Below are 144,179 nucleotides of genomic sequence, written 5' to 3'. Positions count from 1 at the left end.
CTAAACTCTTTGTTTATTTTATATGCCAGTCGTGCAAGTAGATGCCTCAACGGCGAAACACGTGTTGCATCGAATTTAATGAATAATAAAATACATCGTTCAAGCCAAACATAGGCTTTTGTTTTCCTATTGAAACACGATGAAGCTGGAAGAAACCTTATCATTACTACGATACCTAGGTTGTACTCGCTTTCAAAAAAAAAGGAAAACATGCCCATTCGACCCATCACTTCATTTAATAACTCACCTACAGAAAAAATTTCATGTTTTTTATTAAAGATTTTCAAAACTATAGCTTTCAAACCTCAATTTTCGATTAATAATTCTATTAAATTCATTGAACAAACTCAAAATTTAAATTACAACAATAAAATTTTAATATCCTTCGACGTAACAAATTTGTATTCCAATGTTCCAATAGATTTCACTTTGAACCTCGTTTCTGACATTTTTAAAATTTTTTTTAATAATAATAATACTACAGAACATTTAAATAAATTACATGTCGTTTCTCAAAACTATTGTTCTTTTAATAATGAATTTTACCATATAAGTGAAGGGCTTTCTATGGGCATGCCCTTATCCGGTCTTCTTTCAGACATCTTCCTACATCATGTTGAAAATAACTATATAATTAACAACAATAATTCTTTCAAAAACCATATTTATAAATGGATTAAATATGTTGATGACGTCTTTTGTGTTTGGGAGGGGAGTATTTCCGAGTTAAACCATTTTCACAATTACTTAAATAACTTATTTCTTATTTTAAACTCTTAATTTTCTTGGTCTTGCAGTTAGCAGAGATAACTCCGAATCTATTACATATGACATTTTTAGGAAGCCAACAGTTATTCCAACTACAATTCCCTACGACTCTTCTCACCCAATGTCACGCAAATTAGCTAATTTCAGATTTTTAATAAATACAGCTCTTGACTACCCTCTATCTGAGAGTAACAGAATAAAAGAATTTAACTACATCCATAACATAGCTTCTCACTTTGGTTTTCCTTCTAATGACATCAATAAACTACATAATAGAATACAACAACAGAAAGATTCCTTATTCACTAAAACTCATAATAATTCTATTTATAAACCTATTTCTTTTAATCACATTACCATGGAGTTTAACATATTTTTAAAAAATTTACTATAACCTTAGCTTTTTCTAACAATAATTCTTTACTTAAACTTGTATCTAATTATTTTATTATTATTGCAAACAATTTGACGTTCTCAAGGAATGTGGAGTGTATTCAATCGGATGCTCTGATTGTAACGGTATTTATGTGGATCAAACTGGCCGTAGACTGGAAAATAGAATTAATGAACATAAAACTAAAATTCAATAAAATATTTACAAACATAGAGCTGAAACAGGACATAACATTAATTTTAATAATATTTCACTTATTCATAAATGCCAAAAGGGCTATAGACTTGATCTATTGGAATTGTTGGAAATCCATAGACAGAATAACAATAATAACTTTACTTTGCTTAATGACCAAATTCAAAACTTATATAAACCTATTTTCAAGTACCTAAAATCTGATTCTTCAAATATTTTATTTTCCCCGTTTTTTAAATTAAAATTTCATAGACCGATTATATTTTCTCTCCCCCCCTCTCTCTCTCCTTTTTTCAATTTTCTCTCTCTCTCTTATACAGTTTAACAATAATTCTAACTTGATCTCTTCAGTCTCGCCTCATCTCATCTCACCAACACATCTTTAATACGATCTTAAAGATTTATTCGAATTTCAAATTTTTTAATGTAAGTTTAATCATTTATTTCTCTTTAATTACTTTATTTATTTCCTAATACCCCCTTTTTATAAGGGTTTTGTACTTAAATATTTTTTTTCACCAAAAATCCCATTCTATATGATTGTCTACCTCTGCGGGGGAGAATAAAGTAATAAAATGAAATGGAAATTCGCTTTGCTTTTTCTGGGTAAATCTACATATTAAACATTTTTTTCTTTTATTTTTCTATTTTTTTGGGTCTCGACCAATCTAATAACTTAATTTTTTTTTGCTGTCCTTTTATTTTATATTCATTTTCGATATTTTTAGTATATTTTCTTTTACGTTTGAAGGGTTAGGTAGAAGATCAGTCTTCTGGCTGAACCTCGCCCTTCGTTGATTATGTAACTGTATTTGTGTTTTGTAATGAAAGAGAAATAAAGACCTTTATTTATTTATTTATTTATTTTTTTTAGGCCCATCGACATCTAAGGTCATTAAGGCCATCATAGTGTTTAGTAGACGTGACTCTTTCCTAAATGTAACTGTGTACATGAACAAAAGTGTAAAAGGACGGACAAACAGGTAAGTAAAATAAAATTATAATAAATTAGCAACAAGTGTAAAAGGACGGACAAACAGGTAAGTGAAAATAAAACTCTGTAATAAATAAATAAGCAACAACTGTAAATGGACGGACAAACAGGTAGGTAAAAATAAAAACTCTATAATAAATATATATAAAATGTAAATAGACGGACAAATATGTAAGTAAATAGATACTCTATAATGAATAAATAGTAAATAAATAAATAGATAAAAGGTGTAAACGGACGGACTCACAAATAGGTAAATAAATACTCAATAAATTAAATTAAGTTATATTTTATTACGTAAATCTGCCTCTTTAACAAACGATAGGACTTTTTTAATAATTTGCGCAGATAAGTTGAATGGGGCCTCGAAATTGATGTTAACGCGGTCTCCGAGACTTGTATAGCGACGACAATTCAGGATAATATGTGTGACGGTCAGAGACTCGTCACACTGGTCGCATCGAGGTTGCTCCTCTCCCTTTAGAAGGTGAGAGGAGGTTAGGGCCGAATGTCCCAGACAGAGCCGGTGGTATAGAACCTGGTCCTCCCGAGACAGAGAGACGGGGAATCTCCAGCCCTCCACCTCAGGCTTCACCCCGCGAAAGCTCCTGTTGCTACCTCGCCGTCATTCGCTGTTTTAAGTGGTTCAGAACAGTTATCAATTCAGGAGCGGGCGTTTCGGTATCGACCGTCGGGACGTTCCCCGCGTCTTCGATCCAGGGTTCGGGGCCCCCGGCTTCTATAGATCCTATCGCGGGCAATGTAACAGCCATCTCGCGCTGCAAGTCGGCCGAACGCACTGCACACGGTCGGGTAATGGTCGGTCTAAGGTCGTACCACAGCCCCACCTCGAAGATACATCCGCGAACCGGATGGTGCGGTCGCGCGGTCACTTTCGAGGCGTACGACAATAGCGCCTTCTTCCTCCTTTTCCACAGGGACGGTACGCCACACTTGCAGTATAGACTGCTTGTAGGGGTTGTGGGAAAGGCCCCGATGGCGTACCTCAGTCCCAGGTTGTGGATCGGATCGAGTTTTTTGAGCAGTGATTCTCTCGCCGACGCGTACGCTACCGCCCCGTAATCGAGGGTCGGCAGCAGGAGAGCGTGATGAAGCCTCAACAACACAGACGAGTCCGCTCCCCACCGAATACCCACTACCATTCGAATGGTGTTCAATGCCTTCTAAAGAGTTGAAGTAATTAAATAATTTTAACTGTTATGTGCAGCAACATTCAATACGATTTTTTAGAGGACAGGGCTGTTTCACTTACCGACCATTGATTAACCACGCTGTTAAATGTTCTTTTCTTCACTAGCTAGACTTCGGTTAATCGGGACAGCCTTTCTTCAAGTCGCACAATTTGTTTTCACTCTCCCCTTCGATCGGTTTTAATACACAGTTCTCACTTATCTTAACGACACACGGTAATTTAAATCTTATTCGTGGGTATGGTATGGACCGAAAATTAAATCACAATGTCTCCAAAAATTGAGACCAACTTCTCAAAAAAAACAAGAACTGGTTCGCCCCCACCCTCAAGCAATGCAACGAACCAAAACCAAATAATAACGAAAATAAACAATAATGAGAAACTAATAATGTGATGCGTGAACATTAACTCTTTTTAAAAATTAAAACGCAAAGACAGACGTGTTGTCTGGTTGATTGCTTATAATCGAATAATATTTACATCGAAATCAACAAAAATGGTAACATAGGTAATTTATGTTAATAAGGTAATTTGATAAAAGTTATAATTTCTATGTGAAGGTAGGCTGTGTACGCTACAGTTACTCCCCCTTCCACAAGAAAACCAAATGTAAAAAAGCAATATTAAAAGTACGAAAATAAAAGATAAGTTAACAAGAAAAATTAAAGTGAACTTTGAATTGTTTTTTGGTAGACAATGCGTCGTTACTATGGCAGTTATTTGACTTGTCATTAAGTAAAAATGCGGGTTTTAAACGATTTATATTTATAGGTAAGTCCTTATTATTTTTTGAAATTATGAATGTCGTTCGAAGCCTTTTAAGAATTTTAAAAGGGCCTTCGTAACGAGGGGTATGTGAAGGTTGCATGCCTTCAATTTTGATAAAAACGTAATCAGATTTAAAAAGATCTTTATGAAGAAAAGGTTTGTCTCGTGAATGAAATGACGTTTCGATTGGTTGTAGGTTTGAAAATGTTTCACGCAAATTCTGCAAAATGGGTTTCGTCTATAACGAATGTTGTGATTTTATGAAGAATTCAGCAGGTAGTCGGAGAGGTTGGCCGTAAACAAGTTCGGCAGAGGAACAGCCAAGGTCTTCCTAAAGGGAAGATCTGAGGCCTAAAAGAACGACGGGAAGATCGTCATACCAGTTGCTCTTGCTACCTCTGGCAATTAAGGCTGTTTTGAGAGTTCGATGGAATCTCTCCAAAATGCCATTACTTTGCGGATGGAAAGAGGATGTGTGAATCTGGCGAGTGATGGTGTGAGGTATTCCGAACCTAGAGAAATAATTTCAAAAGAGAGTATCGGCTATCGTTGAAGCGGCGATATCTTTGAGCGGAAAAGCTTCTGGCCAGCGAGTGAAGCGGTCAATTGCAGTGAGTAAGTACGTATAGCCTTTAGAAGGTGTAAGAGGGCCAACTAAGTCGATATGAACGTGATCAAATCTGCCACTTGGTATAGGGATTTTTTGGATACGTGATTTTGTATATTTGTTCACTTTGGCTCGTTGGCATGGTAAACATGTCTTTGTCCACCACTGAATATTTTTTGACATATGTGGCCAAAAGAAACGGGATTTAAGGTTATGAACCGTTGCACGTATTTCGAAATGTGAAATATTGTGAAATTTCTGGAAAATGATTTTTCTAAATTTATCTGGCACGTAAATTCTTCGCAATGAGTAGTATAATAATGAGAGTTCTGGAGCGGAAGTTGCGCCCCCTGCGCATGCGCAGGAAGTGACGTCACAGCGCGGGGAATTTGGTGGGAAATTTGAAATTCAAAATTCATGTGGCGCCATCTGGTGGTGTGTAGAGAAACTAAAAAGGGAGTTGTTTACCTGATGGGTGATAGATGGCACTGTTATATTTTTAAAATTTAAATTTACCTGATGGACGATAGATGGTGTTGTTATATTTTTAAAATTTATATTTACCTGATGGGGGATAGATGGCGTGCGAAAATTTAAAATCATGGAAAAAAATTTGGTTGATAGAAAAATATAAACAACAATTATATGTTAATACATTTATTATTTAATTTTTAAAACAAATTTTATGATACAATTATGGTTTAAGAAATTTATATACAGATGAACAGATCAGGGTCATCGGTAGGCAGGAACTTGGGAATATTCCGGAAAAATAATAATAACACAATTTAATTTCCCCCCCCCCCCAATCAACCCAATAAAAGTATTAATAAACATTTTTTTTTTATAATAATAAACATTACATAATAAATAGTTAAAAAATAATAAAAACCTTAATGTTATGGTACTTTTTTTACAAATTCAATTATATGAGCTGGCTTCGGTTTACCAATATCCTTTATTATTATTATTAGATAGATTGATCTTGTAACCTTCTTGATCGGTAATATCCTTAGCGAGCCGGGTAAGTAAAAGAAAAACGTTGAGAAGCAAACCCCCTCGCTTCTAATTCCACCACAACGGAAGGCCATGCGCAGCTCGTAAGACGTTTTTTCCATGAACAATAGATAGGGTAAATTTATCCAACTCAACTTCGAATAAATTTTTTCTTTGGTTTAAACTCACAAAGATCGTAAAAAAAAAACACAGAGACATTGCGCGCGGTTTACGTTTAACGCGTTCGGTTTCTAAAGTAAAACTGATTATGAGTTACGCGATACAATGCTTTCCTCGCCGGGCGGAAGTGGTGTAAAATTACGACGCGGCGCATCGTCAAGGTGCAATACACCTCGCCGACGGAAGTGTCAAATTACCTAGCGGCTGCAATAATGCTGAGCAATGGAATAATTGACCTAAATGAAATGCTATTGTATAATTAATATTAAGGAAGTAAAAAAAATAATACAAATTATAAAATTGTTTTAATGCATTTTAATGCAAATTTAATTTGAGAATTTTGTTTGCGCAATTTATCTGAAATAAATTATTATTACTTAATGGAATGACTTCATGAATTTTGCAGGTGGGATAAATCCTTTAATGAAAAGGTATTAAAACAATTTTATAATTTGTATTATTTTCATTGTAGTTTTTATTTTAAAATGTTTAAATATATTATTTAAATTGGGTTAATTGGTAAATTGTATTATTTTTGAAATATTCCTAATTAGCGTTTTGCGTCAACCGATAAATACAGATAAATAGAAATTTAAAAGTAAAAAAATTAAAAGTTTAATAACATAATTATTTTATTTCATAAGCTTCGATAAGCCGAAAGTTGTGTTCGTTATCCGGATCACGATTCCAATTTAATCCATGACAATTACATCTTAACCATTCGAAATGGATTTGAATTTTATTATTAAACCATGATAATCAGCATTTTTTAAAATCATAAATTGACAATTCTCTAATATATACATTTATGCTTAATTAGCAAATTATTCAACGTATAAATGTCTCTCAATCGGTTCGATTAGCATACCTGCACTTAGCCTTCAACAGTTCAATTTTATAACAAAAGAAAAAATGTCTACACCACCATGCACTTTGCTGGTTAGCAGTACTGACATAATGAATGTGCCAATAAAAACATTACATGTAGTGTGCAAACACCTGTTCTCCCGGTAAGTTTCTTTTTCTTTTTTTTCCTTTATTAATAATACTGAATTAGGTATGGTTTAAAAAGCGTTGCAACAAGGGGGAATTGCGTGATCATCGCACTAATGTATACACCCAAAAATGAGACGCTGAAGAGGAAGTTCGGAAACCTCCCAGTGCAATATATGAGGCTGGGAGTTGAAAATGAAACGGAAGTACAGATGTTGGCATCGGTGATGCATAAATAAGTTTTTGATTTAAGTGTTGATGGGGATGAGCAATCCCCCAAATTGAAAGTCATCGAAAAAATCTCAAGAGACAACCACCACCACCACCATCATCATCATCATCAACATCACAAAAAGGAATGGTTGCAATTAATTTGAATGATGTTGATGATGATGATGATGATGATGATGATGATGATGATGCTGATCAAGAAGAAGAGCAAGACAGTACTAAAAAGAGGAAAGTAGTCACGTTTCCGGATGACGATGATGGCTTTCAAGCTTGTTGTACTCAAATAGTGGTAAATGAGGATGACAATGTGAAATGAAAAATTTTTTAAAAAATAGAATTAGTTAAAATAAAAATCATAATAAAACAAATAAATTTTTTATTGTATAAACCGATTATATAATCCTTTCATTAGTGCAACTTAATTGAACTTAAAGTTCAAAAGCAATACTATATCAGGTAAAGATATTTCGAAAGCAATGGAAAGTATTTTTAAAGGATGCAATCGTACTAAAAAATCTTCAAACGGATCATGAACAAAGTATCGGGGGGGGGGGGGGTCCTTTACTCCGGGGTGCGGGGACGTTCGCAAATAACCTATTGTACCAATAAGTCTATTAGTCAGCGTTATTGCAGCTGCGCGCTGATTGCCACAGTGCATTGAACTTTACTTAACCTGAGTGATTTAATAAAAACCGCTTAATTTGCGTTTTATGTAACAATAATAATTTATGTAATTTGAATATTAACAGGTTAAACTGTCGATTACTCCGATCGGAGTGTTTCGGCATTAGTCGGTAACGGTCGGACAGTGCATCTGAAGTATACTGTCACATACCGAAATCTTCGACTTTACTTGACCTTGATCGAGCAATACTAATTTATGTAATTTGAGTATTAGAGTATGCTCATCACGTACTGGAACGCAAATACCATTCGTTCGCGGTTGTGATAACATCGTAGTAGTTTCACCTATTTTATCTAAAACTTTTATACCAAGTGTTTTGATATTTCCGAAATTTACAAACTCTAAAATGTTTATTTGCGAGCGTTGTCAAGCATCTTTTACATTAAAACGTAATCTTGACAGACATGTACGAAGTAAACATGGTCAATCCAAATTTGATTGTTCGATGTGTGGAAAATGTTTATCGAGGCGAGATAAATTGGATGAACATCAAAGATTATTTCATGGATTACCAATTACATCCAAACGTCAAGCACCGCCACCACCATCAACTCAAACATCACCGCCACCATCAACTCAAGCACCACCGCCACAATCAACTATTGAAACTCAATCGCATTTAGAGATGGGAGGTTCTTCATCATCATCATCATCATCACCACCATCCACTAAACGCCGTCGAGGCTCAACACTACTACCACATTCAATTACCAAGAACAAAGGTAAGGCATGCGAGGTTTGCGGTGAGTTTTTACCGTCACTTACGTCTCTTGAAACTCATCTTCAAACACAGCATGCCGAATTAATCGATAAGAATGTTGCAAAAATGATGTCATGCTATAAAAATAGGGTAGTTTCCTATAAAATTAGTGGAGCTCAATCTGACGATGATATACCGTCATATCTATTGAAATGTTGTGAAACAGTTAATAAACTGATTGAACAACATCTCAATGAGAATGGTTCGATAAAAGCTCAGATTGAGTTATTAGCTAATTTTATTAAGTCCGGGTTTGATGATGATGGTAATGAGGAAATCATAACGTCAGAGAAAAATTTTAATACCAAATTTAAAATTGTCACTTCATCTACTATGTTGAATGAGGTTTATGATGAGATGACTCGCGATATTTTAACTCAAAGCGAGGAGTTTCAGGAGCGTGGGTCTGGGTGGGCTTTCCACTCAATATCTTACCTCCTGTTAAACCTCAACAAATTTGAACCTATTCCCGGGTCATCATATATTCATTTACCTCATGAAATCGTTAAGAAAAAGGCGTGCATCAATATTAAAAACTATGAAGATGATGCATGTCTAGCGTGGTGTTTGACGGCGGCTCTTCATCCCGCTAAATATAGTCAAGACCGGACTTCGAGCTACCCTCATTATAGCCAAGTGCTTAATTTACAAGGGATTACATTCCCCATTAGTGTAAGAGATATTGTTAAAGTGGAAAAATTAAATAATTTAAGTATTAATGTTTATGAATTAGTTAAGGAATCAAAAAGTTATTCGGTGGAAGGACCAATTTATTTTACCAAACAAAGACGTGATATTCATATAAATTTACTTTATTTATATGAATCCGGGAAAGGTCATTTCGTTTTAATTAAAAATCTTTGGAGGCTAATATCAAACCAGTGTGTGAACCGTAACGGCTCTATACACCTTTGTGATGGCTGTTTAACACGATTTTCATCAGCTGAACATTTAACTGCGCATCAGATTAGCGATTGTAATCATACAAAGACAGTTGTACCCTCCACAAATTTAAAATCAAAACCAAATTATTTCGGCTTATATACCCCCCAGAACATTTTAGAGTTTAATAACTATAAATTCACTCAGATGGTCCCTTTTGTCATATACGCTGACTTTGAATCGATTTTAAAACCGATCGATCATTGTGAACCACATTCCTCCAAGTCTTTCACGGAAAAAATTGAGATGCATCAACCGTATAGTTTCGCGTACTATATCGTTTCCACCATTGATTCCAACTTCAATAAGTTTGAAACGTATGCGGGACCTGATGCACCTCAAGTTTTTATCTCTAAATTAATTGATGATGTCAAATTTATTTATAATAAATACTATAAATCCGTAAAACCAATGCTACCTTTAACGGTCGATGAGCAACGGAATTTCGATTCAGCTGAAAATTGTTTTATTTGCCAAAATCCTTTCACTTCAGATCAGGTTAAGGTTCGCGATCATTGTCACATAAGCGGTAGGTACCGTGGGCCCGCTCATACAAATTGTAATTTAAATTTTCAACTTCAAAATTTTATTCCAATATTTTTTCATAATTTTAGTGGTTACGATTGTCATTTATTTATTAAAGAAATGGCTGATGCGGATGAAGATGGGCTTGATGTATTACCTAATAATAAAGAAAAATACATCAGTTTCAGTAAACGGATATTAGTCGATAAAGCTCAAGTGGAGGAGGAAAATACTTTTTTTAAACTAAGATTTGTAGATTCATTTAGGTTTATGGCCTCATCATTAGATTCTTTAGCTGGTAACCTTGACGAATTTGATTTAATAAATATACGTAAATTCTTTCCACACAATGATCAGTTTAGATTATTGAGCAAGAAGGGAATATTCCCCTACGGTTATATGGATTCACTCGATAAATTAAACGTAACTTCATTGCCACCTAAAAACGCTTTTTTCAACAAACTATCATTTGAAGATATAACCGATGAGCAGTATTCCCATGCTCAAACTGTGTGGGAAAAATTTAATTGTCTAAATTTAAAAGATTATTCGGATTTGTATCTAAAAACTGATGTCCTTTTACTTGCTGCTGTATTTGAAAAATTCAGACAAGTTTGCTTCAAAACCTACGATTTAGATCCCGCTCATTATTATACTGCCCCAGGACTTTCTTGGGATGCAATGTTGAAATTTACCAAAATTAAATTAGAATTATTGACGGATATAGATCAAATCCATTTTATTAAGAAAGGTATCCGTGGAGGCATTTCCCAATGCTCCCTACGGTCCGCTAAAGCCAATAATAAATATATGGATGATTATAACCTCAATTTACCGTCAAACTTTTTAATGTATTGGGACGCTAATAATTTGTATGGGTGGGCGATGTCTCAATTTATGCCCGTTTCCAATTTTAAATGGCTGAGTGAAAATGACATACAAAAATTAGATTTTAATAATATACCCGATAATTCCGATTTTGGATATATTTTAGACGTAGATATTGAATACCCTGCAGCTTTGCATGATTTACACAACGATCTCCCGTTTTTAGCTGAGAATTTAATTGCCCCCATTAATCGATCTGAAAGTGAAAGGAGATTAATTCCAAATTTATTTGATAAGAAAAATTATGTGATCCATTATAGAAATTTGAAACAAGCTGTTGCTCACGGTCTTAAAGTTTGCAAAATTAATAGAGTTTTATCGTTCAGACAGTCTGCGTGGTTGAAATCTTACATCGATAAAAATACGGAATTACGTCAATCCGCAAAGAATGCGTTTGAAAAAGATTTTTTTAAATTGATGAATAATTCTGTATTCGGCAAGACAATGGAAAACGTCGATAAGCGAGTCGATGTAAGATTAGTGACCAGTTGGGATGATGTGCATACTGGTAAAGCCGCAGGTAGACCTCGTTTAGGAGCTCGGAGTTTAATAGCAAAATTAAATTTTAAAAGTATTAAAGTATTCACAGAAACGTTTTCGGCAATTCAAATGGATCGTCTTCATGTCGTTTACGATAAACCTGTATACGTTGGTTTTACTGTTTTAGAACATTCAAAATTATTAATGTATGATTTTTATTATGATTTCTTAAAACCTAAATATGGCGAGGATGTTCGGTTGTGCTATATGGACACCGATAGTTTCACTGTATTAATTAATTCTGATGATATATATAGAGATGTGAAGTTAAATTTAAATAAATTTGACACATCTAACTACAGTCCCGATAATCGGTTTGACATACCCTTGCAGAATAAAGCGATTTTAGGTAAAATGAAAGATGAGAATTGTGGAAATATAATGGTCGAATTTGTTGGTTTGAGGTCAAAGGTATATGCTAATAGGGTTGCTGATGGGCGGATTACCAAAAAATCCAAAGGCGTTAAGAAGGCTGTTGTTAAACATCACATCTCTTTTCAAAATTATTTAGATTGTCTAAATTCCAAATCAGTTTTATTTAAAAAACAAACATTATTTAGAAGTTTTAATCACAGTATATTTACTGTATTACAAAATAAATTGGTTCTTTCACCAAATGACTCCAAGCGATATATTTGTGATAATGGAATTAATACACTAGCTTGGGGTAGTATAACGTGTTAAGTAATGTTACTATAATTTTAAGTATATAATTATTAAGTTTGATAGTTTTATTGTACAGTTTTAATACCTTTTGTAATTAGTATGTCGGAGGTTCACAATATTTTTAATATTTAGATTATTTGATTTCATATAGATTAAGTATATTAAATAAATGTAATGTTATAAAAACTTATTTAAAAAATGTATTTATTTTAATTTAAACAAATTGAAACAAGTGTTGGTGAGGTGCAATGAACTTTACTTAACTTCGGTAATTTAATAATAAAAACTGCATAATTCGCATTTTATGTAGCAATAACACCTGTTATTTCTAGAAATTTTTTTTCAAGAAATCTGATATGTAATCTGATACCCTATTGTTCATACTTATGTATATTAATTGTTTTATAAAATTTATGTTTTACTTATGAAACGTAATAAATTTCCGACCGATGACCCTGATGTTCATCTGTATGTATATATATTTTTTTAAATGTAATTGTATAATAAAAGTTATGTATATTTAAAAATTAAATAATAATAATAAATGTATTTCTTAAACACATCATTCTGTTGTTTGTATTTCACCTTCAATTCAATCAGCTTAAATTCAATTAAATAAGTAAGTTTTATATATTTCTTCATTTTTTAATATTAAATTGAAAAGGTTTCGGTGGTTCATAATAAAATCAATGTAATCACTAAAATGTAAATTATCCAATACTTTCAATTTGTATGAAATTAAAGGTTCCTTAGATAAAATATCTCGCATAAATTGCAAACCAACGTGAAAATGGAAAAATGAAAAAGAAAAATATTGTTATATAATTGGTTTATACAATATAAAAATTTTGTTTTATTATGTCTTTTTATTAACAATTCTACACTATTTTATCTGACCAACCGCTTTGTTCGCTTATAACACCGATACTTTATTCTTGATCCGTTTGAAGATTTTTGTTAGTACGTTTGCATCCTTTAAAATACTTTCCATCGCTTTCGTAACATCTTTACCTGATATAGTAGTCCTTGTGACAAATACTATATTGAAACAGATATAATGGCGTGAGGGTGGTTAAGAGATATTCTCTCATTTTGTTAATTGGAACATGGTGTTGAAGCTGATGATTATATTATATTCGACTTAATGATTATCAAAAGTTATTTCCTAATTATAATAATTATCAATACTTGTTGTTTCTTTCTTTGTGCAACTTAACATTTCCTGTGACGATCCGATTACTCCGATCGGTGTGTTTCGGTATTAGTCGGCTGTCGAAGTGTTAAGTTACAATTTTAGGACGCAATCAATTAAAAGTTTAAATGTAAAATAATTGACTGTATTAACATTTAAGTTGGCTGTAATGCAAATAATACAAATTAAAAAAATAGATTTAAATTATAACCGCATGAAATTTAAGTTGTGATGCTTGAATACGCACGCTTAAGTTCCCGCTTAGGAATATGTCGAATAAAACAGATCAGTTTCTGATCAAATTATATCGATAGCGGATGGAATAATATTTTATTGAAATTCAAAAGTCATTGGTATACAATTTCCCGTAATAAACTAAATCTGATGCTTTCTCACTATTCTAATAACAAAAACTGTTTAATTTACAATTTATACGGTAACAATACATATTGTTTCTAGGATCCTTTTTCATGTAATAAACCGAATCCGATCTTTATGTTGCTAGTCTAATATATAAAAAAGAGAAATATTTTTTCCCCTCTTTTACGTAAAAATTAAGTATAAATACGATGTGATCATTTTCATCTATCATTATTAAAGTAAGTTAAAATGGATCTTGAATATTTACTCCACGTTAGAGAAAATCCGGATGGTACAATGACCATCCGGAAATACAAATTTGAGGTGGAAGTGGTTGTAGGTAAGTTTTGCAAAATATATCATCAATATTTTCAATAAATTTTGAAGTCCTGAACTTTCGAGTCGTTAAAACAATTTATAAACAACAAGTTTCTCGAATTTATTTTTTATTTTTTTCCTTTTTAGCGGAATGTGGAGGATTTGAAACAGATTTCCCTAGATCTCGTCGTTATTTTTTTTTATTTTGCTTTATAGTATTATTTTATTTTCTCAATATTTTTTCATAGTGGGGTTATATGATAGCCCTAGATCCCCGTCTCCAACTTCACGAGGGGTAATAATTAATCGGATGGAGGAGGTTGATTGTAAGTCCTTGTTTTTTTTTCTTTTGCTTTACAATATTATTATTAATTTTTTTCTTTTTTCTTAGCGGAATGTGAGGATGATGATAATGAATCTTCATCCTCCTCCTCCTCCTCCTCCTCCTCCTCCTCATCCTCCTCCAACATCGACGAGATGGAAATGCGGGATCGTAAGTCGTTATTTTTTTTTATTTTGCTTTATAGTATTATTTTATTTTCTCAATCTTTTTTCATAGTGGTGTTATATGATAGCCCTAGATCCCCGTCTCCAACTTCACGAGGGGTAATAATTAATCGGATGGAAGAGGTTGATTGTAAGTCCTTGTTTTTTTTTTCTTTTGCTTTACAATATTATTATTATTTTTTTTCTTTTTTCTTAGCGGAATGTGAGGAAGATGGTTATGAATCTTCATCCTCCTCCTCCTCCTCCTCATCCTCCTCCAACATTAGGAGGATCATAGACGAGATGGAAATGCGGGATCGTAAGTCGTTTTTTTTTTATTTTGCTTTATAGTATTATTTTATTTTCTCAATATTTTTTTCATAGTGGGGTTATATGATAGCCCCAGATCCCCGTCTCCAACTTCACGAGGGGTAATAATTAATCGGATGGAGGAGGTTGATTGTAAGTCCTTGTTTTTTTCTTTTGCTTTACAATATTATTATTAATTTTTTCTTTTTTGTGTTTGAGGATGTACAAACAAGGTAATGGGGATGGGCGGTCCAGGATATGTAGTGACTTAAAAAAATAAATAATAATAAATGTATTTCTTAAACAAATCATTTTGTTGTTTCTATTTCACCTTACAGCCATCAATTCAATCCGTGTAAATTCAATTAAATGAGTAAATGAGTTTTATCTATTTGTAATTTTTATTTTAAAATGTGTCAATATATTTAAATTGGGTTAATTGAGAAAATTAAATTGTATTATTTAAACCTTTTCCGTCTTTTATTTAAATGTATTTTTTTCCACGTACATCATTTTTGTTACTGAAAATGCATTAAAACAATTTTATAATTTGTATTATTTTTTTACTTCCTTAATATTAATTATACAATAGCATTTCATTTAGGTCAATTATTCCATTGCTCGGCATTATTGCAGCCGCTAGGTAATTTGACACTTCCGTCGGCGAGGTGTATTGCACCTTGGCGATGCGCCGCGTTGTAATTTTACACCACTTCCGCCCGACGAGGAAAGCATTGTATCGCGTAATTCATAATCAGTTTAACTTTAGAAACCGAACGCGTCAAACGTAAACCGCGCGCAATGTCTCTGTGTTTTTTTTACGATCTTTGTGAGTTTAAACTAAAGAAAAAATTTATTCGAAGTTGAGTTGGATGAATTTACCCTATCTATTGTTCATGGAAAAAAACGTCTTACGAGCCACCATGTCTCGTCGTTAATCTTTTTTCAAGCATATAATTACATGTTCTTAATAATTTATTCAGTTTGGCAGCTATTTGTAAGCTAACAAGTTACGTTTTATTATTATTAATCTACGAAACAGTTGTTCAAGGAACGAACCATGTCTCGTCTAAGTCAATTGGGTCAGTGTAATTTCCTACCGAAAGAGTCAATTTCTGAGCTTCAACCGGACACTCCATATCCAATTAAGTGCGCGAAACGTCTTAAAACGTGTTCTTGACCGTCCGTGGTACTTGAGTTGGAGGCTGGATTCATGATTTCTTTACCAAGACGCATCGCTGAAGATATTGCTGACGAGGAAATCATCGAACTCAGGAAAATGTGCATAATTTATAAGGGTGCAAAAGACATCGGTAAAACTCACCCTGTATATTTATTGGATTTCATCAAGAAACCTGAAACGTAAAAATTTCCTACCGATGACCCTGATGTTCATCTGTATGTATATAAATTTCATAAACCATAATTGTATCATAAAATTTGTTTTAAAAATTAAATGATAAATGTATTAACATATAATTTTTGTTTATATTTTTCTACCAACCAAATTTTTTTCCATGATTTTAAATTTTCGCACGCCATCTATCCCTCCCATCAGGTAAATTTAAATTTTAAAAATATAACAGAGCCATCTATCGCCCATCAGGTGAATTTAAATTTTAAAAATATAACAGCGCCACCTATCACCCATCAGGTAAATTTAAATTACCCGATGGTTAGTAATTTCCGGTCCAACTTAAAAAGATGACAGCACCATCTATCGTTCATCAGGTAAATTTTAAGCTGCGCCATCTATCAATTATCAGGTAAATTTTAAGCTGCGCCATCTATCTCTCATCAGGTAAACCAACCCTTTTTTTAAGTTTAACTACACACCACCAGATGGCGCCACATGAATTTTGAATTTCAAATTTCCCACCAAATTTCCCGCGCTGTGACGTCACTTCCTGCACTGGGAGCAACTTCCGCTCCAGAACTCTCATTATTATACTACTTCAATTATTCGATTGGTCAGCATTATTGCAGCCGCTATGTCACTTGACACTTCCGCCGGCGAGGAATCAGTCAGTTTTACTTTAGAAACCGAACGTGTCAAACGTAAACCGCGCGCAATGTCTCGTAGACGTCTCTGTGAGTTTAAACCAAAGAAAAAATTTATTCGAAGTTAAGTTGGATTTACCCGTCAAACGTAAACCGCGCGCAATGTCTCATAGTCGTCTCTTTTTTCAGTCTTTGTGAGTTTAAACCAAAGAAAACATTTATTCGAAGTTGAGTTGGATTTACCCCTTTTACCCTATTTATTGTTCATGGAAAAACGTCTTACGAACTGCGCATGGTCGTCACCTTCCGTTGTGGTGAAGTTAGAAGCGGGGGGGGACTTGCTTCTCAACGTTTTTACTTATCAGGCTCGCTAAGGGTAGTAGTGTAAGAATGCCGGTTCTAGACCGGAAGTTGCTCCTGCTGCTCCTGCGGTGACGTCACGCCTCAATGTATTAGGTATAGGGGGGATACCAACCAAAGTTTGGGGGAAAAAAAATTAGGTTGCTATTAAAAGTAACTAGAGATCTAGGGATTTTTAGAAAATTAAATAGAAAAATTTAAATACAATGGCGCCACCTATGATTGAGTGGTGTAAGTACTAGATTTAGGAATTTTTTATAAAATTAAACAGAAAAATTTAAATATAATGACGCTAGCTATGATTGAGAATTGAACTGTAAATTAGCGTAACTTGAGCTGAAAACTTAAATGGTGGTGGTGGTGGGAATATAGGATTAAAAATAAAAAAAATCATTACATTTCAAATTAACAATAAATTATATTAGCATAATATATAAAAAAAACCAATATATAATATAATCTGTGATTAACTTGAAATGACTACATTTACGAAATAGATGCCGATGGAATTTCATCATTTGAACCAATATTCTTCTTCTTCTTCTTTATAAATTCAATTTTTTGCACAGTACATGTCTTGTTCAGTTCAAGTTCTCCAAGATATACCAAACACATTTCACTTAGTTCAACAATTTCAGCATCGGAAATCACTTCAGCAATACGTTTAGGTAGAAACACAATAAATCCAGCTTCCAGTTCAACAATTACCGTGGGCCAAGCTCGATTTGGAATACGTTTGACGGCTACAATTGGATACGGTGTATGTAAATGTAAATCACTCACTTTTTTCTTAGGTAAAAATTCACACTGTCCTAAACGATTTAGATGTTCCATCTTTTCAATAAGCGGTGTATAAACTTCAAGTGAACAGGTTGGAGTGTAAATTCGGAATGATTAAATTTCCCATCAGGCGGTAGAGATAATTCAAAACCGCAAAAAAAAATAATGTGGTTAGACGCAATAACATCTCTCTAGATAAACAAATTTCCAATAACAACTGTTGATAAAATTAAAAAAAATAAAATTATCAAAAGGAAAATTCGAGAAACAATAGATATTACTTACAGTATAAAAAATAAATCGATCCTAAGTGTTCCCAACACATCCCAATGGTTGGTAAACCATGTTCTCCACAATCTCAATATGATTTCGATGGGCAACATCCCGTAAAGCTCAAATACATGAATTCTTTTTTTAGTCTTAAATTCACAAAGAATTGATTGAAGATTTTAAAATTGCAAACGTATCGTCCTTTAAAGCCTCATTTTCATAACGTTTAGGTATATAGACTTTAAAATCCTGCAATTGAATTAAAACAATAAAAAAAATCTCGATGGTGTAAATTAACATACTTACCAATGAGATTTGAACCATAGCTAAAGTGTGATGTAAACAGAAAGTAAAGCGAATAAACAATTAACCATCGAGAACTTTTCAATAAATTACAATAAATACGAATAAATTAACTTAAAATTAAACTATGTACTATCGTCATTAATACTATAATGACCCCAAGCGAATGTATTAATTCCATTATTACAAATATATCGCTTGGAGTCATTTGGTGATAGAACCAATTTATTTTGTAATGCTGTAAATATGTTATGATTGAAACTTCTAAATAACGTTTGTTTTTTAAATAAAACCGATTTTGAATTTAAACAATCTAAATAATTTTGAAAAGATATGTTATGTTTAACAATAGCTTTCTTAACACCTTTAGATTTCTTTGTAACCCGACCATCAGCGACCCTATTCGCATACACTTTAGACCTCAAACCGATAAATTCAACCATTATGTTTCCGCAATTCTCGTCTTTCATTTTACCCAAAACAGCTTTATTATGTAACGGTATGTCAAACTGATTATCAGGACTGTAGTTCGATGTATCAAATTTATCTAAATTCAATTTCACGTCTCTATAAACATCATCGGAATCAATTAGTACGGTGAAGCTATCGGTATCCATGTAACATAAGCGAATAGATTCACCGTACTTTGGTTTTAAGAAATCATAATAAAAATTATACATTAACAATTTAGACAATTCTAAAACCGTAAAACCAACATATAGAGGTTTATCGTAAACGACATGGAGACGATCCATTTGAATTGCCGAAAACGTTTCTGTGAATATGCTTATGCTTTTAAAATTTAATTTCGCAATTAAACTCCGAGCTCCTAAACGAGGACGACCGGAGATTTCGCTAGTATGAACATCATCCCAACTGGTCACTAATCTTACATCGACTCGCTTATCTACATTTTCCATGGTTTTACCAAAAACCGCATTATTCATTAACTTGAAAAAATCTTTTTCAAAAGAATTATTAGCGGATTGGCGTAATGCTGTATTCTTATCGATGTAAGATTTCAACCAGATAGACTGTCTGAACGATAAAACTCTATTAATTTTAGAAACTTTAAGACCGTTAGCAACGGCCTGCTTTAAATTTCTATAATGCACAACATAATTTGTTTTATTAAATAAATTTGGAATCAATCTTTTATCGCTTTCACATCTACCGTTAGGTGGTAAAATGTTTTCACATAAAAAAGGTAAATCATTATGCGTATCATGCAAATACTCGGGGTATTCGATATCTACATCTAAAATGTAACCGTAATCTGAAGTATCTGATATATTATTAAAATTAAAATTTAGAGTTTGGGTATCATCTAACCACTTGAAACTGGAAACCGGTAAATATTGCGACATCGCCCATCCATACAAATTATTCGCGTCCCAATACATTAAATGCGATGATGGTAAATTGGGGTTATAATTATCCATATATTTATTATTAGCTTTGGCGTACCGTAGGGAGCATTGAGAAATACCTCCACGGATACCTTTCTTAATAAAATGAACTTGATCTATATCCGTCAATAATTCTAATTTAATTTTGGTGAATTTTAACATGGCATCCCAAGATAGCCCCGGTGCCGTATAATAATGCGCGGGATCTAAATCGTAAGTTTTAAAACAAACTTGCCTGAATTTTTCAAATACATCAGTCAATAAAAGAACATCTGTCTTTAAATACAAGTCGGAATATTGTTTCAAATTTTGACAATTAAATTCTTTCCACACACATTGAGCGTGCGAATATTGCTCATCGCTTATGTCTTCTAAATTTAATTTGTTGTAAAACATGCTTTTAGATGGTAGTGATGTATCATTTAGTTTGTCGAAAGAGGCTATATAATTGTATGGAAATACACCCTTTTTCGTTAACAATTTAAAATGTTCCGGGTGTGAAAAGAATTTACGTATACAGTAGGGCCCCGACATTCACGACTTCAGCATTCGCGGTTTCGTGTATTCGCGTTTTAAACTTTGCTACCTTTTTCAACATTCGCGATTCGATTATTCGCGAATATGTACGCACTTTTTTCTTTATTCAAACGGTGCGCCTGCTGTACAAGCAACCAGCTTCCCATCACGCACATTTGACAATTTGTTTTGTTACGGTTTACGGGGATTCCCTTAATTTCGATCGATTTTAGTGTTTAGGTTATGTGTTTATTTCTGTGATATTTACTTGACTCAGGTTAGTATTTCTTTATTTTTTTTTACTCTATAATTTCTTATATCCGATTAATCTTATAAACTTTTAGAAACTATTATTCTATTCAACATGGCTACAAAACGACCAGCGAACGAAATAAACTTAATTGCCAAACGCGCAAAGTCAGTTATGACATTAGAAAAAAAGATTCAAGTTCTTGATATGCTGCGAGAAGGGAAAAAAGCTACCGAAGTGGGCCGTATCTTTAGTGTAAATGAATCAACGATAAGATCTATAAAGAAAAAAGAAAATGAAATCAGGAATAGCGTAAAAAGTGGCATCTGTTCATCATTAAAAGTAACATCACAAATTCGTGATATGAATATTGAGAAAATGGAGAAGTCTCTTTATATTTGGATTGAAGATAACGGCCGCAGAAATATACCATTAACCAGAGCTAGATTAATGGATAAAGCCAAGGATCTTTATTGTCATTTTTCGGGTGATATAAATTATATTGAAGATGACTCTAAATTTAAAGCGAGCAGAGGATGGTTCGAAAGATTTAAATCTCGATTTAATCTTCATAACGTTAAGTTATGTGGAGAATCAGCTTCAGCTGATCATCAACAAGCTGCAAAATTTCCTGATGAAATAAGAAAATTAATAGAAGAGAAAGGTTATTGCCCTGAACAAATCTTTAATGCGGATGAAACCGGACTTTATTGGAAACAGATGCCAACACGAACATACATTTCAAAAAATGAAAAGACTGCTGCTGGATTTAAATCAGCTAAGGATAGAGTCACACTTTTATTGTGTGCAAATTCAAGTGGAGACTTTATTACAAAGCCAATGTTGGTATACCGGGCAGCTAATCCACGTGCTTTAAAGAACAAGGACAAAGATGCTCTTCCTGTGTATTGGCGAGCTAATGCAAAAGCTTGGATGACTTCTCATATATTTGTTGAATGGTATAAAGAGTGTTTCGTTAAAGAAGTGGAACGTTATCTAAAATCTAAAAATTTATCATTCCGTGTTTTATTGATATTGGATAACGCAACATCTCATCCAGTTGATGTTCTCAAGTTTGGTCATCCATGTGTGGAAGTAGTATTTCTTCCTCCAAATACAACATCCTTGTTACAACCTTTAGACCAAGGTGTTATAAAGGCTTTCAAAAGTCATTACATCAGGCACGCGTTTGGATTTGTACACGAGAAATTAGAAAACGACAGTTCCCTTTCAATAAAAGACGTGTGGAAACTATACAATATTGAACATGCTATTATTAATATAAAATGTGCTTTAAATGACATTAAAATATCGACTGTCAGTAATTCATGGAAAAAATTGTTAAAAAAAGACACCGAAAAATCTTCTGAAGTTGATGAGGCAATAGACAAAGCTGTGCTCTCTGCACGGTTGCTACCAGGAGACGATTTTCAAAAGGTGGTAGCAGCTGATATAGAATCTCTTGTCAATGAAGAAAACGAAGAGTTATCCAATGCGGATTTAGAAGCACTCCTGATAGAGAGTGAATCAGGATCGGATGAAGATGAGGTTATTTCTCCTTGTAATAAATTATCGTTGAAAGAACTTAATTCTTTTATACAAGAAGCAAATCATCTTGCTGAAAAGATCGTAGAAATGGATCCCGTAATGGAACGTAGCATAAAATTTAAAAATGGGTTAAATACTCTTCTTGCTTCTTACAAAGAGCTTCAAAAGGATATGCAAAATAAAGCTGTACAACCTACCATACATTCATTTTTCAAACCATCGTGTTCTAAATCAGTGCCTGAACATGTTGATGAAAGGTTAAGTTAATTTTTATTTGTTTTTTTTTCTTAGTTTATTTCTTTGATATTTATTTTTGAGTTTATTTTTATTTGTCCGAGTTTATTTTTTTAACTTTAAATGGTTATTTTACTGTACATATTATATTTGAATACAAATATTGTTGCAGAAAATTTAGTCGTTTTATTTTGAAATATTGTGTGTGTTTTATTTAACATAACTAATTTTATTAATTTTAAAAATCATACTTATTCAAATTTTTAATTTTGTTACTATTTTTAAATAAAACATCTCTCCATTTGATTTATTTCGTCTTCGTTTTACTTTTTAAAATGGCACAGAAGCAGTTTCTCTTTTATAAGATCGAGTGCTTCAACATTCGCGGATTCAACATTCGCGACGTATTTTCAGAACCTAACCCTCGCGAATGTTGAGGCCTTACTGTATTGATAAAGTCATTTATTTCGAGGTTACCGGCTAATGAGTCTAATGAAGATGCCATAAATCTAAACGAATCAACAAATCTTAATTTTAAAAAAATATTTTCAACAGTTTTATCTTCATTGATTAATTTATCGACAAACACTCTTTTACTGAAACTGATATATTTTTCTTTATTGTTCGGCAATACATCAAGTCCATATTCATCAGCATCAGCAATTTCTTTAATAAATAAATGGCAATCATAACCGCTAAAATTATGAAAGAATATTGGAATAGAATTTGGAAGTTTGAAATTTAGATTGCAATTTGCATGGGCGGGTCCCCGGTATTTACCACCAATATGACAATGATCACGTACCTTAAGCTGGTCAGATGTGAAAGGATTTTGACAAATATAACAATTTTCAGCTGAATCGAAATTGCGTTGCTCATCGGTTGTTAAAAGTATCATTGGTTTTACGGTTTTCAAGTATTTATTATAAATAGATTTAACATCATCGATTAATTTTGTGATAAAAACGTGAGATGCATCAAGTCCTGTATACGTTTCAAATTTATTAAAACTACTATCAATCGTGGAAACGATATAATACGCGAAACTGTAGGGTTGATGCATCTCAACTTTTTCGGTAAAAGATTTAGATGAATTGGGCTCACAAAAATCGATGGGTTGTAGAATCGATTCGAAGTCTGCATATATAACGAACGGGACCATCTGTGTGAATTTATAGTTATTAAATGATAAAATATTTTCGGGAGTGTGTAAGCCAAAATAATTAGGTTTTGATTTTAAATTTATCGTGGGAACAATTGTTTTTATATGATTACAATCGTGATTCTGATGTGTAATTAATTTTTCAGCAGATGGAAATCGGGTTAAACATCCATCACAAAGGTGTATAGAATGCTCATGACGTGAAAACTGACGTGATATAAGCCTGGATAGGTTCTTAATTAATACAAAATGACTTTTCCCGCCGGTTTCATATAAATAGAGTAAATTTATATGAATTTCGCGTCTTTGTTTGGTAAAATAAATTGGTCCTTCCACCGTATACTTATTCGAATTCCTAACTAACTCATACACATTAATGCTTAAATTATTTAACTTTTCCACTTTAACAATGTCTTTAAATGTAATGGGGAATCTAATACCTTGTAAATTAAGTGTTTCACTATAGTGAGGGTAGCTTGAAGTCCGGTCTTGATGAAGTTTTGCGGGATAAAGAGCTGCCATCAAACACCACGCTAGACATGCATCGTCTTCATAGTTCTTAATATTGATGCATGCCTTTTTCTTTTCGATATCATGAGGTAAACGAATATATGATGACCCGGGTATGGGCTCAAATTTATTGATGTTCAGGAGCAGGTGAGATATAGAGTGGAAAGCCCACCCCGACCCACGCTCCTGAAACTCTTCGCTTTGAGTTAGAATATCCCGAGTCATCTCATCATAAACCTCATTCAACACAGTGGCGGCAGTGATAATTCTAAATTTTGTATTAAAATTTTTCTCCGACATAATAATTTCCTCATTCCCGTCATCATCATCAAATCCGGACTTAATATAATTTGCTAATAACTCAATCTGAGCTTTTACCGAACCATTCCTATTGAGATGTTGTTCAATCAGTCGATTCACTGTTTCACAACATTTCAATAGATATGACGGTATATCACAATCAGGTTGAGCTCCATCAATTCTATAGCAAACTACCCTATTTTTATAGCAAGACTTAAATTTTTTAACATTATCATCGATTATTTCAACATGCTCAGTTCTAAGATGGCATTCAAGCAAGATAAGTGATGGTAGTAAATCGCCACAAACTTGACATACCTTTCCATCGTTTTCGATCATGGACTCTAGACGTGCTGAATATCGATGACGTTTATTACCTAGTGGTGGTGGTGGTGGTGGTGGGGATGTTAATGGTGTTGGTACTACCATCTCCAAATTTGATTGATGTTTAGTAGACGTACCGGGAACTTCCATCTCTAGATTTGATCGATGTTCGATGGTTGATGGTAATGGTGGTGGTGGTGGTGGTGCTTGACGTTTCATAGATAACCCATGAGATCGTTTCAGATGTACGTTCAAGTTATCTCGTCTTGAAAATGTTCCTCCACACACGGTACAATCGAAATTAGTTTTACCATGTTTATCTCGCATATGCCTGTCAAGATTACGTTTCACCGTAAAAGACACTTGACAGAACTCACAAATAAACATGTTTAGAGTTTTTTCTTTTCACTTTTCGGAAATAAAAAAAAATAACACGGTGTCTACGAGATCACGAACAAATGCTATTAACTTTTCGGTAACCAGAGCATCCTTTATATATCTATTGTCTTTAAATAATAAAACAAGTTGTAGATAATTGCGGTGAAAAACAGATAGTAGTTTCAAAAAAACAAAAAAACCACAAACGGATGACAGTTGGACGAGATAATAATTAATTCTACTTCGAAAAACAAAAAAACCACAAATGTATAAACAAGTGGAAAAATTTTTATTTACATAGAACCCAAATAAGTTTGTCGTTACATAGATTAAATCACATTTGATACATACATAACATATTTAATTTTCCGCTGGAATTGTGATATTTGATGAAATTATTGTAGACAATATATATTTGAGTTGATCAATTAAAGACTTATAGGGACAAGATATACCCAATAAAGATAGGTTCTTTTCCGAACTACTCACAACCTCTTTTAAATATTCATTGTAACGGATAATTATATCCCCAACAAAGAAATTTAATAAACCATCAGACGTTTTATATACACCACTGAAGTTGTTTGGAATTCCCGGAAAGAATTCATCTGCAGACATTATAATCTTTTTTCTTCTGTAAAAGTACTCATCTACCTGAATGATGTAATGTTTATCGAAAAAGATGTATGTCAAACCGTAGTTACTGGTAACCACACCTCTAATTTTACTTGCATCAGTTAAACCTAATTCCGTTTCAGAAAATCTATATTTATACCTTACAGTTAAACTCTTAATTTCAATTATATATATTTCATTTTTGATAATAAATGTGAATAGACCATTTGAATCTACTGACACTACATAGTCATAGTCGCTATTGTCTAAAACCCCTCTCAAGGGGTGTATCCAATCTAAAATGTTTACAGCTTCGGATTGAATCGGTTTTTTAGTCTTTAGATCAATTAACCAAACCCACTGCTTAAAGAAAACGTAGACTATTTTATCGTAAATTAAAAATGCTGTGAACTTTTCATCCACATCGCATATATGGGAGACGTTGACAGTTGAAACTGATGTTGACCTTATTGTTGTTGTTGTTGTTGTTGATGGTGATGGCCTTACTGTTGTTGTTGTTGTTCTTGTTGTAGTCGAAGTTTGAGTTCTATTTGTAGTGGGAATCGAGGTTGTTGTAGAGATACTAGGTTTATCAAGTGATTTACGTCCATAGATTCTCTGTATATTATCAATGTCATGCCGACTTAAGGTTTCAACTCCACCATAATATGCATACATTACGGAATCATTTCGATTATTATGATCTAACCCTAAAGAGTGTCCAATTTCATGTATAATAACTGGTAATAAATTGACTTCATTTTCGTTATTATTAGTGAAATTCCAATTCTCGTCTATGTCTATATGAATTTCAACTTTATCTTTATGTATACTCGGATACTCTGCGTGAGCTAGCACACCTCCTTTACAGTCAAATTTAGCGGGGCAATTTATCCTAGGATTTTGGATAAGTGTATGATTCACACTTCGAAACCCGATTAAAATGTTAATATCTCGATAAGTTTTTTGAAATTGTAAATTTATATGCTCAGACCAAACGTTAAACGCCTTTCTAAATAGCTCTACGGACTGTAGATGATATGGTTGGAACAAACCCCATTTAATTTTAGTAAAGTTCCACTTACGCGTTATATGTTTATAGTTTAAATTTGTATAAACATCCAAATTACCACATCGGGGTTTTAACAGTAGCTTTAACGTATCATTATCAGCCTCCCCTGTTATAGGGAGATGATAGTAATTTTGAAAGTGAGATAGACCTTCAGCTAATATTTCCTGACGATCTAAATGTAAATTGGGTTGTTCGTCAAAGTCCACCGCCGAAATATGTCCATACTTAACAAGAAGGTTATAAATATCATCAGTATCGTCGTTTAACATTCCAGATATATATTTCAATATATATATCAACAGGTAAATAGATTTAAAATTAATATGGAGGTACATCTTAACTTGTTGGACGTTAAGGACTGAATGAATGAAAGTTCAATAGTTTACAAAATATATACATTTATTTTTTACAGTACAATACATTTTGATTGGTTTACAGCATAAATTTGGATTGGTTCACATAATTTTTTAATATTAATGCGTTGTTTTGCGAACATACGGCTGGGAACCCGTTATGACACCAACACACATCTAACGAAACATTTAATTTAATCTCTTCGGCTACATTACATTTTTCTAGCGATAGGTCGATAATCTTTAAATTCCTACAACATCGATTTGGATGACATGGACGATTTTTCAAAAAATGTGCCTTCTGGTTCCCCTTCACATAGATGAGATCATAGTTTGAAATGGTATCATCGAGCAGCTTCAAACCCATACCTTGACTGATCCAGCCATCGTTAAAACCCAATCGATGATAATGTCGTTCTAAATATCTACAAGACTTCTGGTCCTTTTCGTTCAGCGCTCGGAATGGTTTGCTTGACTGAAGATGTAGATGTAACGTGTGGGATGTGTCTAAATCTATGAGAGTAACTTCTCTGGCTTCAAATTCTGAATCGACTTGAACACCTTGAATATCTACAACTGCCGTACGTCTGAATTTCATGATGGTAACTAATGTGTGTGCATAGCATGGACGACATATATATATAGTCAATGGTAGTTGTTTTTTCCACGATTAACCACATTTTATCATTGTGGATATCCTGTTTGTCTATAACGTCCTGCACCTGCATCTGCACAGTTGTTTTTCTCTGTGGTTGACCACATTTTTTTATCAATGTGGATATCCTGTTAGTTTATGATTACCGACACCTCACCACTCAATGGTTTATATGTATACATGCAGTCTCGAATTTGTTTTTTCTAAAGGGGTTGTTACTGCTATATATTGCTCTTGAAGCAAAGGTTCAGATGTATGGTTCCTTGTTTTAATGGGGTTTGTTCCAACCATATCCTCCACAGTCCGTAGAGCGTCCCCAGTAACTATAAGAATTCCATCCGCCAACGGTATAATTTGATCAGAAACCAATCTGTTTTACCCATCCAACCGATTTTCAGTTTGAAAAAGTATCGGTGTTACAACCGATAAAAGCGGTTGGTCAGATAAAACAGATCGGCTAAAACCGGCCTGTTAAAATTTATCTGTTAAAACAGTTTATATAACAACCTGCGACAACCCTTAACGTCCCCCCAGTAACTATAAGAATTCCATCCGTCAACGGTATAATTTGATCAGAAACCAATCTGTTTTACTCATCCAACCGCTTTTCAGTTTGAAAAAGTATCGGTGTTACAACCGATAAAAGCGGTTGGTCAGATAAAACAGATCGGTTAAAACCGGCCTGTTAACATTTATCTGTACCAATCTGTTTTACCCATCCAACCGCTTTTCAGTTCGAAAAAGTATCGGTGCCGATAAAAGCGGTTGGTCAGATAAAACAGAAGGCTCTATAAATACTTTAGTCTTTGCGGGAATCATAAATGGTTACATCTTTTGAATGACGTAGCTAAAATTTATAACGCTTTAAAGCATAGGACTACACAGCTAGCTCCTAGCTCCTAATTTAATAAATTCTAAATCTATTGAAAATCAGCTTCTCAATACAGTCTACAATTTCGTAAAAATTACTGGTAAATGAAAGTCTAAAGTTGGTGAAACGGTACGAATCAGTAGACATAAACATGTTTTCGATAAAGGATACCTACCAAATTGGACTACTGAATTGTTTAAAATTGCTAAAGTTCAGATAACAAACCCTGTAACATATTTGTTGGAGGACATGAATGGTCAACCCATTTCAGGAGCATTTTATGAATTTGAGCTCAGTTTATCTAAACAACCTGACGTTTATCTCGTTGAAAAAGTGATAAGAAGGAGGAAAGGGGATAGACTGTACGTGAAATGGTTAGGTTTTGATTCGTCTCAGAACAGTTGGATTTCTAAAGAAAATGTATTGTAAAGATTAAATATACATTTTATTGGTTTAAATAAATTTTTTCATTTAATACATTGTTTTTTATTTAAAATATAGTTGTTTTTTCACGCGCATATCCGCTTGTGGTTAACAAACTTTCCATAGCAACTGTTGGTAAAAGATAAAAAGATAAAGAATAAAGATTATTGAAAGGAATGTTCGAGAAACAATAGAAATACTCACATTATAAAAAAAATTAAACTTCATTTAAATTTACAAAATTTAAAATATCCATTAGATAGATAGAACCTTTAAAGATCAATCCGATAGAATTGATTGAAAATGTTAAAATTGTAAACGTATCATCCTTTAATATCTCATCTTCATAACATTTAGGTATATAGACATTAAAATCCTCCAATTCAATTAAAACTTTGGGATATGTACTACTCGAATTAACATGTCTCTCAATTCCTATTATACGATATACTCTATTACACTCCAAACGAGAGACTCTAACCAAGGTTTTACTGGATCTTGCATATATATTGTTAAGTAAATCAAGTTTACTATTCAATGACGCACCAATTTGATTAAAATTTTCCATTTTTAACCGATATAGAACCGATGAAATCAATCTGTGGGACACAACTGATTAAAATGTTATTCTAAGTAAATAGATAATAAAATAAAAAAATAACACGTGCATAATAAAGTAAAACCACAAAAACCGCAATTATCACAACTGAGAAATACATCTGCAAAAAATACAGTGACGAACAAACGAAATACCACGAAAAACAAATTACCACAAAAAAACAGATAAATTTCTTCGGATGACAACATCGGGAAATAGGACAGATAGAAAATTAATATAAAATGTGGTGAAAAAGACATTATAGAATTAGTTCAATCTAAACCAGAACATAAACATCAAATTATAAAAAGATGAGTTATAAACAGCCATCAAGCCTGTTTGATTCAGCAGCCGAGGTTGTGAATTTAAGACTAAAAAAGAATTCATCTATTTGAACTTTACGGGATGTTGCCCATCGAAATCATATTGAGATTGTAGAGAACATGGTTTACCAACCATTGGGATGTGTTGGGAACACTTAGGATCGATTTATTTTTTATACTGTAAGTAATATCTATTGTTTCTCGAATTTTCCTTTTGATAATTTTATTTTTTTTAATTTTATCAACAGTTGTTATTGGAAATTTGTTTATCTAGAGAGATGTTACTGCGTCTAACCACATTATTTTTTTTTGCGGTTACATTATCTCTACCGCCTGGTGCGAAATTTATTCATTCCGAACTTACACTCCAAACTGTTCACTTGAAGTTTATACACCGCTTATTGAAAAGATGGAACATCTAAATCGTTTAGGACAGTGTGAATTTTTACCTAAGAAAAAAGTGAGTGATTTACATTTACATACACCGTATCCAATTGTAGCAGCTAAACGTATTCCAAGCCGAGCTTGGCCTATGGTAATTGTTGAACTGGAAGCTGGATTTATTGTGTTTCTACCTAAACGTATTGCTGAAGTGATTTCCGATGCTGAAATTGTTGAACTACGTGAAATGTGTTTGGTATATCTTGGAGAACTTGAACTTAACAAGACATGTACTGTGCAAAAGATTGAATTTATAAAGAAGAAGAAGAAGAATATTGGTTCAAATGATGAAATTCCATCGGCATCTATTTCTTAAATGTAGTCATTTCAAGTTAATCACAGATTATATTATATATTGGTTTTTTTATATATTATGCTAATATAATTTATTGTTAATTTGAAATGTAATGATTTTTTTTATTTTTAATCCTATATTCCCACCACCACCACCATTTAAGTTTTCAGCTCAAGTTACGCTAATTTACAGTTCAATTCTCAATCATAGCTAGCGTCATTATATTTAAATTTTTCTGTTTAATTTTATAAAAATCCCTAGATCTCTAGTTACTTTTAATACCAACCTAATTTTTTTCCCCCCAAACTTTGGTTGGTATCCCCCCCTATACCTAATACATTGAGGCGTGACGTCACCGCAGGAGCAGCAGGAGCAACTTCCGGTCTAGAACCGGCATTCTTACACTACTAAGGGTATTATCGATCAAGAAGGTTACAAGATCAATGTATCGTGCATAATAATAATAAAGGATGTTGGTAAACCGAAGCGATCCGTCCGATGTAAAAGGATAGGGGGGAGGAGTATCAACCAAAGGCTTGGGGGAAAAAATAGGTGGGTAGCTAGATCTGGTGAGTTTAAACAAAAAAGTAGCAGTCTACCTTGTCGGTAGTTTAGTTGCACTACCAACCACTAGGTGGCGCGTAACTTTTTTTAAAAGTCACCAGATCTAGTTACTTTTCCAATACCAACCTATTTTTTTTTCTCCTCCGCCTTAGGTTGGTACCCATCCCTATCCTTTTACATTGGGCTGATGACGTCACGGAGGAGCAATTTCCGGTCTAGAATCGGCGTTTCTATACTACTTACAGACCTTTGTGAAAGAGCATCGTATAAGAATGCTTCCATGGCCAGCTCGTTTTCCGGGTCTCAATCCGATCGAACATGTTTGGGACATGACTGGTCGGAGACTTCAACGTTATCCGGCTCCCCAGCTAACGTTGAGGAGCTATGGAGTCGAGTTGAGGTGGCATGGTTGGCCATCCCTCTCGCTACAATACAGCGCCTTATAAACTCCATGCCACGTCGTGTAGCGATGGTACGCGAAGTTCACGGGGGATACTCTCTCTATTGATGTTTCTCCTCCCAGCAGAGTTGTGCCGCTCTCCATGTGAGACTAAGTTACACTACTTTAGTACTACTTCCATACCAAATTTTATTGCGCTAGACACACGCGTTCAGATTATACAGGGTGTGCTCGTGAATTATTTCCAACAGAGTACATAAATCAATGTGTGACGTAGATTCATGAGAATCAAATTAAAACGCAAATTAAATTGGTTTGATATAACGCTAATATAGCATAAAAAAAATTTAAAATATGCTAATAACCTTGCAATAAAAATGTATTTTAAATTTCTATTTACACATAATGTATATACATAAATCAATGTGTGACGTAGAGTCACAAAAATCAAATTAAAACGCGAATTACATTGGTTTATGGTTGATGATATAAAGCTAACTTACATCAACAACTTTAAAATATGCAATAAAAAATGCATTTTAAATTTCGGTTTGCATTTTCTATTACATAAATCGAAGTGTGACGTAAATTCAAGAAAATAAAATACATAATATATTATTATTTATATTAAATAACAACTTTATTTTATATTACGTTAACGCTAACTTTAAAATATGTAAATAACCTTGTACTAAAATGTGTTTTAAATCTTTTGTCTCAGTTTATTATTTAATTGTAAATTTAAATCATATTTACTTCAGTTGACTATTAAAAATGGAAGTGTTCACATCACCATCACAATGTCTTGGACCGACTTCAGTCTTCATTTGAAGCAGTGCTTAAACACAAATTTTCCAGAGGAAATTGTCCAGCTCGATTTCGTACTTCTAGGAATAGAAGACTTCGACGGTGATGAAATGAACGATTCGCAATTTGTACAGTTTTGAGAATTTGACAATAATATATGGAGAGTTTATCGAAAGGGTGATATTCTGTATGTTGGTAGTGATGATGACTTTGAAAATCGTCAAAAATTTGAAGATTTCTTAAAAGATAATGAATACTTTCCCGTTAGCGAATCAGTTAAATTAATTATTAATGGTGATATTAATTTAACCGATTTTGAATATATTAACGATTGGTATTACAATTATAACTACTGTCATGTGTATCGTAATGCAAATACTATATTTGTTAATTTTACCGATTATTAAATTTTATATTTGTTTAATTGCGTAAAAACGTTTAAGTTGTTGTTGAACACCGCGCAACTCGCATTCTAAAATTTTTCAACGCCGTACAGAACTCTATCCACCCAAAACCCGAAATATGCGAGTTCCACCGCCGGCAGGTGGCGTTTCCGCGTACAGAAATCTCTTGGGTTTAGCTATACTACCAGCCACTAGGTGACGCAATAAAAAGTTACCAGATCTAGTAACTTTTCCAATACCAACCTATCCCCCTTTATTTAGGCTGATTTAGGTTGGTCACTTTCCCTATCTTATAACATCATCAGGAGCATGCTCCTGGTCGGGAACTCTCATTTCTATACTACTGATAATCAAAGTAGAAAGTTAAATTTAGAATTGACAATTAAGAAAAGTAGGGAATTAGATAAGTTAGAAGAAAATTTTAACGAATTAGAATCAAAATTTAATTTAATAGGAAGTAAGAATTCAGATGTAATTTTAGAAAGTGTATGGAAAATTAGAGAAAATATAGATAATTGTAGAGTAACTTTATTAGAAAGAAAAGAATCAGTTAAGTTAGATAATCCAGTAAAAAACCCTATTATGACAAATTCTGAAAGCGTAACTATGCAATTAATTGATGGAATTGAGCTATATTCAGAAATGCTGGATGAAGCTGGTCAAAAGTTATTGATTCAATATATTTTAAAAACACGGCTCTCTATTAGTGCAAAATTGCGATTGGATAGCACATACAATTTTATAAATGATTTGGTTAGAGATATGAAACTTCATCTTCTGTCACAAAAATCTGCTGCACCGCTCTCTGTTGAATTACATAGTATCAAACAAAATAGTAAATCAATTAATGATTATGGAAAATAAGTAATAAGCAATTGCTACATTTGCCAACGGTTTACGTAGTTCGAAACTAAGAACCATTATAAAGGCTAGGAATTACGAAACACTTAAAGACGCAATTGCAGGTGCAAAAGATGAACAAAAATCATTATCAACAAAATTTCAATTCATCTATCCACGAAATCAGAATTTTCGCGCAGCTAATAGCAATTGTTTTAGACAAAATACGTATCAATTCACAAATAATAACACGTACAACGCATTACGAAATCGCGGCGCACCTAACTATCGTAATCAGCAAGGTAGAATTTGGGCAATACGTATTTTCATAACAATAATAATCAATCTAGAGATTACGTAGCAAATACTTTGCCACATGAAATCGAAAATAACACACAACAAAGTTTAAATACGTTTTTTCGTGAACAATGAATCAAATAGTCATTATTTATCAATTTTTAGTTTAAATGGAGTTAATACGATAACATTAAATTATAATGAATTTGACTTGAAATTTTTAATAGATACAGGAGCATCAATAAGTGTTGTTTCTAGATAAATTAAAAAATGAAAACATAGATAACCGTAATAAAATTAAGATAAATGGTATAGGAGGGTATCCAACGTCAATTGGTTCAGCAAATTTGGATTTAATGGTTCAAAATTTTAAAGTATGTCATAATTTCTTAGTTGTAAATAAATTTCACTGTAATTTTGATGGAATTTTAATCTCAGATTTCCTTATGAAATTTGGTGTTACGATAAACTATGAAAACCTTTTAATGTCATTTTAGATAAATGATCAATTGTTAACGGTATCATTAGCTTCGTCTGTCGATAACATGACCAGCATACCGTCCCGGTGTGAAATAATAAAATTTTTAGGGGGTAAATACACAAGAGCTTGACTTTTAATCGGATAATTTTATTTTTACACGAACGTTTTGTTACCATGGAAATAACTCGAAATCAAAAGCATGATAAAATCGCGACAGCTTTAGCTGGGGCGATTTTTTTTACTAATGATATAGTAATTATAAAAAATAAAATAACTAGTCAATTTATTAAAGAATTAATAAACTTTCAAGATTTGTTTAAAAAGGTAAACATAAATATATCTGTCATAAAGGGCCTCTCACACGTTCATAATAAAGATATTCGACAACTTATTTTGAATGATTTTCATATGTTACCTACCGGAGGACACATTGGTATAAAACGTATGTTTAATATTGTCAAAAAATATTATTTTTGGAACAGTCTTTTCAAAGACATAGAAAATTTTGTTAAACGTTGTGATGATTTCCAGCGTTTTAAACATGCAAAACACAACAAAGAACCGATACGGTCACTACTGCATTTGAAAAAGTATTCTTGGATATAGTGGGTCCATTTAACGCAAACAATGACGATAATAAATATATATTGACGATACAATGTTGTCTGTTAATTTAATTGTTACGTAGGTTAAGTATTCATTTGTGCGCTATTGCAAATTCTTCGTAATAGACCATAATGTAACGTAATCACTTTTCGTTATTAAAAGGCGGTCATTATTGCGAAGGATGAGTAGTAGCAATCAATATATTAATAAGGAATATTTATGTAATCGTATTTTAGTTATTCTTTAAATCTTACATCATGTTTAAATCTAAAAGATCCTGAACCATTGCATTATCTTTCCGTTTGATGGTTCCTGTTAGAGGCATGATTACTCAGGCAGAGAGAGACAGACAGACCGACGGACGGATGGACGGATGGTAAAAAAAAAGAAAACTAAAAAATTATTGAATGTAGAGAATAGCCATTCAGAGAAGAGTTTTTTTATTTCAGAAATTACTTGTAGCATTTTTAGTTGTAATTCAACTACTTCGTCGTCATCAAAAGTTTCCAGTCAGGGAATAATTCCGTTGAAAAAAGATGAATGGCGGTTCGGCTTCTGCTTTATGGCACTAATAAGCTCTAGCTCAACTGGGTCTGGTTTTCTTCTTCTCTTCATGGACTGTTTAAACGTCAAAATTTCTTTTGCCGACTCCGCGCTACGGTTTGACCCGTCACCTTCATTTTCCCTATGTTCGGGGGGCTGTGTGGCTGGGGCATCGTCCGAGAAGCTGTTCTCAGTAGATCGGGCTTCCTTAGTTTTTTTTTTAATTGCAGCTGTTTGTGGTATATATATGTTTTGGGTGGCTGCTTTGCACTTCCTGATGATTGTAAAGATTTGTTTTTTCTCTCACTCCTTTGGAAGGAATCTCTGATATTTGCCCACCTCTTCATAACAGCTTTACCTGAAAAAAAAAATATGTTACTATTATTAACTATTATTACTAAATTTGATTGATATTGATTTGAAACGTTTGTTTCAGATATCAATTCATAATAATTACCTAATAATCTAAATCACCCTCACTGGAAGAGTCACTTTCCGAATCTGCATGGCTTTCTGATTGGGATTCAAGATCTATTAGCGAGGGTAGTTTATCAAGTGCTGGCGAGGTTTCTATTAGGTACCTTAGGTACATTATCCTCTTTTGATAATGTACCTACTTTTTTTTTAGGTATCTCATGCTTGATATAACCAGATCCGATGACAAAAAGAGTGCGCGAAAAAGGTCGACAATGTTCTTGTATCTGCTCATTTTTCGGGTGTTATGATCTCGATAATAGCGACAATCTTTTTGTCGTGCTTCTAAAGCCTCTTCACTGAGGAGTCCAATTGGAAGCAGAATGGTGGCAATGACATCAGCACCGTGTAATAATATTTTGTGAACACTTGCTGGCATGTAAAACCATCCATACAGTTTTACAAAAAGTTGCGCAGTTTCATGAATATACTTGCAGAATGTCTCTGTGCGTAACTTGTACCCGCAAGATATTGTTTCATGGATGATAGCAAAACGACTGATTAAGGTTTCATCAACACCAGTAATTTTTGCTGATTTTCTTATATCCTTAAAAAATCGCCGAGCAGTATTATCATCATTTGTAGATCCAGTGCTTTGCTTGACAGTATCCACCAGCAAACCCATTTCTTCCCGAAATTTGGAGATCACTTCGCGTTTCCTGTCTTCGAATGCATCTTTGTTAGGTCCTCGAACCTGCCAAGATTTTATGTTCAAGCGGTATGAAATGTGTAGCAAGCATTCAAAGAACCTTATATGCACATGTAATGTTAACAGTCCATATCCAAAGGTAGTAACATTGCAAACCCGTTGCATGATAGCGTTCAAGTCGTTCATTTCTCTTGGCTTTGCTTTATAATTATAAGAGCTTTGAGATGATGGATTCATCGCAAGCGTGTTAGCTATTTTCCCATCTAATATTGTCTGCAGCAACCTTTGTTCTACATATATATTTTTACCGGCAATATTTACTGATGATGGTATCAATTTGATCTTCTACATATTCATTTTCCTCCACAATAATAGCTGATGATTCCTTTACACATCTTGTTCTTTTTGGAATGCAAAATCGTGTCGAAGAACACCGAGGATTCTGCCAGATGGTAACTTCAAAATCCTTATTTATTGATCATATCGTTTTGATGGACAGTCAACTTTTTTTTTTAATGGAATGCAATTTTTTTTTATTATTGATCCTAAAAACATTCTTTTTACGATAGTATTTTGTTTTTCTTAAAAATGCATTTCTTTCCCCATCAAAAAGAAAACTAACATTTTAATTTAGTAGCGCATGAATGTTTTACACTCGATGTTATTTTTGTCCAAATATCAAGTAGCGCTAGACAGAAAAGAAACAAACTTTATTTTGTAATAAACATCTACTTATTTATTGTATTTACTATTATTATATTTGTTCTAGCATCTGCAATTGTAAGATCATTAAGTTTACGAAAATCAATTATATCGTTTATTTCCTTCTGAACCTTTTTTCAGCCTTTTTTGGAACAATCAGTAAAGGACTGTTATAAGGACTTCTGGATGTACGAATGATGACGTCTTGTAACATTTTATCCACTTTCCACCGATATGGTTTAACGAAAACTGGTGGTACATTCTCAAGCAAAAGAATTTTATGTCTGATTACTTCTGTGTATGTTAAATTATCACCAGGTAAATGAAAGATGTCCTCGAATTGGCTTCAAATTTCAAGAATGGAACCTGTTTCTTCCGGATTCATATGAGATGTGTCAAGACTGGATTCAAGATGTTGTTTGCGATTACTACTAACTTGCGTATTAAAGTTTAAAACATGAAATTCGGAGAATTCTAAAAGATCCAAGGAAATATCGTCAAGAGTAACTTCATTTTGTGTAGAATTTAGAATATTTATGAAACTAGTACCTTCATGAGATCGGATTAGACAATTTCCAATGTGTATTCTTGGTTTAATTTCCTTGGCTACAATTACACAATTTATCCGTTGTTAGTTTAATAGGTAACCTTGCAGTGATTTCTGATCTGGCAGGAACTTTGATTTGCATTGGTTTTAAAATAATTAAAAAATTCTTTATCTCCAGAAGTAAACGAAAATTCATCCAATTCATAATTAAGATGAGCTTTGTACTTAACAAAAAAATCATTCCCAATAATACTCATGATGGGAAAATCGGAATTTTCCAGCTGTGTTCTTCGGTTTCTTGACTTAAAGGTATAAGATTGACTCGAAGGTAACTTTTAACACTAGCTGCCTCTTGAAATCGACTTCGTAGATTTTCGAATTCCAAATTAATTTCGTTTTGGAATCGACTTCGTAAATTTTTGAATTCCAAATTAATTTCTTTTTTGGAATCCCACCACTGCCACCAAATTTTGTTGTGAGTTCGTAGGAGTTGATTAAAGCTCAAAACTCCTTAACTAACTTTCTTTATTTTACTAACTAGACAATATAATTGTAATGGTTGGTGATGATGGTGTAAAATGATGGGATCTCCGGGTTAGAATAAACGCATAATAGCTTCTCTTAATTAATGCATTTATTGACAACACTTAAGTTACACGACGTGTCACCTTTCAGTACCTTGAGCGTACTCTCTTTCCGAGCGATGACCGCCGCTACACAATACCTAACGTGCGTCATTTAGTGCTTACTATTAATTATCTTAACCTACTTAACAATTTGTTATTATTACACTACACCTCCTAACCGCTTGAAAAAAAAATTTTTTTCTTATAGACTAATTTTTTTTTTTTATTTATTATACAATTTTATTCTGTTTTTATGTACTTCAATACATTTACCATTAACATTAATTACTACATTTGGTGAACTAACTTTTACAATTTTATACGGACCATTATACAATGATTCATACTTTGAACCAGCTTCATTTCGTAATAAAATCTTATCTCCTACCTTATAATCTAATGGATTACTTTTTTGGTCGTATTTTATTTTTCGATTATATTTAGATGTATTAAAATTTTGTTCTGCATCTGCCCAAGCTTGTTGAAGTCTATATTTCAACTCTATTGGGTAATTGTCATAATTGTAAACAGGATCGACACAATTTTTTACGTTTGATGGTAGTAATGCTGATTTTCCGAAAACTAATTCATACGGGGTGTATTGCGTTTCTGTATGAACACTGTTATTGTATGAAAAACACCAATACGGTAACCAATGACTCCACGTATTCGGATATTTTGCAATTTGAATACGAATAAATGCCTCTAACGACTTATGCGAATTTTCTAAAGAACCTAGCGTTTGATGATGATACGCCGTAGAAAATAACTGCTTTATCTGAAGAAATTTACAGGCATCTTTTAACGTAGAAGCAATAAAGTCAGTACCTTGATCTGATAAAATTTCAGTTGGAATACCATATCGTAATATGAAATTATCTACCAGTGCTTTAGCAACCGTTACAGCTTCTTTATTTTTTAACGGATAACACTCAACGTATTTAGTTAAATCACATTGTAGTGTTAACGCATACTTGTTTTCACATTCATCCATTGGTAATGGACCTATAAGATCTAAGTGAATTTTTTGAAAGGAAGTGGAAGCTGTGGTTGTGATACTCATTGGCTCGATATTATGTTTTGAGTGTTTGAATTTTTGACAATCGTCACATTTTTTAACAAATGCTTCGATATCTTTCCTCAGTCCTGACCAAAAGTATGTTTTCTTTATATTATTAAACATTCTATTTATTCCAGCATGTCCTCCTGTGGGTAACATGTGGTAATCGTTTAAAATGATTTGTTGTTTCTCTTTGACGTATATTTCAAACAGATTCTTAACTACAGTGAGTTTTATATCGTTTTTGTTTAATTCTTTGGAATTCCATAATATTTCACGAATTTCTGCGCGCTTATCGTCTTTTATAATTGTTAATTCTTTAACGTTATTTTCTTTGCATGCAATTAATAAATCTCTCACCGACGCTTCGAGTGCTGACGATGATCGAGAATTTTTTAGTAAATACATAATATTTTTGTCTTTTTGGTATACCAAAATTTTGGCGCTTTTTATTTAAATTTATCGTACGATTCTTTGTTTCTTTCATAAATTCTTTCTCTGAAATTACTCGTAAAAGACAAGAATTTTTTGGACGTTTAATAAGTTCCACTACTCCTGGGTGATCAATCCGAGAGAGCGGTACGTTTTTTGTGTCTACATCGGTATTAAATTTTATCGATTGTGCTCTAGTAATAGCATATATCATCTGAGTCATATTCACACTAATTTCTTTGAGTTTTTCAGAAGAGATTTCTATTCTCGATAATGCATCTGCAGCAACATTATCTTTATCCTTAATGTATTTAATAGTAAAATCATATTAGATAGGAATGTTAACACAGAATGAATTGTATAAAAATCACTACATATTTGTTTTCTTGGAAACAAATAAAAAAATATAATTTTCAAATGCAAATAGATTTTTTAAATAATTCTAATTTCTATGCAGGGGTTACTGAATCGCCACGCCTACAATCAAATAGTTGGCAACCATTTAATAATAATTTTGAAAAAAATCGGTGCGTTCAATTTTCAAAGATTGTCCACATTATACTATACATTATTGGATTATTTAAACATAAATTAAATTGCTTGAACGTTAAAGAATAATTTTTGCATTTACCAATTCCAGATGACAAAGATCGTAGTAGATTCTACGGCTCATTCCTCCGACGGAGGAACTCCCTCATCGATACCGGCAATATTGACAGTAACGTCAAAACATCAACTGAATTAAAAAACACTATAATGAAGAATATAAAACCCAAAAAGTGTAGCAGAATTTACCTTTTTTACGTGCGGCCAGCAACATATCCATATCTACATGTGCATACCCAACCCAACTACTCACAAACTTTGATAATAAGAAGAAAATCTTTAATAAATGGTAAATAACTAGGCGACAGTAGGCTAGGTTAAAATCTAAACTTAATACGTGTAAACGTCTAAACTAATGGTGAGGTGACTGAATTAGAAGGACAACCGTCTGCGGTTTATATAGGGGTAGGATTGACGATGTAATACAGGGGCGTGGCTTAGAAATTAACTTTGTACTTTGTACGCTAAAACATACACTTTTAATGCTGCGGAAATACTAGAATATATTGTTGACAAACATGAATAATTTTCGATTAAGTATAAAATTAGGTTTTATCATTATTTTATATATAAGTTGTTAATTACAACTTTGATCTGAGATTTTGTATTGAAGTATCGGTAGGGATCACGTTAACAGTTTCTACATCCGCCATGCTGTCGCCAGACAAACCGGAAACCCTCTCTCCGAAACTTCGAGTTGTTCTCATAAACGGAAATAAAACATACCGAGCAAGAATATTTGATATTAACAGCAAGAAATTCTGAAAGAATTACGTCTGCCCCTTGATGTAAAGAATTACACTAAGCTCTCTATAAAATGTTACTATGAAACTGTAAATGTTATATTTAATTTTAATATCTGCAATTAATAAATTGATAGCCGTATTCAAATGTTGATTTGTTGACATTTGTTGCATTGGTTATTCTTACATATACTTTCCTTTTAAACTAGGAGGATTGAATACAAAACTTAAATTTACAATGCGAAATATCACTAGATATTTTTTCGGTAAATTTAAATTCACGTTATTATTACATAAAATGAAATATTCTACTTATTATTAAAATTTATTTATTATTTCGTCTATTTTGAACAAAGAAGTTAACATGTAAGGTTTAAATGTATTTAATATAACACACATAACTTCATAATAACTAATGTTCAACACATTGACTGTCAACATAATTTTCTTTAATAAAAAACATTTACAACTGTAAAGAATTATCAAACAAAATGAAAACTATGTGGTGCGATATTTCAAAATCTACACCGCGTGAGCAGGCTGTTTCTGTAGGTGTTCGCATATTTTTAATCACAAATATGTACTACTTGACTAAAAATTATGATGAATCGTTTAAAAATTTTAGGTGTAAACACATAAAAGGCTAAGATATAGGCGTTCGTAATTTTTAAATATTTTTAATGTGGTTTGTCGAATTAAAGTTATGTTCTCGTTGGTATTACATCACATTCTTTGTTCATATTTAACAAATAACAATTGTTTTTGTGAAAATATAGAAAAGATATTTCTCGATATTTGTTGTGACATTGTCAAATGCCTTTAATACATCATTCAGGTTTGTCTGTTGTGAACATGGATGGGAGTCATTGTTGAAGAAGTGGAGGGAAATTCGAGTTTCGGCGGTTAGAAATTCTTATTAGTAGTTTCTGAGAAATTTGTTTTAACATTTTGGTTTTCTAATGAGGAATTCGAAAGAGTTCGGAAGTCTATTTCGCCACAGTCTGAAAAGCAAATTTGCGCTCACCAGTTGAGTGTCTCCAATGGAGGCCAGTAGCTCTCGATAAAATTCTGACGGCTTTTGGTCCCCCATGTGTGTGTTGGAGAGCAGATCAGTAGTACGTATTTGCCGATTTAGGAACCTCCACCACGAACCTGCATTCTAGGAGCAGGATCTTGAATCGGCAAATTTATTGGGGCTAGGAGGAGGTTCTTGAATCGGCAAATTTTTTGGGGTGATTCGTTCGAGGAGGAGGTTTATTAACTGGAGGAGTTCATGTTACTTAGAGGAGGTTTTTAAAAATATTTTTATGCATTCTGCCTGACATCTCACGATGTATTGTCGTGTTAGAACATGTACAGCAGATGTATTTGCTACTGATGTGAAGCTACCGTCCCCCTACCACCTGCCTTATGTACTGCTATAAATACAAATGTTGGTCGATGTTTTGTCGGTTACGAAGAAGAAAGCTAAAGCGATAGTGTTGTAACAAAAAGTTAATAAATAAAATAGTTTAAAGTTTGTCTAACAAACATTTAGGTGTATCGTTATTAGGGCATGGAACTTTTGTAACAAAACGATACGATTTCCCCCCTCCACTTGTTCTCAGTGGCTAGTTTTCTGGGCTTGTTTTTTACAGACGTCACTGAGTGGTCACAACACGTGGAGGGGGAAATCGTATCGTTTTGTTACAAAAGTTCCGTGCTGTAATCTTTATATTACATCCTATAACAGTTTTTGTGTATTTAGTGCATATTAAAAATATCGTATTCAATTATAGAGGGAGGGAGTGGGTTTTAAAATTTTGGTAACGCGCTATTTGAAAGCGAGTTTTTTTGAATAATTTTTGGGGATTTAATATCCGTGCGCGTGTCAATTCTTTCTCTTTTATTGCCAGCCTTCCCACTGTGCGGATTTTTAACACGAATATATAGTGAAGTCAAAAAAATATACCTTAATAACGAATTTAGATAGCAGCTTTACAAAAATAAAGGACAATAGTACAAAATCACTGTTTAAAAGTGTTAAAATCATTTAAATCTAAAAATCAAATGTTACCTAGATAATTTTGTTTTGTTTATTGTTAGTAGAAAATTTTCAATTCGCAACCGAGTGGTTGAATGTGCATGGTGTTCTTTTTCAGCCCAAATTCAAATTCATGTAAACTGTTGTCAATAAACTCTTTTATTGTGATAAGTGAAATATTCTTTCGTTCTATTTAAGTAAGTGAAAAACTAATTAACAATCACTCAAAAATAATCTTAAAACTACTTACGCTAAAATCTTGATTCTTCTCTCTTGCGGTTGTTGCTTCGTTTCGTTTTCTTTTTGGTGTTGGCTCTGGTACAGGTTGATACTTTGGCTGGGATGTTGTGTACTTCTTTGAGAACACTTCAAGATGTAGGGGTACAAGCAGAACGGCTTCTCCCTTGTGGTTGAGTCGTACCAATTTAAGGTCTGGACCTTTGGGTTAGTTTCCGCTACAGGTCACTTTCTCTTGTGTAGGTTCGCGTCACTATGAATTAAAATTCACCAGTCCCAATTTTCTTCGATTTGTTTTGAGCACTGTTGACACGAAATAATCCTACTGACTGCGCCAATTAAGGTTCTTTCAATAAAACCAAAGTTAAAAAAAAAAAACTTTAAACTAATTTATTAAATTTTTATTCAAACGACAGTGACGACAATGCGACGGATAAAAACTAACTTAACTTAAAACGGCGTCGAGGTGTTTTTATAATAAATGATTAGATAATTAGATAAATTTTATTTTCGGCTCAACCAGTTTCAACTATTTTTAGTCATCTTCAGGAGCTTTAGCCACCTAATATATAATAAAAATCAAATTAAAAACTACACATTAAAATTGTTTGTCTTTTGATAGAAAACACATGTTTTTTAGGTTATCTTACACAAATTATCTTACGTCAACTTTACTTTTAATTTTCAAAATCTGTATTCATCTTCTTATTTATAATCGTTTTCTTAAATTCCTTGTTGTTAAATATTGTCAAAAATGTCTCTAATTTTGTGTTGTACCTTCTTTTTATGTTATTCACTACAACGGTTATTTTATTTTTATTTATAGGTTATATTCCATCTTGTGAATATAGCCGCGCATTTTAAATTCAAATAATGCCGTAAATTATTGTGGTACGGATAAAGGTTTTTTTAACAAAAACTACATCTTTTCTGTCATTATATGAAGGTTCGGCAATTGTGAAGGAATGTTTGGCATTTGAGTTAGGGTTTAAAATCTTTTAATTTTTGTTTAAAGGAGTTTGGAAAGGAAGGAAGAGGAGAAGAGAGGAATGGTTGCCATGGGACCCGGATAGTTGCGATTTTAAGCTGCAACCGTGGATTTAAATCCCCGTTCTTCCGGGTGTTTTCGGGGAGGGGTGTATGGTGTTTTCAAATAGGTGTATAATGGTCTTGTTGTTGTCGTGATCTGGTCATTGAGACATATTATGTGTGGGTTATAAAACTTGAATTTGTTATCTTGTTTGTTACCTCGTAATTTTCGAGCGTTTCCATTACATTTCCCTTGTTTCTGTAATGTATTATAGATGCGTTCTTTATAATAAATGCTTATCGCTAACCCTTTCTCTAATGAGATGTCTGGTGGTGCGACATTCTTCCTAATTAATTAGTTAATCCTCTCTGGCATCCGTCTGGACGATCCATAGATGGTGTTATAAAGGTGTTTAGAGTTATCTTTAATATGTCTTGAAACGATACCTGCTCTCCGGCCCTTGAGGACGAAGTGCTTCTTATTGTTAAAGTTGGCTAACTTCTTGATAGCCTTCATAAGTTTCTTGATATCGGAGACGGTCTGGTCCCCATACGTAGCTTTGATATCGTTTAAAAATCCCATCTTGAAGTAGAAGAGACGTGAAAGTACTGGTTGTACAATGTTAAGAGTTAAGTTTAATTATTGGGAAATCAACCAAAACGGGGAAGAAATCAAAAAACCTCCTGTAATTGGACCAAGCTTTCGATAAATATATTCTTATCTTGGTCAGGGTACGCTACAAAGAGATGAAGGGAACGTTACACGTAATTCTAACATTTCAAGTCTTACATTTAGAGGTTAAAATGTAAAAACTGTTACATTAGTATATTGATGTTGAATAGAAAGTCCTCAAAAAGACATCTATAAAGAGAGAAGATGATATCCAGACCAAAAACACTAATTAAATTAACGACAACAAGTCAAGCCGAAACGTATTGGTTTGCAATTGCAACCGAGCACCACCAAGCAGCACATTGCTTGGTTCCATGTTTCCCGAAATACGGCAACATTAACTCATCTATTGATAAAAGTTTATCTCCAGGGTGATACTTCAACCATCTTTCATTCATCATATTCCATAGTGCTTTAACTTTGGCAAATTTATCATCAGGAGAGAGGTGGCTATTGTAACAAGCATGAAAATAGCGTAGGAGTTCTTCAAAACGGTTACGAGTCATGCATGAAGCAACTTCTGGATGATGGGTATCAATACTCTGATCCCAGTACAGTCTATACCGTGAGGCGCTCTTGTAACCTTTTACGAGTAAAATGCCCACAAAATTCTTTACATATAGTCGATCGAAAAATGACCTGCCCTTTGGTTATGGCATTGTTTTCTGTAGAAGAGCGTAACAATTCATAAACATCGTTATCGATGTGGTGTTATCTAGAACGAAATCTGGTACAATAGATTCTTCTTCAGGCTTCTTTTTCTTTTGGTGTTGTATCATTTTGTCTCCATTTTCTTTTGACTACACTCTTAGCTTTCTTACCAGGCGGTTCCACAGGCGAAGATGTTAATGGTTGTGTCTGCTGTTCATCCTGACGCATATGCGGCATACCTTCATAGGTTTCCAGCATTGAGATACATATAATTTACTGGAGTACGTGCTCACGATATTCGCTTGGTCGAGAAAACGGTCCGATTCGCCAGCATGTTCCCTCACCCCATAACGGCAAGAAATACAAATAGTACTAACTAATGGATATAATTCAGCATGAATTTATTCAATATTTACTAAGTAATTCAAATAATGTTATTCAATAATGATGAAAAATACCAAATAATACATATTTAAGTTATTATAGTTAGGAAAAAAAAAATATATATAATTTTTTTATCCGTATGTTACGTTGAAGCTTTTTGCCGTTATGGGGTGGGGGAGGCCGGCTCGTTTTCTAGCTCAAAGCACGCACTCCAGTAAACATAGTATATCTCGATGGTTTCCAGGAATCGTTCCCCCGATGGTACTTTACACCGTTGCACCTCAGCCTCAGCCAATAGTTGTCGATGAGCAAGGTTGTGAATGTCCCCTGAATCCTCATCTCCACTGTCTTCATCCCTCAATTCAACACTTTCCGGTGGCGTGATAAATATATCTGCTGATATTATTGGGCTGTCCTCTTCTAAAGCCGATATGATTTCATGAACATTCAACCTGTATCGAAAAAACGACGGTTAAAACACAAAAAATTGAATCTCAGTGAACCTTGAAGAAAATCTTTACCAGTTTTTTGATTCTCATTTAAATTGCTGACCGCTTTGTGATACCTTTGAGCATCTTCGTTGTCTAAATTTCCAGTAATCGATTTAATTATGTTGCCTACCACATTAAAAGCACCACGTTTCGATCTAGTGTTAGCTGTTTATTGCAAATGTTCGAGGTGGTCGTCCAACCGTTCTAATTTATATTGCAAAATCTGGTTAAAATTAATAATTCTTGCGCTCGCTTCGGTTGACGAGAATAACTTTATGCTCTTTTTTAATTTGATTGCTTCTTTCAATATTCCTTTAATCGGAAACATATTAATTATATTAAAATGTGTCTTAACATTAAAACCTACTCCTAATCTAATAGGTAAAATTCCTATCTTCTGATTGAATCTGAAAAAGTTCCTATTTTTTCCTAGGTTTTTTACATGACATTTTCTTTCTTTATTCTTATCATTAAGCACCACTACGGTATTTTTATCATTTATCTTTGAAATTTTAAAAGGACCTTCAAAAAGTTTAGACAGTTTTCCTTTCCTTTTTGGAGCGTCAATTTTAATATAAACCTTGTGACCTACATTTAAGTTTATGTTTTTTAGGTGTTCATTTCTCTGTTTTATTCTTTTTTGCTTTGTGGTTTGAGTTTCTTGGCTGATTTTTTGGTATAACATCTTTAGACGATTTCTGTGTTATTCTACATAATCGTTTGCGACGTCCTTTCCTGGTTCGGTCCTAGGATGTTAACGGTCTCGGGTGCCACCTTATGTTTAGAGAGTTAAGGAACTCTTTCGCCTCCAAGAAGCTTTTGGGGGTTATAGTCGGAGATTCAGGGTGTTTGAGAGAGGGTGAAAAATAAAAACATGCGGTTCATAAATTAAGAAATAAAATCAAAATTTATTAATAAAATAAATTTTAAAAAAATCAACATAGGGGTTTACGGAGGTATATAAAAAAAACGTTTATTCCTGCGCTATTCTTAACCCAAAATAATATTTATTATAAAACACTACATATCTATTTCATAATGAATAGGAATTTGACCGAATTTTATATGTAATATTTTATTTTTAATATCTATTGTGGCCTCTAGTTGTTATAAAAGTCGTAACCCGTCATATTTGTCAGAAAAATCAAAAATATTAAATTTACGCAACTGGTTGTGTGCATTAAACGTGGCCAATGACGGTATTTCGATTATATAATTATGTTGTGACGAGGCATGCGGAGTTTTTATTGTAAATGGTTCATATAAAACATCTAAAAATTTTTAAACGAATTGACGATTATTTAAAACAGTTAAAAATATTTTTGGTACTTTACGCGTTGCAAAAATAGTAGATATAGTAGGTATATATAAATAGCAATATAGTAGAGAAAATAGTAATAGTAGATCAGGCGAAATATTTGGGACATATACTATCGAATAAAGAAATGCAACCGGATCCAGATAAATTAGAACATTATCCGATTTCTAAAAATACGATAGAGATTTGAGCTTTTCTTGGTTTAGTTGATTGGTATTGGAAATTCATTAATAATTTTTCTAAATAGTCGGCTCCACTTACAAAATTAACACGTAAGTATAATATCTTTTTCAATGGGTGAAAGCGTTTCCAAGCGTTGAAAACGTCAGGCCACGTTTCACCGTTCGCAATAAACGTTTCACCTTTACATTTTCCTACTTTATCGAACATACCATGAAGAAGTAAGGGAATAGCCATCGTAGAATTCGGTATTATATTATGTATCAGATGTCTACCCATCATATTAAGAGATTTCAACAAATGCATCTTCTTGCAATCTTCAGCGCCCAAAGTATACACATAGGAACTAAGTCCACCACGTTATTTAGACGAATGGCTGTCCATTCCAAAATGAGTAATTGAACGGGTAACTTCCACTAAACATTTATATACCTTTTGTGAATAAAATTGTAATAACAAAAATACTCAATTTAATTCACAATTGACAGAAACATACAGTGCAACTATATATAATTTTTTTCTTTCTCTTTTCATACACCATGATAAATTATAAAGTTATACAATCCAAACATAATTATATTCCATTACATTCAATACCAGTTCCTTAAAAATGATAATAAAAAAATTTCAAATGATCAACCAATGAATTACTTGATAACAATCTTCAAAAAACCTTAACAACCAGCAATTGTTCCAAGCTCCATGTTCGGAGACGTCAGACTGAGTAGAAACTGGCTTTGATAGGCGTTACCCTTGGCCTAAATACGTAATTTATTTTTGCTACAGGGGGTAGTACAGACACTCTTCTATCACTAACAGAGATAGAAAGTGAAAAGAAATAATAAGACACAGAAACGAAAGAATACAGTCTTCTTTACTTGGGCTTAGACCCAAAATATCTGTGACCTTACCATAACTAACTCAACATCAGATTACCACAATTACAAGAGATCTTTTAGTATTGTCCTTCTTGTCGACAGTGACTACCGCTTTATTTTTGCTGATATCGGAGCAAAAAGGAGAATAAGTGCCGGTGGTGTGTTCAGAAATTCTTTGGTATGGAAAAAATTAGCACACATTTAAATTTGCATACCCCTTGTTACGTTTTTCTAGGCGATGGAGCTTTTGAATTAGGTACAAATTTAATGAAACCTTATCCTGGAAATCATGGAAAAGGTACACCAAACCCTATTTTTTATTACAAGTTGTCCAGCTGTACAGTTTATGTAGAAAATGTATTTGGAATTTTAGCTTCAAAATTCAGAATTTTCAATAAACCGCTTGAAATAAATATTGAATCAATATCAAATATTGCAAAAACTTGTGTACTCTTACACAATTTGTTCAAAAGGAGTTCTTCATGACATTTTGTTATAAGAATTTTTTATTCACAAAAAGGGGACCTATAACCCCTCAAATTTTTTCTACTCATACCTGATACACCCTGTATAAAAGAAAAAATAGAAAGGTAAAATAAACGAGAAAATTAAGTTAAAATATTAAAGAGAAAAAAAAAATTTTGGATCATGGAACGTCAATTTTTGATTATGCTTACTTTTTTTACGCCACAACGACGCTCTTCTGCCGGGATTCGGTCGCTTCAAGAGCTTCAAGTCACAATTTCGAAAGGAGGATTCGATTCCTCTAGCAAATTACCCAGGACAAACCACCAGCGCATTTAGAAGCTATTCCGAATTTAGTATTGACAATTTAAATTAAATAAGAAAAATGAAGTGAACTCAAGGTGAAGACTCCCCGAGTCGAACTCTGTGGCGCACCAACGCCTCACACGATAAAGCTGACTTAAGCAAAATAATTATACAAAACGGAATTTAATACACAGGGCGGTTTGTTACACCAAATCTTGAATACCTTCTATGAAATCCACAGATTGGTCGTATTCCAAATATTCTTTTATGGACATTTCATCGAACGCTAACACACAAAATTTGTCAAGTTCTTCCATTGATTTAATTTTCAGCTTTAGTTGATAAAAAAGATTTTCATTAAACCCGGTCTTGAATTTGGTTAACCCGATCCATGACCGAATTGTGGACGTGGCAGGCAGTAGTATAAGAAGGAGAGTTCTGGAGCAGGATCCCATATCTTGCGCTCTGTGATTGGTTGAAATGCCAATATGGCGGTCAAAAATTTAGTAACTTTTAGGGATTTTCATTTTACATGTTGGCAATGAATCTCAATTATGTTGGTACTACTGAGGGTGGAGGGAATGCAAATTTTTTTAATATAAATAAAAGTAGGGTGACCGTCAATATATAAAAATTACGATTAATGATTCGTGCTACAATTAGGACTAAGTGTGTGAAAGTGAAAGGAGAATTAAAAAAAAAAAAAACAACAAACGTTACAGTGAACTTGTATTTTAAAGGTGAGTAATATACATTGAAATGAAGCGTGTTAAATTTAAAGAAGATTTAGATGTGTATTATATTGATGAAGACGAATATAGCAAAAATGCTAGAAACGGATCGGAATGGTTGCAAGCAGCTGCAGATAGGTATCGTTTTAAGAGACGTATTGAAGAAACTGAAAAATTATTGTATGAAATATTACGTAAAAAAAATGAGAAATTAAATAAATAAAACACTTTAAATGGTATTTAATATATTATTTATTTAAATATGTAATCTTATGTATGGTTCTATTAGGTTTAAAACATCTACATAATCTTGTGTGTTTGTAGAGGGCCAATGTGCCGAATCAGGACCGGATTGCCATCCAACTGGTTTCCCTTTAGCTCCATTTCTCATGTTGTTTATTAACCATGCCATTATATTCTGGTGTGATATTCGCGACAGTGGCTCAAAGTTAAATTCATAGTTGAGTGCTTTGAAAACTTGTATACATCTTTTTACAAATTCATTGTCTGCACAATACAATGCATCGCAAATCAATTTATCACAATAATAATGTAAATTACGGTATTTACATATAAGATTATTAATAGAAACAATTCCTTCGTTATCAGCGAATAAATTAGTTAATAAATATTTTTTATACATTTCATCAGTAAATTTAATACTTACGTTACTAGTCAGTGATTCTAGATCTTTAACCTTCAATTCATTGTTGTTGTTTCGCTCGTAACAATTAAGCGATTCTAATGATTGCTTAACAACATGATCAAAATTCAGTTTTTCATTAAGAATTACTTCTAAAATTTCAACAGAAGCTAGGTGTAGATTTCGATATGTTAAAATCTGGTTTGGGATAATTATTTTTTCCAATATGGTATTAACACCATCAAGATTATTTTCTTTGATAAAGTTTCTTAAATGATAGAAGTAGGTATGTTCCAACTTTCTATAGAAATCACTTTGAATTACAAACAAACTACACTCCATGACGACTGTTTCAATACTAAAAAAAGCTAACGTTTAAGGTTTAAGAGTTGGTAATGTACCCTCACTACTACTACTACTAACAATACGGTTATGACCCCAAGCTAACGTATCTATACCATCATCTTTAATAAATCTCTTGGCATCGTACGGTGAAAGGACCAATTTATTTTGTAATACCGTGTATACGGTGTGATTACAACTTCTAAATAAAATTTGTTTTGCAAACATAGTGTTTTTCAAAGTTAAACAATCGAAATAATTTTCAAATTTAATTTTATGTTTCACAACAGCTTTTTTTACACCTTTAGCTTTTTTTGTAACACGACCATCAATAACACGATTTGCATACATTTTCGATCGTAACCCTATAAAGTCCGTCATAATTCTACCGCAATTCTCATCTTTCATAAGACCTAATACGGCTTTATTTTTAAGCGGGATCTTAAATTGATTATCCAGATGGTAATTCGAGGTGTCAAATTTATCTAAATTTAATTTAATATCTTCATATAGGTCATCGGTGTTAATATGTACAGTGAAGCTGTCCGTATCCATATAACACAATCGAATTGCTTCATTATATTTAGGTTTTAAAAAATTATAATAGAATTCATACATTAACAATTTTGAAATTTCTAAAACTGTAAAACCAACGTATATAGGTTTGTTGTAAACAACACGAAGTCGCTCCATTTGAATTGCCGAAAATGTTTCAGTAAAAATCTTAATATTTTTAAAATTTAATTTAGCGATTAGACTGCGAGCTCCGGGTTTTGACCTACCTTTTCCGCAAATGTCATCCCAACTTGTAATTAACCGAACATCAACTCTTTTATCCACGTTTTCCATCGTCTTTCCAAATACCGAATTATTCATTAGTTTAAAAAAGTCTCTTTCAAAATCATTTTTAGCGGATTGACGTAATTTTGTGTTCATATCAATATAAGGTTTCAACCACGCAGATTGTTTAAAGGATAAAACTCTATTTACTTTCAAAACTTTGAGACCGTGAGCTATAGCGTGCTTTAAATTTCTATAATGAACAATATAATTTTTCTTGTTAAATAAATTTGGAATTAATCTTTTCTCGCTCTCACTGTTACTGCTGTTGGGAGGACATATGTTTTCTGCGAGAAAAGGTAGATCATTGTGTATATCGTGTAAATAATGAGGATATTCAATATCAACATCCAAAATGTAACCATAATCAGCTTCATCGGATACATGATTAAAATTTAAATTTTGAATTTCAGTATCATCTAACCATTTAAAGTCTCCATAGGGCATCGGTTGTGACATTGCCCAACCATACAAATTGTTAGCGTCCCAATACATTAGAAATTTCGAAGGAGAATTGGAGTCATAATTATCCATATATTTATTATTAGCTTTAGCATGACGTAATGAGCACTGCGAAATACCCCCACGAATGCCTTTTTTAATGAAATGGACTTGATCTACATCAGTCAATAATTCAAGTTTAATTTTTGTAAATTTTAACATTGCATCCCAAGTGAGTCCTGGTGTGGTGTAATAATGTGCTGGGTCCAATCCATAAGTTTCAAAACAAACGCGTCTAAATTTTTCAAAAACATCTGCTAACAAAAGAACATCGGTCTTGAGGTATAGGTCAGAGTAATCTTTTAAATTTTGACACTGAAATGTTTGCCAAACTGTTTGAGCGTGTAAATAATCTTTATCAGTTATATTTTCAAAACTTAATTTGTTAAAAAACCCGGATTTTTGTGGTAATGATGTTTCACTTAATTTTTCAAGTGAATCTATATAGCCATAGGGAAATATACCCTTTCTCTTTAATAATTGAAATTGCTTATTACATGGGAAAAATTTTCGTACATGAACGAAATCCTCCTCTACAAGATTACTCGACAATGAATCGAGTGAGGATGCCATAAATCGAAATGAATCCAAAAAACGTAATTTCATGAACCGATTTTCAAAACGGGATTGATTCTGTATCTGATCAACTAGCACGCTTTTACTGAAACTTATATATTTTTCTTTATTATTAGGTAAAACATCAATACCATTGACATCCTCAATGTCAGCCATCTCTTTAACAAATAAATGTGCATCATAACAGCTGAAATTATGTAGGAATACAGGGATAAATTTGGGAATTTTAAAGTTAAGATTACATACAACATGAACTGGGCCCCTATATTTACCAGTTATATGACAATGATCATGCACCTTAACTACATCTTCTCCAAAAGGTGTTTTACAGATGTGACAAATGTTTGTTGCTTCAAATGCAACTTGTTCTTCAACAGTTAAGGGGGTCATGGGTTTTACATATTTTATATATTTGTGATAAATATATCTAACATCTTCCATTAATTTTAAAATGAAAACTTTGGGACAGTCGAGGCCGGTATAGGTTTCAAATTTACAACAAGTACCATCTACAGTAGAAACGATATAGTATGCAAAACTGTATGGTTGATGTATGTCAACTTTTTCTGTAAAAGACTTGGAGAAATCGGGTTCACAATGCTCGATTGGTTTTAAAATTGATTCAAAATCAGCGTAAATAACAAATGGAACCATTTGAGTATTTTTAAAATTATTAAATTCCAAAATATTTTCCGGCATTAAATTTCCCATAAAATTGGGTATTGATTTTAAATTCTTCGATGGTAAAATGGTCGTTATATGGTTGCAATCGTATTGTTGATGTCTAGATAATTTCTCGGCAGATGAAAACCGAGTTAAACACCCGTCGCAAAGACGTATTGAGCCGTTATGATTTGCTATATGCTTAGAAATAAGTCGTGATAAATTTTTGATTAAAACAAAATGCCCTATTCCATTATTAAATAAATATAATAAATTCACATGTGTATCTCGTCTATTTTTAGTAAAATGAATGGGTCCTTCCACATTGTAGGTATAATTAATGGAATCAAAAACTAATTCGTAAACGTTAATACTTAAATTATTTAAAGTTTCTATTTTGGATATATCTTTTAAATGAACGGGAAACGTTATACCTTCTAAATTTAGCACTTGAGAGTAATGAGGATAGCTTGAAGTACGAACCTTACTTATTTGAGCGGGATGAAGAGCCGCCGTCAAACACCATGCAAAACAAGCGTTATCATTATTCTTTATATTGATACAGGCTTTTTTATTAATAATTTCCGAAGGTAAACGAATATATGATGATCCAGGTATTGGTTGGAATTTGTTAACGTTAAGCAAAAGGTGTGATACGGAGAAGAAAGCCCATCCAGACCCTTGCTCCTGGAAATCCTCACTCTGTTTTATAATATCTCTAATCATCTTATCGTAAATTTCCTCGAAGGTTATAGACGTAATTACTTTAAATTTTGTATTGAAATTCTTCATGGAGGCTATCACTCCCTCTTCACCGTTTTCATTAAAGCTGGATTTTATAAAAACAGCCAATAGTTCAATTTGAGCTTTAACTGATCCTCTAATATCACTAATATAATTGTTTATAAGTCTACGAACCGTTTCTCGGGATCTTGTGAGGTATGATGGAATATCATCGTCGGCTTCAACTCCCCCAATTTTATAGCAGGCAACACGATTTTTGTAACACGTTGATACTTGCTCAACATCCTTTTCGATAGATGTTATGTGTTCTGATCGAAGATGTGCCGCAAGGGTTGCGTGAGATGAGAAAAACTTTCCACATACGTCACATAGTTTATTTGTTAATTTAATCTTACTTTTCGAAGCTGACGTACTTGCTGCTGATTCATCGAAATCTCGATGTGTTGAATTTTGTATTAAATTTGGTAGTGGATCTTTTCGTTGAGGTTCAATACCATGGATACTTCTCCGATGTTGAACAAAGGCATCTTGTCGCCTGAATTTTTTTTGACATATTGAGCATATGAGTTGCAGTCCGACACAATGCTTATTACGCATATGTCGATTCAAATTGCATTTTAATGAAAACACTTGTTGACATTTTTCACAAGAAAACATTTTCTTAAAAATATAAACGCAATGATAAATTTTTATCAAAGGATCTATTTAACTTGCGTACTGTAACTAACTTTCACCAACGACTTGATTCTAATATATATGAATCGTTTTTTTATCGCTATAGTAGGTGTATAGTAGGGGATTATGCTTACGTAATAAGTATTAGTAAATAGAATAAAAAAAAATGTATTGATTTATACAGTTTATATTTTAATTGTTGTGAAACTGTTTAATTGGAACAATTATCACTTTCGAATTGACATACATAATACTAACAAATAAAACAAATATATTGATTTATACACTATTTATTGATCTTTATTTTCTTAAACATTTCCAACATTTCATAATATTTCATTCTTTTATCCAAATTACTTAGTGTGTTTTTAATATTGTAATGAAGTTTTATGAGACGTTGTCTGTAACAATATACAATATACACTTATTAATATACTATTCTATAAATTCAACTTCTAGATATGTTGAAGTTGAATTTTTTATAACTAAATATATGTCTTTTGTTAGCAGATTTTCGTTTAACTCATCCAAATTGTCCTTTAAATTGTTAAACCGTTTTGGTAAAATAACATCTCCTTCATCCAATAAATTCACCAGAACCGCGTCTCCAAATCTTGTTGTTATTATTTTAAAGTTAATAATTTTATACCTTTTTTCCTTCTGCAATTGATTCAATTTTCCAAATCCCTTAGATGTGTTGTTCAATAATCTTAGACTATCCATGGTCTTCTTTATGTGGTTGACTGTTGCTATTGGTGTTATTTCTTGAACTGACTTATATCTTTTAAGGTGATGTATTTATATTATGATTTCTTATAAAAATAATTCATGTAAAAATTATCATTTTTTCATCTGTTTGCTTTCAGAGTATTAAAAAAATATGTTGATATGTGTTGATAGTTTTTGCCTTTCACTTGTGTTTATTAGGTCATAACTACTTTTGTATAAAAATCGTTTCCGCAACTCAACGGTTATATATTTTTAATCTGTTTATTTTCAAAATATTAACAAACACTCAATATTTAAAAAAGTATGTTGAAATATGTTAGTTTACCTTTCATTTGTGTTTAGTAGGTTAATAAATACTTTTGTTTAAAAATCGTTTCCCTCAAATCAACGGTTATATATATATATTCCATTCAATTTCAGTAGTAAGGAAATAAGTCCTCAATCATCTTCGAGTACTAAATAGAGACTAACTAAATAGAGATGAGTAGTAAGTTTCTTTAGCGTTATAAATAAAAAAATAATATAAATCTAATACATATATGTTTATTTCTATAAAATAATAAAAACCAAAGTCAGATCCTAATTTTACAAATAATTTTGTTAATATATAGTTTGAGAAATTATGTTAGAACACCAAAGATCAGGCTTGATGATAATCAAACCATTCAGAAGTAACACTATTCAAGTTAATCCACTTTTGTAGCAAGTGTACATTCTGAAGAGCACAGTTTAAATTATTATTGTAATGGTTATGACAGTGATTGGCATCACAACAACTTCCTTTAATCGATGATGTGTATCCTATTTCTTCTATATTTTTAATATTTTCAAAATTTGGTAGTAGCTGCTGTAACCACTGTTGCTTTTGTAATCCTTTCACTAGTATATAAGATTTTTCATGAAGTCCGCTTTCGTGTAAAATTTTGTTTAAATCAGTATATGGAATTTCACCATCATTCCAATTATGACCATGAATAAAATTGGTAGTATAACGAAGATGTTTCTGTTGTTCATCTTTGAATTCACTTAAATTTATACCAAATTTAAAAATAGCGTGGATTTTGCAACAACAATCACGAACGTTCATTAGCGCAAGTTCTTTACAGATAAATTCACTGCTATATTTTAATTGAAAACCTTGCACATCGAGAATCCACATCCTAACTGCTGAGATGTTACTTCACAACTGATACACAGAGAACGAATCATTCCCGTTAAAGGTAGTCGATCATATTTTAGCACGCGATCATGTTTGAATGTTACAGTAAAAGTGTAAATCTATATTTGATTAATCATACCAGTTAGAGGAACATATTTGAAAACACGATCATGCAAGATTAAACAGTAAAGGGTAGTATTATTAGGTATATCTTCGCTCGTTTCAAATTCAATGCGAATATCAACGGTTCCAACATTTAAAATATCATTTTGTCGTGAACAATCAATAACAATAATCGGTGTATTTGCTAAAAATGTGTCTCTGTTAAACATTGGTTCTGCAAGCTCTCGATCGTAATAGGACTTTGCAAAGTTACAATACATTTCATATAAAACTGCAATTTGACCAGTTTTAAAATTTAAATGTAATGGTTCATAAGGATATTTTTCACTATTTAAGAACACTTTCATATCTGTTAAATTACAATAATCAAATAGAGATGCTGAAACTTTTGCATCATCTTTTCTATTGGTTTGAAATCCTAATATTAAGTAACGAGGTTTTTCCAATTGTGTAGATGTTTTAATTGTCCATGAGTGCTGTTTACTTTTTGGTAATGATGGATACTCATGTAAATCAAATGAACGAAATCCCATATATAATTCAATTCCTTGTTCTATATGCTCTAAAAGTTTCAATCGTTCTACATCAGCCACCGACACGTGTGGTACCTTCCACACAATTTTATTAATAATAATCTTCATATTAGGTGTAGGACATTCAATGACATTATTATCTGAATTATTGCGTACTAACACCAATTCTTGACGTAGATTTATCAGGATTTTATTATAGTCTTCAGCAAAACCAAGAAAGTATTTCAAGGGAACACAAAAATCAAAATCACCTGTAGTTTCATTTATCTTAATGTTTAAATATTCAAAACCAGCGTTAGAAGAATGATAGTATTCAGACCTTGTTAACGAACAAAGATTTTTTAATGTGCTAGCTATTCCTGGATTTCTAACTCTATCAATTACATTACCTCCACATTCAAATCGTATTTCACTAAACATATGAGCGACTGGATTTACTGTTAATTTTGCATCTTTATCAACGGTTCCATCACCTTTCAATAGTTTCCCTTGTACGTAAATAAACGATTGGCTTGGTAATGTGTAAATGTCCTGTTGTTGGATTGCAATACGTATTTCATCACTATTGTTAAACGAATTTGATGAGTAAGGTAAATGATTATGATACTGAAGCCTCACAAGTGAATTATCAAATTCAAGCTTGTCCGAAACGCTTAAGATGCTCATATTATTATTATTATTATTTTATTAATTTTAATCCTAATGACAGAAGAAATTGTTTGTTTTGAGGTGTTAGATGTTTCACAGTTTGAAGATGATTAAAAATATTAGATGTAGTTGTAACATTTATATTACGCTTAACCTTAAGAACCATTGTAATAACTAGAGGGTTTTAAATGTAGTCTTACCTTAATGACTTCTCCTCTGAAATTGACCAACAATCCATTCTGGTCAACTATTTTAAGAGTAATATTATCAATTATTTGTGTATTCAGAGGCATATATATTAAATTGTGAGGGGTTTCCGATATTTTATAACCTTTAGGTACTGTAGGGAAAAATGAGTAGATGGTGTGTGCAGGTACGTCATTATGATAAGCTCCATGTGTTATGTTACATTGTATTTGTATAGAATTTATTTTAAATATATCTACAATATTTTGACTATTATGTGGAGATTTGTTCGGATCTAACACATCTGATTTATTAAAACCTAGTATTGTTGACATAGAATTGTCTACATTAAAATCAACTATTTTAGCACATGTAACCACTGCTTGTAATGTATCTTCATTTGCCTCTATACTAAAATTTGTATCTTCAATATTATTCTTCTTTAGTTGTTCATTAATGGCATTCGAAATGTGTTTTAATTCATAAGATCCTGTTGGTATTGATATCAACACATTATCTATTTTTAAGCAATTATTTGTTTCATCTATATTTGGAATTGAGTTGTACCCATCAAAGCTTACAAGTGCCAGTTCATATTGATAATTAGGATTCAGTTCTATTGTGGGGTGGTAATTTGCTGTTAGAACAGATGTTTTTCCTACTAAATCGAACGTCCACATGCTTTAAGTGTTGGAGCTATAATGTGTTTGATGATAAGAAATTTAAACATAAATAACCACAATTACTTGTGTTATAGGTTTGATATTGATTGTGATTGTATTTAATAATTACATTATTTCCAGCACTCTTAAAATAGTTTACAATTTTTTTACTTGGTTTTAAATTACCAAAACTATCAAAATAATTAATTATATTTCCTTTCTTAATATAGGCTGTCCAATGAGTGCCAGGTCCTTTCACACTATCCAAGTTAATAATACCTCTTTCATTATTATTAATACGCAGAGGTAATTTATCTTGCATGAATATCCCTCTAAACTCTGGTATCCCCAACATTTTTACATAACGTATCAAGTCAACGTTTGTTAGCGCTTTCTGTTGTTGTTGTTGTATGGTTTTTTTTGGCGTTTCTTTAAAAAAACACCTAATCCTTTTTTATATGGTTTTAAATACAGACCTTTACCTAAAGCTATTGATTCCATTGTCTGATTATGTCTTTGGCTTTCCTTGAGTGCCGCTTGTGCTTGCTTCGCTTTATTGACAGCACTTACAACGGAAGCAGTGCCACCTGCTAGAGCTCCTAATGCACTTAATCCAGCAAAAATTGGAATAAGCGGAAGTATACCACCGCTTTTTGGAACTGTAATAACTCTAGAACGAAGTTTCTTTTTGGCAATACCTTTTACGGCACGTAAAGCTAACTTTGTAGCAGATTTCAAATCATTAGTGCTTGACTCTTTTAATTTTATTTTAGCATTTTTAACGGCTCTATTAAAAGAAATTGCGTTTCCACTTATTCTTTTCTTCATGATCATCCGACCACTTCAATGGTAAACATACAAATGAGCATTATATATTCAATTTCAAAATTATATAAAAGTCAGTTATACTATAAACATGAAAGTGATAAAACAACCTTACACATTAGATGTTGATGATGTAACAATACAATTTAACAATCAATCACCTCAAAACAGAAAGCATAGTTATTTATTTCCAAATAATCTACGTTGCATAATATCCGGACCTTCTAACTCTGGTAAAACAAATCTGATAATTAGTTTATTACAGGATCCTAATGGAATATCATTTAAAAATGTGTATGTGTATTCAAAGTCATTGTATCAAAACAAATATGAATATTTGAGAAAATTGCTGCAGCCTATAAAAGGTTTAGGATATTATGAGTATAGCAGTAGTGATGACATAATGCATCCCTCTAAAGCAAATGAAGATTCAGTTTTTATATTTGATGATGTAGCATGCGATAAACAGTCAATTATTCGTGATTATTTCTGTATGGGACGACATAAGGCAATAGATAGTTTTTATTTATGTCAGAGTTACACACATATTCCAAAACATTTAATACGTGATAATGCAAACTTTTTAATACTTTTCAAACAAGATGACCTAAATTTAAGACATATTTATAATGATCACGTAACAACCGATATGAAATTCAATGTTTTTAAGAAAATGTGTGCAATGTGTTGGAAAGATAGATTCGGATTTTTTGTAATCAATAAGGAGGACGATATGAATGATGGTAGATATCGTAATGGATTTCATTACTATATAAAATTGTGATTGTGTATGTTTCTATATCAGTCATGTTAGTGATACGAACAGGTGGAGAGCTGCATTTGCCCGGCTATCAGTTTTGTGGACCTGGGACAAATCTCATGAAACGATTAGCACGTGGAGATCCTGGTATTAATAAGCTTGATAGAGCATGTAAACGTCATGATTTAGCATATACACAATACACAGATTTACACAATCGACATAAAGCAGATAAAGTATTAGCCGAAGAAGCATGGAAAAGAGTATTAGCGAAAGATTCATCTTTTGGTGAAAAAGCTAACGCATGGTTTGTTACTAACGCAATGAAAGTAAAACGAAAATTGGGTTTCGGTTTGAAGAATCCGAAAAAAAAGTATCGGTGTTACAACCGATAAGAACGGCTGGCTGATCTGATAAAACAGATCATTTAAAAACCGATCTTTTAAAATTTATATGTTAAAAAACAGTTCCAATAAACTCTAAAGTAAATACAAATTTTAGTCATGAAGCATTCATTCATTGTAAAGAAAAGATAGACTCAAAACAATTAACACGAAAGCTTATTAAAACTAGAGAAAATGTGAAAAAGAAATTAGATAAATTAAAAGCAATGAAACATAGATCTGAACATTTACTTCAAGAACAATATAAAGTAGTAACAACACCTTTACAAAAAATAATTTCCTCAATTAAACATCCTATTAAAGTTAAGAAGGAGGAGGAGGAGGATGAAGAGCTTAAATCCGATGAAGTTAAAGAAGAAGAAGAATTTAAAACAGTAACACCTGCAAAAAGAAGAAAAAGAGTATCAAAAGCAGTACAAGCATCACGTCTATCAGAACTTAACCAACAACAACAACAACAACAACAAGCGCCTCAATCACCAACAATATCAATATTAAGCGATGATGATGTTTTTGCAACATACCCATCACCACCACAACCACAACCATCGCAACCATCACAAACTGCAGCAGCAGCAGTAGATGTATCTTCATTACCAGAAACTATGAATATTCCTGAAGAATCATTTGTATTGTACTTGGAACAATTTGCACCTCTAACAAGATCTTACATTGAGGGCTATGTAAGAGATGATAACAATGAATTTGATTCTAGCAACAAGGGGGTTCGTGTTGACATTTTAACAGATAAGTATTCCATTGGAGATAGTGAAATATCCTTTAGTAGTAAAACTAATGATATAACCATTGCAAATAAAACTTATAAGGGTACGAAAGGTCTGTATGAGTTAATCTTCAAGAGGGAACCAGAAAATTTTACTAGTGACGATCAAAAGAATTACGTTGAAATACTTAAAACAACAGCAGCATTAAACAAAAATCAAGATAAAAGCAAACAAATTATAGGTGATAAGTCGGACAAGTATCGTCAAATAATTGCACCTGTTTTAAATGCAACGGAATCAATTGTACGACGTAGTAGAGTGAAAAGCGTTCCTGTTCGTCTGAGAACTGGAGAAGGTCTCATGCAGCAGCAGTACAATAATCAACGGTCAAATTTCATTTATTGGGATGATCCTAATGAATTAGTAGATAGATTAAAACTTTTAATAGCCTCTCAGCTTGCCGGTAACACATCACATGGTAATGAAATTAATAGTATTATAGAAGAGTTACGTGAAGCTCGTATAATTGTATAAACCTATAGTACATTATATCATTTTTATTATGACTATTCACAAGTTCGGACATCATATTTCTTCTTCTTCTGTTCTGTCCTCTTCAATTGAAGAAAACTATTATTATTACTTTAATATTACTTTGACTGGAAATAAAGTTCCAAATAATTACGCACTCAGTAATGAGAAATTATATTATACTTTTCCTATCAAATCAGGAGTAATTCATTCTATGACTATTTCACCATTGAGTACAATTCTTAAAGTAAACAATGTGAAATATCAAAACTCTTTTGAGGGTATCCCATTGAAAAAAGGTGATAGATTACGATTCGTTCCATCTACTGTTACAGGGGGGATTAATAAGTTGTTTGTTGAAATCATTGTAAAATGTCCAGTGATGTTAAAAGAAAAATAGTTGAAGAACTTCATAAACCTGCTCGAATACATTTCAAAAGGCGACATGTAATTGTTAAAGGGATAAATGATTTATACCAGGCTGATTTAGTAGAGATGATACCTTATGCACGACAAAACAATGGTTATCGTTATATACTCGTTGTAATTGATGTCTTTAGCAAATATGCATGGGCTGTTCCTGTAAAAACTAAATCGGGTAAAGATGTTACTAAAGCAATGAAAAGTATTCTAAAGGATCGATATGTACCAAAAAATCTTCAAACTGATCTAGGAAAAGAGTTTTATAACAAAGAATTTAGCTTGCTTATGAGTAAGTTAAAAATTAATCATTACTCGACGTTTAGCTCATTGAAAGCATCTGTTGTTGAACGTTTGAATAGAACTTTAAAAGGTTTAATGTGGAAAGAATTTAGCATTCAAGGATCTTTTAAATGGTTAAAGTTATTACCACAGATACTATTAATATACAATTCACATAAACATTCAACTATAGGTATGAAACCGATAGAAGTGAATAATAATAATAATAATAATAATACTGAAAAAAGATTACTGGATACTGTTTATAATCGAATGAAAACAATCGCATTAAAAAAACAAAAGTTTCACTTAAATGATTTTGTAAGAATTTCTAAACATCGTGGAATATTTGCCAAAGGGTACACTCCTAACTGGAGTAATGAAGTTTTTAAAATTGTTAAGATTCAGTACACCAATCCAGTATCGTATTTATTACAGGACTTGAAAGGTGAAGATATTAAAGGTGCTTTCTATAGTGAAGAACTACAACGTACACACTATCCTGACATACAGTTAATTGAAAAAGTATTGAAACGAAAAGGAAATCGAATGTACGTTAAGTGGTTTGGAATGGATGAAAGAAGTTGGATTAAAAAATCAGATTTTGTATAATAATTATATATATTTTTTTTTAAATAAAACAACTACTTAATATTAATATTTATTTATTTACCATAAATCTTCTATTATATTATCATTACCATAATCACTATCACTAGTATTCCATTCTAAGTCTGAAAATGAGGAATATAATTCAAAAAAATGTTCCATATCATAATTATCCTTAAATCTAAATAACGCTATAAAGCAAGAGTTGCAAAATGATGCTTTATCTTCTATACAGTTGAATAAATTATCAAATGATAATTCGTAATATCTATACTTCCATTTTTTTATGTACTTTTTTAAATTGCTTCTCAATCTAAACCTATTAATCTTTTCAAAACAAGCTAAACATAAAGCACCGTCTGGAGTGTGAATAGAAATTCTTAAAATGGAAGAAGCATTTGACAGGTATCTGTTTATAAAGTTCTCTTTCTCAAGTCTATCACCACTATTTCCAACTACATCTAATGCTAATAAAAAATATCTTAAAAATTCTCTATCTCTTGATAAGCATAACGATTCAAAATTATAAACATTTTCTAAATAAGCTTCTATATCTAAATCTAAACAATTATCATAAAACATGTAGATTTTCCAAACCTTAAACCAACTAACCCATACTTTATTATATACACTTTTAGGGAGTAATTTTCTGTACTTACCTAAATAATATCTTTTTTCACAACTCATACAAACCTTTATTAATGATAACGTAAACAATGTCTTAACCATTTCTAAAAGTTTAATATGGAGCTATCTGTTAATCGATTGGTTCTCGTTACAACATTTACATTCACCTTTATATACGTTATATACTGTCTCTCTCACCAATACGCAGAGCGAAAATTATTTTTATGTATACCATTCACTTAACTATTTACACACCTATTCCTAATTGGAGCACGAGTCATTAATCTTATTTTTTTATTGACGTTCACCGAGTGCATTTTTGCTATATTGGTCTTCATCAATATAATACACATCTAAATCTTCTTTAAATTTAACACGCTTCATTTCAATGTATATTACTCACCTTTAAAATACAAGTTCACTGTAACGTTTGTTGTTTTTTTTTTTAATTCTCCTTTCACTTTCACACACTTAGTCCTAATTGTAGCACGAATCATTAATCGTAATTTTTATATATTGACGGTCACCCTACTTTTATTTATATTAAAAAAATTTGCATTCCCTCCACCCTCAGTAGTACCAACATAATTGAGATTCATTGCCAACATGTAAAATGAAAATCCCTAAAAGTTACTAAATTTTTGACCGCCATATTGGCATTTCAACCAATCACAGAGCGCAAGATATGGGATAATCCTGCTCCAGAACTCTCCTTCTTATACTACTGCAGGCAAAACTATTTCACATACATTTTTCAAAAATCTGTATGCCGATGGGATTTATAATAAGAGCTTATTGCTAGGATCTTTTCTTTTTTGGTCCAATGAGTTCTGGAAGAGTGATTAATTTGCATGTTGGTTAAGACTCTGGATTGAATTGATTTGAATTTGGTTTTAGCAATTATATTAAAGTTGGGCAATTTCTAATTCTGCGCTTTAGCTTGCTAATCAGAGTTCGTTTATTACTTAAAATTCGGGATTGATTTTTGATTTTTTCAGTTAGCATCCCTTCACTGTTACTTTTACTTGGTCTATCTCGGGATGGGGTTGCTAGCATGTTTACAAACGCCGTTATCCAAGATTTAGTACCTGGACTAGTAGATCCAGTTGAACTTGGCAATACATTATTTACTTGCGTCACTTTCGATCTTGAATAAGTTTTTTTTGACGGGTCGGTGTTGTATTTTCTTCGTCCATCGTGGTATCTAATATACTTTCTTCCAAAGTAGAATGGTCTAAATACTCTATACAGGTCATATAAGGAATAGGGACCGCATCATGGCACAAACGATTCCTCGTTGAACTCGAAAATGAATCTGGTTCGAAATGACGCTCACAAAAAAACTTCATTTTTAACGCAGTAGGAGAAAGTAAGAGCAATTTTGCGTTACCTATTAATATAAGGATATAAATCAGTATTTTAATATATTTGGTTTCCGTGCCTTTTAACCCCTTGTCTAATTACTATATTATTTCAAAATATTACTAAAAGATAAAGCTTATTTACAATTAAAGACCATAGATTTTAGTTTTAATAACTAGTTTTAAATAATAATTATAGATATTTAAAGCAAATAAACTAACTGTCATGACTTTTCATGATTAATAAACTGTAACAACTTTTATAGAACCGTAGTTTCATAGTTTCATAGCTCCGATTTTATAGATTACACAGTTATTTTCCAAAAAATAGTTCACAAATAATAGATTCATTTATATTTAAATATTAAAAACGTATCTGGTTTTCGTACAATAAAAGTTTATTTATTAATTTAAAAAAAATACTAAACAATTATTATTATTAGCACAAGAAAATATAAGAGGGGGAATATAAATCAAAAATAGTGCTGCCATCTCTTAATCATATCCATTATTATTAGAAAATCCATCAGCGCCCCATAGTGTACAAATCCAAAAATAGCACTTTACGCGTTACCAATTTTTACGTTGCGGTTAGCAGTCTTCTTGTATATGTAAACTCAAATAGCTGTATTTAATTATTTATTTCGATTATAATTTACAAACAATGAATAACCCTTCTATTGTTAACTGTCAAATCCTCTCTTTCTATTTAATACCAATCCACGAAAATGAAGACTCCCTAGATATATAACAAGTCTGGTATAAAATGGTCAATGGTAGAAGTGGGTAGAAGTAGCGCGAGGTAGTTCGAGCAATACCGCCACACTCTCGTTCCTCGGTCTACTTCGTCCTACTTCGCGAGAGACTGGAGGGGACTATAAAATTTGCTTCATCAAATAATCTCGTAGACGCGGGTTTCACCTACCTAGCTGGGGTTAACGAAGGTCTATTTTCGTGAATTCTCGATGTTCTCGTTTCCGATGGCCCAGGGATTGTTCTAAAGATTGGCATTGGTAGAGTAACAGGATTACTTATTGAATAAGTCTTCCTTCGTATAATTTTTCCGCACGTAGTCCGAATAGTTGCTTCCATTAAAATGGTCGTATAAGGTTTTAGTCTGCTAACCACTAAGGTTGTTGAACTATTACAAGCTTTAATTTGATAATTGACAGCGTTAAAATTTTTAATTATTCGAAATGGACCTACCCACGGTTGAGCTAATTTCCTCGACAACCCTGGCTTAACCGTCACATCGTTTAACAAAACTAGATCTCTTTTTATTATAATATGCCTGTTTTTCCTACGCTTGTTGTAATCTTTGTTCTACTTCGGTGAACACATTATTCATTCGGGCCACAAATTCTGATACGTAATTTTCTGTAAAATCGTACTTAGTTGTTAAAGGTTTGATGAAATCGTTAATGGGTAACTCAATATTTCGACCGTACAAAAGAAAATAACGAGTATAACCTGTACTACTGTGATATGCCGAGCAATAAGCGAAAACGACAAAGGGTAACCATTCATCTCAATCCCTTGATTTTTGTCGATATAATACGATAATATGTCTTTGATTACACAGTGGCTTCGTTCGATCAATCCATTATATTCGGGATGGTAAGGAGTGGTTTAAATTTTTTCGAGTTTTAATAACCTACATGTTTGCTTCATCAAACATGAAGCAAAATTATAACCGTTTCAGCGTTCTGACCTGGCTACCCTCGCCAGGTTGCTTCGATATACTTAAAATGTACCGATTTCCGTTCTCTGTAGTTATCAATGGGCCAACGCTATCCATTGACGTACGTTCGAACGGACGATTTATTGCCTGAAATTTTTGTACCGGTACTTTCTGGAGGTGCAATGAAGTTTTACGGCGATTACATAATTCACAATTATTACAATAATTCTTTATATCACGGTTAAAATCTCATTAACATGGAGATTGTTAATAACTCTCTGTGGTATGCGCTATATTTATGTTCGGCGGGGGACAGCTTTAGAGACAGAAATAATAGCGGTTTCCATTGATTGTTGTATTGTGAACAGATATGGATATGATGTGTTTGCGTGTAACGTTTATATTATATTCATCAGTTCTAAATTTAATTTTTATACAGTTTCTCATATTGCGTCAAGTTACTTTGATAAGGGCGTGCGAAACTCGTTCAAATTTACGAATACCAAAAATAAATCTCAAACAACTATTTTGACTTCTATTTTTTCGTTATTTAAAAGTATATTTACATCCCTTGCATTTAAGTTACCGAAACACACTATTCTTGATTTTGTTGGATTTAAATGCAATGATATTCTATTAGAATAATCAAGTAGTGATTTGAGATCCTCATTTATGAGCGAGCAGGTCGAAGCAAAAGCATGTCTTGGAAAAGAAATATACATCTGAGTGTCATCAGAACAAATGTGAATACATACATGAAACTGATTGGCGAACCAGACGCCCCAAGGTAATGCAATTGTGCTATGAGCATCTGATGGTTTACCTTCTTGAATGTCTTACTATAATCCAACAGTATCAGAACAGTACATAAGTTTTTATTAGCATTTATTATGTCATCAGTTGGGTTGGGTTCAAAAGTGTCACAACTATGATTAGTACAAAAACCAGACTGAGTAGAAGGTAGTATGGTAAGTATAGTAAGGTAGTATGTCATTGTTATTTATATATTTACGTAACTACGTTTCCATACATATGGGACGCAAATCCTCAAATCCTAAGCGAATCTGTTTCTTAGGTAAAGGCGCCACAATGTATCGTAGTATATCAGACCCACCTTTTTTAATTAAAATAATATTCAAATCATCTATTCCAAATGCCAATCGTCTCAATACCATTTATAATGTATGATATTTCTGATATATCTACAAAATTAAATTTAAATTTATCACAATGCTAAGGAAAGTACTCATTAGAATTATAGAATTGTAGTAAATCATTACATGGACCAGAATTTCTTTACAAAGATTGAACGAAAAAATCGTTAATTTTATTTACGTCTTTTAAGTTAGAGGGAATAGAGGGTTTAGGTTTATTATCAATATTAATTTCTTTAGAAGTCTCTAGCTGGTTCTTTCATTAATATGCCTTAGTGTAGTTGACAAATACACCTTTTTCTCACGACGTATAGCAGATGTGGCTAACGCTATCTCACAAATTCATCATAAGCTTTACATTATCAGTCAGCCATGGACCAAATGGCTTCGAAGTTAAATGTACTGGTCGTAAGGGTGGATGGTAATCTAACAAGCTTAACCCTTTCACTGCTATAAATATAAGTGTTTTTTTAAAATTATTAGTTATGTATTTTTTTGCGATTTTAATGATTTTTTAATATTAATTTATACTTTTGAAGTAAAGGGATAATAAAACTAAACGTAAACGTTAGGAGAGAAAAAATATATTGATACTAACAATTAACAGTAAAAATAAAAAGATTTCCATAAGATGAATAATAAACAGTAAATAAGAAATAAATAAATGACAAGTTTTTGTAATAATGTAACTAAATAAAAATTTTCTTTTTCAAAACCTTAATACATTGTGGTGTTTTTCGAAGCAAGGGTGCACACATCATGCAACTACACATTTTGCACACATGTACCTGCTTTCTCTTCGTTTTCTCTCCCCTGTTGAGGTATGTATGCAGACGTGGCAATATCTGGTGGGATATTCTTTTTTTGGCGTAGGAGGAACTGGAACTGGAAAATGACGGAAATGATGGACGACCTCTTTTCAGTCTTTGCCCTGGTTTTTGATATTTTGTTAAAAACTCTCTAATGAAAGTCAATCCAATATCTGCTATGCTTATATTCTTCCCAGTTTTGACTGGTATTTCAAACACTAAACAGTAGTTAGCACAAATTTTCTCATGATTGTACAGCTGAGAATATTGCTTAAGCTTCTTTCCACACATGATGCATTCATATGTTTTTGACTCTAATTGACTCTAATTGACTCTAATGAAAGTCAATCCAATATCTGCTATGCTTATATTCTTCCCAGTTTTGACATTGAATATGGTTTGGCAGTTTAGAAGGGTTATATCAAGGTGGAAGAAGAGCTTTCTGTACCACTTCAAGGATTTTCTCACACATCCTACTGAACTGAGCAGCATGTCTGATCTGTCAACGGATCCCATGTGATAGTTGTACTGAATGATGCAACTTGAATTTACTTTTTGTTTTTGAATCTAATCGCAGTTTGCTTCATTTGATTTTTATGAATAGTTGTAAGCATAAACACCTCTCTCTTATCAAACCATTTTAGAGCCAGTATTTTGTCAGTATGATGAACTTCTAGTTCACCCCTTTTCAATTTTTTTTTCAAAATTGTGCATTCCCTTACGATTCTTCCTAATAGTTCCACATACATTAGTACCGTTTTGATGAAGTCAAAAAGCTGCGGGCTGGAGTACAATAAACTTTCGTCGATGCAAATATTTTCAAAGGGATGGAAGACTTCTTTGAATGTTTTCCGCAGATGATCTAAAATTGGGTTTATTTTGTACATTCTATCAGCCGAAGGCTGATTGTAATTCTGTTGATGTGAAGCAGACGTAACAACAGCAAGGGGTGATAAGAAGACGATCTGTGGACCAGTATTCGTTGATACTCAGCTTCTTCATCTAACCATCAGCATTGTTAGGGCAAAGAATACAAAAAGTTCTTCAGGTGTTGTTTCTTGCCATTTTTGCAATCTTAATTTTGAAGATGTTGGTCCCGAGAAGAGATGGTTGTGATTTGTAACTAATTCATAATATTGATTTGTTTCTTGACAAATTTTCTTCATAATTTCAGGCGTAAAATATAAATGGAAAATATCTAAAGCCGTCGGATCTTCTGGTATTTCAAACACTAAACAGTAGTTAGCACAAATTTTCTCATGATTGTACAGCTGAGAATATTGCTTAAGCTTCTTTCCACACATGATGCATTCATATGTTTTTGACGGCATTATGCAACATCTTTATTACGAAGAATCTATATAATATACATGCTGACTTGAAGTTTTCGTATCAGAGTGCGCGGTAAATAGATCGGATACGAAATCGTCGTGGGTATTGTTCGGGCTCTAAGCTAGCTTCGGGGTGAGTTGACTGAGCCTACAACGCGCCAGTTGAACTTTGCCTCTTCTGGACTGGGATCGATATTTATGAACCTTGAGTCGGCCGCGTTGCTTGGAAAGGAGTGCGTAAAAGGATGACGCGCAACCTTTAAGCGGTGGAAACGCCCGTCGCTTGTGACTCCATCGTGGGGTAATTTACATATTTCATTGAAGGTAGATGCAATAAATTTAGTGCCTCTATCGGTTGCAATCGCATTAGGAATGCCGTATCTCAATCTCAGAATCTTTTGTTTTAACTGGGTATGCCCCCGTATATTTTGTTAGTTCACACTGCAGTGTTAAGATGTAGCAATTATCACTAACATCTTGTACTTTGTCTTAATGGACCTACAAGGACTAAAGTTAAGTTCCAGGATAGGATCGTTAATAAAATTCGCAATTATTTTTTCATGCCAATATTTCACAATTAATAATTATTGCTTCATCAGGGCGTGATCTTTACTACAAACAAACAAACGACAATTAGTAACTAAGTACAAAATTATCAAAAAACCTTACAATTGCAGGGAAAATGGCCAAAACAGCAAACAACTTTCTATAGAATTCCGCATCAAAAACACGTGTAACGAACAAATATTAAAACACCTGTGGCGCAAGCGCCTGCGTACAAAATGTAAAACACAAAATCGCTAACTTCACGTTAAGCGTGAAGCGCGAGTTTTCTTTTCGCAAATCAAAAACCGATTTTTAAAAAGGAACTTATTTATACTATTTTAAACAAGCAGATGTTCACTCTAATGCAATAGTTGAAGAACTTCAATTAAATTAACGTATGCGACGCTTTATATACCTTTTTCTATTCGCAAACTATTCGCACTGGATTCGAAGCTGTAACTTCTCCACTCTCAGTCGAAAGATCCTCCTGGATTTCGACAATCTTCTTTCTTCGATTTTCTCTTTTCTTTATTATTATTTTCTTTGTTATTGCTCCAATGATTATAACACAAACAATTACAACTATGATATACAATACTATTGAATTTGTTGTATTTTTATAATTTACATTTTCTCGTTACATCGCTCAATGTTATCTTTATTAATATAAGTTAAATTTTGTAATACAATTTCTGGATTTTCGCGAACAGTTACATTATTTGTTAATTGGGGTACAACTAACGATGGTAATTTAAAAAGAACATTATTAAAATTTCTTATTCTAATTTCTTCAATATCATATTTACATAGATTTTTATGTTTAATTACGTATGTACCTTGTAGTTCAAGGATATTAACAATCTTGTTACATTTTCTCTAACTTTAGTTTTTGAATAAAATAACAATACAATTCCAAATGGCAAATCAATTATTTCATAATTTTCTTGATTATTTAATTTTACAATTTTACAATCATTCATAATTAAATTTTGCGTAAGGATCTGATACTCACATCATTTCGTTTCTCAATTTGATGTTTACATCAAAATTTCTGTTGAGTGATTTCAATACAGGGTGCGTCAAAAGTCATAAATTTATTGTCATTACTTGCAATATATATTTAAATATATTCGATCTGAATATGGGTACTATTCAACTTGGTCGGTAAAGGATATGATTCAAAATATTGGAATATTTTGTTATTTATCACAGGAAGGAGTAATATTATAATGAATTTATTATCTTTTCTGTATGCTTTAACTTCGATTAATGATTTTATTATATCTCAAATGAACTATTTTTAACTCATTTACTAACTGTGTCGGGGTTAGTAATAAAGGGTGTAATTCATTATTCATTGCATTATTTATAATTTCAATAAATTCTCGTTTAAAGTCCTAGCTGACATTTCTAAATATTGAATTCTTGTGTTTAATCTATCGTTTTCTTCAAGTTCATAGGAATTAGTTTCTAAATATTCAATTTTATCGACAATATGTTTAAAGTTATTATTTATTTTGATTTCCGAATCATTTACAATTTTTGCTAAATAATTAAGATTTGAATCAATACTTTGTTGATTTTTATTCAATTTTGATATTAATTCGTCGTACCTTTCTGCATCTTTATCATCGAGATTTCCAGTGATTGCTTTAATTAAGTTTCCTGCTATATTAATTAAACCTCGTTTATTTCTTCGATTATAATTATTATAATTTAAATCTAAAATTTCTAATTTTACTTTTATTTCTTCCATCAATTCTTTAATTAAATTTATTTTGTTCTCATTTATATGTCTGTTTTGTTCATTTATTGTTTTATCATTTAATAATATATTTTTAGTAATAATAAGTTCACTTCTATTATCAATTCTAAATCGCTATGGCTGGTCCTAACTGATTTACTATTATGCCTTTAGGACACGTACACTTTTTCACAATCTTGGAATCTTGGAATGGCCCGTTCCCGTCGCGCGAGTTATATATTGTTCCCGGAATGACAGACACCCGACGATTCCTAGAATTAAGATTACTATTATTTTTATATGCTTAGTTAGATTTTTCTTTGTTTGTTTCAATTTACGTTTGTTCATTTTTTAATTCAGTCTGTACGAAACTATTGTAGTTAAAACAACAAGAAATAAAAACTTTTTAAAAACGGTATCCGAATCTTATTGTTTATAATTGGCGCAGTCAGTAGGATATTTTCGTCGGAATATCCTTTTCGGACAATCCGTGAGTGTTAACTCTTTAAGGAAAACCGGGCAGGTCGTCGCACCAATGGAATTTACACTGGTGATACTGTGAGTAATTTTTCTTGTTGATGTCAGGCTCCTCTATCTCTCCTGTTGATTCACTTGACGAAAACAACGTAGATTTAGGGCAAAATTTAGAGTTAGATTTAGATTTAATTGAAAGATTTAATAAATTAAAGTTAGAAACTCAAAACGAGACACAACTAGTAGAATTAGGAGAAAATTTGGAAATGGCACCTCCAGCATTAGATATAAAAAATCTTAGTATAATTCCTAATTTTGACGGGAATCCGAATAAATTGCATAGATTTATCGAGGCTTCAGAAGCAATATTAACACATTATTTTGATACAGCAAATGCAAGTAATTTTCAGAATGTTCTATTGCTTAATGGCATATTAAATAAATTAGAAGGTAGAGCAGAAGAAGTAGTAGCTATTAATGGCGGTTCTTCCAGTTGGAATAATATTAAAAGCACCCTTATTCAAAATTTTGGAGACCAACGCGATGAAAATTGTTTGAATCAAGATTTGGTTAATTTGAGACAAAAACCTAACGAAACACCTTCTCAATTTCACGAACGAGTAACTCATTTACTTAATACGATCTGTAATTACATTGACTTAAAATGTGACGCTGAACAAAGAGACAGTAAACGCGATTTTTTCAAAAAGCAAGCATTAAAAACATTTTTAGCAGGTCTACGAGAACCTCTAGAGTCTACTATAAGAGCCATGAGACCAGATAACCTTGCACAAGCTTTACAGTATATCACTGAAGAAGACAACATTAGGTATTACCAAAGATCCCAAACGTTTACAGCTCCTATTGTCGCTAAAAAACCAAATACTCACATGTTTAACAATTCACCCAATGTTCCTTCTAACAATCAGCAATATAATCGTTCACCAACAGGTTTTAACAATCAGAATAATTTTCATCAACACCAATTTAAACCATCACCTTATTTTTCAAATCAGATGACGAATCAATTTCCACGTGGCCCAATAAACATCCAAAAATATCCAAACCAACAACAGCAAAAATTCTTAACAAATTCACATGTGTTCGGAAAACCACAAAACGTTTGGAAACCTAATCCAAACGCCCAGAGACCTTTGTCTAAACCTACACCTATGAGTGGAGTAAGTTCACGGCCCTTCCAAATGCATAATACAGAGCTTTTCGAGAACACACCTTCTTGTTCCTACCCTGCTCAAGAGTTTAATCAGTTCGATCAAGATTTTGATAATTATTGTTGCCAAGAACAATACCCGTATTCTCAAGCAACAGTACCTGAAGAGGAATATCACGATACCTCTGAAGAACGTATTGACGGGCAGACAAATTTTCATTCAGGCCCCGATCAAATCGGTCCGGGTTAGTGGAATCCTATACTCTATCAACAAAAGAAAAAGAACTTCCGTATATTGAAATATCAGATCCCCCTATGAAACTTTTAATAGATTCAGCTTCCACAAGATCTTTTATAAATCCGCATATCGCATCCAAATATTTTCAAAATCGAATACTTTACGAGCCATTCGAAGTTTCTTCAATTTATCAAACATCTCGACATAATTATTGTGCAGATATCCCTATTTTCAAGGAGTTCAATCAAAACGATTCTCTAAAATTTTATCTGTTTAAATTTCATGATTCCTATGATGGATTAATAGGTTTAGATATCATAAAACTGTTAAATATCCAATTAGATTTCAAAAATGCTAAACTTTATACTCCTTACTGTGTACTGCCTATTAAATATCAAAAATCTGTCCCAAAAATTATCTTTAAATTAAAATTAGAACCACACACTCGTATTGTAACTAAAGTTCCTGTAAACATAGGAAATGGAGAAGTTATAGTACCCCAACAAACTATTCAAAGTTGCGAAATACCCGAAACACTTACTGTTGCTCAGAATGGCTTTGCTTCCGTAGAAATATCTAATAAAACTGGCAAAGAAATTAATTTACTTTTAATTAACCCTATTGAAACCATTGCATTTAATAACACCGATTTCGAATTATATCACATAGACGTTAACCGATCAAACGCTAAACAGGATCTAAATATGGAAGAATTAATTCGCACTTCTCACATGAATTCTGAAGAAAAACACCATATATTAAAATTATGCAAAAAATATTCTGATATCTTTCATACCGATAACCAACCCTTAACGTTCACCAACCAAATCAAACACTGTATAAAAACCAAAGACGAAATTCCGGTTTACACAAAATCCTATAGATATCCGTTTATTCATAAACCAGAAGTCGAACGACAAGTTGAATCAATGTTAGATCAAGGAATAATTCGTCCAAGTACATCCCCTTGGTCATCCCCTATTTGGATAGTCCCAAAAAAAGCAGATGCCTCCGGGAGGAAAAAATGGAGAATTGTTGTAGATTATCGAAAGCTTAATGAAAAGACTATCGAAGACCGTTATCCATTACCCAACATCGCGGACGTATTAGATAAGTTAGGCCGTTGTAACTACTTTACAACCCTTGATTTGGCAAACGGCTTCCATCAGATAGAAATGAATCCTGAAGATATACCAAAGACCGCTTTTAACGTCGAAAACGGACATTACGAATACGTTCGAATGCCCTTCGGGTTACGAAATGCCCCGGCTACGTTCCAACGCGTCATGGATAATATATTACGAGGACTACAAAACGAAATTTGCTTGGTGTATCTTGATGATATAATTATCTATTCAACTTCCTTGCAGGAGCATATAGTAAATTTAAATAAAGTTTTCCAACGACTTCGAGAGACTAATTTTAAAATACAATTGGACAAGTCAGAGTTTTTAAAGAGGGACGTCGCTTATTTAGGACATATAATCACACCTCAAGGCGTTAAACCAAACCCCGACAAAATATCCGCTATTAAAAATTACCCACTTCCCAATACCAGGAAAGAAATTAAGAGCTTTATGGGATTACTTGGTTATTATAGAAAGTTCATAAAAGACTTTGCTCGTATCACAAAACCATTAACAATTTGTTTGAAGAAGGACTCTAAGATTGTTCATACTCCCGAATTTATTAAATGCTTCGAACACTGTAAACACCTGTTAACTAATGATCCGATTCTTCAGTACCCCGACTTTTCTAAAGATTTTATATTGACAACTGACGCAAGCAATTACGCTTTAGGCGCAATTTTATCACAGGGCTCTGTTAGCAATGACAAACCCGTTGCATATGCCTCACGTACTCTTAACGATTCCGAAATCAATTACAGCACCATTGAAAAGGAACTGCTAGCGATTGTCTGGGCTACACAAAAATTTAGGCCTTACTTATTTGGCCGAAAATTCAAAATTCTAACAGATCATAAACCATTACAATGGTTGATGTCTCTTAAAGAACCCAATTCGCGGTTAGTCAGATGGAGACTTAAGCTAGAAGAGTATGAGTATGAGATCATATATAAAAAAGGAAAAAGTAACACCAATGCCGACGCACTATCCCGAATCGAAATACACGCCAAAGAATTTTTTGACTATATGGAAGATTTCAATAAACAATTTGAAAAGAATCAGATTGTTGACGACAATGCATCGATTGTTGCAAATGTAGGAGAACCCAGTAGAGTAGACGACATAATGGATCACGAATCGAATGATGAAGAAGAAAATCCTTACGTAATAAATGATACTGTCCATACCAGTAACGAAGACCCAGTATTTACAATCAAAATTTCGGAAAGATGTCTAAATGTTTACGACCACCAAATTATAATGGACTTTGTTTTACATTCACCTGCTCAACCCAAAAGAAAACAAATATTTCCCAATAAAGAACGGTTAAATGTACAATTTTCAATTGACAATTTAGAAAATGATGTTATCGACTTTTTCAAGAATTATGTTAAGCCAAAGATCACTCATGCGATTCATTTTAAAGACGAGTCACATGTATCTACAATCTGTGAAATACTAAGAACCACTTTTAAAAATTCTGCTTTCAATTTAGTAAAATGTAATACGGTTCTAACGGACGTAACGGACGAAGATGAACAGACTAATATTATCTTAAATCATCATGAAGGAAAGACCAATCATAGAGGTATTTTGGAAACAGAATCCAGGATAAGAAGACACTACTATTGGCCAGGAATAAAGAACGATGTAACCAGCCTTATCAATGTTTGTGACACTTGTCAAACAAACAAATATGATAGAAACCCTCCAAAACAAAAGTTAACGATAACACCCACTCCTTCCAAACCTTTTGAAATCGTTCACATCGATACATTTCAAGTACACGGACAAAAGTTTTTAACAATTATAGACACATTTTCAAAATATGCCCAAGCTTATGCTTTGAATAATCAATCCGGTATAGAAGTTGTCAAAGCTTTTGTAACCTTTATGTCTCAGCACGGCTTACCATCTTTAGTAATTATGGATAATGGCACAGAACTAAAAAATACGGTAGTCCAAGAATTCTTTAAAACACATAAAGTAAATACGCATTATATCACGGTAAATTCTCCTCAATCTAACGGTCCTATAGAACGGTTCCATTCCACCATATTAGAACACCTAAGGGTAATTAAAGAAATAAATAAAGGAAAAATAAATATTTTAGGTCATATGCCTTATGCAATACTTGGTTATAATAATTCCATCCATTCAGTGACAAAACAAAAACCAATTGATATAATAAATGGTCACTTAGACAATAACGACCCTTTCAATATCGATATAAATGAAAAAATTCTCAATAATTATATCCAAGAACACCGCGACACTACTAAAGAAATATATAAAAAATTAAATGAATCATTAATACAAAGAAAGGAACGTGTAATTGAATATCATAATCAAGATAGACAAGAACCCTTAAACTATGAACCAGAAACAGTGGTATATCGCAAAATAAAATCTGGTAATAGAAACAAGTTAACGAAGAAATTTAGTAAGGGAAAGGTAACTGCAGATAAAGGTAATACAATTGAAACCCCATCCGGTAAATTACATAAACAAAATCTAAAAAGACCAAAGGTTAATAAACCCCAATTGTTACAGGTACCATCTAGCCACGACAATGCTGGTACTTCTCGCGAAGGTGAACAGCCAAGAAATACAAATAACGAATCTTAATAAAAATCCCGGAATTTTACCTTATAAATTAGGCCCGGCGCGAATTAAAACTAAGACCCATACTTTTATCCATTATTTTGATTTAGAACCCATTCGAAACGAAATAAATGTACTAAAAGAAGAATATAAAAATATTACGGAAATGATTCAATCTAAATTGTCGAACACTCAAATAGAGGAATTAGATAATTTTGACAGAGCTTTATGGTTTCAACTTAACGCTGTTGAACAGAAATTTAATTCTCTAATGCCAAATATCAGAGTAAAAAGAGAACTGATCGATGGCTTAGGCTCTATAATCAAAAGCATAACTGGTAACTTAGATGCAAACGATGCACAACATTATGACCAAGCCATTAAGGAATTAGAAAACAACAATATTGAAATTGTTCAAAAACTAAATAAACAAATTTCTATAACAACCCAAATCATTGACAATTTCAATATTAGTATAACTGGAATACAACATAATCAAAGAGTGATTGCTTCAAGTATCGATAAATTAAACTCTCAAATGCAAAATATCTTCTCTGATTTCGCTGACTATTTAAAAATTAGAAATATACTAGATCAACTAAATTTAACTTTGAATCTAATATTGCAACTACTGTCAGATATTGAAAATTCGGTTACTTTCGCAAGATTAAATACTTATCATAGTAGTATATTGAAAATCAATGAGGTAGAATCTATATTAAATACAGCTTTGAAATATTATTCTATTAATGAGTTGATGTTTCCAAATTTATCTCATGATCTACATAATTATTACGATATCTTAAACATCGAAGCTTATTATTCAAATAGCAAAGCTGTTTTTGTCATTCACTTTCCTATCATGCATCCGGAAACTTTCATCCATTACCGCCTTTATTCAATACCCACTGAAAACAATACTATTCTCGTTCCTGCTAATACTTACCTGGTCATGGATAAGGAAAATTATCAGTATTCATCATCACCATGTGTAAAACTTCATTCGGAATACTACTGTCCCGATGAACATCTAATACATGGCAATAAACAAGGAAATTGCATTTTCAACCTGTTACTATTATCTTCGGCACCTAGTAACTGTGCCCATACATCAGTGCAAATCATGAAATCAATTATAGAACAAATCGATGAAGCTAACTATATTGGAGTTTTCCCACAATCTACCAAAATTCAAACAACTTGCGAAAGATCTGATTTCACAACATTAAAAGGAACTTATTTAATCGAATTACCAGCCGGTTGTAGCTTCCAAACAAACGAATCAATCTTTATAAACGTACATGAAATAATTGATGGTAAACCAATGCTTTTGCCAGAAGTAATTATTCCACCAGGAGCTACGACAGAAAAGACATTGGAAATCCAGTTAGAAGATATCAACTTGGATAGAATACATGAAATACAAAAAGGACAACATGCCTTGGACTATATTCAATTAACTTCCAATCGCCGATCGATGACAAATCATATAATATCGTATACATTAATTGCATTAATTGCATTAATTGCGATTGTAATAATAAGCAACTTGGTTCTCAAGATTATAAAAAGAAAACAAGGCCAGTTAAAAACTAATTCACCAGAGGAGCAACCCCAGGTTCAACCTCGGTCATTTTTCAACCCTTAAAAATATACCTCGATTCAGCGATGGAGGAGTTATATATTGTTCCCGGAATGACAGACACCCGACGATTCCTAGAATTAAGATTACTATTATTTTTATATGCTTAGTTAGATTTTTCTTTGTTTGTTTCAATTTACGTTTGTTCATTTTTTAATTCAGTCTGTACGAAACTATTGTAGTTAAAACAACAAGAAATAAAAACTTTTTAAAAACGGTATCCGAATCTTATTGTTTATAATTCGCGTTCTAAGGACAGGACTGGAGCGCGGCGTGCCAAGACTGTTGCAGTAGAAACAGACACAGTTTTATCTCGCATTCTTCATTGCGGTTGAAAACTGTAAGCGCCGATCTCGTGTGTGTGAACGTAAAAATTTCCGGTATCATTCGCGATTAGTGTGGCGTTTGGAATTTCAGGTAAGTTTGAAATTTTTGTCTAGAGTTGATAAATTTTTGAATAATTTTTACTTTTTAGATGGTTAAATATGCCTAAAAGTCGAAGGAATAATCAGATTATTGCAGTTGCTGCCATATATACTTATAAAAAAATATTGGAAAAGTCTAAACAGCGAAACAGAACGGAATGGGTCAAACAATGGAAACAAGATCGTGAGGTGAGGTACACGGACATATGCCACTTCTACGTCAATTGAGAGAAAATTACCCAGATGACTATAAGAATTACTTAAGAATGGATTCGACCACATTTGATAAATTATTAGAAGTTGTTGGTCCCAAAATTGTGAAGCAAGATACTGTAATGAGACAGAGTACTAGTCCGGAGGAAAGATTAACGGCAACGCTAAGATTTTTGGCAACGGGTCGATCACTTCAAGATTTGAGTTTCACCACAGACATTGGTACATCAACTCTTTGTGATTTGATCCCGGAAACTTGTAAGGCCATGTTTGAGTCTTTGAAAGGAGAATACATGAAAGTAAGTAACCTACAAATAATACGAATAATACTTAATTGTACAAATTCCATCCAATGTTAGAGGATCGGCATTTTTATAACTTTCATTAATCATTTAGCAGTAGAAAATGTAAAGAAAAGGATTTAAAAAGTAGGCAAACACTTCAAAACAAAACTTTATTTCCGGTAACTGTTTCGGCAACCAAACGTATCAAAAACTACCCTTTATGATAATAATTACTCTTTTTCAGTTTAAATGTCGATTAATCGGTCTTATCCAAAAAACTAAACGAATGCTCGTAAAACGATAAAGCAGTATCATTTGAATCGTGACTTGATTGGGGTAATTGATTCATCTGATTCTGCAAATCATTGGATGCAGCACTTGCTGAGTACTGTGCCTGCCCTACTGATGACTCAGAAATATTAATAGAATGATAGGATAATGGCGATAATACAGTAGATAATCGTGAACCACTACTGGTGTAAGAGTTGAGGGGTCTTCTGCTGGATCCATCACACAATTTGGTTTCACTAGATAAATTATTGAAAAGTCCTCTTGCCAGTACTTGATTGATAAGGCTTTCAGCGTATATGGCTTGGCTTGGAGGCATCCTTTGTAGCTTTTTCGCTACACTCACACCTGCCGCATCAAATTCAGTCAGATCCGTAACGCTTTTCTGAGGCTCCAATACGGTTTTACACAATTCAATGAATTCTCTGGTTTCTGTGGAAGTATTTGGCCTTTTTTTGTCTCTTTGGAAATGATCCTTTTTTTTTGAAACTGGTGTCACGACACTCGACGTGGTCTTCTTAGCCTGGAACAAAATCATTAATTGATTTTTTTCTTTGCAGTTTCCAACTTCTAAAGAAGAATGGCTTAATATTTCTAAGGGATTTCAAGACAGATGGCATTTCATAAACTGTGGAGGAGCTTTGGATGGTAAACACATCAGAATAGTGCCTCCTCCTCATTCAGGAGCGCAATACAACAATTATAAAAACTTTTATTCAATAGTTTTGATGGCGCTAGTGAATTCAAATTACGAATTTATTTTTGTGGATGTGGGAAAAAACGGAAGACTATCAGATGGTGGTGTTATCGAGTACACGGACTTTTACGATAAATTAATGAAGTCAGAACTCAGTTTACCAGATAACTTCGAAACTGTTAATAATTTAAACTATGTGTTTATGGACGAAGCGTTTAGTCTACATGAACATTTTTTTAAAACCATTTCCACAAAAGGAACTTGATTATGCAAAACGAATCTTTAATTATAGATTGTCCAGGGCAAGGAACGTAACAGAAAATGCTTTTGGTCAAATAGCAGCTAAATTCAGAATTCTCCACACAGCAATAAACATGGCTCCGACAAAAATAAAATATGTAGTATTAGCTATTTGCGCATTACACATTTTTTTGTTAAAACTAAAAACACCATATGCATCCAGTTCAACTTTCGATCAGTATAATGCCGATGGATGAATTCAAATGGGGGACTGGAGAAATAATAGTGTAGATATGGTCAATCTACAGCCATGTATCACAGCGAGAAATGCTAGTTCATCAGCGAAAATAGTTCGTGAAGCTTATATGCATTATTTCAATGGAGATGGAAAAATAGACTTTCAAGATGAAATGCTTCGAAAAGGAAAAGCATAAACTTTTTGTTAATTAAATAAGTACCTTCATCTATCATTACTTGAAATGGTATCCAGTTGTACGAATGCCTATTACCTGTGTCATAAAATAACATGTCAGATAAACTTACCTCGGTGTTTTCAATATTTTCCTTATTTCCTGGCGTGCTGACAAGTTCTTCAGAAAATCCGACCGATGCTTCCTGATCCTGCTCCAAATCATCCTCCTCAAGAATCTGATTATCCTCGGTGTTAGGAATGTTACTTATACTAGCAGTGGGTAGTTCCTGATCCTTCGTGAATAATAGCAAGTCGAAATACCACAAAGATGGTACATAAACATCATCAGTTGATGATCCACTTCTCTTTGACGACTCTACTTTCTTGAGTTCCTTTCGGAAAGATTCTCGCAAGCTCTGAATCTTTTTAACCACAAAATCGCGATTTGCCTCTGGATATATGCTTTGGCAAAGTTTCACCAACTTTTCGTATGCATCGTTTTTTAAATTTTTGTTTGTGTACTCTTTAGATCTTATTTTCCATAAGCACGGATTAGATTTATATTCCTCTATGAAGTTGATCATGAAATATTTTGACCAATATCGCGTATCAGTCATAATAAGTTATTTTTATGTCAAATAGTTGCAAAACAAACCCACATTTTAGACCACGTGAAAGTATTTTTCAAAAGAGACAAAACTCCGCGATAAAAGCGTCCCGAACTAGACTGCTGTATCACGCGTTCCTAGCATGCGCGCGCAAAATGTGTTCACAAGCAAGTTCAAACCTGCGCGACTGGAACGGGCCATTCCAAGACTGCGTGAAAGTGTGTACGTGTGAAAGCCGCTATTAGTTCTGATGTTGCGAACATGATGCCAATATAGGCGTACCTGAAAAGCTTCTATGTTTTATCTCTTTCACATGTACTACCTTTGTTTTATTTTTAACATCTAATGCTGTTATTTCAACTTTATTATTTTCAAGTAATTTAATGATTTTTTAAAATCTTTTTTAAAATCAGTATCTTTTATGTTTTCATTAATTTTGTCAATGAGTTTAGATTTATCTTTAACTTGTTTTTTAGTTAGTTTTTTATAAATTTCACCTGTTAATTCTTTATGTCTTTCTAGATAATCTTCTGCAGTTTTTCTTTCAAAATCGATATTAATTGGTATTAATATCGATTTGATTGGTAATTGATATTAATGGGTTAATACAATCCTATAGCCGTATGAAACTCTCGTAACTCTAGTAGGTTTTTTGATAAGCTGTATCGCCTCTACTGATGGATCGTCATCTTTCAAAAGATATATATTAAAGTCTCCAAGGCAAAAGATCACTAAATGAGGTTTCCAAGATTTCGTGAAACTCTCTGTAATTTGCAGCTGGAGATTTCTGTGGAAACCATCCATTATTATATTATCACTTAACTCCGTCATCCAGGTTTCACAAATTGAAAGAATATCCAATTTATTACTATTTATCAACTTTGCTAAGTCATCAATAGGTTTAGAATGAACAGATTGCACATTTAGGTGTGCCATCCTAATAGCATCCCTAATCACCATAACACGAACGAATTCAGTGTACCACACGCAGTGCTAAGTTACACCCCCCAAATATCTAACTTACTTTTATTTATTCCACACACAACAAAATAGTAATAATGTCATAATAATGATATACACATAAAAAGTATAGAGGGTGTTTCGGTGACTCGGGGAACAAATTTAACCACATATACCAGAGTAAAAATGAGGACGATTCATGTAGAAAAAATAGTAAAGTCCTCAAATTTCAATGATAGAAGCCATCAAAGTTAGGAAATTTTAACACATTTTTCTAAATATCTTAAACACTATTTATGGTAATGTGTTGAAATTTGGTACAGTATAAACTAATATCACGTAAAACCATTAGGCAATTTATAAGTTGGATCGGTCCGCGGGAACAATGCTATACAGGCTGTTCCTAAAATTTGTTTGCTCAAAACTTTTTTTTCGATCGTAACCCTACATTTATTTTTGCAGTTTCTAATAGAAAATTTATTTTAGAAACTTTTATCACTTTTAGATAATATTGATAAAAATCACCGTTTTCGAGGTAAATGTTAAGCTCCGATTATTCTAATTTTCAAAAACATTACGAATTTTTATACACGTGTTCTAAAAAGTATGAAATAATACAAACAAGAAAAAAATATACAAAAACAAAAAAAACTAAACAAAACAAAATTCAAATAATATAGTGAAACTAATTGTTCGCGCGACAAATGTCGGGAATAATTGTAGGTGTTGGTTCGAAAGAAAAATTGGAAATTTCTTACTTGAATTGGGGTTCTAAGTTGAATTCTTCAGAGGATCGAATAAAAGGCGTCGTTTTAATAACGAATACAATAATGGCTGCTTGTTTTATTTGTAACATTTGAAATCGACAAAATTGTCATGGTTACATAAAATTTGGTTTGTTATTTGGGTTGCCTAAACATTCCACCCACCAAAAAATATTATTTTTTAACAATTAATATTTGAATAATAATAACAATACAAAATACAATGATGAATTAAAAAAGAAAACAAATAAATAAATAGCGAAAAGAAATAAAATACAAAATTCAATTGACGGGTAATACAGATAACTTTGCGACGGGGCGCATTAATCTTCCGTTAGCGGTCTTCACAACCACTACCCGTACAACGCCATCTTGCGCTGGATGTATTTCCACTACGCGTCCGATCGTCCATTGCAATGGGGGACGCTGTTCATCCTTAATGACCACCATGTCTCCCATTTTAATCATAGGAGTGATTTTGTTCCATTTCATACGTTGCTGCAAGGTATGTAGATATTCAGTCCGCCAACGGCCCCAAAAATCTTGTACCATACGCTGCAGCAAATTCCAACGGCCGAGACGGTTTATTGGACTCTTGGTAAAGTCTGGACTAGGTAATTCCACATTTAACGGTTCCAAACATAAAAAATGTGATGGTGTCAAGGGCAGCAAGTCGTTGGGATCGCTTGACAAAGGGCATAACGGTCTTGAGTTTAACACTGCTTCGATTTGAGTTATCACCGTGTACACTTCTTCGAAGGTAAGTATTTGTTCTCCAATTACTCTTAATAAATGACTCTTCACAGATTTGACCCCAGCTTCAACCAATCCGTTAAAGTGAGGTGCTCCTGGAGGGTGGAAATGCCACTGAATGCCGAAAGTCGAACCAGTAGCTTCGGCAATCTCTTTTAACTTGTTGTTCGCTCCAATAAAATTAGTTCCTTGGTCACTATACAAATTGATGCAATTCCCTCTTCTAGAGAGGAATCTTCGGAGAGCCGCGATGAAAGCATCAGTCGTAAGATCTGTAACCAACTCCAGATGAACAGCTTTAGTAGACATACAAAGAAAAATACACAGATACGATTTTACAGAACGAGATCCCCGTGATCGGTTCATGGTAGTGCGTATGGGACCTGCAAAATCGACTCCTGCTGCTGAGAATGCCTTCACTTCTGATATTCTGTACTTTGGTAGGTCGGCCATCAATGGAACTTGTGGCCGTGGATTCATCCGGAAACATCTGATGCATTTAAATAACACGCGATGGATTGCTCTTCGCGGAGACAGGATCCAATACCGTTGAGCCAATAATCCATGAAGGGTGCGTTGACCAGGATGTAAATATTCACGATGAATTGTTTCGATTATTAATTCACTTAGTCTTGAATCACACGGCAGTAATAAAGGATGTTTATGTTCGTATGGTATATCCGAATGTCTTAATCGTCCACCCACCCTGAACAACCCGTCACGATCGATGAAGGGTGTGAGTTTACGAAAGGGTTTTGTTACCAACTGGTTTTTGATAAGAGCATTGAAGACACACGAAAAATGTTGATTTTGAACATGTTTTATGAGAACATGAAGTGAATCTTGCAGTTCAAATTGTGAAAATGATGAGAATAAATTAACGTTGCGGTTTTTCTTAGAAAGTAGAATAAACCGTCTTATGTACGAAATAATTCTTTGGATTTTTGATAAGGAAGAAAATTTAGTAAGTAAGTGATCCAGAAAATGTGTTTGATTTTCCCCACAATTTACTAAAATAGGTTTGCTCTCTTTAGCAATTGCTTCATTATTTTCATATTTGAAAATGGGGTTAACTGGCCACTGATCGGAATCTTCTTTCAACCATGATGGACCATTCCACCAAAGATTAAAAGATGACAATTGACTTGGACATAAACCACGGGAACCACAATCGGCTGGATTATCATGAGAAGGCACATAACGCCACGATGAGGGAGGTAATGCGTTTTGTATATGAGAGACTCTGTTGGCTACGAAGATTTTCCATCTACACGGAGCTGAATGAAGCCAGTGAAGTACCACTTGTGAATCGGTCCACGCAACGACTAAATCGACAGGTAAATTCGACAGTGTGTTGGTGATTGATGAAAATAAATCGGCCAACAAGGTGGCTCCACAAAGTTCCAGTCGAGGGACTGAAATCGTCTTTAAAGGGGCCACACGTGATTTGGCGCAAACGAACGAAGTCGTTATGAGATTGGATGTGGAACATCTAAGGTATGCGACAGCGCAGTAACCCGTTTGCGATGCATCACAGAAAAGGTGAAGTTGGATGTGTTCGGGTTGATCAGGAATGATCAAACGAGGTAAATGAATATCGGATAATAAACTAAGATTATGTTTAAAGGTTTTCCATTCGGAATGGATGCTTGACGGGGGCGATTCATCCCAATCGAGATGAAGGGACCATAATTGTTGAATGAAATGCTTGGCTTTAAATGTGCATGGTGTTAGAAATCCGAGCGGATCAAAAATCCTAGCAATGTCTGATAAGATGGTTCTCTTATTGCAAGGTGATTCATGGGATGTATATGAAAAGGAAAACTGATCGGAGCAAGGATCCCACTGAAGACCGAGGACCTTAACGGAACATGTTTCATCATAGTCCATGGAGATGGGTCGTTGTAAATCGGATTCGGAAACCGCAGTTAGAACATCAAGGTTATTACTGGCCCATTTTCTTAATTTAAACCCGCCTTTGTTGAGAAGGTTTATTAATTCTTGTTGTAGCGTAAGTGTCTCATTAATAGTGGAAGCTCCAGTGACAATGTCATCAACGTAAACGTTGTGTTTCAGTACATGGGAAGCTTTAGGATAGTCATTTGAGTACACATTAGCCAATTCAAGAATTGTTCTGAGAGCTAAGAACGGTGCTGAAGAAACGCCATAAGTAACCGTGTTTAATTGATATGACTGTACCGGTTCTTCAGGGGAAAAACGCCATAAAATGTTTTGAAATGTTCGATCTGAAGGGGAGATTAAAATCTGCCGGTACATCTGCTGAATATCACAAGTGAATGCGTATTTAAAAAATCGGAAATTGATTAAAATATTAACGATACTCTGTTGCAATTTTGGACCAATCAACAGAACATCATTTAACGATTTGCCATTAGATGATAACGCAGAGGCATCAAAGACTACTCTAAATTTTGACAATTGATTATCATCACGAATTATGCAATGATGAGGAATATAATATTTAATAGACGTAATATCTGGAGAAGGAATGAGGGACATATGATTAGTCTCAAGATAATCTCTCATGAAATCAACGTATTTTTTATGTAACGACACATTTTTCAGTAGGCGATTTTCCAATAAAGTAAATCTTTTTAAGGCGATGTTGTATGAATTTCCCAGAACAGATTCATCCTTCTTGAAGGGTAAAGATACGATGAATCTTCCGGATACGTCTCGTCGATAAGTATTCTTGTAGTGATCTTCACATTGTTCTTCTTCTAAAGACATTGTTTTATTTTCAGAAATTGATTCCAATTCCCAAAAACGTTGAATTACTGAATCAATAGAATCATCAGTCGTAGAAACGCAAGTTGATAATGAAGTCGATGTCGATAATTGAGATTTTCCCATTAATATCCATCCAAAGACGGAATGTAAAGCAATAGGATCGTTCTGACCACCGCAGACACGACCACCAGTAAAAATTTGAGGAACTAATTCTGCTCCCAATAGTAGATCAACATCTTTGACTGAGGTATTATGTTCAGGATGAAAATCCAAACATTTAAGATGATCGTAAGAATTAATGATACGTGATAATGAAGGTTGAGCAGAACAAATAGACGGAGTAACAATGGCTTTCAGATCACAAGAGAAATTTTGGGATTGACAAGATTGAATCTTGCAATTAACGATGACCTTATTACAAATTGATGTCATAGAGTTCAATCCATGAATCTCCAATGAATGACTTTTACGTGGCAACCGAAGTCTTTGCGATAGTTTGGTGGTAATAAAATTAGACATGCTCCCAGAGTCTAATAAAGCTCTTGCCAAATGAAGTCGACCAAAATGATCACGAATCTGTACGAACGCGATAGGTAAAATGACCTGATGATTAGCGCCTTCTATGGATACGTTGCCATTATTACATGCAGTCGTCCCTACATGCATAGTTGGTTGCTTCTTAGTTTCAAAATGTAGCAATGTGTGATGACGTTGATCGTAGGAATGACAGCGATAATTGGATGTACAAGAACTTGTATTGTGATTTTTGTTTAAGCAGTTGCGACAGAGATTGTGATCTCTTGCTATGGATAATCTTTCTGAAGCTGATTTTGCAAGAAACTTAGAACAACGATATATTGAATGTGATTCTGGGCATAATATGCATTTAAAAGATAGTTTTACATCTTCAGTTTTGAGGTTAACCGATGTTTTGCCACGATAATTTTGAAAAGGTTTGTTTTTGTTCATGGAAAGTTTATCAGATGTGAGTAACACTGAATCGAAAGCCTTTGCTTGGTTTTCTAGGAAATTAATTAATTGAAGGTATGTTGGAATTTCAAAGGTGGTATGTTCGGATTCAAACTTGGTTTTTGTAGAAATGTTTAACTTCTGAAGAAGAATATTAAACAAAAGAAAGTCCCATTGATCAACGGGAAAATTAAGCATCCGAAAACCGTCTATATTTTCTTTGAAGGTATCTATTAAAAACCTAAAAGATTTCGATGACTCTTCTTGTATTGGCTTCAGAGCAACGATCTCGTTAAAATATAAAGTAGCAAGATGACGTTTATTCTGGTACCTCCCCTTTAACGAGTTATAGGCAATTATATAGTTGTCATTGGTCACAGGAAGACCTTTTATTAAATTTAACGCTTCTCCGGACAGTGAAGTGAGAAGATATTGATATTTGGCTACGGCTGATAATGAATCATTGTCATTAATCATTGTATTAAATAAATCGAAAAAGGTCGGCCAATTTTTGTAATTGCCGTCAAAAACAGGAATTATGATTTTGTTTAGTTTTGGACATGATTGCGGAATAGGAATAGGTGCAGGTGACGATTTATTTTTTATAAGGATCGATTTGATGGTAAAATAAGCTTTATCAACTTCTTTCCTTACCTCATCATGTTGTGGGAAGTCACCATCTGAGATAAAACCCATGATCTGGTTGTGAATGTCTTGAAATTGATCATAAACAGTATCAACGCGGTCTGCCCGTGCAGAAAAGATACATTTATCTTCTTCCGAGATCAAGTTTTGGCCGTAGGTAAGAGTTTCATTTAATCTATTAAGCAAACTAGTCCTTTTTAAAACGGCCTTTTGTAATTTATCAGTTGTCGTTGTCATGGTGAATAAATAAATTCAAAATAAACGAAATTAAATATAAATTAAGGGAAAAGGAATCTCGGAAACAGCGTCGTGCGTCCGGATCACCCCAAGGTACCGGGAATTAAAGCGCGGCAACGAAGGGCCCAACAACGCACGCTGGCGAAGATGTGTCCGATAACCGGGGAAAAGAGAAAATACCGACAATCCGGTAATACCGACAATCCGGCTCGAAGGACCAAATGTTCGCGCGACAAATGTCGGGAATAATTGTAGGTGTTGGTTCGAAAGAAAAATTGGAAATTTCTTACTTGAATTGGGGTTCTAAGTTGAATTCTTCAGAGGATCGAATAAAAGGCGTCGTTTTAATAACGAATACAATAATGGCTGCTTGTTTTATTTGTAACATTTGAAATCGACAAAATTGTCATGGTTACATAAAATTTGGTTTGTTATTTGGGTTGCCTAAACACTAATGTATAATGAAATATTAACTGCAACAAGCAACTATTCAAAAAATTATTAGACCCATCATCAGCAATAACGATATTCCCACAAACAAGGTTGCCAGACTCATTCAAAGGTTCTTATATGACGTTTTTCACGAGTATTTTCAACATACCATCAAGAACTCCAAAGACCTCATCAATAAGCTAGATAATTTTAAGACTAATAAGAGAAGTAAACCCATATCTTTTGACATAAAGAACCTTTACACCAATGTACCTATTAACAAAACCATGAAAATAATTAGAAAACACTTAATAGAATTTCAACTAGACCTAAATCTTGACATTTTGGAAATAAGATGTTCTATCTTTGACCTGCAAACAAAACTTTTTTGCATTTGATGATAAATTTTACAGGATGACAGACGGTCTGAAAATGGGTTCTCCCATATCCGGCATACTATCGGACATATATGTGAACCATTTCGAGAATCAACTTTTTTCTGAGCCTTACAAGTTGTTTATGACGGGAATAAAGCTAAATTTAAAGCATTAAACAAAATCTACAATAACATTTCAAAACTTGACTTCACCACGGAATTTGAAAATAATCTAAGTCTCAATTTTCTGGACCTAACTATAAAGAGAAATATTTATAATAATAAACTAGATTTCAACATATTTAGAAAACCAACTACAACTGACACTATCATCCCTAACAATTCATACAAGTGCTCACAACATAAACAAGCCAGTATGCGATTTTTTGACAGATTAGAACATGTTCCCCTCAATGAATCAGACTTCGTTAAAGAAATTAGAAAAATCGACGCTATAAGATTAAACAACAACTACACCATTCACCAGATACAAAATATTTACAATAAAACACACTCAGCATACATTAATAAGATCATTTTTCCTAGTTACTGTCAAAAACTTAAATTCATAACATTAGTTTTTTCTTTTCCTTGCAAAGCTAAATTGAGGGTGTGTAAGTGCTGCATGGTGTCAGTCAGAAATGAGAAATCTTGCAGCCAGTTTTTGTCTTCCAGTTCAAGACATTGCCTTCCTTGTTCTTTTAAAAATATGCAAATGGGAGTGAGTAATTCATTGAATCGGTTCAAAACATTATAAACTGATAACCATCTTACAATACAGTAAAATGATATATCATTTGGCGATTTATCTCCGTCCTCTTTCAGTTCTTCTAAAAAATTCTTGAACTGACGATGGGTTTTTGCATTTACACGAATAAAGTGTATTACTTTCAAAACAATATTCCATACGTTTTCGAATTTTAAGTATTTACTTATGATATGTTCGCGATGAATTATACAATGAATTGGTACAAACTTAGGAATTTTTGGATCACTTTTCAAAAGACCAATAAGTCCTTGGTTTTTTCCTGTCATCGCAGGAGCTCCATCCGTCGCAACGCTTACAAGTTTATCAATAGGTAAGTGAAAATTATTCAATACCATATTGAATGCATTTTTTATATCGATGCCGCGAGTTGTTTCTCTAAGAGCTACAAGATCTAACAATTCTTCTTTTATATGTACTTCTTCAGAACCGCAGCGGACAAAAATCGCTAATTGTGGAATATCTTGAATATCTGTAGATTCGTCGAGCGCTATGCTGAATGCAGTACAGTTATTTAAATCATATTTCAAAGTATTTTCAATACTTTTATTTATTATAGAAATACGACGCTCTGTAGTACGGCGTGATGTTGGAATTTGGGTAATTAGTTTCAGCAATTTTTCATTAGTTGGTTCCAGAATGTTAATTACGTCTACTAAGTTATTTTTAATAAATTCTCCTTCAACATACGGGCGTTTTTCACGGGCAATATTCCAAGATATAATAAAACTAGCTTCAATTTTCCTGATATCCTCGTTACTGCATGAAGCTAAGAGGCCTTGTTGTTTCTGGAGACAATTTTTTAACGACATTAATTTTTCTTTTCGCAATTTTGAACTTGGTGGATATTGAATGGAAAACTGCGGATGAGTTGTTTCATAATGTCTGCGTAAATTACTTATTTTATAGTTTGCGATGGTATCTTTGCAAATAAGACACAATGATTTACCATTGTATTCGATAAATGCGAAACTTTCCTCCCATTCGCTACGAAAACATCTATTTTCTTCTTCATATTTTCTTTTTTTATTTACGGTTGTCATGTTGCCTAGTAGCATAATAAATATCTATTCTTATAATAAATAATTGAATAATAACTTACTTTTAAAAACAGTAAAAAGGCTGCAGTTATAACATTAACACGTCCAAGCACGTACCGGTTGTGAGCGGTTACCGATGATATTGAATTAACCGACATGTAGAGACTGTTGGTTCGGGGAATCACACGTCTTATATGGCGAAGGGCGTGGCTATCGATGAATACCACAAAAACCCAGCTAAATATCGCAATAAAATACGAATTGCCTTATTTTGAAAACATTTTAAAAAGGGAATTAAAAAAAAAAAAATTAAAAAAGAATTAAAAAATAATCTTTTTTTCTTTCAATATTTATTTTTAACCATAAAACGCTTTCTGCATTTTTATGTACAGTAATCAGCTTATTATCTACCGTAATCATAATACATATCATACATAGTTTCTAATTTATTACTACGACTCTCATTTCTTAATATATTATCACTTATCTTATACGAGGAGAAATTCGATATTTTGTCCCGACACTCTCTACTCGACACTCACTAGCATCTGCACCAGTGTTACCACCTTCGCCAATAACGAATTCGGGAGACGTTCGTCAAAAATCGGTAGATTGCGACAATATTCGGAAGATTTTGAAAATTGGTATTATTCACGTGAAAATCACAATGTATTTATTTTCATTTAAATAAAACACAATCGAATAATTTTCTTTATAAAATATTTATTTAAAAAAATACAGTTCTTATATATCTAAGCTTAAATTTAATCTTGGTAGGAACTTTTACCTTTTAATATAGTATCAGTCATCTTATTTGTCAAGTCTTTTTCAACTGGAAAATTGTGACATACGTACTTTTCCATATGTTGTTTTGTATATAACAATCCAGATATTGCTGTTTAGATATTGGTTTAGATATTGTTATTTATATTATATTTGATATTGGTTTCTTTGTTTAGTTTTTAACAAATTGTAGGTCGAAAACACTCTCTCGCAATTTGCGGAAGAGTGTGGCAAACATAGGATATTAATTTGAAGCAGGAAGATTTGTTCGATCCCGATATTAAACTTGAAAAAAAATTGTTCCAGGGATAGGACCAAGGTTATACTAAAACGGCAATTTTCTTACTTCACCAATATTTCGCTTTCTAATTTAAAGCTTCCTCAAGGGTGAGGTTACAACTACATACAAAATCAAAGTTAGATTAAAATAACACACCAAATAAAACTTACATCGCTATGAAACAGAAATAGATTAACGTTCCTTATTAAATGCAGAAAATTTGGAATAAATCCAACTCACATCTCGGACGGTAGCAAGAATTTAATAAATCTCATCGATGATGTTAAGGGTCCTCTACGGCAGCGTATTGGGATATTCACAAACAGGTTGGCATCATGTGTTTTAAACTTCGAAATTAAGATAACTATAGACAAATTGAATCAATTAGAAAGATCAATAGATATTTTAACCGGTAAAATAAAAAGTATTGTCCCTCACAGTACTTTCCTTTCTTTTAACGATAACTTGTGCCGCCAGTATAAGAAATCTTTCAATAAGGTGAAAAGGGTTAACTGCAAAAAATTTAATAAATTACATAAAGATAGGATCAACAATTTTAGTAATAAGTTAAATAGTAGAGTAGAAAAATGGTTAGTTAACACTACTGATGTTATTATTCCGGATGATGTTAAACACCTGTTAGCTTTAGGTCCGAAATTTGTCACACCTTTGGGTAATAAAGAGTATTGCACAAAAAGCTTAATTATGGAAATTAAGAATATAATCAACACGGTTTCTAATAGTAAGAGAGATATTGTAAGAGCAAAAGCGACCAATATAGTCACTAATCACTTAACAACAGAGGTTGTTCCTACATGGTTGGAATCTTTTCTACTTTCTACCCAACGAAAAACATTTAAATTTCTAAAAGAACATCCAGATCTACTAGTTACCAAAGCAGACAAGGGTTCCATTACAGTCGTTCTATCTAAGGAATCTTACATTACCAAGGCAGAACAGATGTTGAATGACAGAGACACCTATAAGAAATTGGCTAACAATAAAGATATGACCAACATCTTGCAAACTAGAATAAATAAACTGGTAAAAGATTTGTTTGACAATGACTTTATCGATGTAGTACAATTGAAAAACTTAACAAAATACAATACGGTCACTTCAAGAGCCTATTTTTTGCCTAAAGTGCATAAGGAGGACATCCCATTACGTCCCATTATCTCTTCAGTGGGCTCAGCTACTTATGGCGTGTCATCTTTGTTGGCCAAGATGTTAACGGTTGCTTTTGAATCGAAAACAAATTATAATGTAAAGAATACTTTTGATTTTGTAAGAGAGTTAAAAGGTAAAATCTTACCCGCAGGTTATGTTGTGGTTTCTTTAAATGTGGTCAGTTTGTTTACAAATATCCCCGTCAGTTTGGTTACTCAAATTATTGGAGAACAGTGGTCTTTCATTTCAGAGCAATTTAATGTTAAAAGGGAACTTTTCCTTAAAGCTCTTACCACCATCTGCGATTGAACTTTTTTTACTTTTAACAACAATACTTACCAACAGATCTTTGGCACACCCATGGGATCACCCATTTCACCCATTTTAGCACAAATAGTTATGGATTATACTTTACAGAAAATAATTCCTACATTGGAGTTTGAGTTACCATTCATAAAAAAATATGTCGATGACATTATTCTATCTATACCACATAGTTCTGAGGAAAGGGTTTTGAACATTTTCAACAATTTCAATAATCACATAAAATTCACTATTGAATGTGAAAAAAACAATTTTGTCCCCTTCTTGGATACTAAGGTTATAAGAGGCTCTGACAATCAATTGATGTTTGATTGGTACAATAAGCCGACTTTCTCAGGCAGATATATTCACTTCAACTCATTTCACAAGGTGAAACATAAAATTAATACAGTTTTAAATATGAAACACAGAATAATTAATATTTCAGAACCACAATTTATCCAAACCAACTTAAATACGTTAAAGAATATCTTTTTAGATAATTCATACCCTATTAAATTGTTAAACAAATTATTATTCAATGTAACTCCTAAGAACAATCGCAATGATCTTCAATCACAAGATTCTTTAAATCTCACATACATGAAAATCACTTACATACCACAATTGACGGATAAGCTGATGAAAGTTTTTAGTAATTATCAAGTTGATCAAAATATGAAAATAATAGAATACTATCCTTTTAAGTTAATTTCTGTCTTCTCCAATTTGAAAAATAAGATACCCACGGATTATCAATCGAATATCATCTATTGTGTCCCATGTGGTGGTTGCAATTGTACGTACATAGGCCAAACCTGCCAATGGTTGTAAAGAAGATTGAGTAAACACAAAAGTGATGTAGAAAACTTAATAGGGGGTTGTGCTTTAGCACAACATAGTATCAATAATGGTCATCATTTTAGGTTTGATAAAACAACTATATTGGACAAAGAGGACAACTATCATAAACGGTTATTTCTGGAAATGTTCCATATCTCCACTCAGCAGTCGACAGTTAACTTTAAGACTGACATTGGTTCCATCAGCACCATTTATTCTTGAATATTTGATTTTTACAAAAACAAAACTGGATTGTCTAATAAATTATCTAATAATGACTTTGAACCTCAACTCCCATAGTCTATGTAATTTTCCCTTACCCTTTTCGTTTTTGATTTAGGCGGTTGTTGTTTTTTAATTAAGGTTTTTAATTTTTCAACCGTTTTGATTTGATTTAAATTTAAGTTATTTAGATAATAGGAATTATGTGCGTTTTCTTTATAAGTGTTTTTCACGCATGCGCTTCACGCGTTTCACCGTTCCGCACGTGGTTACAATATGTCGAACCGTTGGATGTTTAATTTGTGTTTTGCTTGTTTCATAGCGATGTAAGTTTTATTTGGTGTGTTATTTTAATCTAACTTTGATTTTGTATGTAGTTGTAACCTCACCCTTGAGGAAGCTTTAAATTAGAAAGCGAAATATTGGTGAAGTAAGAAAATTGCCGTTTTAGTATAACCTTGGTCCTATCCCTGGAACAATTTTTTTTCAAACATAGGATATTTTCCACAAAATTAGATAAAATTGGAAATACAGGAGTTGCATCTCCAGAAGTTATATTTTTTGTCGTTTGCCAAAATAACTCGACATTGTTATCGTAACTTTGCATCTCCTTGGAGTTTCTGAGTAACCTCCACTCGTGATCTAACTTTTGGAGCTCACGTTCGGTAATAATGTGTGAGAATTGCAGGGCAATATCAACTATTGATGGAATACTTCCTTCATTAACTTTTTTTGGATCTATAATACCCAATTTTTGTAATATATTGTCGTTCAATGGAAATCTGAACACAATTTGTGAACAGCCCTCAATATAAAACTCTAAACAACGTAATTTAAAATTTTGAATTTGATGAGGTGTAATATTTTTTGAATTATTTTATGTGGCAGCAACGTTTGCACCAAAATACATGTTTTCAATAGATAAAAAGTTATTTGGATTTTTGAAGTCAATATTATCAATTGCAGGTTTAACGATGTAATCTCTTTTAAGGAAGTTATCAAAAAGTGTTCGTAATATATCTGTTACTCTTTCATATAAAACGTGAATTTTTGGGGATTCGGGCTGCATTTCTCTGTTTAAATGATTAAAAAATGGAAGAACGTAATCCAAAAACTGGAAATATAATTTGTTTTCTGAATCTTGTAATTTTTGCAATATGTTGTCAGCAATTAAAGTATCATTTTTACTGCTCACAACATCAATAAAATATAATCTTAGGCCGGAGACACACATGCCGGATTTTGGACGTCCGGCAAAATAACGGCCGGTATTTATCCGGACGTGCAAAAATGAGCTTGCTTCCACACGCAACGTTTTATTACCGTTGGTTGAGCTTAGTAAAGTGTTAGTGTATATATTTAATATTACTTCTATAGGTTATACTGTCAGCGTGTTGCAATGAAACGCGATAAAGTTAAAGTTATTGCATTATTGTGGTTACTTTATCGTCGTAAAAAAAGACAGAAACGTCGTCGTTTTTGGGTTCATCCAATTAATTTAAGAAGAGATAAAGAAAATATATTTAGAAAACTTTTTGAGGACCTACGGAATGATGAAGATAAATTTTTTAATTATTTCCGGATGTCAGCTGCTTCCTTTGATGAATTACTTGACAAGTTGAAGGACGTTCTTCAACGTCAAAATACAAAAATGAGAAATTGTATTCAACCTAAAGAAATGCTGGCTGTGACATTGAGGTAGGTTAATAAATATATTTATATTAATTCAAACAAATTTATTTATATTAACACAAACACTATATACTATATTATATATATATATATATGCATATGTTATAAGGAAGTAAAATCTACACTCTCGGCAGGTGAAGAATTTTCATGTACATCGGTATTGAAATGTTGGAAGTATTGGCTCGCACTGCTACTTGAACCGGGTGATGGCTCTAGAAGCTGACTTGAAGCAGACAATGTTGAGGAGGGTTGAATTACTGATGGTTGTGAATAAAAAGATGTAGACGGGGTCAATATTTGTGGATGGTGATAAGCTGGTATCAATAGCGCAGGAGGTTGAGCAGCCTTCTGCCTTTTTTCGTTAATTTGAGCCATGACTTGTGGAACGCTCATCTGAAATTGTAAAAAATCTTGAGTGCTGAATTGCTCTATGTGATTTTCTTTAGGCTATTGAAAAATGCCATTCTGCTGTCCTCTTTTTCTGGCTCCAGTGCCTTCAAGATTTTAAGTTCCAAATCATCTGGTTTACGACGCTTTCTTGGTTTATCAGAAGGGCTTCTAATTCTTCATGTTCATCTTTGTAACTAATTCATAATATTGATTTGTTTCTTGACAAATTTTCTTCATAATTTCAGGCGTAAAATATAAATGGAAAATATCTAAAGCCGTCGGATCTTCTGGTATTTCAAACACTAAACAGTAGTTAGCACAAATTTTCTCATGATTGTAGAGCTGAGAATATTGCATAAGCTTCTTTCCACACATGATGCATTCATATGTTTTTGACGGCATTATGCAACATCTTTATTACGAAGAATCTATCTAATATACATGCTCACTTGAAGTTTTCGTATCAGAGTGCGCGGTAAATAGATCGGATACTATGTGAGGCTTTAGGCTATTGAAAAATGCCATTCTGCTGTCCTCTTTTTCTGGCTCCAGTGCCTTCAAGATTTTAAGTTCCAAATCATCTGGTTTACGACGCTTTCTTGGTTTATCAGAAGGGTTTCTATCGCTGGCTGTCTCTGGTTCTTCACTTCGTTGAGGCAGTGGATCGTCTTCTTCTTCATTAATTGCCTCTATACTATCCTCAGTTGATCTACGTTCGTCATATATTTTTTTTTTAATTCTAGTTGATCGTTCAACACGTATTTCATCATAGCCTTTTTTCAGCTTCCACTTCATCATTTCAAAATTGGAATTTCTACTGCTAGGAAGATAGTAAGAGATGTATGTACTGCAATCTGGACAGTAATGCGAACAGATTGTGGGAATCTATTGCTTCTTATTTTGAATTAGTTGCTAATTTTCCTCACTGCATAGGTGCAGTAGATGGAAAACACATACGCCTTAGCTGTCCACAACATAGTGGGTCAATGTATTTTAACTACAAGGGCTACTATTCTATAGTTCTAATGGCAGTCGCAGACTTCAAATACCGATTAGTTTATGTTGATATTAGCAGCTATGGCAAAGAGTGTGATTCTTCTATATTTAAAAATTCTAGCCTATGGCAATCCATAGAAAACAATACGCAACAATTACCAAAAGAATGTTGCCTACCAGGAACAGAAAGCCCAAATGTTCCATACTTCTTCGTAGGAGATGAAGCGTTTGGGTTACATAAACATTTATTAAGACCTTTCGGGGGAACACATCTAACACTTGAAAAAAGAATATTCAATTATAGGTTATGCAGAGCACGTCGATATGTCGAATGTGCATTTGGCATCCTCACCAACAAATGGCGAGTATTTCATCGGCCGATTTATGTAGAGCCAGGCTTTGCAGTCGACATCGTAAAATCTTGTGTAGTATTGCATAATTTTGTACGAGATAAAGATGGATATTTGGCTGAGAATACCACGACATTAACAGGCTTAGATGATTTACCCCGAGATAATGTGACAAGAATAGGTCTTACAGCCAATAATGTTAGGACCGTGCTTTGCAATTACTTTATGTCTAGCGTAGGAAGTGTACCCTGGCAAATGTCAAAAATATAATTAATGTTTTGATCAGAAAACTCACTTACATATTAGCTGTTTTTTATTAATCTAAATAAAAAGTGAACATTACATACCAAATGCATTTTTTCTTTGTCTTCCAGTTTTTCAAAATCGGGGTTCAATGCCACACAAACCTCACGCCACATATTCCTGGTTAAATTTCGGTCCTTATAAGCAGCCAAACTTTTATCCCACAAAATAGGTCTATCGTGGACTAGAGATATGAGCACTTCACTATCACATTCAGCCATTTTACTAAATTCAAAGTTTTTTAAATAATTATATTTTATTATGAAATAAACAACAATCGCTAGCTTGCTACCCTTTTGCTACGACGCAATGCGACTACGCAAATTACGAACGGCAAAAATCCGTTGCATGTATAAACCTGCATTTATACGCATAGGCTACTACCATCTTGAAACGGCACGGCCGCCGTCTCATTGTAGTGGCAACGGACGGCAGCTGAACGGTACGATTTTATGCCGGACCGGTACCGGCTTGTGTGAAAAGTCCCAACTATTATTTCGCTCCACTATTGGAATGTGGACGGACGTTATTTTGCCGGACGTCCAAAATCCGGCGTTTAAGTAATGTCTTGTTGTTTTACAATGTCTTTTATGTAATGATACCTAACCTCTATATGCTTGCTGCGTTTACTTATAACGCCACTTTTCACTAAACTTATTGCACTTTTATTATCCATATACAATGTCGATTCTATCTTCCTTCCAGTAATCTCCTCTATTAAACACTTGAAATACATCATCTCCTTACAGCATTCAGCTGCAGCAATATATTCTGCCTCTGTTGTTGACAATGATACAATTTGTTGTCTTTTCGCTCTCCAAGTTATCGGTCCTTCGTTAAGAAATATTATGTAACCCGATGTGCTTTTTCGCGTTTCTTCGCAATTTGCATAGTCTGCATCACAGTAAGCACTTAATTTTATATTGTCAAGTCCCGTGTTTAGTTTATATCCAATTCCGATATTTTTATTAGTGTTTAGATATTTTAGGATTCTTTTAACATTATGTCACTATTTGTTGTTTCTTTTACTTAACGACTTACGTAATTCACCGCGAAATTGATATCCGGTCGCGTTTTACTTGTTAGGTATAACAAACTTCCTACTAGTTCTTGGTATGGAAAGTTTTTTGTTTGTTTTTTATCGCTTCTTGTAAAATCACTATTGCTTAACGGTATATGCGTTTCTTTTGATTCAGTCATTTTATATTTTTTAATTACTTTCTCTGTTAAACTAGTTTGATGTAATTTTAAATTATTATTTTCTATTTTTAGCTCCGGTTTTCCCACGTTTTTGTTATGAAGTTTTTATTTAATTTATTAATTACGTGTTTTGTGTTCTTTATTATTTGATATGATGAGGCCATCATCTACATAAATAGCCATAATTAATGTTCTGTCACTGTTTTTAAATATACACTGTTCTGACTTTAATTGTTGCAACTCAATTTGTTGTAGTACTTTTGTGAATGTTTCATTCCATTTCATAGGTGTCTGTCTTAAGTCATATAAAGCTTTTTTCAGTTTACATACTTTTTCATCTGCATTGCTGTATCCCTGTGGTATATGCATGTACACGTCTTCATCCAGTTTTCCATATAAGAATGCCGTTCTTATATCAAATTTTACTACATAACTGGATTGTGCTGCTGCTAGCGCAAATAATGTTCTTGTAGCACTTGAACTTATTACTGGGCTATATACCTCATCAAGTAGATCATTAAATTCCTGTTCAAATCCTCTTACCACCAATCGAGCCTTAAATGTTCCATCTTCTTTTATTTTGAATATCCATTTATTAGATAGTATCTTTTGGTCGTCTTTTACCTTGTCTTTATCCACTAATTCCCAGACATCGTTCTCTTTCAATGAACGCTTTTCCTCTTTTATCGCTTTCAGCCATTCATCTTTGTCTTCGTCTTTTAATGCTTCTTCGTAAGTTAAATATACATAATCCTTCAATCTTTCCGGTTTCTTCTTTGTTCTCTGTGGTTTTCCATTTGTTTTCTTTATTTCTTCTTCCTCTTCATCATCTTTTTTATTTTCATGTTTTTCTTCGATTTCTTCATCCTTTTGCTCTTCTTCATTTTTCTGACATTCTTGATCTCTCTTATCTTCATTATTTTCTTGTCTTTCTTAATCTTCTTCTTCCGTGTCATCAACCAGTATTTTAATTTAATATTTTAATTTAATTCGAATGTTGCATCTCTCGAGATAATTATTCTATGTTTTTCTCATCAAAAAACCTATGTCCATTGCTTGCATATCCTACAAATATCATTCTTTCACTTCTTTCATCTAATTTTTTAAGGTAACCAAGCTTCTTTACATGAGCATAAGTACCAAATATCTGTAGACTTTTTAGGTTTGGTTTCTTTCCATTCCACATTTCGTATGGAGTGCATCCTGTGGTCGTTATTGGTGTTCTATTCATTAAATAAGCACTAGCTCGTACAGCTTCACCCCAAAATGTTTTTCCTAATCCCGAATTATATATCAAAGCTCTTGCCTTTTCCATTATTGTTCTATTTGCTCGCTCAGCTTTTCCATTTATTTGTGGAGTATGTGGTATTGTATAGTCTAATGTTGTTCCTCTTTTTTTGCAAGAGTTTTGCAATTCATTATTGGTGTACTCTTTTCCATTATCGCACCTGATTTTTTTAACTTTTGCTTCTAATTATGTTTCGACTTTTTTGACATATTCTTGGATTATTTCAGGCACTTCACTTTTGTTATTTATGATGTATACCTCAATGTGATGAGTATAATCATCTAACATTGTTACAAAATATTTCTTTCCATCCCATGTTTCCGGGTCAATTGGTCCACATACGTCAGTGTGTATTATTTCCAGTGCTTTTTTAGCACTTGTTCTTTTGTCACCAAAAGCAGACCTTACTCGTTTTGCTTTTGTACAAATTTCACAAATTACACTTTCCATTTCTTTCATTGTCTTTTCATTTATTTTAAAGTCTTCTGTACTTTCTTATATCAATTTAATTATTTCATAACTTGGATGACCTAATTTTCTGTGTAATTGTATTGTTTCCTTTTCTTATGTTATCATGGCATGTTTCTCTTCATTTTCTTTCAGGTTTACTTTGTACAGTACATTTTTATTTTTGATTCCACTCATTATTAATTTTCCTTCTTTATAAATATCCACATCTTCATTTTCAAATACTACTTTTCCACCATTTTTTGCTATTTTTGATACAGACAACAAGTTCTTTTCCAATTCCGGTACATATTATATGACATGACATCTTTCAGGTTACAATTTCCTGCTTCAATTTCTCCTATTGCTTCTGTTTTTATCGTTTGATCCTTTTTTGCTGTTCCTATATTTTCATTTAATTTTTCAATCTTGATCAAAATCTCCTTGTCATTTGTCATGTGGATTGAGGCACCCGAATCCAGTATCCATTCTGATTTTTTATTTAAGTCTTTTGCAGCCAAAAAACTTACCTTGTCTTCAATTTTAACTTTAATTTTTTCATCTTTATTCCTGAAAAAACATTGTTTTTCAGAATGATTATTTTTCCTGCAGATACTGCATCCTTGTTTGTTTTTGCAATTTTTTGCGATGTGCCCTTTTTTTCCACATTTGAAGCATGTTATGTCGTTTGGTTTATTGTGTCTATTAGTTCTTTTTTGTTCACCTTTAAATGCCACCTGTTCCGTTGTGTTTTCACTTTTCATTCTCAATTCTTCGTTAAGCAATCTTTCGGTAAGTTTTTCAAAAGTTTTATCACTCTCTGAAGCCGACTCCCAAGCACTTCTAAAATATTTATACGTATTTGGTAGTATCGATAATAACTTTGTTATTTTCATTTCGTCTGTTATTTTTTGTTTTAATCCCCTTAGTTTGTAGGTTATATTTTCTAGTTGTGCTATGTTCGACCCCATATCAACTTCCTTTTTAAATTGTAATTGGTAAAAATCCTGTAATAGTCTGTATTTCACATCTTCTGTATCTCTTTGATACATTCCCGACAATTTTTCGATCATTTTATTTGCCGTCTTACTGTTTAGCACATGCATCATCGGTTGTTTTTCGATTGTTGTTATTATTATTTTTTGGGCAGTAGCATCCTTCTGCACCCAATCTAATTTTTCTTTTACTTCTTCTGGACATTTATTTATTCCATAAGCTATCTCATATATACCCTTGGCCTTAAAAAAGATTCCAATTTGAAAGCTCCACGCTTCATAGTTCTCCGCTCCTTTCAATGTTTCAATACTTGCATATTCGTTAGTTTCACTCATTTTTATTATTTATTTTATTTTATTTTTTTTTAATTATTTTTAATAATTTTTAACAATTTTATTATTACCGTTTTTTTTTAACTTTGTTGTTTGGTTTATTATAAATAATTCTTGAATATTTAATTTTCTACGTATGTTAAAATGGTCTGTTAACGATGCATTTATTGCTGACGCTGATCCAAGATCCTATTTTATATGTAGAACTTCTTTATTTTCATTATAGATAACGTTATCTCTTTTAAAATTATTATTTTTCCTTAAGGGCTCAAACTCTGCTTCAGTCATTAAAGATAATTCAATGGTATGTTTCGGTGTTTTAATCAATTCCCAGGTGATCATGCCTTTCGTGGAGTATTGGATCAAATTGGAGGATATCACTGGAGGATATCTCTATACGCGAATGGAAGTCTGCAGCTACGTTATTTTTTCCTTTTATGTATTCGACTACGAAATCGTATTCTTCCAGAGCCAATCGAAATTTGGTTAATCTGCTGCTAGGATTTATCATACCAAACAAATAGATCAATGGCCTATGATCAGTAAAAATGGTAAATTTTCGTCCATATAGGTACGGTAGAAAGTGTTTAACAGCTCAAACAATACCTAAAAGTTCTATCGTGCAATAATTTCTTTTTGCCTTGTTCAACGATCGATTAGCATAAGCAACAGATCGGATAGTACTGCTCCTAATGCGTAACTTGACGTATCTGTTTTAAGAATAAACGTGTTATCTGGACTAATATTCGGAAATTGAAGTACTGGTGGATTCTGTAAAGGTTTCTTGTGATTTGAAAGAATGTTGACATTCCTTTGTTCAGATAAACTTGGTATTTTTCCTAGAGAGATTATTAAATGGTGATGCAATTCTCGCAAAATTCGGAATACAGCTTCTATAGTAATTTGCGAAAGCAACACATCTCTTTGTTTCGTGCTCGTCTTTCGGTACAGGGTATTGCTCTAATATTTTTACTTTTAAAGGGTCTAGCGTCATACCATTCCCTGATATTACGTGACCTTGGTATAAAATTTCACCTATTGTGATTTTCCAAGTTGTTCCCAAATATATTTAAATCGCCCAAGTAAATAAAACAGTTTTCTTAATTCAAACCTGCCGTTGGTATAATCATAGCGCGAGAAAATGCACTAGGACTGATCTTAAGACCAATTGGTAGTCTCTTCAACTATCGTTATCTATAGTTCATCCATAGTTATCTAGTTCAACTTGGTAATATGCCTGTGTTAAATCTAAATGTGAGAAATATACTGCGCCTGCTAAAGAATCTAGTGTAGCCGTAATGCAGGGTAAAGGGAATTTATCATCCTGAATCTGTTTATTTAGAAGCCACAAGATAGTCCACAACTACTCTCCATTTCTGAACACCATTGATATCTTTCTTTTTCTATACTATTAAAAGAGATGCTTACCAAGGTGATTTTGCCGGTTCGATAATTCCATCAGAAAGCATTTTCTCTATCTGTTCATTCACCGCTGGTTTTTGTGATTGAGGTAGTCGGTACGGTTTAACGTAAATAGGTATTATTGATGTTTCTAAATGAATCGCTTCTTTGCAAACATTGGTGGCCGTGAGCTTGTCGGATTCCAAATGAAACACGTTGGCATATTTTGCAAGAACTCTTTATAATGACCAATTTTCGTCCTCGTTTAAATATTCTTTGTTAATTTAAAAATAGTTTCTACCCGTTCTACCGAATTTTTGGTGGCTTTCCCAAAATTACATACGTGATAATCGCTTAACTCTTTGCGGTACGTAAATATCCCGACAAAAATAACAATAGAGGTACAGGAAAAGAAATCTAAACCGATGTACGTGACAGTTACAACCATTTTTCAAAGTGGGTTAAATTTTGTCCCAGCATACTATAAAGGTCTATTTTTAAGTGGGTTAAATTGTAACCCGGAGTACCTCAAAGAGTTAAACTGATAATTTTTCTTCTGAAATTTTTAATTTTTCTTTTTTCTTCCTGTACATTTAGGATAGTAACTGGTATCATGTTAGATTCTGGTCTAGCAATTACTCCACCAACAAAAACTCCTTGATTTATTTCTTCTGGGCATGCAACATAATCGTCTTGAAAATTAAGTTTACAATATTTAGTTACTTCACTTCGAGCTGGACTAATGGTGTATATTTGCTCTTTGGATTCTAAAGGAATCGTTTTTAAATAAAGGAGTCGTTTTTTGATTATATATCAAAAACGAAACATTAAATTGTTGATAATTTATTGTGGCAAAATTTGCTGATAATAAATCTGTAATTATCAAAATTCTTCATCAGCAAACGTTCGTGTCGCAACTGTATGTTGTTTATTTTTAGTGTGATATTTACTGCGCCTTCAGTCATACCTGACCATCATACACCATGCACTTTAAATTTTCTTGAATAATCGACAATTTCGTTTTTATCAATATGATTCTCGAAAATTATACTAATTGAACCGCCTGTGTCAATTAAAAATTTATATTTGTGATGTCCGTAAATCATTGCAAAGTAGTTTAGACTATTTAAATTGAATTTTAGCACCTCCTGTTGAAAAAAACAATTGTTTTCATATCTTCAGGGGCTGGAATATCCCATTTTCCAAGAGGATAATGCGCGCAACGGTTTGCAACAAAAATTTTCCATCTGTTTGGTATCGAAGAAATTCAGGTGACCTGAGAATCAGACCAGGTGAAAATCGAATCAAAAACGATTCTTGAGATAAGGTCTCTTGGATAATTTGTAGCAAATCAGTAAGAAGAACTGCAACACACAGTTCCAGTCAAGGGATAGAAAGCGTTTTCAAGAGTGCCAGTCGGGCTTTAGCATATAACAAGGAAGTAGAAATCGCTGTTTGAGTTTGACAGCGTAAATACGCAACTGCACAATACCATAGTTGGGATGCGTCACAGAAAAAATGAAGTTGAATCTAGTCCTTGGGAATTATCAAACGAAGCAAGTTCCAAGAGGATAAAAAGAAAAGACTTTGTTGAATGTTTTCCACATTTCAATGATACATAAAGGAGGAGTTTCATCCCAAGAAGTGTTTAATTGCCACAGCTGTTGCATAAGTGTTTTAGCTTTAAAATGTACAGTCGTGTTCACGGGAAATGCGCACTCAAGGTCAAGCGCTGTTGTGAGATCCGACATGCCGCTGGCTAAACGGGCTGAGCCGAGCGCACACGAAGCTCGTAGAGAAGGGACTTGTGGCGTATATATAAAATGGAGTATATAAAATAGGTAACTAATGTAGAAATTTGCGTTAAATGAAACAAAAATGAACTATGTAATTACAGAATGTATACATTTTAATACATTTTTAATGTTATTTTCCACACCGCACTAATATTTAGTGTAATATCTATTATTTTGGATGCACATTTGAAGCCTACTTGGCATCGATCTCACTAACAATTCGCAAATGTTCGTTCCGCGAAAACTTTCCCACGTGGCTTCTATGTTTCGGCGCAGATTGTTTCCGTTCCGAATAGGAAAGACCGCATTTTCTGTTTGAACTCTTTTTTTCAGCCAAAGCCCATAGATTTTCTATGGAATTTAGATCTGGCGATCGCGCTGGCCATGGTATTCGCCTTATATCGTTACGATTTTCATACCAATGTTGCACCAACCTTGTGGTATAGACTGGTAAATTATCCTCAACAATGGTTATAACACCTTCTGGGTACAATATTCGTACAGAAGGTATCAATATATCTTCTATCACATGGATATATTCTGCCGAATTAAATCGTCACTGAATTTCAGCCAATTCCCCCGGACCATGTCTATCCATCCATCCCCAAAACCCTAAAGAAATCCGACCATTTCTCGTATTGGGCTGGATATGGTTTTCATTAAATCTTGTTCCGTTACGGTGCCAGAATAGTTTTCTATGATCTGATGACGTAGAAAACATTTTCTCATCGGTAAATACGACTCGCTCCCAATTGAAATTGTAATATTCCCGGGCGAATTGTAAACGTCTCTCTCGTCTGTAAACTCCGGCGTTATTTGGGGTTTTTTGGTTGCTACGCGGTTATGAAAGCCTTCCTTATGTAATGCTCTCCGAATACTTAGTCGAGAACATTCCAATTCCAGATTTTCTTTATTTAACTTCGAAGTAGTAAAGGGATTGTCAGTGGCATAATTGACGATTTCTCTTTGTTGGTCCGCATTAAGAAGTAGTGAAGGACCGATACGGCCTATTGGTCACAAGTCTATGTTCTCCATTTTCTTCAAATCTTCTTAGCAACCGGTTTACTTGTGCCTTCTACTTATAACATAAATATATAATGTTACATGATGTTTTTGTTAAAAACAAAATGAAGATAATCACAGATCTGCAAAAAATTACTTTTGCTCAAGCTGAAAGCTCAAATTACGCAATTCTAAAATTTTATTTTGAAGTTTGTTAGATAGTTTAATTATAAATAACTTTTACTCAAATAGTTTTTTTTGATTTAATTCGTTTACAATTTTCTGGATTTTTTTAAAGTAAATAATAAAAAAAAAAACAATTTACATAATGACGTTTTTCGTAATACATATGTGAACTAATAAATGTTGTCATGCTGACAATTATGGAAAAAAAAGTATATAAATTGTATTGGGCAGATTTGGTTGCAAAGCAGTGAAATTTGTATCAACTCTAGGTATTGCAACTATTTTTTTTTGTAATTATCGATAGGCTTACACGTTCAGCAATATCCAATGTGGGTACTCCTGCTGCATAAAGCGCGATAATTGATGGTCTTTTGCACAAATCTGACTCACGTTGTCCTAGTAAGCGAGGCATCTTATACGTATTGCTCAAGAAAATGACATACTTGTATAGTCTCCGATTTTTCTGGTGGTGTTTATGACCCTCAGAAACAGTAGCAGCAGTAATTATCACCCTGAAAAAGTACCTAATCGTGATTTATGATAGGCCCTCCTAGCGAACTAAGTCCAGGGACGCACTTCTTTTCTTATTTTATTTCAATATGAATTATTAACATTTCTAACCGGCGATTGTCTTTAATTCAAGATTCTTTATCAGTGTCATAATAACAGTTGTCACTTTTCGCGCATTCTAAGCTGTCGTCATCAGAAAAATCATCAACACTAATAATAAAACGCTGTACATGTGGCGACACATACGCATCTTCGACATCTTTCACGTATTTTACGCACTGCGACCACAATTCGGATGAAATTTTATTATATTCCTCACGAATTATATTAATTTGGAAGTATTTCCATGAAATACTCAAGTTATGCAAGGAAGTCAGCGCAAACATGGAAGAACAAGAGAAAATAAAATCCATCCTCAAGGGTCTACAACCACGGATCCTGGAAAAGGTACACCTAATGGACAACAACACCGTGGAAGATTTGCGGAAAAACATCCGAAAGGTAGAAGCGACAGCTTTCTTGTTGGGTCAATCCACATCGGGACCATCAACTTCAAGGACCCAGACGTCCAGTTCAGACGAGATTGAGGGGTTGAGGCAACAGATCTCCAGGCTAGAGGCCCAAATAAAAGGTAGGAACTTTTCTCAATCTGTTATTAAAAAGGGCGATAAGTTTATGAAAAGAGAATCAGGACGAACGGCCGATGGTCGGATTATTTGTTTTAATTGTCAAAAAGCAGGTCATTACGCAAAAATTGCTTTAAGAACCCAAAAAACTCAGGTCAAATCAAGAAAGAGCCCCAGACGTAGGGTATAGTTGCTATTTTTGTAATAAAATAGGCCATAAGAAAATTTCATGTAGATTTAGGCGTAGACTAATAAGAAAATGCAAGGAAATTGGTAGCGTACACGTAATAAATTCTTCGTCCCTGGTCGAATTAATCGGCTCGGTGAACAAAAAACAAGTTAAATTATTTGTAGATACAGCGGCTGGAGTTAGTTTAGTTAATTCCACGCTAGTCCCAACATCCAAATTTATTGAAAAAATTCCGTATATCCCAATTAAATAGGCATCAGGTCATGATCTATGGGTAGGAGGTGCGGTTAACTTAAATTTTTTTGTAAAAAATTATAAATTTAACCATAAATTTATAGTCATAAAAAATTTAAAAGCGGATATTATTTTAGGTAACGATTTTAATAAAAAACATAAATTAGAAGTAAATTTCGCAATAGAAACGATCAAGTTTCAGAATAGCGGTAATACGCAAATAGTTCATTTTTCATTAGCAGACAAAATTTGTGGTCAACAACCGTCGCCTATTCTAGGAAATCATATTTATGCCGTTAATGAGGTTACACTCGTACCTTTGTCTAGTATAAAAATTTTCGTAACATATAATGAGAAAATTGGGTTAGGGTATGAGTTTGAGCCCGTTCAAAATTTGTTTAAAATAAAATATTTACAAGTTAAAGAAAAGATGTATGGTAATGAGAAACCCTACGTGTACATTACAAATTTTAGCAATCAATCGGTTTTGGTTTACAGCGAAACATGTCTCGGCAAACTTGTGAGATCAGCAGACTCGCCGGACTGTTTAACAAGAAAAGACTCATGTTACAAAATTCATGTAGAGACTCCTGTTAACAAGTATGTTGACAATGCGATAAGCGATAAAATTATTTCGCGAAATGAAACTTTCAATGTCAATCCAGATTTAGGGGTTAATGAGAGGATGACATTGTTTAGTTTATTGGATAGGTATTCTGATGTACTTGCTCAATCCAATCGTGAGCTAGGACAGACTCACCTGTGCGAGCTTGAAATTGATACCAACGGAGCGGCTCCGGTGCACCAACCGCCGTATCGAGTTTCGCACAGAGAAAATAAATTGTTAGGGAACAAGTACAGCAAATGTTAGATGCAGGTGTTATTAGAAAATCTTTTAGTCCATGGAGTAGTCCGGTAGTATTGGTTCATAAAAAAGATAACGAATGGCGATTTTGTGTAGATTACAGAAAGTTGAATAAAGTCATTAAATGGGACGCATATCCTTTACCCGTAATTGATGACATCTTGACTTATCTAGAAGGGTCAAAATACTTTTCAGGTCTGGATTTATGTTCAGGTTATTGGCAAATCAGCATTGCAGAGAAAGATAAACCCAAAACGGCGTTTGTAACTTCCGACGGCCTATACGAATTTAATGTGGTACCATTTGGTTTGGCATCGAGTCCAGCATGTTTCCAACGCTGCATAGACCATGTCCTAGCAGGTCTTAAATGGAATTCTGTTCTAGTATACCTGGACGATATCGTCGTTAATGGTACTTCTTTCCAGAATAATTATCATAATCTAGAGGAAGTGCTAAAAAGGCTTAGAAGTGCGAATATGAAATTAAAACCTTCGAAATGTTCTTTCGGTTATCAAAAGTTAAAAATGTTAGGCCACGTCGTAAATGCGCAGGGCATCCACCCAGACCCAGATAAAATTTCAGCCGTCAAAGATTTTCCGACACCGAGAAAGGTCAAAGATGTTCAATCGTTCCTCGGTTTAGCAAATTATTATCGAAAATTTGTACGAAATTTTGCGGATATAGCGCGACCTTTAACGTTACTTACTAGGAAAAATAATAAATTTGTTTGGTCCGATAAAGAACAGAAATCATTCGATAAGTTGAAACTCGCGTTAATTCAATCCCCTGTATTAGAACATTTCAGTAAAGATAACCCAATTGAAATTCACACCGATGCCAGCGATTTTGGTTTAGGTGCCGTATTATTACAACACCATAAAGATGCAGCGCACCCGGTTGCGTATGCTTCACGACGTTTAACAGGCGCAGAAACGCGATACAACACTACCGAGAAAGAATGCTTGGCTATAGTTTGGGCGATAAATTATTTTAGGCATTATTTATGGGGAAAGCATTTCAAAATCGTGACTGATCATCACGCACTTTGCTGGTTACGTAAAACCAAAGATCCATCTTCACGATTAATGCGCTGGATAATAAAATTACAAGACTATTCATTCGAGGTTGTTCACAAATCCGGCAAAAAACATCTGGATGCCGATAGTTTATCCCGGAATCCCGTACTACCGCCAGATACGATAGATGCGAACGAAATCCCAGTGTTTATGCTATCTTTAGAAGACATTTCAAAATTACAGCAAGAAGACCCAGAAGTATCAAAATTAATTAACGCTCTTACGACACCGGATTCACACGAATCAAAATTAGTCAAAAAGACGCGTAGCTATATTTTAGAAAATAACGTTCTCTATAAAAAATATTTTTCTCCTAATTTCAACTCTAAAGTTTTAATATATATAGGGGTTGTCATCCATATTGGTGATAATGTTAAAATAAAAAAGAAAAACCAAAATAAATGGTCAAACTACTCCAATATATTTTCCTTTATTAATTAACTCTACCGGTTTCGGTACGTGACCATCATCAGGAGTCTACAAATCAACTACATGTAAAACAAAACTATTAAAAACAATACTTATATTACCTTGTCAAGTTAAAGGTGGGGAAACTCGTCTTGAAACATTGTTAATTCAACAAATAAAGAGATTAACAAAGTTGTTCGGTATGCCAATACACATGATAGATGATTCAAAATGATATCAAAAAATCAAATTAATTAAAACGAAGCACATATAAAACAAATTTAGGATTAACCTAAAAGATCTACGTCGTAATCGAGAACACGTTAAAAAGGTGAAAAACAACAAATTCATGTGATTGGGTTAGAAATAAACACACTACGCGCAGGTGCAGACCAAAGAATCAAATTCAAATATAAAAACTCTCAAAAATACATCAATGAATATCTTAACATAAATCGCCTAGGGATACATGTAGATTCAACATATTATTTACACAAAAACTGATTTGCACAGTTTGAACGACCAGGTTCAATTACAGAAGACACCCCTATACCGATATTTGAATAACCCATACGATCTCAAATCTGAACCACCAGACACATAATTATATACCTTTAACTTCCCTTCTTTTATTCCTTATATACAAGAGGATCTCTACCTAATGGTGAGGGTAGTTTTCGCACTATATAAGGATCCTTCTCACCAAACATATCCTTTTAATACCCAGTCCTTATTCATCCTTTTTATCTCCATTACATAATCCTAAACACCTATTTCCTAACCTATATAGTTATTTATTTAAACTAATTATCTTGATCTCTGATTTTTTGATTGTATTTTGAGAATTATAATATGTTGAATCTACATGTATCCCTAGGCGATTTATGTTAAGATATTCATTGATGTATTTTTGAGAGTTTTTATATTTGAATTTGATTCTTTGGTCTGCACCTGCGCGTAGGGTGTTTATTTCTAACCCAATCACATGAATTTGTTGTTTTTCACCTTTTTAACGTGTTCTCGATTACGACGTAGATCTTTTAGGTTAATCCTAAATTTGTTTTATATGTGCTTCGTTTTAATTAATTTGATTTTTTGATATCATTTTAAATCATCTATCATGTGTATTGGCATACCGAACAATTTTGTTAATCTCTTTATTTGTTGAATGAACAATGTTTCAAGACGAGTTTCCCCACCTTTAACTTGACAAGGTAATATAAGTATTGTTTTTAACAGTTTTGTTTTACATGTAGTTGATTTGTAGACTCCTGATGATGGTCACGTACCGAAACCGGTAGAGTTAATTAATAAAGGAAAATATATTGGAGTAGTTTGACCATTTATTTTGGTTTTTCTTTTTTATTTTAATCTAAAGTTTTAGTTGTACCAAGGAAAATGAAACCTGATATTCTCCTGTCTTGCCATGACGATCCGCTAAGCGGGAGGCATTTAGGTTTCGCGAAAACGTATGGTAAGATAAAAGATCGCTATTTCTGGGAAAACATGTAAGTATTGTGATGTAGAAAAATATGTAAAGTCGTGTATTTCGTGTCAGCAGAAGAAAAATCCGCCAAAGGCCCCACAAGGCTTACTTCAACCCATAAAAATTGGTAAACCATTCGATCGAATAGGTATCGATCTATTGGGACCTTTCCCAAAGTAAAAATTTGGTAACGTATACATTGTGACGGCAGTGGACTACGCTACTAAATGGGCAGAGGCGAGAGCTATACCAGCCGGAACGGCGAAGTGTGTCGCAGACTTTTTATTGGAAACCATAATTTGTAAACACGGTTGTACGGAAACCATCCTAAGCGATAGAGGAAAATGCTTTATGTCAAAGTTAGTGACGGAATTATTAAAAGCCTTAGGTAGTCACCCTACTTTTAGCTTAGATTTTTACTTTAATTTAGAAATTGCTGATTGTCACTTTTACGAAGAAACCATAGTCATCGCACTCAAAATTCCAATCCGTAGGAAGTTAGTGAAATGGACACTTTTTGAGCTAATCTGTGTACCTTTCGCTTGGAAAGAGAAACCGTGCCAGGTGTGCAAAGATAAGGTTTATGTAGCTAAACATTTAAACGAAGTAAAAATCTTGGACACTGGATCTCTAAACAATTGCAATCCGGATATTAGTAAACTCTGTTTACTTCCTACGAGCAATAACGTGATTTCGGAAGCTGTATCATGTTATACGGATCTGGCCACCGGAACTCAGATTTCGAAAATGGTAGAATCTTGCCCGATGAGTTGTTACAATAATTCAAGGACGTTAATAAGCCAAATTACACATGAACAATTTATTCTTAGTCATCCCCAGGATAATTTGAAAATGCGGTGCAACGGAAATTCGAACAATCTGTCTCTGCCTACACCTTTAGACATGGGTGCATTTGAGATCAATGTTCCCTGTGGTTGTGAGTTGTATTCTGATAGAGAAGTTTTAGTGAGAAGCACCTTCCCATGTGAAGCAAAAGCGTTAGAAAAATACGATCTAAAACACATTTTACCAGCTCAGTGGTCCACATTAGAGACGTTACATTTAGAGGCAATGATGACGCATACCCGACTCAATTTTGCAAACGTAACGGAATGTGTAAACCAAAATTGGAATTCATCTATACCCCATTTTGATTTTGTAGCCACAACAATCAGGTCCGAACAACTTAAATCGAGCTTGTTTGCTCTTAATGAACAAGATGAATTATTTAGTGTAACAAAAGTAGTAAATGTAATAACAACCATGGTGGTGTTTTTTATAATTCTGAGAAATCCGGCTTTGATAGGCCTGGCGGCAACTCCTACCGTAGAGGCATGGCAATACGTGTGATGTTCTTGTAATAATTTCGTTCATAATTTTTGTTATCTGGGGCATGTACGCAATCATAAAGAAATTTCAAGTACTGAAAAAAGTAAAAGGTACCGCGTGTGAATTAACTGAAATAACATCAAACGAGCCTACTCCTGCAGAAGAAACTTCTCAGGTGTCACCGGTGTCACCACAGATAGAGAGTAAAAGAACATGTAAAAGCGTACGCAAGTAGCTAAAATAAGTTTAGGTAGTAACTAGTTAGGGTTACATTAAGTAGCGAATAATTAGGCTTAGGTATTTTAGATAACAAGTAACGATTATTAAAAAAAAATCGAAAATTTCGATATAAATCGACAATATATTACGGCTCAAATTATTTTCGACCGTACACGTGCCGCCTAAAATTTTTTCATAAATATATTAATTTTTTTTACTTGTAAATTAGAATAATTTTTAATTTGTGAAAAAAAAATAAAGTACTACATAACTGCAAGGAGTGAACATTAGTTTTAACATTAGAATCATTAGATTACTAAAATAATTAACTCAAAAAAAAATAGATAACTTCACTACTAGCTTACCTCACAACGTTACGAGGCTAAAATACAGCCGAATTAAAGATTAATACTGCGTTTTTCTACTCCGGGAGATCCCGATCGTAATTAAATAGTTTGTCGATGTTTGGTGAATAACTCCGCCAAAAGCGTAATTTTGTCTACTACCCAAACCAATTACAATATTTTATCTTCAAAAATGTCGTTTCAGGACAAAAATGCTTCACCATACATTAAACACGTTAGACTATCTAGTGCAAGTGGCCGAGTTAAAAATGCGGAAAACGCTTAAATTCACGTTTCCAAAAACCGGCAAAAAATTTTATATCGCGTCCGAGTTTCCGACTCCGAGTTCAAATCAATTTCGGTAAACGATTAAATAAGGTGAATCACCTCAACTGATAAAAAGCCCAAATTAAAAAAAAATGAAAAACTTGAAGAGTTAATTCAAAACTGTTAAATTTTTACTATAATATTAATTAAAGCAATGCAAATACTAATTTAATTCCGCCCTCTATGAATTAAAGATTAAAACAAAAAAAGACAACGAAAAGGATTTACGGGAAAGGAAACCTTCAAACCACTTCAACCCTCTGGCGTCACCTTCTGAAACACGAACCAAAACAAAACAAACCAAAAAAAAATCAACTGTAAATCGAAACTAATCAATAATATCGAGCTTTACCCTGAAAGTCAAGGAAAGGAAAACAAAAATAGGGAAAACGACATTAGTCAAATAAAACTGTAACAGCAACTAGAATAATATTTTGTTTCGTACTAATTTCACTTAACGGTAACGTTAAGTGAGACAAATGACCATCAACGAAGAGAATTACTGGGAAGGGGATTTTGTTTTTTAATAGCTAGTTGTAAAATGTATTGACAATATATTCAAATAATGTTTCTCCTGTCATCCATCCGGAATCACTTCGTCCTATAGCCCAACCTGCGGGTCCTTTGCTACGTATTTTTGCAGGCATACGGTTGTAAGGGTAAACGACCATTGGTGGAGGAAAGTTTCCTGAAGCATTGCACATTATTAGTGTTGTCAAGCATTCTTTATCATCGTTACTGACGAATGAATATACAGCTTTTTCCCCCTCTTCGCCAAAACCTTATTGTCCTTTGGGGATAAAAAGAAAGCTGATTCATCACAATTATAAACGCGTGATGGATCACTTAAAACGTCTTCCAACTTATTTTCTTTTAAATACGTGAGTACTTTTGAGTGCTAACTTGTCAATTTTTGTTCAGTTACCATCGACCTATATTTGGTTAAGTTCTGGGAAACTCGTAAAGCTATTTCAGGATGTCGTTTTTCGAATAGTTGATGCCATTTTTTAGTAGGACGGCCATTAGGAAAAGGATTGTCCCTTTTCATATTCTTGAATAAGAGTTCAATGCTATCAGCTAGCTGCTCTCTGATTACTGGAAAACCCCTTTTACTAATATGTAATAACCATTTTATTAACTGGTTCTCTTCTTCTCTAGAAAGGAAGGTTACTGGCCCTGGTTTTCCTTCCATTGGTAATTTTCCTGTTCTTTTATATATGAGAGTTGTTTTGGGAATATTAAATGCTTTGCTTGCCTTTCCATAGGATATACCATTTTCTATTGCTAATAATGCACTGCTTAGCATTTCTTTTGTATAGAGTACTCGCTTTTTTGATACAGATTGCATTCTGTAAAAAATAACAATGGGAACATTTACTTTTTTAATACTTATAAACAAGGCTTTAAACTTCACACTTTAAAAAGATTTAAAACTATTTTCTAATCAACACGAAAAGTAAATTATGATCAGTTTTTGTGCCATAAGGTGACCTAAATAATACTACTTTATTTTAAGTCATGTTTGTTTCTAAATCCCAAATTTGAAGTCAGTTAAAAGATTCTTAATTGTTCATAAATACTGTTAATTATAATTAATTTTATCATCAAACTGTGAGTAAATTATCTATAGTTGTAAACAAGCTTAGAACCTGATTGTGACTAACCCGACACCAAGTTATGACCAGTTTTATTGCCATATGTTGACCTATATTTTAAAGGTAAAAAATATATAAATATTTCAAAAATGATTTGGACATAATTTGGTCTCCATGCAGATAAATCTTTACTTTTAAAAGTTTTATAGCAAGGCATATAATATCTCTAATAATAATCATATAAAACTTAAACAAATGTGTAATATACGACCTCTCGGTCAGTAATTGAATCAAACTATAATTTTCAGAACCAATACTTGAACGAGCTTATATTTGCTGTTTAATTAAATATTTATATTAAAACTAACTCCAATTGATCAAAAATAAACATCTTATTAGTAGAAAACATAAATATGATAAAAATGTCAACTTACTTTGTTGTTGTATACCACCTACTACAAATAAGTATATTAACTCCGCAACGTTTCCGAACAGATTGATTGAGGTCTTCTCTCGCTTTTCTCGACTTGGTGTCGTTTGGGGCCAAATCGACAAAGCTTAAATAATCGCTGTGTAAGTTGAATTTAGATACATTTAGGAATTAAAATAGCGACGCATCCTTAATTTTTATCTACATATATTCTTTTTTTAACCTGTGATCACTAATAGGGTACGTTACCTTACGGGTTTGTTGATTTACGCAATACATTGAATTTGTACCTCTCCACTAGGTCGTCCGCGTGAATTACCACGAGAATTTCTCCGAAACATGTTACGGTCATTGCGATAGGTGTCGAATGAATTTCCGCGAGTATTGTTACGACCTCGAAATTAATTATGAGAAGGTTGTTGCCTGTAAGTGTTCTGTCTGTTGTTTGTATAAAATCTAGATCCACGGTGATTACGTTGACCCCTGTTTCCTGTTACCGTTTCTACGAATATTATTAAAATTATAATAAAAAATTCTATTATTGGATTTGTAAGTTTTGTCTCCATCTTTTGCTATGCTAATAGCCTGCTTAAGACTAAGACAATTACGGGACTTATTAATAATTCTCAAATCATGGCTTCTGAGACCATTGCAAAAGGCATTTATAACTATCTTCTCGTTTATTGGTTTTAAAATATTTATGTCATTTCTGTCACGGTTTGCTTGTGTTATGGTAAGATTATTCATCTACCTGGGACCGGTTATGGATGGAGATGGCCAAATAAGATATGTAGCGGTTTTTGTTAAGCGGACACGAATTTATTTAATATATTTACAATTTACTTTGTACAATTTACAAGCCGAGACGATGACTGAATTGTTGAGGTGAAGGTGCACTTGACGGACTTCTTGAGGTACTTAGAATTTTTTCCCTAACCCTCTTCATCGGACCTAAAACAAACGGAAAATATATTAGATTATATTCACTAATTTAGTGATATCGGAAGTGGAATTTGGGAAGGATAGTCGGGTTCCTGGATCGTCAGACGAGAAGCAGCCTTGGCCGTTTATGACGAAGGTGTTCAACGTCGTAATCCGGGAGTTTTTACACGTGCGAGTGCGCGGCATAACCTCAGATGGAAGAGGCGTAAGCCATCGTGGATCTGATAACCGCTTTGTAGAGTCGAATCTTCCGAAGAGGATCCAACTTATTTCAGCGATTTATCAGAGCGTACAGATTGACCAGAGCTGCTTTCGCCCGATTCGCCATCGACTCGATGTGACTTTTCCAAGTTAGTTTAGAGTCCAGAATGATACCCAAATACTTGGCTTCAGAATGCCACGGGACCTCGTCCCCTTGCAGTACCAACGCATCGGGAGGCCTCTGTCTACGCCGAGTAAAAAGTACTGCGGTACTTTTATCAGCGTTGATTTTGACCCGTTACTTTGCGAAGTAGTCTAGCAGTTCACCCGATGCTGCCTGCAATCTACGAGCGATGACCTCGGGGGACCAAGATCTGCTGTAGATGCACACATCGTTGCTATCTGAGTGCCGTCGGAACGGGGTAAGTCGCTCACAAAGATACAAGTGGGTATCGGTGAAAGCAACGACCCCTAAGGGACGCCAGCGGTTAGGATGAACTGTTGAGTCGAATGAACCCCCTTTTTGTACACGTCCCATGGGAATCCTCATTGTTCTTCCGTCCGAGTCCTCGAGGATTCTAAAGGGGGGTACACACCTTCCCTTTATCTGTGCAGTTTATAACGTGTGACGTCATGTCTGAGTGATAGTGCAGTGAAGAAAATAAATAATCTAAGGTCTGGTTCCGTAAAGTATTGTTCCTCTTTTCGGAATATATTTTATTCAGTCACACCTATGGTCTGACCAGATAAAGTAAGCTTATCAGAATAAAATTTTTCAGCGCTTTCCGTATTTCCACGCATGTTTCTATTATTATCTCTCCAAGAGCCTGAAGAGATATTCTTATTCAGAATGACAAATCTTGAAAACTTCTCCCAGCTGCTAGAAACCGAAGTATGGCAATCATTCTCACATGCGCTGGTATTGCTTCTCTAAAGACTGTGTCCTTTTTTTCAATAAGAGGAGCAACTTTGCACAATAAAATTTGAAATGCATTTTCGTCCATCCTTAGGTAATTTTTATAATCGTTAATTTCCCACGTTCTTGTAACTTAATCAGTAAGTGAGAAAATCACTGGGTAAAACGCTTTTTTGCAGATACCAAGGTTTGCACCAACGTACACGGCATTTGTTCCTTTTTTCTTCTTCTAGCAACACTGCTGCAATTATGCAACCAACTGCGGCTCTTCTTTTTCTGTCACCCATTGAACTTGAATTATTATAGAACACACTTAGAACCAAACCTGTAAAGTAACGGGAGAACTGAGTAAAAATTGGTCGGAACTGAGACGAAAATTGAAAGTATACTACACATCTGCAGTTCAAATATGCACAGATTTTCACACAGTTATTTTCGACAGATAACTGCGCTGATAAACGGAACCCCCCTTAAAGCCAATCGAAGTGGACCTCTACAGGGGTAGCCGACCGGCGCCCGTGTGGTTGAGTTGACAATCCCCATTGTTATTCCGTCCGAGTCCTCGAGGACTCTAGAGCCAATCGGAGTGGACTTCTATGGGCACTTCCACGCACGTGATTGACGTAACAGTTCCAATACACCTTTTGTTGTGAAACAATTCCAAAATATTAAATTTCTACACAAGTTGGGCATTATTTAAATAATATTAAGATTAACCCTCCGTATATGAGGTGGGGTATCACATACACCAGCTTTTAAAAACTGAAAAAATTGAAAAACACAAAAAGACGCTCGTGATGGTGTTCTATGTAAAATTTTATAGAAATAGTATTTTATTTCTGGGGTATGTCATACCCCACCTAGTATGGCATGTGATATTAATTCAGCTCGTATGCGGAGGGTTAAGGTAAGATTGGTAATACTTACAGTAATTTTTAAAGACAATTTTCGATATTTACTACGATAAGATTGGTGGGTAAAGCGATCAACTAAAAGAAACGAACTAAATTTTTCTTTGCGATATTTCGAAATTGTTTCTTCGACAGGAAAAAATCTGTAAATAACGTACAAAAATTACCACGAGGTCAATTATCAACGACCATTAACTTAAAAGAAAACCCAATATAAAATTACTTACAGTTAGTTGATAAGTTGGCCACAATTCAAAAACACGCTAACAATCTACTCAAACCAGCTAAATTATTAATATGACACAAGTATAGTCAAACGAACAAAATAAAACGTTTACAACCAAAGATGACATGTCAGTATAAAAATTATAACACAGACAAAACTAAACCTGGTGAAAATCAGTTCTTAATTTGGAGACTGCGCAAAGCTACTCACCGATCGAGACAAATTAAAAAGTTTACAACTTAAAAAACGGACAAAAAAGAAAAATAAAAACCCAACAAAAATTAATATAAATTGTAGTAATCCACATTTATTATTAAAAATTCTCTTTCCTCAGATTCCTTGAAAATTTCCGGTAATGGAATATTCAAAGCTCGTGATCCTTTTTCAACACTTTTTTAATACAACAATAATTTTCTGTGGCATAAGTCTTGCATGTCATTATATAATTTTTCTGGACCCGCTATCATAAAATTTACTGAAGCATAGTTTTCTTCTACTTCGTAGTTAATGTCGGGTTCGTAATAAGGCTCATTTTGAAAATATGTGGCATTTTCGGCGTTACGGTCATCAAATCTCGGTTAATTATTAGCTTGATTTGGTCTTCCAGGTGGTACGTATCCTTGTGTTAGCTGCCTTTGTTGAGGGACACACTGTGGTACAAGTACTGGTCTCTCAGATCTGAATTGTTGTTGACTTGTGGATGATTGTGTTGGAAATAACATGTTTTGTTTCGTTGACATTAAAACAATTCGTTGACAAATGTTCTCAAAGCAGTGTGGTTGTATTGTGTAATTTTGATGTGACGTAAATTTAAATCGTTCTCTTCCAAATTTACTTTCGAGAGGAGAGTATAAAGTGTCATTTTGATTCTTGCCGCATGTTTTTGAGCATTTTTTGAGAAAATTAAAAAACTTCAACAAATTAAAAATCACAATCTGTCGATGGTAATATCGTAGACATGTTTCCGTCTACATATTTATCTAGACATATTTATTATTGAATTGGCAAGAGTTTTGGTCAATAAGATATTTTAAGATTAGGGTTAGATCAGCGACAGTAGAACCATGTTGAAAGTTGCGAGTAAAGATTTCTTTTATTATGTCAAGAGTAAAATCAGTATCAACATTAGTGTAAAGGTTTACAATGTCGAAAGAGACCAAGATGTAGGTTTCTTGTAATTTAAGTGATTTGAGATTGTTCCAAGCCCTACAGATTATGAGTCCCATGATCGTCGTCATCACCACAATCCAAAGGATTATGTTGGAATTGCGGTGTATTTGTACGTCGATCTTCTGTGTTGGTATTGATACTTTCTACCATAGTTCTTATACTCTGTGTTATACTCAATATCTGCTTGGTGTGGTCTTGATTACGTTGTGTTTCAGTTGTTTTGTTATCTTTACGTTCATGTTTGCTATTGTCAACATCATTGTATCAATGCCTTCGTTGGAATTTATCTTCACTTCATCGATTTTGAGTTCACAGTTTTCCATTTTCACTAGGGTTGGTTTATTAACTTTATATATGCCGCTTGAGGACAAGTTGACCTCAGTGTTGTTTGTCCTTTGGGGTGGATCAAAATTTGTCCGGGGGAAATTTCTTGGATTATAGTTTGATGTAAAAATTTGATGTATCGCTGGTTCACAAACACCTTTTTTTTTGTAGAAATTTTCTTTATTTTCTTTTGTAAATTTATTAAAACAAATGAAACAAATCTTAAAGTTTTCTTAACATAAACTCCCGACCTTGAAGTATTATTTCAAAAATAACAACAATGATTTACGAAATTTCAATTGAATATAAATCAAAAAGTAAATAGAATCGAAATTTAAACCATAAATTGAAAATATAAACCAATAATAAAACTCTTAAGCGCAATTCTGCTACTTAAAGAAAATGAATTAAATAGTCTTACTTAAACACTTTCTCCAAGTCTCTCGATTTTAGTGGAAGAATAAAACACTGTATGAAGACTGGACAACAAAAAGAGTTTATTTTCGGACCGGCATACTTTTATACAGATTTTGGACAAAACAGGTTTACAGAAATATATACAAAGAATTAAAGACGCGATACATACATGTTAACAATAATTATTTATAAAATATACAATAAAAGAAAAAAAATAGCGGAGTGTGACCAAATTAATAAATGTAGTTAAGAATAGGAGTTTTATTTACTCTCCCTTCGCGCGTTGCTCATAAATTTGAATTATTCGCGCTTGTGGGCGCGTTCCCGGAACCGACACCGGTTGATGAACAAAGGTTGATGGCTGAGGTGAATTTAAAATTGCCGATTTTTTTGTAAGGTTAGAATTAATTTGTAAAAGCTTTTCAGGTGGAAAATCATGTAATATTGTATGATGAGGTTGTCTGCAGTTCAGGCACCTAGCGAAGACGCGACACGCGGATACGGAATGATGACCCAGGCAATTGAAACAAAGTTTGTTGGTCATCACGTATTCACATCGTTGACGAGGTGTCTTTGCAATAAACTAAGAGCAACGATATAGACGATGTTCATTTCCACACAATGCACATCTGATTATTCCCGGTGAGGCATTATGTGGTTTAAAGTTAACAGTTTTTTGTCTAGAGCTTGGAGAAAAATACGAATTTTCACTTTTTTCAGAAAGATTTTCGATTGCTTCTAGGGTCAAAATACGCCGACAGAAAGTCCATGAAATCGTCGAATTTTGAAGGGGTACGATGATCGCTGACCGATTTTTCCCATTCTTTTATAGAATCGGTATCTAATTTTCTGACGATTAAGTATACCAAGAGGTAATCCCATTTATCGACAGGACATCCCAAGGACTCCAGAGCTCCGAGAGCTTCTTTAACTTCCCCAATCAATCGATTCAACTCTACAGAAGACTCAGTTCTTAGAGGTTTTGCCGAAAATAACACGGATATTTGATTGTCAATCAGTACCCGTAGATTTTCATATCTATCAACAAGAAGATTTCACGCCCGGTTAAAATTGTCGTGAGTAACTGATAAGTTCTTAACTAATTGAGCAGGTTCTTTAGTGAGGCTCATTTTCAGATATTGAAATTTCTCCACTCCGGTTAGATCGGTATTGTCACTGACCATAGTGACGAAGAGGTCACGAAATTGAGTCCACTCAGAGTAGGAACCGCCAAATGTCGCAAGATTTATACACGGAAGCTGTCGCGCACGCGACGGTAAAGCTTCTGTAGTCGCGGTAGCGTTCGACGTGACACTAGCGGGTGTTTCGGTCTCGCGTATCATATCTATGAGGACACCCTTTGAATCGATGTAGTTCTCTTCGCATACAACATACAATTCGTCTGTGAAATACACCGTGTCTGAGTAATTAGCGCGGTATTGACTCAATTGTAAATGGTTTTCTTTAAATTCGATCCAGCACTCATTTACGCGTTCTAGCCGAGTGTTTAGAGCACCAATGGTGCGTTTAGGAATCGCTAATGTTTTAGCATTGTCCGAGGCACACGATATTGAATTCAGTAGCTCGTTCTGCCGTTCGAAAACCGGTTCGAGATCTTTCTCGGAAATGGATTTCGGCAAGTTGAAGTTGCAAGACGAATTTATGTAGATTAATTAGAGATATATAGTTTATTTTATGTTTGTAGTAGTAGTTTTGTTACATTCCGAAATTTTTATGTTATGTGTGGGTGACTTGTTTATGTGTAATGGGTTATGAGTTGCATACATTCGGAAACTTATTATTATTTTTATTTACTTTGTTTACATTTTGTTTGTTTATAACATTTTATTGTATTCTCTTTCAGCAACATATTCTGAGTATTCCTTTTTTTTTCCTTTTTACTCCTATCACTTTAAAATTCTCCTTTTTGCTTTTGAGAGGGTGTCGTAAATTCTGTTATCTTGCGCAGACGTAATTTTTTTGATATTTTCGATCTTTGGGTATAAAAGACCGTTCAAGTTTCTTCTTGAGCCCTCTCTTTCTTACTATATTACCAGAGCAATACGTGTTCTCGAGTGTTAAAGAAATTTTGGTTGGTTCGCCATTTTTGGTTTTGGTGTAAAATTTTGTTTCTAATCCATATTTGTGGGATTCATCACTCGAAATAAAGTTTTGGAAAAGTGTTTTTCTTTTACCAAATTGTACGGAGATTCCGGATTTCAACGTATTTCATTACATTTTCTTCTGTCCTCTGGTTAAACCTCGAACATCAGAGGTAAGCATTTTTGTAAGGTTTTTATTAATTAGTTTTTGGCATATTCGTTCACCCTTTCATATTTTTCTTTTGATTCTTAAACTAACAATCTACTAAATCTATTTTTCATAAAAATCTAACTACTTTAAAAAAAAAATCTAACTACTTTAAAAAAAAAATTACTAATTACTTAAAAAGAAAAACTATCCTACAAACAAAAATTCTTAAATCTAATATTTCCACGTTTCATTTTTTTTTAATTTCTATATCCAGGTTTTTGTTGAGGGGAGCAACTTTTGGCCTCTCTTATTGGAACAACCTTTTTTATTGGTATTTTGGAACCATTGTCCAAGGGTATAATTTCCATTACATCCTAAGGATTCTAATTATTCTTTTTGGAACAAAACAAAGAATATTACTTACCTTTACCTTACCTTACCTTTCCTGAGTCACCAGAATTTGTTGCTGAGGAGTTATTTCGAATCGGACCGGTGATCAAGACTTGGAGTAAAGGTCAGATAGAACAACATATTATTATTTTGGTCATTGAAGAATTTGTATCTTATATATTTTTTTTTTATTATTTTGATTTTCCTTAAGAAAATCTTTAAATTAATTAATTATTGGAACATCAAACTTTTCATTTTTTTTTAATATCATTTCATTTATTTGTAAATTCTTGTTTGGCGAGTTTTTCATCAATATAGTTTTTTTGTTGTTGTTTGAACCTAAAAGTTTACGGTTTCATAATTTTGTTATTAGTTTTTTTTTACTTACCTGTTATTTACGGGAGTTTTAATAAATTTTGTCTACAACTTAAAACCCATTTTGTTGAGCGTTTATGTTTTGTTGTGTTATTTGTTTATATCACCATACTCCATCATCTCACGTCACAGTTCGTGTTGTACGCGGGGTTAACTGTGTGGCGCCATATAAATACCCCTCCCTTCTTCACTGAGCCGGTCGAGGACTCGCGTACATCTCAGGGTGATAAAACTAGTTTTGTCCTTGTTGAAAATTACGTTATTTTTTGTTTTGATTTAAAATCTTTTAACGCATTTGGCGTCATAAATTTTTGGCGCCCAACGTGGGGCCCTTTAAAAAAAAAAGATTGTCGGTTAAAAGTAAAGTTGGTATTGTTGATAGAACCCGTCATAGACGATTTGAAAGCCATACGGGAGGATGTGGCGCAAATACAGATCAAAATCGATGAGTACGCGGGAATCGCGAATACGTCAGAATTTAAGCGATTAAATAACCATCTGATATATTTGTTGGGGCGCGCGAATCGTTCACAACCGAAAGAGAAAGCCGATAAAGACTTAAGAATGGGGTTGGTTACACAAATCGTAACGTTGATATCGCGACTCGAATTGAAAACGAGGACTACTTCTACTCCGAATAAGACAAAGGCGAATTTAAGTGTGGTAAACGTAGATCCTTGGTCGAATCTGAGTGATACGTCATCGGATGATAGCGATGTTCCAGATGGTATGGTGGGATCCTCTAAATTAGTTTCGGTAACGAAGTGGGGAATTTCTTTCGCCAGAGACGGTAAAAGTTCTTTGAGTGCGTTTTTAGAACGCGTAAATGAATTAAGAGTCGCGAGGGGTGTCTCGAAGTCTGTTCTGTATACGTCTGCGGTGGATTTGTTTAGGGATCGAGCGTTGATATGCTATCGTGCGAACCGGGGTAATTTCGCGAATTGGGAGGAATTAGTGGAAGGTTTAAAGTTAGAATTTCAGCCCGTTGATTACGATGATAGACTCTTTGAAGAGATACGTCAGCGCACACAGGGACCTGGCGAATCGATGGGAATTTATGTGTCGGTTATGAAGAATTTGTTCTCACGGTTAAATACGCGAATACCGGAAGATACTCAAGTTAAGCTAATGCTTAAAAACTTAACTCCAGCTTTCCAGCAACAATTAACTTTGGTTGAGGTCGATTCGGTTGAGCACTTATTGCGGTTGGGGAGAAAATTAGAAGTAACTAAGCTATCCGTAGATAGTTACGCACCACCGAATCGTGTTGCAAGGGTATTAGAACCAGACTTAGCGTACATTCAAACAGACGAGACGGTATCAGTTGCGGTGGCGGTCGAGCAAAGCGCGACAACGAGCGAACCAATATGTTGGAACTGTCAAAAACGTGGACATAGGGCTAGAGAGTGTAGAGCTCCTAAGAGGTTGCATTGTTTTCGATGTGGTGAACAGGGTGTGATTACTCGAAATTGTTCTCGGTGTTCGGGAATTGGGTTCAGGGTGCGACGTTAGGTCGGTGTCTGCACCAAGCGAACGTAAAGCCGATCGGAGTTTTGCTTGATTTTGTCTTTAGTCATGTACGTGATGACGAGAGACCGTATTTAACTGTTAGCGTGCTGGGGAGAAAAATAGTCGGATTGCTTGATTCAGGGGCTAATCAGACGGGTGCGGGTCTTTGGGGCATTACCTTTATTAAAGAAATGGGATTACCGATCCATCCCACCAATAAGAGAATCACGGTCGCGAATGATGAGAGTTGCTCGGTTGAGGGCGTAGTGAGCTTACCGATGGAATTGCAGGGTCGGGGAAAAATCGTGGAAGTTTTGTTAGTACCGGGTTTGAGACACGAACTCATATTGGGAACAGACTTTTGGCGAACGATGGGTATAGTACCTGATCTTAGGCGCGGTGATTGGTCGTTTTCAAAAGAGCCACCGTTGGTGAGAGTTAATGCGATTTATTAGTTAGGCGCGATCCGAACTTAATCGCAAAGACGAAATTAAGTTGCGGGAAATTATCGAGAATCTATTTCGTAGAGATATGGAAAGCGAATTAAGTCATACGACGTTGGTGGAGCATCATATTCGTACGAATGCGTTACCGATAAAACAGAGGTACTATCCGATTTCTCCGGCAATGCAGAAAGTAGTAGATAGGGAACTCGATGAAATGTTACGGTTGGGGGTCGTGGAGAGATCGCGAAGCGCGTGGTCATCACCGGTATTGTTGGTTCTGAAAAGAGATGGCGGTTATAGATTCTGCGTGGATTATAGACAACTTAATAAGGTTACACAGGCGGATGCGTATCCTTTGCCGCAGGTATCATGGACGTTAGACCGTTTAAGAGACGCGAAATATCTGTCATCAATTTGTTACGGGGGATGGATTGCGCCGGAGAAAAAACAACAGTTGTTGAATAAAACGAAATAATTTATTTACAAAATATGTACAAAAAAAAACCCTCAAAGGTTTTTTTAAGACAAAAGGGGTCGTCTTCGAATTGGCGGTTGAAGTGCTGGCTCGTTGTCGCTGTTATAGTTGTCGCTGCTGTTGTCGCTGTTATCGTTGTCGCTGTTGTTGTCGCTTCGGAGTTCGGTTGGAATTGCCCGCTGATGGAAACCCGGCCGCCTTAAATAGGCGCCCTTGGGTAAAACCCTATCAACCGGGCGTTGTGGTTGGTTGGCGACCGTCCGATCCGTAGGTAGGGTTGACGACCAATGGCCAAGCAGATCGAACGGCGCTCAATTCGTACTTGGTGACAAATTGACATCAAATCGGCGTACTGGCAGATACCGATGGCTAAAACGAGTATGCAGTATACGGCATTTACGGTATCGAATCGCGGGTTGTTCCAATTTAGGCGTATGCCTTTTGGACTGTCGAATGCTCCCGCGACGTGGCAAAGATTTATTGATGGGGTAATAGGAAATGATTTAAATCCACATGTTTTCGTTTATCTCGATGACATAATAATAGTGACCGCGACGGTGGAGAAGCATTTCGAGATTTTGCAGACGGTTTGCAATCGTTTGATAGAAGCGGGACTTACTTTGAATAAAGAAAAATGTCAGTGTTTCCGGGATAGCCTTAAATACTTGGGTTACGTGGTAGACGGTAACGGGTTACATGTCGATCCGGATAAGGTCAAGTCGATTCTGGAAATCCCTGTACCAAAAAAAATATCGGAAGTTAGAAGGATGATTGGTGTATCGAGCTGGTACAGACGTTTCGTGCCGGGTTTCGCGACTATAATTTCACCATTGACGGCTTTGCTTAAGAAAAATTGTAAAATACTTACATGGTCGAACGAATGTGACGATGCGTGGAAAACCATAAAGGCAAAACTTGTGACTGCTCCTATTCTGACGCGTCCCGATTTCGATAGGGAGTTCGTTATACAGACGGATGCTTCCGATTTTGGGTTGGGGGCGGTATTAACTCAGGTAATAATAACGGTGAAGAAAGAGTTATTTGTTATCTCAGTCGTTCATTAACAGCACAGGAACGAAAATATAGCACCACGGAAAAAGAATGTTTGGCTGTGTTGTGGGCTGTAGAAAAATTGAGGTCATACGTTGAGGGTACTCATTTTCGCGTCATTACGGATCATTACTCGTTAGTTTGGTTAAATAAGCTAAAGTCTCCTTCCGGATGGTTGGCCAGATGGTCAATTCGACTTCAGCAGTACAACTTCACCATTGAGCATCGTAAGGGTAAAGACCATGTTGTACCGGACATGCTGTCTCGTGCGGTACCGGTGGTAGTCGATGAGGTCGTGAAATCGGTGATAAAGGATCCGTGGTTGAATAAACTCAAAGAGAATATATTAGATAAAGAATATAAATATCCGAATTACAGAATCGAGAACGGGATAGTTTATAAGAGAATTACAGTTACTTATCCGAAATTGTCGATGGACGGGGGTTGGCGTGAGGTTGTTGCTAAGAAAGAACGGACGGGAATAATTCATAAATATCACGACGTAGCGGAAACGAGAGGTCATTTGGGAGTGTTTAAAACCATCGCGAAGATCACTCAAAATTATTATTGGCCCAAATTAAAGAGCGATGTTATGAATTATATAAAGAATTGTAGAATCTGTCAACAGATTAAAGTCGAACAAAGGGCTCCCGCGGGGAAAATGCATAGTCACTTGAGTGCGGATAAACCATGGCAATACTTAAGTATTGACCTTATCGGACCGTTACCGCGAAGCGCGAAAGGGTTTTCGTTCATACTAGTGGTACTCGATGTGTTTAGCAAATATCCGGTGTGTTTCTCTTTGAGAAAGGCAACAGCATCAGCTGTGGTTCGTTGTTTGGAGGACGGTGTCTTTTTAACATACGGGGTATCTCATACGATCGTGTCGGACAATGGCGTGCAATTTAGATCTAAGGAATATAGTAAACTGTTAGAAAATTACAATGTTAAAAGTAAATTCACACCATTTTACCATGCACAAGCTAATCCTACTGAAAGGATTAATAGAACCATAAAAATTATCATTACAGCGCATGTGTGGGATAATCATAGGAAATGGGATACCTTTTTGAGTAAAATTGTCTGTGCGATACGAACAGCTAAAAGCGAAACCACGAAATTTACACCGTACTTCGTCAACTATGGTAGAGAGATGATTTTGGATGGAAATTTACATAAGAATTTGGACAATAAGCCTCCTAAAAGTTTAATTAAAGATAGAGCTAACGAGTTCGGTCGGTTGTGTAGAGAACTTTATACGCGTATTGGAGTAGCATCAGATCGCGCGAGAGAGAGATATAATTTGAGACGTCGGTCAGTCAGTTTCGAACCGGGTAATGTGGTTTGGCGACGTAATTTTGTCCTTTCGGATGCGATTAATGGTATAGCCGCGAAAATGTCAACCAAATATGTAGGACCTTATCGGGTTCGGAAAAAATTATCACCGGATATATATGTGTTAGAGGACATGGAGGGTAATGCCATGCCGGGTCACTGGCATGTTACTCACCTTAAAGTATTTAATGCTGAATAAGTGTGTTTGCCCTATGGTTGGGGGTATGAGAATTCCGCCATGGTGTACCACTGCCTGGGGTAAGAGCCCCCTAAATGTGTTGGGTTTTTGTTGTAGTCATGGGTTGGGAACAAAACTACCTGTCTTTATTTTCACAATCCTTTTCCACTTTGTATCGCATATTTGTAGTAACAAACCTATTTTTTTTTGTTCTTCCTAGTAGAGTCGTTTTCTTTTTTTGTTTTAGAGAGTTTTCGCTTCACGAATTCCTCTATGTTACTGATATTAGTCTGAAGTGATGCTGGATTGTATCGTGCGGTGGTTTGTTTGATCCCTGTAAGTCGTAGTGTTATTTCCTTTTCTACCGTCTATGGTATCTTCTTGCTTCACCGGTTGCGTATACCCGAGAGTTGCGACGTAAATCCGGGTAGCGCTTTCAAACTCCTTTAACCTCATTCCTTTCTACTCCCAATTTTATAATTTTATTATTTTTTGTTTGATTGATCATCGTATGGTTATTGATGGTATTCATGGATTTCTATATCTATGTTTTTTATTTTATTTTATTTTTTTTTATTTCCTTCCGGCCGATTTGCCGAAGACTTGGTGGCTGAGGGCACGTGGTGGGCCAAGTAAAGTTTTGTTGGGTTTCTTTTGATACGAATGGGGTGGGTTTTTTGTTTTGGGTTGTGTTTTTTTTTGTAATGATTCTTTTGGTATTTGGTTTATACGTTTCATGGCAAGAAATGTTGGGAAAATTTCTTTAGGAGGAAAGAGGGGAATGTTATATTCCGAAATTTTTATGTTATGTGTGGGTGACTTGTTTATGTGTAATGGGTTATGAGTTGCATACATTCGGAAACTTATTATTATTTTTATTTACTTTGTTTACATTTTGTTTGTTTATAACATTTTATTGTATTCTCTTTCAGCAACATATTCTGAGTATTCCTTTTTTTTTCCTTTTAACTCCCATCACTTTAAAATTCTCCTTTTTGCTTTTGAGAGGGTGTCGTAAATTCATGATGTTATCTTGCGCAGACGTAATTTTTTTGATATTTTCGATCTTTGGGTATAAAAGACCGTTCAAGTTTCTTCTTGAGCCCTCTCTTTCTTACTATATTACCAGAGCAATACGTGTTCTCAAGTGTTAAAGAAATTTTGGTTGGTTCGCCATTTTTGGTTTTGGTGTAAAATTTTGTTTCTAATCCATATTTGTGGGATTCATCACTCGAAATAAAGTTTTGGAAAAGTGTTTTTCTTTTACCAAATTGTACGGAGATTCCGGATTTCAACGTATTTCATTACATTTTCTTCTGTCCTCTGGTTAAACCTCGAACATCAGAGGTAAGCATTTTTGTAAGGTCTTTATTAATTAGTTTTTGGCATATTCGTTCACCCTTTCATATTTTTCTTTTGATTCTTAAACTAACAATCTACTAAATCTATTTTTCATAAAAATCTAACTACTTAAAAAAAAAATATAACTACTTTTAAAAAAAAATTCTAACTACTTTAAAAAAAAAATTACTAATTACTTAAAAAGAAAACCTATCCTACAAACAAAAATTCTTAAATCTAATATTTCCATGTTTCATTTTTTTTTAAGTTCTATATCCAGGATTTTGTGGAGGGGAGCAACTTTTGGCCTCTCTTATTGGAACAACCTTTTTTACTGGTATTTTGGAACCATTGTCCAAGGGTATAATTTCGATTACATCCTAAGGATTCTAATTATTCTTTTTGGAACAAAACAAACAATATTACCTTACCTTTCCTGAGTCACCAGAATTTGTTGCTGAGGAGTTATTTCGAATCGGACCGGTGATCAAGACTTGGAGTAAAGGTCAGATAGAACAACATATTATTATTTTGGTCATTGAAGAATTTGTGTCTTATATATTTTTTTTATTATTATTTTGATTTTCCTTAAGAAAATCTTTAAATTAATTAATCATTGGAACATCAAACTTCTCATTTTTTTTAATATCATTTCATTTATTTGTAAATTCTTGTTTGGCGAGTTTTTTTTCTTTTTAATTATATTTTTGGCGTTGATTTTTTTTTATAATTTTTGATTTCACGTTGAGCTCAACCATACGGAGTCAGACGCGGGTTAATTTTTCATTTTCATTTTTTTGGTATTTTGATTTAAATTTCCTTTCAGTTTTGACTTTCATTTTTTTTAAAGCTCGCAAACATCAATATAGTTTTTTTGTTGTTGTTTGAACCTAAAAGTTTACGGTTTTATAATTTTGTTATTAGTTTTTTTTTTACTTACCTGTTATTTACGGGAGTTTTAATAAATTTTGTCTGCAACTCAAAACCCATTTTGTTGAGCGTTTATGTTTTGTTGTGTTATTTGTTTATATCACCATACTCCATCATCTCACGTCACAGTTCGTGTTGTACGCGGGGTTAACTATGTGGCGCCATATAAATACCCCTCCCTTCTTCACTGAGCCGGTCGAGGACTCGCGTACATCTCAGGGTGATAAAACTAGTTTTGTCCTTGTTGAAAATTACGTTATTTTTTGTTTTGATTTAAAATCTTTTAACGCATTTGGCGTCATAGTTTAGTTGTAGTTTAGCAGTAGTTTTGTTGTAGTTTAGTTTTTTTTTAAGAATCACCGCACGGAAGATGTAGGAAGTTCGGAAAATGTAGTAAAGTTTTATTGATGTTTATAAGAATGAAGAAATGAATTTAAACCTAAATCGAGCACACGACGACGGTAATGGCCGTCGCGCAAAACCGGTCGAATTTCACGTAAAGTTCACAAAATCAAAAATATATCGCGAGAATCCAGCTCAAAGGACCAAAAATAATGTTTCTAACTTTACGCGCAATTCTGCTACTTAAAGAAATTGAATTAAATAGTCTTACTTAAACACTTTCTCCAAGTCTCTCGATTTTGATGGAAGAATAAAACACTGTATGAAGACTGGAAAACAAAGAGAGTTTATTTTCGGACGGGCATACTTTTATACAGATTTTGGACAAAACAGGTTTACAGAAATATATACAAGGAATTAAAGACGCGATACATACATGTTAACAATAATTATTTATAATATATACAATAAAAGAAAAAAAATAGCGGAGTGTGACCAAATTAATAAATGTAATTAAGAATAGGAGTTTTATTTACTCTCCCTTCGCGCGTGTGAGCGCGTTGCTCATAAATTTGAATTATTCGCGCGTGTGGGCGCATTCTGAACAGGTTTTATGCGAACCGATACGAACCAATACGAGCAATTTATTCGATCGGTAACGGGCAAATCTTCACAAGTGGTCGTTTTGTAATGCCGTTTCTGGTGCGAACTGAAGCCACCCGGACTATACTATCTTTTCCAGGATGTAGTTCCACGATTCTCCCAGTCATCCACCACAAAGTAGGTAAATTGTCTTCTTTGATAACGACTAACGCGCCTTTTTTTAGGTTAGTGACACCAGAGGTCCATTTATTGCGACGCTGGAAGTTGTACCGGATATTCTTTGTGCCAGCTGGTCCAGAAATGCTGTTGTATCATTTGTATATACTGGTATGTGCTCAAACGATTTTTGAGCACATGACTCAAAGATGGATGTGAGCGTTCTTCCAATTAAAAAATGTGCCGGGGTAGGAGGGATTAAATCTTCGGGATTAGATGACATGGGGGTTAGTGGCCTGGAATTTAGGATAGCCTCGACCTGAACTAAGAATGTATAAAACTCTTCAAACGTTAAAGAGGTGTTGTTGACTACCCTAATCAAATGAAATTTAACACTGTTAACCCCGGCTTCCCATAAACCACCAAAATGGGGCGAACTAGGATGTATAAATAAACAATTAATCCTTTCAGCGTTAACCATGTTTTCAATGTCATTAGAATTTTCTGTTAGAAACTGACCTAACTCTTTCAGTTCTCGGTTTGCACTCACAAAATTAGTACCGTTATCGGAGAATATCTGAAACAGCATACCCCTCCGAGCAACAAAACGCCAAAGAGTTGCCAAAAAGCACTGTGAAGATAATCCCGTCATCAATTCAAGGTGAATATCACGTGTTGAGAAACACACAAACAGGCATACGTATCCTTTTATTTTTCTTGAACCTCGGCCTTTTTTGTCTTTTAGATAAACCGGACTCGCAAAATCCACTTGAATATTAAGCCACTTAATCGATTTTTACACGAGATTATTACCGCATGTTTCTGTTCGAACGAGTAATTTGATGTTTGCAATTGTCCGGCTTGAACGGCTTGAAGTTTTTAAGTTTGCTTTTCTTCGGAAGCTCTTCCGCGAACGACTCGTTTTGATCAAATTTAATTAATATTTGTAACGCATTTTCTACTTATGTGCTTCGCCATACGCTCTTATGATCCGATACGCCAAATATCCTGAAGGAGCAAAACTCTGACGTTTCGTTATTTTCTTGTTAATTTCTTCACAAATTTTATACCGAAAGTTATCATCAGCAGGGTCCCACAAAAGCCCTAAGGTACGAGTATTTTCAAATCGACCTAGATCTATTAAATCCGCGGAATTTGTGAATTCGCGGATCATTTGGACATCATTTGAGACCCATTTATCCAATTCAAACCCGCCTTTACGTAAAGTTGACTGAACTTTATGTACTGTTGCCTTAAGTTCCGCTACCGACTGGCTGCAAATAATCTCCGAAATTTCCGAGTCTTCACATTCAATACCTAATTGTTTTAAACATCTTGTAGCTAAATAACTTGCGGACGCGGTGCCATAACTTGTTGTCATTAACTCGAAAGTTTCTACGGGCTCGCGCTCTGAATCTCGCCAAAGTATCCGTTGATATTGCGTTTGCCTTGGGTCCACCCAACACATACGTTTTTGGAATATCCGCGGCCACAACCAATGAATATATTCAAGTATGTATCTAAGTAACGCACTGAATAAATCGGGTTGAATTGTGGGTCCAAGTAGCTGCAATTGATTCAAGGAGTAACCCGATGAAGTCGGACATGACGCGTCGAACACAACCCGAAGTTTGGTGGTTGAACTATTCTCATTGATTACTCCATGGTGAGCTAAGTAACAACAGGGTTCGTTATTTCCTCATGCTCTAATTTACGCATGTTTTCGTTCACGATATTCCCGTATACATTTCTTATACTAACTTTCAAATTTGGGGAATTTTCTAAATTTTCATTCTATGCTAAGTAAGCGCTTTTCGGCAGCATTATACGAATCGCTTAACTTATCGAAATAGTCCTTGAAAGGAATAGTCACCACGAATTTCCCGTCTTTTGAGCGCCGAGTGTTTTCCCGAAAGTGTTTTTCGCATAGTTTATCTGTGTACGATTTAAGTAGCGTCTCCTGTACTGACATCGGAAGTGGAATTGGGAAGGACAGTCGGACTCCTGGATCGTCAGACGAGAAGCAGCCTTGGCCGTTTGTGGCGAAGGTGTTCAACGTCGTAATCCGTTAATCCCGCTAGGAGGGGATTGGGGTGGTTTTCGAGCCGCGTAAACTCGGTACTGGCCTTGTCACGAATGAACTCCTCGCTGGTCACCATCTGGGAATCATTGTGCAGTGTCGCATTACTGACAAACCAAGGTGCATCAAATGCCATCCTTAGGACCTTGTTCTGAACAACTTGGAGTTTTTGCACGTGCAAGTGCGCGGCGTAACCCCAGACGGAAGAGGCGTAAGTCATCGTAGGTTTGATAACCGCTTTGTAGAGTCGAATCTTCCGTAGAGGATCCAACTTACTTCGGCGATTTATCAGAGCGTACAGATTGACCAGAGCTGCTTTCGCCCGGTTCGCCATCGACTCGATGTGACTTTTCCAAGTTAGTTTAGAGTCCAGAATGACACCCAAATACTTGGCTTCAGAACGCCAGGGGAGCTCGTCCCCTTGCAGTACCATCGCATCGGGGGGTCTCTTTCTACGCCGAGTAAAAAGTACTGCGGTACTTTTATCAGCGTTGATTTTGACCCGCCACTTTGCAAAGTAGTCTAGCAGTTCGTCCGATGCTGCCTGCAGTCTACGAGCGGCGACCTCACCGCTCGTCGGCGTACATCGGTAACTAAGTGCCCTCAGAACGGGGTAGGTCGCTCACAAAGATACAAAAGAGTATCGGTGAAAGCAACGACCCCTGAGGGAGCCATCGCGCCCCCATTCCACCCCCTTAAATACTAAGTCAGTGGAAATTTCTAGCGACTAGACGTTTTGATTGGTCGAAGTGGGGTGGTCCAATCAGCGCTGAGTCCGACCGGCGCGCGAGCGGTGGTTGGGGTAACAGCAATGTCACACGTTGTTGACAAATAAGTCGACGGGTAAAGGCGTTGTTTGTTGTGAAAAAAATATATTTAATTATTATACAAATATTTACAAAGTTAAATAACTCGATGTTAAGGTGACGGTCTGAATGTCGGCTTGTTCTGAGCGTGCCCTTTTTATACTCCCTTGGCCGGAAGTAAACAAAGGGCAGCCAATAAGGGATTTCCGACCCTTCGGAACCATGCGCCGAGCAGCGCCAGGAGTCTGCGCGTTGCTAACAGCAATGAGTTTTCGTATTCCGTACGTACAACTGTTACACATACCGGTTGTTATTGACCTATGATAATGACCTGACCACGTTTTTCTTATCTTGTGTTTGCTGCTTTTCTCGTGTTCTTTGATTTTAATTGTTAACCTATACTAGGATATAACTACTAGGATAAATATTTGTTTATATACAATCATAAATGGAGCGTTTTTTTTTTTATTTTTCTGTTCATCGTTCGTTATAGACGGTAAGAATTAACTGTTATGTTTCCTGACGTCGTATTGTATTTTTCGATCTTTCCGTTTTTTCAGTTGCGCCTGAAGAGGAGTAACTTTTCGAAACCGGTAGTGTAGATAAACAAATTAATAAATATTAATTCTTCACACATTTTGTTTCATTAATTAATTAAGTTTCCGAAGAATCATGGAGAAATACATTCCTTTCATATACCCCTGTTTATATACGGTATCAGTAAAGTTATATAGGTATTTTCCTTTGATTCGGTCGTTTTCAACTTCGGCCAAGGTGTTCGTGTCATGAAACTTTTCTATTATTTTATAAGGTCCTTGGTAAGGTTTACATAGTTTGGCTACTAGTTTTCTTTTTGGATCGGTGACTTTCCTACTCTTAATGAATACAAAATCGTTTAAGTTAAATTCTATGTATTTCCTTTTCTTCTTTTCTTGTTGTTTCTTCCTGTATTCGGCTTTCTTTCTTAACTTTAACTTGAAGTTATTACATTTCTCTTCACATTCTCCCGTGACATTCTCCTGGATGTCTTTCTTCTTTAACCCTAGAAGGTATACCAAAATAACACACTTGAAAACGTATACTTGGGGTCACCAATTACCCCAGAAATTAATTTAGGAAAAATAAAATAAAATTTTTTGAAAACGTTTATTTAGTGAAGCCAATAGCAACTTTAAGTATTTCTCTTACAGTTTAGACAAATATCAGGTGTTCGGTGTTCGTTACATACATTGTTGGAACACATATAACATACAACTCTGCATTTTCGATCACGTGAACGAGGACATATATAACATCTTGACGATTTGGGTTTTTTTGGCGCTGGACCAAGCTGTTCCTCTTCTGAAATATGTGTTAGTCCCAGTACTTCTCGTATTTCACTTTGCAGTTTACCGGATATCTTTTTGGAGAGCGTCCTTTCCATCCAAGGTTTAGCTAGTTGCAGTCCAAGTTGCAAAAATTTATTTCGGGTAACTTTGCTAGCGTTACGCGACACATTATATAACACAAAGGCATTTATCGCGGCTTGATCAAGCATCCCATAGAAATATCTAAGTGGCCACCTTCTTGTTTTCCTGGATACGGTGTAGTTGTGAGCCATCTGATCGAATGTATCTACTCCACCTTTAGTGGAGTTGTAAAACTCAATAATTTCTGGTTTCTTCGAAACCTCGTTAACATTCTTGTCAGCGTGCATGGTCGAGATTAGTATGACAGATTTATTTCTTTTTGGTGTAAACGAATCCAACGTCAATTTGTCTGAGAAAGCAAATTCGTAAGTTAGTACGGGTTTATTCTTAAAAAGTAAAAAAGAAGGTGGTATTTCTCTTTTATTATGTCTTATTGTTCCCACGATTGTTAAACCTTTGCTGCTAAGCATTTCTTTGGCTAATGGAACAGACATAAACCGATGGAACAGTTATCCATTGTAATGTTTCTATTTGTTCCATGAATAGATTTGGATAACTCCTTCACTAAATACATTGGAACAGATTCGTTGGTTGGATTGGTGTTTTTTCCAATGTATGGAATAGCACTTATCATGTAATATGTACGCGAATCACACATACATACAACCTTAATTCCGTATTTGTCAGGTTTAGATCCTATATATACACGAAACGGGCATTTACCCCTAAAACCAAGTAGCTGCTCATCTATAGTTACGTAGCAGTGAGGAGAGTAACTCTTTGTACAATTTTCTATAAAATCCTCCCATACTTGCCTTATCGGTGAAAATTTGTCTTCACGGTTTCTTTTTTCTTTATCGTCAAATCTTAGACAATTCAATAAGAATTTGAAACGTATTTCAGGCATAATGCATCTATATATTTGAGTTCCTTGTGAAGAAAACATTTGTTGTACAGATAGATGTGCATCTTTTCGAGCACCAGCTATGTACAAAAAGCCTAATAGGGCATTGATTTCTACATTATCTGTAGGATGTACGTATTTCGTACCTGGCTGGTATTTGACACCTTGTCTTTCTATTTCTTCATTTGTATGAGTTATAATTTCATTTAAAATTGTAGGTGTGAATAAAATGGCCCAAGCATCTATTTCTGTGATAATTACACGTGCATTCTTTATTCCAGGTACCTTTACCACGATGTTTCTTGAAGGCGTTCTGGTTTTTGCAGGTTCTATTAGGAACTAGGTTCACGTTCAAATTCCATCACGTTGAAGTGGACGTTCTTCAAACTCATCAGCTTTAGAAGAAGTGTCATCGTTGTGTTCCGACAACTCTTCCACCTTGTCCTCACTGTCACTTTCTGCAAAATTGTCATCAACATCGCTTTCTGATTCATTGTACCATTGTAGGACAGTTTTTTCAAAGTCCGGATCTACAGCACTAACGGTTTTTTAGACATGTTTCACAAATATTCTATCACACGAAATTACAAATAGTATTATTTTACAATACGCAAATGTATCCTGGGGTCACTCACAACCGCAAATAATATTTATTGAGAAAACGATAATCGGCAACGTAAGGTTCACTGCACGTGTTTATACTATTCACAGTCTACTAACCTTACCTAAACTATCAGCGCCACCAAGCGCGAAATAAGAATATAAGCGAAAAAATTCAATTCTGTTGGGGTCACACGTAACCCCGGTATACCTTCTAGGGTTAATTGATAAAGCTTATACCTTTTATATAGGCACTTATAACTTAAGCATACAATAATGATTATAATTATTACCAACGTTATATAAATTAATATATTGTTTTTATTAGAGTTTACATTAAGATACGGAATATTGTTATCAATAATACTAGTAATATTTTGTAAAATTAATTGAGGGTGCCTTTTAATGGTAACATTATCGAATTTTATGCGAGTTACAAAGTTTCTAGGGGTTTTATTTGTTTTAAAATAATTTTGAATAATAGTTCCATTAATATTATATCTACACTTATTGTCTTTAATAATTTGATATGTTCCTTTTATTTTTAGCGTTCTTGTTAGTTTTCCACAAATTTCTTTAATTTCTATGTTTTCATTTAAAATTACAATTGTTACGTCCGGATGTTCTAATATGTTAAATGGTTTAATATTTATTTCATACAGTTTGCAATATTTTATATCACCATGCGTTACTATATTAAGTTCGCAATTTTCTTTATTATAACGATTGATTTGATCAAAACATAGGTATTCATTTTGCTTTATATTTTGACATTGACAATGAAACGTGCTTCAGGCTCGATATATTATTAAGTTTTGTAGGCAATGGATACAATTCATAATACTGATACTCATGATTATCAACTATGGGTACCTGAATAATGAAAAAATAAACATACCACTTCTGATATGCTTTTACAGTTATTAAATTTTCGATCAAATATTCATTTTCAATTAGTGGTTCAAAAGGAAATTTATGATCGTTTCCAAGGTTTATATTTTTCATTTCTTCAATTAACTTTTCTGGTGATATTAATACAGAGTGTAAAATGTTTCTTTTTGCTAGATTTATAACTTCAATCAAATCACTGAGTTTAACGTTAAATTCTTGTAGGTATGATATTTGAGTATGAACGACTTCCTGTTTTGATTTTGGATAATATTTTTCATTTAAATCATTAATTTCTTGACGTATTTGTATGAAGTTATTATTAATTTTATTGGTTGTCTCATTTAAATATTTTACAGTGTTTATGTAATTATTAGAAATGTAATTTTGTGATTCACTAATTTTTGTGATAATTTCATCATATTGTTCGGCATCCGTCTGGTCTAAATTTCCCGTAACAAACTTTATGGCGCTCCCTAATAAATTTATTAAGCCTCTCTTACGTTTTATTTTTAAATTTAGCGCATTTATTTTATAAGAGATTTCGTTGTTTAATTCTTGTAATAGGTTTATCTCCGTATAATTATTTTCACTTACAATGCTATGATATGATTCTTGATAATTATGATATAATTGTAACACATTACTTAAATCTAATTGCGTCATAATTTCGAAATATTGTTTACTGTTATAAGCGATTCCCAATCGGATTGGTAATACTCCCATTGGTTCCTCTATTTCTATTAATTCTGTTCTGCATCTTGCGCCGAAGAACCTGAAACATTTCGAATTTTTAATTCATTGACATGTGCCGCCTTTTCTTCTAATTTTGTGTTTGGGCATGGTTTTAATTTTACTCTATTGTTGGGTAATATTTTGTTAACTATGTATGGCCCTTGATATAATTTATCAGTTTTTCTGCCTTTTTGTTGAGTTTTCCAATATACTTCTGCTCCTAGAACGATGTTTGGTTCTTGTATTTTCTCATTTCGCTCGTTTATCACCTTTTCTTTAGTCATGTGTTGTGCTTCATTAACATTTCGATAAAGTAATTTCGTTAGGTTTTTATGGTTTTCGATGTAATCCTCATAGTACTTTTGTTCGTATGCTATATTTATGGGATCCGTATGACCTGTTCTTCCAAATAATATTTCAAACGGTGTGTGTTTGGTAATTGGGTTTATACTCCAATTGTACGCCAGTATAGCTCGTGACATAGCCATTTGGATAGGAATTTCTGGTTGCATTAATTTTAATATCCTTAGGTGTTCTATTAGAGTTGAGTG

The 144,179-nt window shown here is 33.8% G+C and overlaps 11 protein-coding genes and 3 long non-coding RNA genes across 16 annotated transcripts; 8 read left to right on the top strand and 6 right to left on the bottom strand.

The window, feature by feature from the left end:
- Positions 1 to 7,897: 7,897 nt before the first annotated feature.
- Positions 7,898 to 12,363, top strand: LOC139431360 (uncharacterized). The gene has a single exon (XM_071199016.1). It carries the CDS (start codon positions 8,371 to 8,373, stop codon positions 12,361 to 12,363), a length of 3,993 nt encoding a protein of 1,330 aa, XP_071055117.1. The 5' UTR covers positions 7,898 to 8,370.
- Positions 12,364 to 14,950: 2,587 nt separating this feature from the next.
- LOC111419600 (uncharacterized) lies at positions 14,951 to 15,312 on the top strand. The gene is made up of 3 exons (XR_002706978.2): positions 14,951 to 15,020; positions 15,086 to 15,163; positions 15,230 to 15,312. It is a non-coding gene; the product is annotated as an uncharacterized lncRNA (long non-coding RNA).
- A 3,537-nt stretch (positions 15,313 to 18,849) lies between these two features.
- On the bottom strand, positions 18,850 to 20,529 carry LOC139431359 (uncharacterized). The gene has a single exon (XM_071199015.1). It carries the CDS (start codon positions 20,527 to 20,529, stop codon positions 18,850 to 18,852), a length of 1,680 nt encoding a protein of 559 aa, XP_071055116.1.
- A 484-nt stretch (positions 20,530 to 21,013) lies between these two features.
- Positions 21,014 to 22,714, top strand: LOC139431358 (tigger transposable element-derived protein 1-like). The gene has a single exon (XM_071199014.1). The coding sequence runs from the start codon at positions 21,014 to 21,016 to the stop codon at positions 22,712 to 22,714; it is 1,701 nt and encodes a 566-aa protein (XP_071055115.1).
- Positions 22,715 to 25,715: 3,001 nt separating this feature from the next.
- Positions 25,716 to 27,311, bottom strand: LOC139431357 (matrix metalloproteinase-16-like). The gene has a single exon (XM_071199013.1). It carries the CDS (start codon positions 27,309 to 27,311, stop codon positions 25,716 to 25,718), a length of 1,596 nt encoding a protein of 531 aa, XP_071055114.1.
- Positions 27,312 to 52,166: 24,855 nt separating this feature from the next.
- On the bottom strand, positions 52,167 to 56,114 carry LOC111421648 (uncharacterized). The gene has a single exon (XM_071199012.1). It carries the CDS (start codon positions 56,112 to 56,114, stop codon positions 52,167 to 52,169), a length of 3,948 nt encoding a protein of 1,315 aa, XP_071055113.1.
- Positions 56,115 to 58,139: 2,025 nt separating this feature from the next.
- Positions 58,140 to 59,342, bottom strand: LOC139431356 (uncharacterized). The gene has a single exon (XM_071199011.1). It carries the CDS (start codon positions 59,340 to 59,342, stop codon positions 58,140 to 58,142), a length of 1,203 nt encoding a protein of 400 aa, XP_071055112.1.
- Positions 59,343 to 61,670: 2,328 nt separating this feature from the next.
- Positions 61,671 to 63,420, top strand: LOC139431355 (uncharacterized). Its single transcript, XM_071199010.1, has 3 exons — positions 61,671 to 61,740; positions 61,812 to 62,108; positions 62,225 to 63,420. The coding sequence occupies exons 1-3, from the start codon at positions 61,671 to 61,673 to the stop codon at positions 63,418 to 63,420; spliced, it is 1,563 nt and encodes a 520-aa protein (XP_071055111.1).
- Positions 63,421 to 81,486: 18,066 nt separating this feature from the next.
- On the top strand, positions 81,487 to 83,904 carry LOC139431170 (uncharacterized). 3 transcript variants are annotated; one of them, XM_071198800.1, is made up of 4 exons: positions 81,487 to 81,654; positions 81,713 to 82,174; positions 83,008 to 83,095; positions 83,171 to 83,904. In XM_071198800.1, the coding sequence occupies exons 2-4, from the start codon at positions 81,869 to 81,871 to the stop codon at positions 83,407 to 83,409; spliced, it is 633 nt and encodes a 210-aa protein (XP_071054901.1). In that variant the 5' UTR covers positions 81,487 to 81,654; positions 81,713 to 81,868; the 3' UTR covers positions 83,410 to 83,904. The 3 variants fall into 3 exon arrangements, with proteins under 3 accessions (XP_071054901.1, XP_071054900.1, XP_071054899.1); XM_071198799.1 differs by having other exon boundaries at positions 81,750 to 82,174; positions 83,008 to 83,904; XM_071198798.1 differs by having other exon boundaries at positions 83,008 to 83,904.
- A 2,506-nt stretch (positions 83,905 to 86,410) lies between these two features.
- On the bottom strand, positions 86,411 to 90,298 carry LOC139431354 (uncharacterized). Its single transcript, XM_071199009.1, has one exon. It carries the CDS (start codon positions 90,296 to 90,298, stop codon positions 86,411 to 86,413), a length of 3,888 nt encoding a protein of 1,295 aa, XP_071055110.1.
- A 384-nt stretch (positions 90,299 to 90,682) lies between these two features.
- Positions 90,683 to 91,848, top strand: LOC139431411 (uncharacterized). Its single transcript, XR_011641514.1, has 3 exons — positions 90,683 to 90,827; positions 90,881 to 91,403; positions 91,471 to 91,848. It is a non-coding gene; the product is annotated as an uncharacterized lncRNA (long non-coding RNA).
- A 995-nt stretch (positions 91,849 to 92,843) lies between these two features.
- LOC139431353 (general transcription factor II-I repeat domain-containing protein 2A-like) lies at positions 92,844 to 94,100 on the bottom strand. The gene has a single exon (XM_071199008.1). It carries the CDS (start codon positions 94,098 to 94,100, stop codon positions 92,844 to 92,846), a length of 1,257 nt encoding a protein of 418 aa, XP_071055109.1.
- Positions 94,101 to 125,255: 31,155 nt separating this feature from the next.
- On the top strand, positions 125,256 to 126,053 carry LOC139430937 (uncharacterized). The gene is made up of 3 exons (XR_011641297.1): positions 125,256 to 125,465; positions 125,544 to 125,899; positions 125,960 to 126,053. It is a non-coding gene; the product is annotated as an uncharacterized lncRNA (long non-coding RNA).
- Positions 126,054 to 128,405: 2,352 nt separating this feature from the next.
- LOC139431352 (uncharacterized) lies at positions 128,406 to 130,271 on the top strand. The gene is made up of 3 exons (XM_071199007.1): positions 128,406 to 129,296; positions 129,341 to 129,781; positions 129,846 to 130,271. Exons 1-3 carry the CDS (start codon positions 128,406 to 128,408, stop codon positions 130,269 to 130,271), a joined length of 1,758 nt encoding a protein of 585 aa, XP_071055108.1.
- The last annotated feature ends 13,908 nt before the right edge of the window (positions 130,272 to 144,179 follow it).

Source organism: Onthophagus taurus, chromosome 8 (genome assembly GCF_036711975.1).
Source record: "Onthophagus taurus isolate NC chromosome 8, IU_Otau_3.0, whole genome shotgun sequence".
NCBI lineage: Eukaryota > Metazoa > Arthropoda > Insecta > Coleoptera > Scarabaeidae > Onthophagus > Onthophagus taurus.
Note: the sequence above shows the minus strand (reverse complement) of the source record. Positions and strands in the feature narration are given on the sequence as shown.

What these genes read in the sequence shown, in the direction of transcription:
- LOC139431357 (XM_071199013.1), bottom strand. Translation starts at nt 27,311, where the DNA reads ATGTTAAACGACGATACTGATGATATTTATAACCTTCTTGTTAAGTAT.
- LOC139431355 (XM_071199010.1), top strand. Translation starts at nt 61,671, where the DNA reads ATGTGTGCAATGTGTTGGAAAGATAGATTCGGATTTTTTGTAATCAAT. An exon ending in GGAGGACGATATGAATGATG is followed by an intron (nt 61,741 to 61,811) that starts GTAGATATCGTA and finishes CAGTCATGTTAG; the next exon opens with TGATACGAACAGGTGGAGAG. An exon ending in AAAACGAAAATTGGGTTTCG is followed by an intron (nt 62,109 to 62,224) that starts GTTTGAAGAATC and finishes GTTAAAAAACAG; the next exon opens with TTCCAATAAACTCTAAAGTA.
- LOC139431358 (XM_071199014.1), top strand. Translation starts at nt 21,014, where the DNA reads ATGGCTACAAAACGACCAGCGAACGAAATAAACTTAATTGCCAAACGC.
- LOC139431352 (XM_071199007.1), top strand. Translation starts at nt 128,406, where the DNA reads ATGGGGTTGGTTACACAAATCGTAACGTTGATATCGCGACTCGAATTG. An exon ending in TTCGATGTGGTGAACAGGGT is followed by an intron (nt 129,297 to 129,340) that starts GTGATTACTCGA and finishes AATTGGGTTCAG; the next exon opens with GGTGCGACGTTAGGTCGGTG. An exon ending in TTTCAAAAGAGCCACCGTTG is followed by an intron (nt 129,782 to 129,845) that starts GTGAGAGTTAAT and finishes GACGAAATTAAG; the next exon opens with TTGCGGGAAATTATCGAGAA.
- LOC139431170 (XM_071198799.1), top strand. Translation starts at nt 81,869, where the DNA reads ATGCCACTTCTACGTCAATTGAGAGAAAATTACCCAGATGACTATAAG. An exon ending in TGAAAGGAGAATACATGAAA is followed by an intron (nt 82,175 to 83,007) that starts GTAAGTAACCTA and finishes TTTTCTTTGCAG; the next exon opens with TTTCCAACTTCTAAAGAAGA.
- LOC139431353 (XM_071199008.1), bottom strand. Translation starts at nt 94,100, where the DNA reads ATGACAACCGTAAATAAAAAAAGAAAATATGAAGAAGAAAATAGATGT.
- LOC139431356 (XM_071199011.1), bottom strand. Translation starts at nt 59,342, where the DNA reads ATGAGCATCTTAAGCGTTTCGGACAAGCTTGAATTTGATAATTCACTT.
- LOC139431360 (XM_071199016.1), top strand. Translation starts at nt 8,371, where the DNA reads ATGTTTATTTGCGAGCGTTGTCAAGCATCTTTTACATTAAAACGTAAT.
- LOC139431359 (XM_071199015.1), bottom strand. Translation starts at nt 20,529, where the DNA reads ATGTTTTACAACAAATTAAATTTAGAAGACATAAGCGATGAGCAATAT.
- LOC111421648 (XM_071199012.1), bottom strand. Translation starts at nt 56,114, where the DNA reads ATGTTTTCTTGTGAAAAATGTCAACAAGTGTTTTCATTAAAATGCAAT.
- LOC139431354 (XM_071199009.1), bottom strand. Translation starts at nt 90,298, where the DNA reads ATGCATGTAGGGACGACTGCATGTAATAATGGCAACGTATCCATAGAA.